The sequence below is a fragment of the Vicia villosa genome, linkage group LG7 (assembly GCF_029867415.1).
Source record: "Vicia villosa cultivar HV-30 ecotype Madison, WI linkage group LG7, Vvil1.0, whole genome shotgun sequence".
Lineage (NCBI taxonomy): Eukaryota > Viridiplantae > Streptophyta > Magnoliopsida > Fabales > Fabaceae > Vicia > Vicia villosa.
The window spans coordinates 86,120,171-86,264,349 of record NC_081186.1 but is presented as its reverse complement, the minus strand read 5'-3'; the positions used below and the strand labels follow the sequence as shown (position 1 = coordinate 86,264,349).

Sequence of the window (144,179 nt, the reverse complement as noted above, 5' to 3'; positions counted from 1 at the left end):
TCCCTCTTCTCTTCTATGTTTCTATCTTTTCCAAATAACACAATGAGACCACCACCACTTAGTCTCTATTTCAATAATGGGCCTAATAAAATACACCCCTTAATACTTAATGATACTATAATATAAGCCCAATATAATTCCTACACATAATGTAAAAATAATTCTTCCACTTAAACTCCATTAAAAATAAATTCCGATTTATTTTAATATACCGACTTATTACTCAATGCCTCATATTTACGGTCTAATCTTAATTACTCGGAAAATTCCCAAAACGCTAAACATTAACTCATTAATATTTTTAATACTAAAAATATTAAAATCTCCGATTAAATTTCGATCCGTTATCCCGAACTAATACCGACTAAATCGCCCCAAAACGCGAAAATTTCAATAAACATCTCAATAAATAAATAATATTATTCTTAATATTATTCATCCGACTATCCGACTAAAAATCCGACTTTAACTTAATAAATTCAAATACGCCTCTTGAAATAATACCGACCATCCAAATTCGACTAAATCCAATATTTAAATCCTTTAATAATTTAATTAACCAATTAATTAAATTCGGGGCGTTACATTACACACCCAAAAGACCACTAGTAAGAGATCCGTGATGTCGCACGTGTACATATTTATTTGATGTAGTATATTTTTAATGATATGAAAGTCAATGTTAAATGCCACTATGAGCAATTTTATTAATTATTATGTAAATTAAGTAGATAAGAAAAGAATATAAATTTTGATGGAATATTTACTTCATAATATTATAAAAATTGTAAATTCAAAATTTAAAATTTAAATGAAAAATGTAAAATTATTTACTTAATTGTAAGTTGAACAATAATCATATAGATTTAAGTGTATTTGAAAATAGTAATTTTGTTTAAATAAAGGTAATAATTTGATAGTGACCTGTAAGATAAAAAGTTAGTTGTGTGAAGGACTATATACTAATATTCAATGAGATAAAATACAATTCAAAAAACACTTCTATCATTAGAGACATTTGAATTTTATTATAACCACTTCTATGGACATACACATAATTGATAGTGATATACTAACACAGTAAAGTTTTGATTTGTAATTTCCATTTTGGGTCAGCTTTAGACCGTCTTAGGGTATCAAGTTTGGAGAATCTTTAGTTCTCTCTATATATAAATTCTTGCTTACATAAAAAAAAACATAGTAAAACTTTATACACTTGTAGTGCTTGAAGATTAAACTCTAATAGTGCTTGAAAATGATACTGTTCTTATTTTAAAGTAATATATATGTATGCTTTTTTATTTGAATTCAACTGGTAGTGTTCCGTGTGATTTCACGAAGTATTTCAATTACATTTATAAATTAAAGGAAAATTATTTAGATATTATATATAAATAATTGAAAATAAATTTAAATATGCTTAATAAATTTAATAACATTTTAGATCTCACATATAAAAAAATTATGAAATACAGGTGTTCTTTATAAAAATGAGAAGAAATATGAAGAGATTTAAAAGTTAAGAAAAGTGAAAATGGAGAAACAAATAGTTAAATAATGTATTATTTAAATAGATTATCAAAACTTTATTATTTTAAAAATAAGAGCTAAAAATATAGATCAACGTAATTAATATAAATGTATATAATCACAACTCTTTTTAATTGATTTAAAAATAAAAAGAGAGGGAAGATTGACATAAGGGAGAGAAAGAAAGCTGAAAATTAAAATGATTTTAAATAAATCAGCCAATAAAATGATAACACATGGTAGTAGAAAGGTGAGAAAAGTGAAATATTGTAGTTGATCAAAAGACTTTATGGGTAGTTTGTAATGAAAAAGTGATTTAATTAATAGGTTACAAAATTGTTCCTTTTGTAATGTAAATATTTTTAGATGATAGAGTAAATTAAGGGCCAGTTTGTTTGAGCTTTAAAAAAATGGATTTTTTCTTTGTATTTTTGAAAATAAATTTTTTAAAACCGTTTTTCAAAATATTACAAGTTTTTTTATATTCGGTTTTTCTAAAATGAAACACTTAATTTGACATCCTATAACATAAACATACATAATTGAAGACCAAAATTTAGTCAAAATCATAATTTTTTCAAAAAGTTGTATTTCAAAAATGATTTTTATGAAAATCTATTTGAAATAGCTTCAAAATTAAGTGATTTTTTGAAATTTTGATATCCAAATTTTTTTCTCATAAATAGATGAAATACCTAAAATCACATTTTAAGAATAACTATTCAAACAAAATTTTCATTTGAAGTTTTTATAAAAAGTTTCTTTGTAAAAATTTTTTTCACAAAATTTAGTAACACTATAAAAATCACTTTTAAAAAAAGCCAAAACAAACGGGCCTAAGTAGATCGGTCAATTGAATAATAATGGGTAGATAGTAGAAATCTAAAGACTTATGAAACACACACATCCTGAATAGGACTCCAACACTGACACGGCAACACTATTAATAATTTTAAGAAATAATTAAAAATACAATTAAAAATATTTTACACCAACACGAACACGTACATATTTGATTTAAAGGTGTCCGTGCTACATAGTTAAAAAGACGTCTTCTTTTTCTAACCTAAACCTTGAAACATCAAAAATCACATAAGATTGGTTTCGGTAAAGGCCTAGCCACCCCACCCACTTGAAAACTCTATACCTTACAACTTCACTCAACACAAAGAGGTGATCAACAGACTCTACCTACCCTGCACATATCGCTTCATCAAACAAAACTAGAGAAGCACAAGGGGCCGGACAGCTGTCCCCATGATGCAGGACGATGCACACGCGTCAAAAACTAGCTGATAGACTAAAAACTATTTACTCTACTTATGTAACTATATAAAAACAATATAAATTTATGTGTAGATTATATTTGAAACGTAGCTCCACGTGATTGCTAGTGTTGACTAGAAGTACTATGATTTCAAGGCTATCACTTTCAGCTAACACAAGTAGACATAGCAAATGACCTACACAATAACTGCACTGCTTCAATTCATAGCCTCCAATCTTTACTATTCAAAATCAATGAAGATCAACAAACAAACACTCCACATTTTCAAGATAAGAATGAATTAATACAGACTAACTCCATCCCAACTACCAATAATGGTTCCGTATTGAATATTCCTCCTTCTTTCCACTATATATAGACCACACTTTCTTACTATTTTTCTCATCCTTCTCAACCAAAAAACACATTTGAGTACAATGGATTCCAAAAAATCAATCCTCATCCTTGGCCTATTGGCCATGGTTCTTCTTATTTCATCAGAAGTATCAGCTAGGGACTTAGCAGAGACTTCAGCTAATGCCAAAGAGGGTTAGCTAGTTATACATTATTTTTCTTAATTTAGTCTCCAAAATATGAGTACATTATGTTAAACAAGTAGATATCTATACGCATAATGTAAAATTAATTTAAGATTTAAATTCATATAATGTTGTATTTGCAGAGGTTGTTGATAAGTCTAACGAAGTAAATGATGCCAAATATGGACACTATGGTGGTGGTAGTCACTACTATGGTGGTGGACACGGTCATGGTCATGGACACGGTGGTCACTATGGTGGTGGTGGTGGACACGGTGGACATGGTGTATCCGACAATGGTAACTGAGTATATCACATTCTTAATAAGTAACAAATTTTATAGAAAAAAAACATCATTCTTTTCTGTCTTGCCAATATATGTATATAAACAGTATACGGTTGTATTTGCAGAGGTTGTTGAAAAGTCAAATGAAGTAAATGATGCCAAGTATGGTTATGGTGGCTATAATCATGGTCATGGTGGAAGCTATGGTCATGGAAGCTACGGTCATGGAGGCTACGGTCATGGAGGCTATGGTCATGGTGGAGGCTATGGTCATGGAGGAGGTTACGGTCACGGCGGTGGAGGTTACGGTCACGGCGGTGGAGGTTATGGTCATGGTGGTGGTGGTGGTTACAACGGTGGTGGTGCTTCCAACAATGGTAACTGATTATATCATCATGTATGGACATTCTAAGTGTAATAAGTTTCACGAATAAAGAATGTTAGGGTTAAACAAAAGTGGTATAGATAGACAGACATGAATCTATTGTGGTTATCTATCTTGCGCTTTGATGTTTTACAACTTTGTTAATCGTGTCTAAATTACATTATCACTATGTATATGTGAAGCTGTGTTTGATTTCGAACCAAAATGGTGAATGTGTAATCATGTGTAATAAATCAAATATCATCGTTGTTGCTTGTTAGTACTTTATCTCCTTTTCAATTTATAAATCCATACTTTTCTAAGAAAATTCGTCGATTAATTAACATAACAAGAAAATGTTAACATAAAGTGAAAGACTCTTGAAGCATGTATCTGGATGCATTTACAATCTTTTAGTAATGAAAAATCATGTATAAAAATCATAAATATAATCAAGAAAGTGAACTTCACCCTTTAGAGTGCATCTTATCTAACATGGGCATAGCCCCAAAAAATATGAGAATCAAATTTTACTAAAACAGGCCATCTAACCGATTAGATTTCTGCCCTAATTAATCAATTAGATCATGATCGATTTTGAAGATATCACACACATTTTCCATTAACGCAGTGATTTGATTTACTTAGAGGTGAAGATTAAAATTTCATTTGAAATTTAAAAAACGTAGGCTATCTAATCGATTAGCTAATTGATTATTTTCTTGTTGTTCAGCCTCCTTGGTACTTTTGGGCCTTAGGTTGATTTTTAACTTTGGCACACTGCTTTTTGCATCCTTAATCATTTTATTAGTACACTTTTAAAAAAAAACGCTAAAAGCTCATACATTTTATTAGCAATAAATTTTAAATTGATGAGAAAATAATAAAACACTTATTTAGAAAGTTAATATGAGTTTTTTCAATTATCCAACCTCTAAAAAAGCTGTACTATCTTAAATATCAATTAATATTGATAACCCCCCTCCCACCCCCGACGCTTTTGAGAGGCTTAAACATACGAGACCGATAGATCTCCTATAAACTTATCTTCTCAACCTAGTAAGAGGTCAACTGACCATCATAGATCATAAATGTTAAGACCATCCTCAACCAATATATTTGCTTTGTTCATAATCGTTGATATACAACATTAGCGAGCTTTCTAGATAACAAGAATTAATACAATTAAACATTACCAATAACGTTAACGTACTTTATACTCAAGGGTATACTTTTTGCATTACACTGCTTCATCTAGTAAGCGTTACAACTTCATTAGAATTGTAATCCTTGCGAAACACACTAGGTTTTTACCTTTGATACCCACATTAGTATTTCTAATAGGTATAGGGATCCTCTGTTTAGACCTTCGTAATTTATCAAAACAAAATGAATCTAGGTGGTCAAATTTATTACAATAAAAGTATTTGTTATAAACACGATGATTGACTTTGTTTCTATTAAGCTTTTTACTATGCGATTTACTGGAATTAAGCCTTAATCCACTTTTAATAAAGAAAAGGCCTTTGATTTGATATAATCAAATCAATATTTTCTTTCCCCTTAGTAAATTCACGTAGGATTTCATGCAAATCATTCACTTTCTTTTTCATCGAGGTATAAGTCTCACAATTATTAATTTGATTTTTAAGGTTATCTATTTCATATTTACTGCTTCATTATTTCTTTTTAAAGATTCAATATAGCCTTTAAGATATAGATTGTGCTCCTTAGTTTTATCATTTTCTTAGATTACCTTAGTGCTTAATTTTAATTACAAGATTTGGATTTGCAAGATTTTAAGTGTGGTACAGTTTTTGGAAGAGATTTATTCTGAATCCTTTATTTGAGAAGTTGGAATTGTGATTTATATCAAGTAAAAATTTTATTTAATTTGTTTAAGATTCAGAATTCTATTATGTGGATAGATGTCAAGCCAAATGTTCCACAATCTGTGAGACAATTGTCTCGGGCTGTTACTTGGTGAGCAAGATAAATTAAAGTATATATTATATATTTTTTTGAGTTTTTTCTTATTCGGTTATATCAGAGATTTAAGTGTGCTAGCATAAGTATGGATTTGGATAAGATCTTATGTTACTAAGATTGTATGTGTATTGCTTAATTGTTTAAGATTTGTATTAATTAAGGGTCCGTTTGTTTGGATTTTTTTAATAAAGTTTTTTATAGTGTTACATAATTTTGTGTAAAAAAAATTTACAACGAAATTTTTCTTAAAAGCTTTAAATAAAAATTTCATTTGAATAATTATTCTTAAAATGTTATTTAATGCATTTCATCTTTTTATAGAAACTTTTTTTGGATATCAAAATTTTAAAAAATCACTTAATTTTGAAGCTATTTCAAATAGATTTTCATAAAAATCATTTTTAAATACCACTTTTTAAAAAATTGTGATTTTGACTAATTTTGGTCTTCAATAATATTTGTTTATGTTTTAGGATGTCAAAAGTAATGTTTCAATTTAGAAAAAACAAATATAAAAAAACTTGTAATATTTTGAAAAACGGTTTTGTAAAATCTATTTTAAAAATTATAAAGAAAAAAATCCATTTTTTTAAAGTTGAAACAAACTGACCCTAATTGTCTCAATCTTCGTAACAATGATTTGATTGATTATGTGAATTTTTGGAGGGTGTGATCTAAATCAAATATAGCAAGAATTATCAAGAGATTTTGATTTATTTAAGGAGATCAATCAAGATTGGAAATCATCATTATAGAAGAAAGACATTGAACAAAAATTGTTCATCTAAGACTATTTGTACTTTTACTATTGAGAGTGGATTTTCTTTCTTGGTTTGAATGCCCCCCAAACGTAGGTAACGTTACACCGAACTGGAAAACCAATTCTTGTGCTATTTGTTTAAATTATGTCTGCTATTGTCATACACATTGTGCCAAACATTGTGTTTCACATCTGTCCATCTAAAGAACATAATTTCAATTTTTACAAAACCTCTTTCTAAAAAAAACTTTTTTTTCATAAGAACTGAACTAAAAATTCTAAATAAATCATGCCTGAATTAAATTGCTTATGCGTCTCTTCTCTTTCTTCTTATCCCCTTTCTTTACTTGATAGTTTGTTAATGGATTAGATTGCTTATGTCTCTATTGGATTAGATTGCTTATGTCTCTATTGGATTAGATTGTTCATGTGTTTTGATTCTTTTCTTTTTTTATATTAAAAAAACAGGACAAGTATACTCTCAAGGGGAGTAGAGTATACTCTCTACTTATGTAAGGGGGGGGGGTTTAACCACTCCAATTATATATCTATATATTTTCTTTTACAACATCTATAAGAGATGCATTGTCATCATAAAAAACGGGGAGAATATGGACCTATGTGTTTGCAGGTATAAAGTTGATGATTCTACTGAAAATATTCCTAAAGTTTTGATGACGACAACTACAATGATTGTTGAAGTCGCACTACAAAAAATAAGCTCATCAGTGACGTGATTTTCATGTCACAACGTGGAAAATCACGTCACAACTTATTTTTGCGACGTGACTGTTTACGCCGCAGGGGAGCGTGTGGCAACTCATTAGTGACATGATTTTCACGTCACTAATTTGTGACATGAAAATCACGTCGCAACATTCTGCACATATATCAACTACTTTACAGTTGTAGCAGGCATGTCAGAGTGGAATCAGAAAACGCAGAAAATTAGTGACGTGATTTTCATGTCACAAATTTGTTACGTGAAAATCATGTCACTAAACAACTGTTTTTTCTCTAAATTTTATATTTGAAATCAGCATGTTGCGACGTGATATTCATGTCACAAACTTGTAACATGAAAATCACGTCACTAAAAAATATGTTTAAAAAAAAATTAATTTTTTATTTAATGAATACTAATAAAAAGGTTTATTATTAATTATGATTCAATAACATTAATTTTGATTCAAAATTAATAAATATTAATAAAAAATATTTATTTATATTAAAATAAAATATTATAATAATTTGAAAAAAAATTATGAGTCATGCAATAAAAAAAGGTTTATATACATGAAAAAATATGAAGAAAAAAAAAACAAACAACACACTCTTTAACTCATATTTTCTAAATTTTTTTTATTGGTTAAAATTTATGAATAATGTAAGACTTAAATGAAACATATATGATTTGGTAGAGTTTTGCAAAATCAAAGAGATCATATTAAAAGATGAACGTTAAAAAACATGTTCTAATTTTGTTTTTTTAACTAAATATTTAATGAACATATATAATAATTAATGTTTTTTTCTAAATAACTATTGTATTATAATTTTTGTCAAATAAAATATAATAAACATATTCATAACATATAATAACCATATATTTTAATTTTATTTTAAAATGTTATATATATATATATATATATATATATATATATATATATATATATATATATATATATATATATATATATATATATATATATATATATATATATATATATATATATATATATATATATATATATATATATATATATATATATATATATATATATATATATATATATATAGGGGACGACTCAAGTGAGAACACTTGGTTATTATGAGAAATGAGAACAATGAATCACGACCATTAAATTTTAATTTCGTTGATTTTAATGGATTGGATTGGTTTCTCTTTCTATGTTAATTTAAAATAAATATTAAGGATCATAGAAAGAGAAACCAATCCAGGCCATTAAAATCAACAAAATCAAAATTTAATGGTCGTGATTCATTGTTCTCATTTCTCATAATAACCAAATGTTCTCACTTGAGTTGTCCCCTATATATATATATATATATATATATATATATATATATATATATATATATTATTCTATTTAAAAAATAAAAAAAGAAAAGTTTATAACATTTTATACATATAATATTCTGTTTAGTCTATATCTAGAAAACAATTAACAACCCAAATATTAGAATAAAATACATAATACAATATAAAAAAAATAAACAACTAAAATGCCTCTTTCTTCACTATCTTTTCAATCTTCTTGCAATATCTCTTCAATATCTTGAAAAAAAAATAAAAAAGGTAATGAAATTAGAAATTATAATAAAACTTAAACAAAATATTTGGAAGAAATTGAATATAATTTTTACGATAAAAAGTTACCTGATAAATTATAATGAAGATTGATTTTGAAATGGAAAGGAGGAATCTCTTCGATATCTTGAAAATAATTAAAAAGGTAATGAAATCAGAAATTATATTAAAAACTAAACAAAATATTTTAAAGAAATTGAACATCACGTTGCAACCTTGCCACATAATATTCACGTCGCAACCCCCAACGTAATAAATTGCAGATATTATTTATTGATAATAAATTGGAGATATTATTTATACACAGATATTATTTATTGATAATAAATTGCAGACCAATCAGCGACATGAATATCAGTAGCAACCCCAAATGCTAAAAAAGGTCTGTCAATCAACCCGTACCCATCAGTTCAAAGTCAGAGCATTTTTCCTCTAAAACCGTTGCGACGTGATTTACACGTCACAATATAACTTTTGAAAATTTCAAATTTCCCCCTCAGAAAAGCCTGACAATTTTATTTTTTTATTTTAATTTAAATGTTGCGACGTGATAAACATGTCATCACAACTTTTTTTTAGATGTGATAACGTTACGTTTATTATTTTAATATTTAAAAAAATTAGTGACATGATAAACACGCCGCAACATGCTTTTTTTGCCACATGTTTATCCCGTCACTAAAACACGTCGCTAGGAACCATTTTTCTTGTAGTGCCGGTGGTAATAACTTTCCAAGTCTCTGATGATGGTTACCAAACTTGAAGACATATAAACTCTCATCAAATAGGTGAGTACTCAATATTCCATTCAATTGCTTATAAAATCGATGTATCTCCCAAAGAATCATGAAAGCCTTAGAATTTTGAAAGAGAGAAAGTGTGAAAGTTCGCTTGATCGTTTCTATTTTAGTGACTAAAATCTTGTGAGTGATTTGGTGCCCTCACTTATTTTCGCACATGTGATTAACGCTTTCATCCCCCAACTTACTCTCTTTTGAGGTATATCTTGTTAGAAGTTGTTCTTTTTGCGTGTCTTTGTTTTGTTTTGTTGTTGTTCTTTTTTGTGCGTTTATTTGTTTTTCTCTATTTGTGGTTTTTTCTTTAGCTTTTCTATTTGTTGCTAGCTTAGCAAGTTGTCAGGGTTATTGTCCTTGCACACTTCTGATACTCTTAGTCTTAGCTACTTTCATACTCTTAGTTTTTTTTTTCTTCTGAATTTATGCTTTGCAATTAAAAAGTCAAGATAAAAATTCGTTATTATTTTATATTTTATTATAGTACTTATAAAAAACATCATATAATTTAAGATACAAATAGTAGATTCTAATGTTCCTCTGAAAATTATGAATTTTAAGCATAGTTTTACTTGAATGTATATGAATGTTTTAATTTTAAAATACAAATTTTAATTCCTATTCAAAATATATATAAGAATGTTATCCAAAGTGGAAGAAGTCGTTTGTTGGGGAGGTTCTTTTCCCTGGAGAGACATATAACATTCAGACTCATTTAGAGATTGAGGGTTTTTTCTTGGTGAAAGTCCATCCGATGGGGGCTAAGCTTTGTGTATTGGAGGAGATGGAGGAAGGTGTGATTCAGGAATTGTTAAATGATGCATCTTCGTGGTGGAAGCAGTGGTTCCGTTCAATCAGACCCTGGGAGGAGACAGACTTAGATGCTGAAAGGATTTTGTGGATTAGAGTTCATGGAACCCCTTGTCACGCTTGGTGCACAGACTTTTTCCAGAACCTTGCTAACGTTTTGGGTGAGTTTGTCTGTGTCGACGAAAACACTTCCTCGGGTGATAACTTGGACATAGCTAGGATACTGGTTAGAACCCCCTTTAACTACAATTTACCAGAGACGATGAAGGTATCCATTGATGGAGTGGATTATCTTTTGGTTCTTAGAGAGGACACGTACGGACCGATCCGAAAGGTGAGAGATCGTGTTCCTTCAAAGAGTTCGGTTGTTTCATAATCTGATAGTGCTAATGGGTACTCCTCTCTAGCGATTGAGGAGGACTCTATTGGAACCTTTGGTTCTTCTCAACATCTTTCGGTTCTTCCAGATGATGAAGAAGTCGTAGCGGTTCTGGGCAACAAAGAAGTGGTTGGGCTCGAGGCGCACATCGCGGTTATCGAGGAGATCTCAACACCTTTTGCAGATCGAACAGAGAAGGACAGAGGTGGTTCAGTAAAAGAGGGAAGATTAAATCAGGGAAAAGGACAAGTCTGCTTTGATGAAGCTCTGAAGGCAGCGTGGGAGGAGAAAAGACTTAATGGAAAGATTAACAGTTGTTTTGATCCTATTTCGGTTGAATCTTTGTTTGCTCCCAGGGTTCCGGAAATTGGGGAAGAAGAGCAGGAGATTGCAGTTGTTTCTTCTCAAGTGCCTGGCACTATTTTTGGTGACGTGGATAAGGGGAGTAGTGGACCGGTGGGTTATGAGAATAAGATTAAAAGGCTGGCTTATTTCTGTGGCCCAAAAAGAAAGTTGGTAACTGGGCCCAACATTAACAGAAAAACGAAAAAGAAAAATAATTTGGTTTTTAAAAAGAAAGGTATTATGTCAAGTGGGCCATCGGTGGGGCCCAGTCTTAAATGTGGTAATGAGGGCGTGGATAGAGTTGTGGAAGGCACGAGATTCCGTCATGTTTCATCTCAAAGCCTGGAAATACCTGCTGAGTCCGATATTTGCAGATGCAACCATAGGATATTAATGAATTTTGATGGTTTGGCGGAGAGCAAATTGCAAAATTTTATAGCTAAGCTGGGTGTGGTGGGAGGTGATCAAAGAAGGGAAGAAAAGGGAAAATTAGAAGGTTTAAAAATTCTGGCTGAAGAGTCTAAGGAGGGAGGGTCGGCGTTTAAAAATCGGTGATAATGATTATCGAAACGTATAACATTAGGGGGGGAGGCAGTCTGCTCAAGAGGAGGAGGATTTGCAAATTAATTAGAAAGGAGAAGGCTGATATTATGCTTCTTCAAGAAACAAAGTTAAAGGAGATTTCGTCCAGCACGGTTAAAAGTTTTTGGGGTCATGAGGAATTTGATTTTTCTTATGTGGGAGCTGAAGGATTATCAGGAGGGATCTTATCGGTTTGGAACAGCAAGTCGGTTACGGCTCTGTTCTCTTTTCGCGGCAAAGGATTTCTTGGCAACAAAGTTTCTTGGAAAGGAGGTAATTATTACATTGTTAATGTTTATTCGCCTTGTTCGTTAAATGATAAGAGAGATGTGTGGAATCAACTATTGCTCTTGAAACAAAAGTACATAGATGGAGAGTGGATTATCGACGGAGATTTTAATGCCGTTAAAAGGAGGGATGAGAAAGTGGGAAGAAGTATTGATAGGAGTAATATGGAGTGGAGGGAATTCTCTAAGTTCATTGAGGAGAGTCGTTTGGTGGATGTCCCTTGTAAAGGGAAGAAGTATAGTTGGTTTTATGGGGATGGCAAATCAAAGAGTAGACTTGATAGATTTCTTGTGGATGAGTCTTTGGTGTCGTCTTTGGGGATTGTGGGGCAATTGATCGGCCTTAGGGATATCTCGGACCATTGCCCGGTTTGGTTGATCATGGATAAGGAAGATTGGGGTCCAAAACCATTCAAATTCAATAATGAATGGTTTTCGGATAAGAATTTTAATTCTTTTGTGGAAAGAGAGTGGAGGGATATTGAAGTATTTGGAAGAGGGGACTTTGTTCTTAAAGAAAAGCTTAGAATTATCAAAGAGAAGTTACGGTGGTGGAACTTGAACGTTTTCGGAAAATTCGATTTGGAGGTGGAGGAAGGGGTGAAAATTTTGAACATGGCAGATGATAGCGAGAGTTGGGATGAGGAGAATATTGAGTTAAAAAAGAAGGCGTCTAAGAAAGTGTGGTTGAGTTTAAAAATAAAGGAGAACATGTTAATACAAAAGGCTAGAATGAGGTGGGTTAATGATGGAGATAATAATAGCAAATTTTTTCATCGCACCATGAAGGAAAGGAGGAATTGGAATCATATTGGAGCCATTAATTCCAACGGTGGGTTATTAACGTCGGTGAGGGAGGTAAAAGAGGCGGTCAAAGTGCACTTTGAGAACAAGTTTAAGGAAGATTCTGTGAATAAACCTTTTCTTGATGGAGTTCATATAAAATCGTTGAGTATGTTGGATAGTCTTGGTCTTGAAGTTCCTTTCTTGGAATCGGAAGTTAAGGAAGCGGTGTGGAGTTGTGATGGGGCGAAGAGTCCGGGCCCGGATGGATTCACTTTTCTTTTCTTTAGGCGATGTTGGTCCTTTGTGAAAAGTGATGTTTTGTTGTGTTTGAATGATTTCTTTAATGGTGCTTACTTATCAAAATCTATTACTTCATCTTTTCTTTCGCTTATCCCGAAATCCTCCAACCCGTTGTGTCTTGAGGATTATCGGCCTATTTGTTTGATCGGTTGTATTCATAAAATTATTTCTAAGGTTTTGGCCGGTAGAATTAAAAAGGTTCTTTCTTCGATCATATCCGATAGTCAAAGTGCTTTTATCCCGGGTAGACATATGATTGATGGGGTTCTTGTGGCAAATGAATTAGTGGATTATTCTTTGAAGGAAAAAAAGGATTGTCTTCTTTTTAAGGTGGATTTCGAAAAAGCATACGATAAGGTAAATTGGGACTTTTTGAGATTTATGATGAGAAGGATGGGGTTTGGGGATAGGTGGATGAAGTGGATGGAGGCTTTGGTCTTTACTAGTAAGATGTCGGTTCTTGTCAATGGGAGTCCTACTAGGGAGTTCGGTGTTGAAAGGGGTTTACGTCAAGGAGACCCTATTTCTCCTTTCCTTTTTGTTATTGTGACGGAGGGCTTGAAATGTCTTATTAATAAGGCGGTGGAAAATGGTGATTACGTAGGATGCAACTTGAACGGTAGATGTTTTGTCGATGTCCTTCAATTTGCGGATGATACCTTATTGATAGGAGATGGGAGTTGGAAACATCTTTGGGCCATAAAAGCGGTTTTAAAAGGTTTTGAATTGGTATCGGGTCTCGGTATTAATTTTCATAAAAGCAAGATTATTGGTATTAACACTAATGCACACTTTTTGGAGGTGGCAATTTCTTTTCTTGCTTGTAGGTCGGAGGCAAAAGAATTTATATTCCTGGGAATTATGATTGGATCTAATCCTAGAAGGATTTCTTCTTGGAAACCGCTTGTGGATAATTTTAGGAGAAAGTTGAATTCTTGGAAAGGAAGGTTTCTTAGCTTTGGAGGGAGAATCACGCTTTTAAATTCGGTTTTTGTAGCTTGGCTATCTTCACTTTGTCTTTTTATAAAGCCCCTAAGAAGATAATTGGTGAGATTAATAAATTGCAAAGTAATTTCTTGTGGGGGGGAGCGGAGGAGAAGAGGAAAATTCATTGGATAAGTTGGAAAGAGGTTTGTTCTCCCCTAGAGAAAGGGGGTCTTGGTTTGAGAAGTCTTGAGGAATTTAATATTGCGCTTCTTTTGAAATGGAATTGGAGGATATTGAAAGAAGCTAATTCTTTGTGGTATCGGGTCTTAAAGGCTAGATATGAGGATATTAATTTGAAAGCTTTTGTTGGAGAGTCGAATCATAGTCCTCGAGCTAATAGATCGGTGTGGTGGTCGGATATCTTGTCCTTGAGGAAGCATTTACCGGAAGGTTTTTTTGCTAATAAAATTAAGTGTGTAGTGGGGCGTGGGCATACGATTCCTTTTTGGCATGCCGCTTGGTTGGATGGGGGGATTCTTAAACATGTCTTCCCGGCTTTGTTTTCCTCTTCTCTTTTGCAGGATGTTGCTATTTCCGGTATGGGTGGTTGGGTGCGAGGCGATTGGAGGTGGGGTGATCTTGGAGTTCTCACCGGGGCTGAACCGGAAGTGTCCGTGCTGCTGCCTCATCTTTTCCAGCTGCTGCCAGCGGCTATTCCGAGCGATACGGGGCTGGATTCGGTCTCGTGGGTTCCGGAGAAGGATGGCTTTTTTTCCGTCGCTTCTTGCTTTTAGGAGATATCTAAATTGGCTCAACCGTTTGGTCCGGTAAACCGCTATGATTTTATTTTTTCAAAAGTTTGGAAAGTGGAGGTGCCCCTAAAAGTTAAAGCTTTTGGATGGAGATGTTTCAAGAATAAGATCCCGACAAAAATTTCGATCTTGAATCGAGGAATTTCTTTATCTTCTTCAAACATTGATTGCGTTTTTTGCGAAGAGAATATCGAAAGTTCTTTCCATTTGTTGTTGGATTGTCGGAAGTCCGAAGCGGTGTGGAATAATATGGCTTGTTGGATAGGTATGATTTATGAAAAACCTCACGATATGATGGAGAGTTTTTGGAAGTGGAGTAGCTTTTGCCACAAAAAGAAAGTTAGGAAAGGCAAAGAGGGAAGCATTTGGTTGGCCATAGTGTGGAGTTTATGGATTAGTAGGAATGATATTATTTTCAAAAATTCCTCTTATGATGTGAATGATTTAGTTTGGTCTTGTAAGATGCTTGTTTGGAGATGGTCCTTTGTAGGGAAAATGAAACATCCCAATTGCAACTTCTATGAGTTTTGCAAATTCCCTTTGCATTACTTAAGCTAAGTTCCATTTGGTGTTTAATTTTCTTTGGCGTCCTCCGCCTTTTGTAACCGAGTTTGTAGAACTTTTGTTCTCTTTTGAATATAACTTGCTTAAAAAAAAAAATCCAAAGATAGATAATATAATGAAATAATATGAAATGACTATTTTGCAATTTTTTTTAATAGGTGGATTTATTTAGACGATAATGAAGTTTGAAATTATTTTAAATCACAAATATATTAATATAAAAGTGAAACAAAGGAAGAAACACAAACAAAAATCCATCATTATACATAATTGACAAAGTTACTTAGACAGAAAATATTCCAACAACGAATCCCAGAAAAGGATATTATTTGATATATTACACATGATAGACATAGCGATTTATAGAGTGGAACAATATCGATACTATAAAGTGGCAAGATAGATAATACATAACCACAAAGGATGTCTATCTATGCTGTGCCTCTTTTGTTCAAACACTCGACATTATTTATTTCATGAAATTTATTACACTTAACACATGCATGCATGATGATATTATCAGTTACGATCGTCAAAACCACCACCATTGTAACCACCACCATGACCATAACCTCCTCCACCACCATTGTAACCACCATCATGACCATAATCTCCTCCACCACCATTGTAACCACCACCATGACCATAGCCTCCTCCATAACCACCTCCACCACCATGACCATAATCTCCTCCACCACCATTGTAACCACCACCATGACCAAAGCCTCCTCCATAACCACCTCCACCACCATGACCATAATCTCCTCCACCACCATTGTAACCACCACCATGACCAAAGCCTCCTCCAAAACCAACTCCACCACCATGACCATAATCTCCTCCACCACCATTGTAACCACCACCATGACCAAAGCCTCCTCCAAAACCACCTCCACCACCATGGTAACCGCCATAGCCATTGTGGTAACCACCGTAGCCTCCACCATACTGTTTGGCATCATTTATTTCATTTGACTTTTCAACAGCCACTGCAAATACAACAATATGTGAATTTAATTCTTAAACTAATTCATTTTGAGTATAGATATCTATATATTTCTATAAGTAAGAAAAAAAAAACTCCAACATTATAAAATATCCTTAAACTGCTCATGAAACAATATATACTCTAAGAAATGTCTAATAAATTTTAATAAAATGAATGTGTAATCATATTTTGGAGACTAAATATAAAATATGTATATAGCCAACTTACCCTCTTTTGCATTAGTGGAAGTCTCTGCTAAGTCCCTAGCTGACACTTCTGATGAAATAAGAAGAACCATGGCCAATAGGCCAAGAATGAGGATTGCTCTTTTGGAATCCATTGTACTCAAATGTGTTATTTAGAAGAGAAGGATGAGAAAAGTAGTATGAAAGTATGCTCTCTATATAATGGAAGGAAGTAGGAATCAATACGGAATCTTTACTTGGTAGTTGGGAAGGAGCTAATCTGTATTAATGCTATCTTATCTTTAAACTAGGGAGTGATTGTTTGTTGATCTTGATTTATTTTGAGTAGTAAAGACTGGAGCCTATGATATGAAGCAGTTCAGTTATTATGTATATGTCTACTTGCTATAAGTGGAAAGTGATAGTTTAAAAATCAGAGTACTTAGCTATTTGGTGGAGCTGCATTCTCAAATGGTTTAGTTGTATCCTCAAAATTCTATATCGAAAGGAAATTCAAATATATAGATTATCATTACCTTCACCAAATCAGGTAACAAACACTAGAGCAAACTTGCAGAAATTCAATGTTGATAAAGCGTTAGATTTTGAGAGGATATCTAAAGTTCTCGAATTACGTTAGCCTAACGCGTTAGGTGCTAACAATTCTTATAGTGGATTAATATTTATACTGAATTTTACTATAATTTTACATGAGGCTCTCGCAAATGGAAAGTGAGATTGGTTTTATTGGATTAATCGGTCTCAAATTTGGATACCAAACTTTTTAAAAAATGGGACAACTTCTCTATCCATCACAAAAAGTTGGGTAGTGTTCCTCCAACCAATCACATGATTCCATCTCATTAAACATATTTAATTATTTATTAAAATGCTACAAATGTTTGTTGTTTTCAAAGCATTTTACAAAGGAAGGTAACCTTACCCAACTTTTTGAGTTGGGTAGATAAGAATTCACCTTTAAAAAAAGTAACCAGTATCAAGCTTTTCTAATTAAGTACATAAACTAAACACTAAAAATCACCAAATTAAAACAACGACAAACATTATTAAAAAAAGTATTTATCACCGCGGCTGGAATAAAGATTTCACCACGGTTAATGGTATGGGGTAAGAAAGAGTGTGATAGAAAGTATGTTACTTTCCACCACGTACTAGTGGTTGAGGTAAAAAACTGGATAATGCACCACTTTTCACCAAGATTAATAGAATATCCAACCACAATGAAATGTGGAAAAATCATGAGTTTGATACCTGTTGGTGCACAATGAATAAAGATGGTGACAAAGAGAATAATAGAATAACGGCGCAAAAGAGATGAGAGAATAAATGTTGTATTCTACTTTAATGATAGCTATTACAAGGCTATTTATAAGAAAAGAAAAATCTTGCCACATAAGCCCTAAAACAGTAAACTTAGTGAACAAGTCTAAGGTACAAACAGTACTACAAAATACTAAAGTACCCTTACTACTAAACAGCTAAGCTAATGGGACCCAGACAACATCTTCTGGTCAATACTATCTTCTGAGTAACCATCAGAAGATCAGTCCATCTTCTGAATATTGAATTACTCTTCAATACCATCCCTTAATTCATATTCTTCAATCAAAACTGACAACGCCAATTCCATCCCTCAAGAGCAGAAATTGATCCGTCTTGATCGCCTTTGTCAGAACATCTGCCACTTGCTTCTGAGTGCTACAGTGCACAACTTCTAATGTTCCATTCTGGACTTGGCTTCTCAAGAAATGATACTTAGTCTCAATATGCTTGCTTCTTCCGTGTAACACCGGATTCTTGGCAAGATTGATTGCAGACTTGTTATCAATCATCAGCTTCAAAGGCTTCTTCACTCTAATCTTCAGATCTTTTAATAGATTCATAAGCCACACAGCTTGACATGCAGCTACAGCGCCTGCGATGTACTCAGCTTCACAGGTTGATAGAGCAACAACAGGTTGCTTCTTGGAACTCCAAGAGATAGGGCCTCCCAGAAACATGAACAAATATCCAGAAGTACTCCTTCTATCAACTCTGTCTCCACACCAATCAGAATCAGAATAACTCAATAACTCTGATTCTTCCTTTCTCCCAGAAGGAAACAATATGCCAAACTTCAGAGTTCCCTTGACATATCTCAAGACTCTGACAGCAGCTTGGTAATGGGACCACTTAGGTTTACTCATGAACCTACTAACCAATCCAACTGCATAGCATATATCAGGCCTGGTATTACACAAATACCTTAGAGAACCAACCAGCTGTTTGAATACCGTAGCATCAACATCTTCACCTTCAGAATCAGAGTCCAACTTCTGATTAACTTCTGACGGTGTAACAGCAGCTTTGCAATTCTCCAACTTGAATTTCTTCAGAAGTTCTAACTCATACTTCAACTGATGCAGAATGATACCATCTTCTGAGTACAGAATCTCCATCCCTAGAAAATATGACATTTTCCCAAGGTCTGTAATCTCAAACTCATTCATAAGCACCTTCTTGAACTTCATCAGATCTTCTGGACAACTCCCTGTAAGCAATATGTCATCAACATACAGACACAGCAGAATCATATTGCTTCCAGAATGTTGCACATAAACTCCATATTCCATCTCACACTTCTGAAACCCTTGCTTCTTGAAAAATGAATCAATCTTCAAATTCCAAGCTCTGGGTGCTTGCTTCAATCCATACAGAGCTTTGTGTAATTTGTACACCATCCCTTCCTTATTCTTTTTCACAAAGCCAGGGGGTTGTGACACGTATACCTCCTCTTGTAATGGACCGTTCAGAAATGCAGACTTTACATCCAGATGCATCAAGGACCAACCTCTGTTCGCAGCTAACGCAATCACCAGTCTGATTGTTTCATGTCTAGCTACAGGAGCAAACACCTCAAAGTAATCTAGTCCAGGTTTCTGAAGAAAACCTCTAGCCACTAGCCTTGCTTTGTGTTTACCAACTGATCCATCTGGCTTCAGCTTTACTTTGAAAACCCATCTGACGCTGATGGCTTTCTTATTCTTTGGAAGTTCTGTCAGCTTCCAAGTCTTGTTTCTTTCTATAGCCTCAAGTTCTTCTTTCATGGCATTCAGCCAGACCTTCTTCTTGAGCGCTTCTTCTATACTCACTGGTTCAGAATCTACTAACATAGCACACTGAATGACCTCTCCTTCTGAGTCAACTTCTGTGTCTTGCAACATGTCAAAATCTGCAAACCTTCTTGGTATAGTTCTGACTCTTTGTGGTCGCTGAGCTACTTCAGAGTCAGCTACTCCTGAGTCACCACCTCCATGATCATCTCCAGAAGCTTGTCCTCCAGACCCTATGTCTTCAGAGTTTTCCCTTCCAGAATCATGACTACCACCAGAATCTGGATCATCATCAGAATCTGGATCAGAATCAGATTCTCCATCTGACTCATCTTCAGAAGATGCTTCATCTTCTGACTCGTCTTCAGAAGATTCTTCATCTTCTGACTCCAACTTTTCTTCAAAAGTTATCTCTACATCAGAAGTTGGTTGAGACTCTCTCCAATCCCAAACTTCTGATTCCTTTACAATGACATCTCTGCTGACTTCAACTTTGTTAGTTTCTGGACAATAGAGCTTGTATGCACCTGTACTGTGGTACCCCACCAATAACATCACTTTGCTTCTATCATCCAGCTTCTTCCTTCTTGCTTCTGGAACGTGTTTGTAACACACAGAACCAAAAACCTTCAGATGACTAACACTCTGTTTCTCTTTAGTCCACTTCTCTAAAGGAACAATTTCCTTCAGCCTCTTCGTTGGACACCTGTTGAGCACATATGCTGCAGTAGCAACAGCTTCTCCCCATAGATTATGAGGAAGCTTCTTCTCTTTAAGCATACTTCTCGTCATATCAAGCAAAGTACGGTTTCTACGTTCAGCAAGACCATTGTGTTGAGGAGTATAAGGAGCAGTAACTTCATGCTCAATTCCATTATCATCACAGAACTTCTGGAATTCTGTAGAGTTATACTCGCCTCCACCATCCGTTCTGAGAATCTTTATCTTCTGACCACTCTGCTTCTCAGCCTTCACCTTGAACTTCTGGAATTCTGTAAACACCTCATTCTTAAACTTAATGAGAGTTACCCACGTCATTCTTGTGAACTCATCCACAAAAGACACAAAATACCTATTTCCTCCAAGTGAAGGTTCTGGAAATGGTCCACACACATCAGAGTGCACTACTCCCAGAGCATGCTTTGCTCTTGGAGCAACTTCTGATACAAATGGCAATCTGGGTTGTTTGCCTTTCATGCATACCTCACATGACTTCTCAGGCTTCACAATCTTTGGAATGCCATGTACAAGCTTCTTAGAACTTAGATGCCCCAGGCTTCTATAGTTCAAGTGCCCCAACCTCTTGTGCCACAGCTTACTATCACCTTCTGGGCCTTCAGCACTCAGACACTCTATTTCAGCTGTTTCTACATTCACCTTGAATGTTCTGTTGCTTCCCTGTTCAGATTGCATAATCAACTTCTGATTGGAATCATACAACTTCAAGAGATTATTCTTCATAACAACTGAGAAACCTTTCTCAATGAGCTGACCCACACTCATCAGATTGCTTCTGATTCCAGGAACATACCAAACATCCTTGATCAGAACAGTCTTTCCATTCTTCACTTTGACTTTGACATTTCCCATACCTTCTGCATATAGGTACTTATCATCAGCACATCTGATCTTTGTCCTCCTTTCAGAGTCAAAGTCTATCAGCCATTGTTTGTTTCCAGTCAAGTGATTTGAACACCCAGTGTCCATATACCACCATTCTGAAGAACATCTTTTGTCCGACTCTGAAGCCATCAATAGCACAGGTTCATCATCTGATCCTCCTCTGGCTATATTTGCTTCTTCTGATCTCCTTCCTTTGTTTGCCAAACAGTCTCTAGCAAAATGGCCAAACTGTTTGCAACAGTAACATTGAACTTTCTTCTTATCCTTTCCCTTCTGATATCTCTTATCATCAGAAGTTGAGGCTTCCTTCTGGAATCTATCACCACGTCTATGCTTCTGGTCCTTCTTGACAAAAGAAGCCTTCAGAGCTTGCTCAACTTCTCTCTCAGAAGTTCTCTCAGTCAGACGCAACTCTTGTGCTTCTAAACTGCTTTGCAACTCTTCTATTCTCATGGTTTCCAGATCTTTAGAATGTTCAATGGATACAACAATATAATCAAATTGAGGAGTAAGTGACCTCAATATCTTCTCTATGATTACTTGTTCAGAAAGAGTTTCTCCACAAGCCTTCATCTCATTAGTGATCACAATCACTCTAAAGATATACTCAGAGACTTTCTCATTGTTCTTCATGTTGAGATTTTCATATTGCTTTCTCAGGGATTGAAGCTTCACCTTCTTTACTGATACGTCACCACCGTAACACCTGACCAGTATATCCCACGCCTCCTTTGACGTCATAGAATCAGCAATCTTCTCAAACACATTCACATCCACACACCGATGGATGAAGAACAACGCCTTTTGGTCTCTCTTCTTCGTCTCTCTCTGCGCTTCTCTTTGTTCTTCCGTTGCATCCGCTGCAACCGGAATATACCCTCCAGTGACAAGATCTAGAATATCTTGAGCACCAAATAATACGCGCATTTGAATCATCCATCTATTCCAGTTTTTACCATCAAGAACTGGAAGTTTGGTATTCAAGTTGCTTCCACTCATCTTTAAACTTGTGCAGATAAAAAAAAAAAACTGATTTCACTCACACTCACACAGTGTTTCCCAACCCACAAACAATCAAGAAAAAATGTGATTCAACACAACTTTGTTTCCCAGAAACAAAATCAATCACACAGTCACACAAACTCACGTTCACTCGTGTTTCCCTGTGTTTGGAACCGGAGCTCTAGATACCAATTGTTGGTGCACAATGAATAAAGATGGTGACAAAGAGAATAATAGAATAACGGCGCAAAAGAGATGAGAGAATAAATGTTGTATTCTACTTTAATGATAGCTATTACAAGGCTATTTATAAGAAAAGAAAAATCTTGCCACATAAGCCCTAAAACAGTAAACTTAGTGAACAAGTCTAAGGTACAAACAGTACTACAAAATACTAAAGTACCCTTACTACTAAACAGCTAAGCTAATGGGACCCAGACAACATCTTCTGGTCAATACTATCTTCTGAGTAACCATCAGAAGATCAGTCCATCTTCTGAATATTGAATTACTCTTCAATAATACCTAACATTACAATTTTGACATTTTTAAAATAGCGTGTATCACTATCTTTCCTCCACGGTTGTTGGGTTTAACAGAGGTAACAAATATATATATTTTCCATGATTTGAAGAACCAACCTTGGTGAAATATTATTTTATTTTTTTGAAATATAAATTTTTTTATTTTACTTATTATAAACTAGATTAGATACATAGAAACACAACAACAAAGCATCCGTGAACCAAAACTAAAATGACAAATATAATGAAACAAAATAATATATGTTATTTTATCAAAACCAGAATGGCATCCAAATGACATATTTTATACATAGTTATAACAAAAAAAAAACAACAAATATATAAAATTAATGTGAATTTATTTCGAAGAAAGCAAGATGCACAATATGACCCGACGACTTTTGGTGTCTTGTTTATAAACACCTATAATTTGAAATAATAAATACTTATTAGTATAACAATTATTGGCACATATGTAAAAAAGTCTCTTAGAAATTATAACAAATAAAAAATTGTGAATAAACATTAAAAGATATTTACTTGTTAGATTTTCCACACGCCTTCGCCATCATCATAACGAATAACATGTACATCACCGGTATCAATTTCTTCATATAAAGTAGACACACGTGTTGCAAAAGAAATGGTCTCTGGAATATCAAGAGTTAAATATTGATTTTCATCACTATGAGGAGGGTATTTTTCATAGAGAATATCATAAATTGTAAGAGTTAGTGACATCAAACACTTGTTTTGCTTGGAATGCATGATGAATGATTCGTTCATATAAGCTGCCCCGCTAAGGCCAACTCATGTGAATCCTAACTCATCAATTTGTACACTAGTGTTACTGTCAATTCACTTGCATTTTGGTTTTTTTTCCATTTCACCTTGCCACGTCCATATTAGATAATGTTGACTAATTCCATCCCAACATAAATGATTGAACATTTACTTTCTTTTCAAAAAAATTTATATCCCCGCATATAACACAAGAACAATAAAAGATTTCATTGTCGTCAAGTAGTTTTCTTTTCGAAATTCAAGAGATCCAACAAACTCATTTCTCACACACCTGGCTTAATCTATTAACTTTCATACAATAATGATTCATAAGAATTTATGAGAACAAAAACAACAAAAATATTGTAAAATGAGAAGTGATATTTGACGTACCAGATATGTGAAGAAGATGTGAAAATAATAATTTGGATATTCCATTTTGGCAATTATAGAAAAGATCACTAAAAAACATATCATTTTCGTATTAAGGATGATATATGTTTAGAGCTCTCGTTACTTAGGAGTCAAATTATCAAACGAGAGCTCTAACACATGCAATGAAATTAATACTAGGAGGAAGACGATAAAGTGAGACTAGTGCAAGGATGACGAAGCTTGTGTTAATGAGGAGTTATCAGCCTCGCTTCAGCATCATCATCTTTGTATTTTTCTATGAAAATACAATGAGGATATTAGAGTTTTGTTTGAGAGATAGATGTTAGGGTTGTTATGTAATGGGGCAAGATAATTTTGTTTTTATAGCAGTAAATTTTTCATGTCAGTTTTCTTTAAAATTGAGTAAAAAGATGAATTATAAAATAAGGGCGTCTTTTTGGTTCTAAATAAAACATAAAATTGTATGAGCTGGGAATCGAAGCTAAGATCCTAAGTTACATTCGATGTCGACCTTTTTAAAAAACTGAGTGATGAGTAATAATCTAAAAAAAATAAAAAATAAATGGCGCGTTCCAAGTCATTTGACCTTGGTTTTCCATTAGCCGAGGTGAAAGTGTTGACATAAAATATAATATTTATAGTAGTGTTGATGTTGATGATGCGTATTCAGGTGAAAATTTTAAGACGCGTGCCATGTTTTCTTGCAGAATTAACAATTTTTCGAGATATAATAATTTTTTTAGGTATAACGTTAAGGAACAAAAAGTGTGTACCACCAACTAAAAAATGGAATAAATACTTTTTATCGTTGGAATAGAACATTTCTTACACCCAACCATCCATAACGTAGATTGTGAAAGGCTTTTAATGGACAACACGAGTTTGATATAGCTCCAAAGTCCTTAACCGTAGAGAAAAAGTATCAAACACATTAATGTAGTCTTTGGAAAGATCCAAAAAATGGCCGTAGAGAAAAATAATTGGAAAAAAATATTAGTGTTCTTTGATAGACTCGAATGAAGACATTGTCTTTATTTGATGCAGTTGCAGAAAAATTTATGCGATAGTGTAATTGGAACTCTTCTTAACATTAAAGGAAATACAAAAGATGGTAAGAATGTATGTCTAGATATGTTAAGGATGGATATACGATAAGAGGCAAACCTAGAAGAAATAAGTGAAATAACATATTTACACCAAACATTTCACACTTGTTCTTGAAAAGAAAAAAATTATGAGTGCTTATAGAGTATCAAAGTTTCAAAGGGCACTAAATTTTTTTCAAGAAACTTGGATCGAAAAAATATCTAAAAAATTAATTGGTTTAAAATATCGTGATTGTCATGTCTTGATAAATTAACTTTTATTAGTGGCTATTTGCCAAAAAATGGAAGGGGAAATATAACTAGATTGTGCTTATTCTTAATTTTATATGTAATAAAGTCATTAAGATGTTTTTTCCTAGGGTTCCACAATTTTTGATATTATGGTTCACTTACTTGTTCATCTAGTCATGAAGATTAGATTTTATGACCTAGTTTATTTAAGGTCGATGTATCTAGTAGAGTGATACAAGAAAATCTTTAAAGGGTATATGAAGAATGATCACTATTTGGAAGCTTCAATTGTTGAAACGTACATAAAAATAGAAGCTATTGAGTTTTATTCAAACTGTTTGTCAAAAATAAATTGTATAGGAATTTTCAGTTCTCGTCATCACCGAAGTTATGAAGGTAGAGGTACTCAAGGTTTAAATGTTCAGTCGATGGCCCGTGATGTAGTTCTTTATGAAATTTTGTATATATGTTGAATAACTTGGATGAATTTCAACGTTATTTATTTGAAAGACTTATCAAGAAAAAATTCACCCGGATGAATGAAAATTGGTTACTGAATAAGAATAACGCGTGTTTCATAGATTGGTTTAATAAAATGATTTCTAATGATGAGAGTGCATTTGAGACAATTAAATGGATGCCAAATATTCTTAAATTAAATTTAATAACTTAGAGTGCATACAACATTAGGAAAACAGAGCTATAAATAGCTATCTACATAGATTATCTCGTGGAGGATATGAAAAACTATAGGAGATAATGATTGAAGAAAAAAGAAAACTGTGAGAACAATAGCTAGGAGATGTTTTACTAAGCCTTGATTACAACTCATCACACCATTAGAAATGAAAGAGAGCATGAAAAAGACCAAGAGGCGAGTCCACCTCACAGGCTACACGCGTAGTTGTTGAGATGATTGTAATTAGGTTATTTTTAAGAATATTAATTATAGGTACTTCACTTTTGTAATGAACTTTTATTTGTGTTGTAGGATTCCCGGTTGAAAAATTCAATATTGGTGGGTGTGTTAGTGGTATTGGACGATGCGTCTGTATGAGACATTATTTCGGATCATCTTCAAAGAGTGAAGAAATGCGCCAGCAAATGATTGAAAAGTTGGTTGATCTAAAGATGAATGAAATATTCACTAGTACAAAAACAACAATATAATTTAAAAATTTACACCCGATATTCTAAAAACGGGTGTAAATTAGAAACGTGATGGCAATTTTGTAAATAAAATTTTATTTTAAGGATTACCATGTGACAAATTACACTCTATTTATTAAAAATCGGGTGTAAATTAAAAATATTATTATAATCATATCTCAATTACTCCCATTAAATTTAAAACGGGTGTAAATTTAAATTGCTTAAAAAAATTATGTAATTTTATAACCGAACTTGACACCACAAATGTACATATCCTCAATCTTCAAACATTCTCATTGACGCATCTAAACCTGCAACACACAAAACCCATCATCCTTCTGCAACACATCGACAAAACCTTATCCTTCAAGCAGATTCAACAGCGGCGCAATTCCCCCAATTCATCTCAAATCCTTCGTCGGTTTTGATTTCGATTCCTCTCAGACCCATCATCAACTTTGATACTTCTTAAACCCTAATTTCGTATTCCCCCCAATTTCATCTTCCCCCAATTTCTTCTTCCCCCAATTTCTTGATGAAACCATTTAGCTAGCAATTCAACTCAACATTTTGGTGCTACAATCACAATTCAACTCAACATTTTGGTGCTACAATCGCAATTCAACTCAACGTTTCGATGCTACAATCTCAATTCATCTCAGCATCGCAACTCAACGTTTCGTATTCTCATAATTGTCGTGTCTTCTGTTGGATATTCTCTCTTTAGCTTTTCAAGATTTTCTCTTCGGCGACTGTCGATCTATTTTTTGCGTTTTCTACTTCAAAGGTAAACATATAGTATTTTCTGGAAAAACCCATGAATGAGTAGGTACGCAATCAACTATAAAATATCTTATAGTTACTTGTGTTTCAATGTTGTTCTTGTGGCTGATTTGCTCAGGTGGAATCAAGGTTTTCGGTTGTGGCTTCAGGTGTAAATCATCAAGTTTCATCAAGAGAGCTTCAACATACATCATTGGTAGGCTTCTTACTCGAGATCATTGGTATTTCCGGCGTTATATGTTGTGTTCACAACTAAATTGTTTTAGATTATATCACTTTATTTGCCTTGTATTGTGTTAGATAATTGTTAATTAGGTTGGGTTTAAGAGTTGTTGATATGGTGAGCTTATAGTCAAACTTTATTCAGATAAGTTTCTGCTCTCATTGTTTTGCATTCGGAAATAGATTCAATGAAATTAATTTAGTCATACACATATTCTTGACTATTTGTTATTGTCCTTGAATCTGAAATGATTGGGCCGAAAAACAAATTCAAACTATGTTAAACTTGAGATAGGTGTCTTTTGTCTTCTCAAACAATTCTGTCTTTAATGGTAGTTCAACATTGTACAAAATAAACAGTTGCCATATCTTACTGTTATTGTTGCTTTTCACTTAATGCTGACTTGCATGAATAAAATTTATAGAAGTTATTTAGCATTTAACCAATTAGTCATACCTTGTTAGTTGAGACGCAGACCTTGTGAGCTGTTAGAATAGTTAATTGGTTAGGCTACATGGTTTCTATTACCTGTGATGAAATAATTTTGTACTTTGCAATAAGTTCCCAACTAAAGCATATTGTAAACAAAACAAACACCTATCATAAACATGTTGAACTTGAAAACAGTCTATCTGGGAAGATCCCTAGTTTTTAGGAATTTGCAAGGCACGTCTATGGAAGGTCCAATTCCTCCTGCCATATCTGTCTTGAAAAATTTGACGGAATTGTGAGTACTTTTGTTGCCAAGCTTATCAGTATCTTACTACTATATTTGAGGCTAGTTGATAAATTTCATATTTTTATGGAATGCAATGTTACAAAGTTGAACATTTTCTTTTCATTGATGAAACACTATATCAGGAGAATATCTGATTTGAAGGGGAACGAAACCATGTCATTTCCTGATTTGAAAGGTTTGAAAGGCATGACAAGACTGTGAGTTGAAACTATTCCTTTCATGCTACTGCTACCTATGAAAAACTTCATAACTCATTTAGTATTTTATTAACTGATTTTTTTTGTTTCTGTAATTCAGGGAATTGCAAAGTTGTTTAATTGCAGGTCCTATTCCAGATTACATTAGTGAAATGCGGAATTTAAGAGAACTGTAAGTTGGATCAATAGTACATGCTGGCTATAAATTCTTCAAATTTCTTTATATTTACATGCAAACCAATAAATACAATGTCATCTCGTGTTATCTTCATAAAGTTACAATGACATAAGCTATTGAAGCTTTCAGTGACATAAATGAGTTATACATATTAACGATGGATGCAGGTTTCTGACAAACAACTTTCTGAGCGGAACAACTCCAGCATGGATGCTGAGCAGCAATCAGCATATGTCAGCACATTTTCTTGGTTTTTTACCTCTAATTGCATACGGTTTACTCACATGTTGGAATTTTGGTGTTACACAAGCACACCTTTTATTTCTGCTCTTCAACATAGGTCCAGACAATGCCTCGATGCAATTGATCAAATGGGTGCAGCAGTCCAGGTTTAAATTGATCAAATGGGTGCAGCAGTCCAACCTTACGGTGCTTATGGTAAGGCTGAACTAACTTCATACTAATAGAGCAATTAGAGCAGCTCACTGTCCGACTTCAATTCAGGTCAGATTAGTACTTCATCATATGTTTTCTGATAATCATAATTCTATCCCTCCCCCTGCTCTGCATGTTGTCTGTACCTTTTATAATGATATTCATATTTCATGAATGATTTCTTCTCTCTCTCTCAGCCCTAGATACAGATATGTATTCTTTTATTTGTTATATGCTTTGGACTCCAAGTCAAAATGATGAATAAAAACACATATTATATTGGCTTCTGTAATGATCACAGAGTTCTCGTCATGTTAATTAGGCTGAATGACAAACTGAACTTGTCAAAGCCATATGTAATGTATGGTGTTGTGATACCCTCAACCATAATTTGCAGGTAATTGCATAGATTTTAAATAATAATTTCATTGGCATGTAGTGATCACTTGGTAGAACTTGGATATATATAGTGATCCACTATGCCTATATATATAGGCTGCAAACTTATAGATTTTATATAATATAAAACACAACCATGTCTATCATATTGATGTTTATTGGAGTATTATTATCTTCCACTGCAGTAGAGTTTATTTTCTATCTAATATAGTGTCTCTTCTTGTGTAATCATTTCTCTCTTGATTAGTATATTTATGTTATACACATATTTACGCAACAATTATTTAATGCTGCTAAATTTGTTGCATTTTTGTGTGTTTATGCAGAAAATTCAACATCAGGAATGAGGCCACCAACTCTTAACATTTTTCCTTCTGAGCCTATGCATGTAGAGCCATCATCTTCCAACTCAAATGTGTAAATAATTACATCACGATCAATTGTGTTACAATTGTGTTACATAAGTACTTCTCTTTAATTTTTTGCTACACTTAATTAAAAAGTTTTTTGTTATTTTTTTATAGGCTAACATGGAGTTACTTTCTCCGGAAACAAGTGGATCAAGGAAAACCAATCTACCAAAACAAGTCTTCTCTGGCTCTGAACCATCCAAAACTGTCAAGGTATGTACTCAAAATCAATATATTAAACAAATATGTCTATAGACTATATGTTAGATTATATTTTTAATAAAAATGGAGAAGACCAAGAATAAAAATTTGGTAGCATAGCATCTTTGAGCTAAATTATTAAGCTAGTGATCAATTATTGCTAGATGTTTATTATTATAATTATTTTGTTTATCTAAATTAATCACCTAACTTATAGCAGCCAGAGAGAAATCATGGTAAGGGTCCAACTTCAAGTTCTGAACATGAAGGACCTAAAACACCAGATCCCAAGGTTACTACAACTACTCTCTCTCATGATTTTTTCAATCTTGTTACTATTTTTTTTTCTTTCTGGTTTATATGTTTATCTAAATTAATCACCTAACTTATAGCAGCCAGAGAGAAATCATGGTAAGGGTCCAACTTCAAGTTCTGAACATGAAGGACCTAAAACACCAGATCCCAAGGTTACTACAACTACTCTCTCATGATTTTTTCAATCTTGTTACTATTTTTTTTTCTTTCTGGTTTATATGTTTATAAAATGTTATGCATTGCATTGAACAGGCACTGAGAAGACTTACTCAGAATAGAGAAGCAGCTAGAAAAAGCAGGTTGAGAAAAAAGGTAAATAAATCCACAAATTCCATATTTATGTACAGTTTTTCACACTCTTTATGAATAGCATATTTCTTTATTTCTCTTTCACAGGCATATATTCAGCAGCTTGAGTCAAGCAGAATCAGGCTTAGTCAGATGGAACAAGAGTTACAACGTGCTAGAAATCAAGTAAGAAACAAAAAGAAATTAAAAAAAAATCATTTTTTGGAACCCAAATTTAAATTGCATGATTCTATTTTTAGGGCATGTTCTTTGGTGGAGGTGCAGTCATGGGAGGAGAGCAAAACATTCCTATCTCAATGAACATCATTACCTCAGGTCTATATATTTTTGAATTTTTGAATGATTCTCTATAGTTAAAATTTTGTTTTGAATGTAACTCCCATGTTTTTGCAATGATGCTTGCCTTCAGCAATGACAAGAATACACATAATCCTATTTTGGTGGAATAAGATAGAATTTGCCTTGTTATACCTAGGGAACCTCTGTTCAAGATCATCATCCTATTCATATTGTCTTTCTCAATAGTGTCTTTTCTATCTAATTCCTCACATTCTTATATAGTGTTTTTTCTAATCTAATATTTATTTTCAGACATCTGGAGAATTATCTGCAGCCTCACCAGAGAGGTTGTCAATGGCATCTCATGGAAATGTTCGTGGTAATTGAGTTCATAATCATCTATTATATTCGTGCTTAAGCAGCTATTTCGAAGATTGGCTTTTCAAACACGAGGAACACGGGAGGACTAGTGTTGTAGCATGCCTGGTATGTCTTCATTACTAGTTTATGGATCATATAAATTCCATTTGTGATACTTATATTATCCATGTGATATATCAGGGTATGATTTCACTCTGGGATGTTGACTCTGGTCTGGCACAACTTCGCAAGTGCTTTCCCATGAAAGATGTGTATGGCATGAAATAAATAAATGATTTTTTTGGTGGATATGCAGTATAAAAGTCTCTTAGAACCTGAATGTTTATCATCATTGACACTTTCGACGCTTTCCGAACTGCCCAACAAGTGGTATCAGAGTCATGGTTAGACTCGTCAAAACCGCGGTATGGTTACCATCGATACACGTGGCTCTTTCTTGTAATAACACTTTCTTGTAACAATTTCTTGTGTCTTGTTTTTTTGCATACAGAAAACAATTGCTTCTCCAGGGCGTGGTATTTTGGCCATGGATGAATTCAATGCTACATGTGGAAAGCGGTTGGATTCAATTGGACTAGAGAACACCGAAGCTAACCGTCAAGCATGGCGTAAAATTATATATGGAGAAAGTGTTATGACTTAGTTAAAATATAATTTTTATGTGTATGATTTTATAATACTTGAAATATTATGACTGTACATGATTTTGTATACTTTTTGGTTAATATTAAAAATATTTTGACTTAGTTAAAATATGATTTTTATAAGTATGATTTTATAGTATTTGCAATATTATGACTGAAAATAAAATATAACTAAATGGTGTTTATGAAATAGGGTGTAAATAGATATAATTGCTCATTCATAAATGGCGTATTTACACCCGATTTTTACTAAAATAGGGGGTAATTAAGAACATATTTACACCCAATTTTTTTTAAAATAGGGTGTAATTAAAACATAATTAAGCCCAATTACACCCGATTTTTATTAAAATAGGGTGTAATTAAAACGTAATTAAGCCCAATTACACCCGATTTTTATTAAAACAGGGTGTAATTAAAACGTAATTAAGCCCATTTACACCCGATTTTTATTAAAATAGGGTGTAATTAAAACGTAATTACGCCCAATTACACCCGATTTTTATTAAAACAGGGTGTAATTAAAAACATAATTACGCCCAATTACACCCGATTTTTGTTAAAAATAACGGGTGTAAATTCGTTAGACATTTCTCACCCTGTGGATATACACCCGATTTTTATTAAAAATAATGGGTGTAAATTTAATAAAAAACGGGTGTAAATTAACATTTTTGTACTAGTGATTAGAAAATGAGCGGGTGATTCTCTGGGATACTATGTCTTGAGATGTGGTTAAGGTAAGTATAAGTTTAGTTTTTGAACTTTCCTTTTTTGTTTGTCTGATTAAAAATGTGTTGTGTGTCGTTTTTGTTTGTGTTCTTAAAATTAGGTGTTGTGTTGCTACGATTTTTATGATTCAGAGATTGATATTGACGAGTTTACTCGTCCTCCAAAATACAAATCTATTATACCTTTAAAATTTAATTTTTTTTTAAAGGTGCAAATACGAAAGGTAGTTATTTATCCCCCCAACACAAGATTGAGACCCTTATTCCTCAAGCAGATCTAATACAAAGATTGAGTGATTGTCAAAGATATGTCAGAGTCCATTGATATGAAATTACAACATTGATCTAGAGCATTATGAAATCATTTTTCTTTAAAATAGGTGTATTATGGATCTTTTCTATGGTATTGATTGACTTGACATATCCATAATACTATTACGGTGCACACAAATTTATCTTTAGGGTGGTGTTAATTTATAGTCATTGCTCTCAAATATTTCCTTCATCTCACAATAGTGGTCCTCTTTAAGATTTTCACACTTTTTAATATAATGATTAATTTTGTTGATTTAACTGATAAAATGAATGCATTTACTCAAATACCCTTATTAATAATAGATAGTGAAGTGATTACATGATTAAAATACAATAAATAAGGGTAAGTTAGTGGAAAAAATAATAAATATCACATTGGTATTCTAAAATGACAAATATTTTCAGACAGATAAAAATAAGAAAGAGGACACATATGGTGAGACGGAGGGAGTAATTTTAATGTTAGTACTCATATTAAAATTTGACTTTTACTTTGACATTTAGGTACATGCATAAGCTTTGATAGAAAGAAATAAATATGTGGAAGGATTTTTTGACCCATATAATATTCAATATACAAGACGTAAATCAATTGAGTTTAAAACTTACATACAAAATAAGTTAATACATAAAAAAAAGACCGTTACCTAGTACCGTTTATCAATTCATAAATGTATATAAATTTGTGTTTCTTATTTAATATACGGTTTATCCATTATTTATTATTTTGGATGTTCATGAAGTGGTCATTGAGAATTAATAATTATTCGTCATAAGTAAAATAGTGTAATTATGTTATGCTCGTTTAGAAAAACTATTTGATTCAAAGATAAAAGTTATAACGAGACCATAAGTATAGTGTAATTATAGTCAAATGTTCACATTACCTTTGAAATTTTTTTATTTATGTTTAATTTATTTTAGGATTAAATAAGTTTTTGGTCCCTATAAATATCTCAATTTTGATTTTTAGTCCCTATAAAAAAAGTTAACTTTTAGTCCATATAAAATTACTTTTGCACTCACTTTTAGTCCCTCTACTAAAAGTGAGTGCAAAAGTAATTTTATAGGGAATAAATGTCGATTTTTTTATAGGGACTAAAAGTAATTTTGGTAATTTTATAGGAACTAAAAACATATTTAACCCTTTATTTTAATATGTTGACTCGTAAAAAGATAGAATATGTGTTTGTTTTTAGATATAGAAAGACCAAATTATTTTTTTTAAAATGTGTGGTATTATTTGTCACATGAGTTTAATGAATATGTACTGACAATTGTAAAATAGTTTTACACTGTTATCCAATGAGAACATATCATTCTACAATATATAAATTGTTTAAAATTTTTAATATAATTTGACAAAATACATAATCGTCATTGGTTGACAGTGTAATTCTGCAATATATAAATTATTTTATATATTGACACATATACCTTTTTTTCCTTGTCACATTTTCTAAATCTTAAGCGCAGTTTTGCTTTTGTGAGTGTTTTACTATTGAGAATACAAATTACATTTCTTACTCAAGTATATAAAAGATAATTTCATGAAAAATACTTTTTTAAAAAAATCTTTTTCAAATAACTTTTTAATTGATAAATTTCTTTAGACAAGACGACGATGATATTTGATAATTGATATATTAAACAGTGACTCATTCGTAACTTTATTTCGAAATCAAAGTCATTACCACATATATACACAGTGATAATGATTTTACAAACGATTAATAGAGATGTGAAATATCTAGTGGGAAGATAAATAAATCAGAAATGCTAGTTTGACACCCAATCTTACACTTACACCATGAATTATACCATAAATCAATACTTTTCAGTTTTTTAATAATTTTTTCTCCAATATTCAAATCTGTGCAAAGCTGAATTCTTTGTATTTCTACGGTGTAAATTAGTTAGGCGTAGAAATCTGATGTAAGTATAGCATAGCTCTAAATAAATACATAACCTCAAACTACCGCTTTTGTTCATCCCCAAAATTATTTAGTCTTAGAAATTTATTACACTTAAAATATGCATGCACGGTGATATAATCAGTTACCATTGTTTGAAACCTCTCCACCAAGGTAACCAACACCATTACCGTAGCCTCCGCCATTACGGTAACCACCGCCATGGTAACCACCATTGTTTCGACCAGTACCGCCACCATGGTATCCACCGTAGCCACCATTGTTACCCTCGCCTCCGCCTTGGTATCCACCATTGTAACCCTCACCTCCGCCATGGTATCCATCGTATCCTCCATGGTAACCACCGTAGCCTCTATGGTGGCCATCATAGCCTCGGCCATAGTATCCAAAACCACTATTGATTCCGTCATAGCCTCCGTTACCACCATAGCCTCCGCCATAGCCTCCGTAACCACCATAGCCGTCGTAACCAAATTGTTTGGCATCATTTACTTTATTTGACTTTTCAACAACCTCTGCAATTACAACAATATGTTAAATTTATTTCTTAAACTATTTGATTCTATATGTAAGTAAAAAATCTCCAACATCAATAAAGGCTCGCAAGAAAAAAAAGACTACAACGAATTTATATAAATTTTAATAAAATAAATATGTACTCATATTTTGGAGACTAAATAAAATAAATAAATGTATAGCTATCTCACCCTTTTTGTTGGCATTAGTGGAAGTGTCAGTTAAGTCCCTAGCTGACACCTGTGAGGAAATAAGAAGAACCATGGCCAATAGGCCAATAATTAGGAACGATTTTTGAGAATCCATTGTACTGAAATGTATAATTTAATAGTGAAGGATGAGAAAAATAGTAAGGAAGTGTGGTCTTTATATAATGGAAGGAAGTGGGAGTTAATACGGAACAAATACTTAGTAGTTGGGATGGAGCTAATATGTGTTGATTAAATCATATCTTTAAATGGGAAGTGATTGTTTGTTGATCTTGATTGATTTTAAATAGTAACGTTTGGAGGATATGAAATGAAGCACTGCAGTTGTTATGTATAATGTGTGTTATGTCTACATGCAATTTGAGGAAATTTATTGTTTAGATATCAGAATGCTTCTAGCCAACCTAGCTATTTAGACATTTATATTCCTAAATGTGTATGTTATTTAGTCATTCTCGAATAAATTTTTATTAATTGTTTTACTCATAAATTAAAATTAAAAAGAAAACAACCATTTATATAGGAGAATATTTAGATACAATTTTAAAGTATTGTTCATACTTTTCTCCAATAAAAATATGTCAAATGTATTTAAATATTCTTTCAAGAGTAAAAATAGGAGGAAGTTGCATATTTGTTTTCATTGGAAAAAAGTATTTAAAAAGTATTTATACACTAGTTATATTTATTTTCATTGCAAAAAAGCATGGAATTATATTTAAATTTTTTCCATAAAAATATTAGCAATTTTAACACTTTGAAAAACTATTTAGATTTCGATTTGCTAACGTATGAAAAAAAACCCACAATAGAGTAATTTTTTAACTAAAATCTATCTAAGTAAAAAAAGCAAAAATTTATCTTGGGCAACTAACCAACAAAGATAAAAGCTCTGTTTGGTAAGACATGTTTTCGAGCTTATAACTTATATCTTATGTCTTATAAGCTCATATGATAATGTAGACCCGTTTGGTAATGATCTTTTCATCACGAGCTTATTGCTTATTTTACTAGCTTATAGCTTATTTTCCAGACGTTATTTCAAATAGCATTTTAGCTTATGTCTTATAACTTATTATTTTTTCTTCCTTTTTATCCTAATTATTTTAATTAAAATCCATTTTTAACCCTTATAATTTATTTTAATTTAAAATAAATAATTATATATTAAATATCTTTTATGTCATTTTACATTTATAAGTTAAGTAAACCGCTAATTTTACCAAACACTTCAATTAACTTATAAGCTATCACTCTCAAGCATCTGTTATAAGTTATAAGCCATCAGTCACAAGCAATAAACTATCAGCTAACTTATCAGTCAACCGCTATTTTTACTAAACAGACCCAAAATCTACTATATATTCAAGAAAAACAATATTTCAAGAATAACAACATTTTAGTGGTTAGTGGCACATTCTCAAACTAACACTATTCATGAAGAAAAAAAATATCAGAATAAGTCATTTTTATTAACATATTCAGAATAACCTCTCTTCACAAATATATAAGAAATAAGCAAAGCACAACAACAAAGCTAACATTTCTAAGAGGATAGAGTGAGTTACATTCGAAAATGTGATGACGAAGCTTCGCTCGAGTTTGGTTGAAAAAGTTGATGTTGGAAGAGATGATGGAATTTAAATTTAGGGTGTTTTGATGAAGAGGAAAACCACCTAGGTTTATTTAAGAAAATGGAGATGAAACGAGGAGTGTATTCATACAAAAGAACTTTCACATTGCTTATAAGGTACAATCGAGGGAGTAGATTAATTTGAAAAGCGTCATATTCTAGAAAATTTAAGCAAATGATATTTCCCATTAGTTGGGTAAAATAACCAATGAAAAAGACAATTTAAAACAAATATAGAAGAATAAGGTCCATTTAAAACAGGGTAATTTAAGTAAATAATTTAAAGAAATTTTGATTCTAAACCATTAATTTAATTTTCTTGTATCATGAATATTTATTTTCTATCAAAAAATATTAAATATTCGTGATTCAAAATAATTTTAAAAAGAGAAAAGGGTATCGCGTTAACTGAAAAATGTAACCTTTAGTCCCTAAGCACATAAAAAAATAAACAAAAATAAAATTAAATACAATTACAAGATTAAAAACGAGGTACTTAATAGATCTTGTCCATCGAAGGTTAGAAAAACTGAGGGAATAGATTTATTTTTTAAAAAAGCAATTAAACATGCCGCACCTCAAAAATATACCTTGGTTAGTTGTTAGACAAGGTGAAAAATTTATCATAAAATATATTATTTTTAGTAGTGTATTGACTTACATGTGCTATCTCTGAACAACGATCAACCCACTCCAGAGTCTTCCTTTTATGGGTGGCCATGAAGAGCTCGTCATGATCGACAGATCACTTGAGCTTATTTTCTTATAAGGACAATATATATGGTTGCAATGTATATCAAATATAATACATGTTATCACATTGCAAGTACAAATATAATACATACTAATTCAATAGCAATATGATGATGAGCTCTATGACATGTTGTATAAACTTCCCCACCTTTACTTTTTTTTAAAATTACTAATATATTAAAGAAAAATAAAGATACAACAAAATACTGAGGGGGCAAAACCTAACTCAGTCAAAACATAACAAAAGTAGTTAGTATTCCAAACAATATACAACTATTACAATTGCAAAGAAGTAAAAACAAACACAAACACTACCTAGTGAACCTGCGTACAAGAACGAAACTAGATAGCAAAAGAAAGATGTTGTGTAAGTCTTCACAAACTTTAATTTATGTATGGTGTATGAGTTGACCGCCAACACGAACCAATTCACGTCCCAATAACTCTCTGCAAAAATCACAAAAGTCACATCAAGCATAATAGCTATTTCAAGCTAAACAAACCAAAATCACAACGATCGAACCATAACAAGAAACGGCAGCGACAAGGTTTAGAAAGAGAACAAAATTGTCGTTGTGGTAGCATTAACCCAAACACATTGATAACTGTAGATCTCAACAAATCTGAACAAATCTGAAATCAAAAGCAAGGCTCACCACCACCAACCACGAAAACTGAAGGAATCCAATAACTGCACGACAGCAACAACTCTTCGCTCGAGAAAGCATTTACAGCCTCCAGAAATCTAATACTCATACTCCGACACCAGAATCTGATGATGTGAGCAAGCTAGCTGAGTGAGAGAGTGAGAGAAGAGCAAAACTACCACTTACCGGCAGTGCTGAACAGAGAGAACCCAATATGTGACACCACACGACTGCGGCCGCATGAAGACCAACAACGGACAACTCCCAGGAGACAAGGTGGCACGGAGGAAGGTCCTCATCATACCACCAAAAATATAGTTACATACTGGAGCTGAATATTTGGATTTTGGGGAAGAGAAAATGAAAGTGCTGGCGGCGAGAAAGTTTTGCTCGAAGAGAGAGAGAGAGGAGAGCGTTTAGGGTTTCCCTAGGAACCACTGCCCCACCTTTACTTGATGCTCCACTAAATTAATTTTGTGTTGAGAGATTTTTCAATTCATCTATTTCTTGTTGGTTAGGAAGAAACACCCATGCATTGCCCTAAAAATTATATCAATTGATTAGTCAAATTAATTAACTTAATTAGAAACATTATCAAATTAAATGAATTCTATAATCAATTAATTTACTAACTAAAATAAAAAAGAACTAATTTGAAATAGAACTAGAAAGGGGTGTGGAATTAAAAATGGGATTGCAATTAAAAATTTGGACCCATAGAAAGCCCAAGTTCTTCTTCTTTTTTTTTTTAATTAAAAAAACTTAGTTTAATTAATAAAGAAAAAACTATTTAAAAAAAAGTAATGCCAAAAAATTGTGTTACAGCTCGGTGTTGTCGTTGTTTGTCTGCAGGTGGAGTAAGAATCTACTCCATTTCTTAAACTTCATTTTTTTTCATTACTATAGTTTTGTGTGTATATTACACGTATTTCTAAGACATATGACACATATTTATTATTTATTTAACTTTATGTACATAAACATAGTAATGGACCCTCCATTTCTTTTTAGGAAATGAAGTGGGAAGATGAAGCAAGGTTTTGTGAAGGAAGTGTACAAGATTTTGGCATAATTTCTTTGTTGCTTTTCCCCTTTCTAACAGTGCAGTTTAGAGAGTTTAAATAGGTGGATGAATGTGAAAATTGAGAGAAAGAGGATGAAGTTAGTGAAAATCTGTTAGAAATTTTTGTTGAGGTTGGAAGGAATTTGAAACGTGCAATCCGTGTGAATGTAAAAATGAATTTGTGAACCATTGATTAAGTGGAAGGAAAGGTGTAGATTTGATGTAATTTGTAATGTAAATGTTTGTTTTGAAATATGAATTTGTGATGCTCCCGTAGGAAAAACATGTTTAGAGAGAGAAGCTCTCTCTTCTCTCTAAAAGCAGGGTTTTCCTCTCTTGGTGAGAGCCGCCGCCTCCTCTCTTGTAGAGGCTTCTCCTCCGTCATCGAAGCTTTTCCCCGCCGGTATGGTGGCACTTTCCTCCTCAATTGTGGTTCTCCCCTCTATACGGTAAGTTTTCGTCCCTTTTTTCTCATTCCTTTGAAACACTTATCCATTTTAGATCCACACTGTTTTCTTCCTCCATCCCCCATCAAGTTTTCCCTCCTCTCTGCCATTAACCATCAATTGTCTGAAACCCCAAAATCATTTCCACCAATTGAGGGGTCAAGCTGGTTCGGTCATGAATACCGGCCTCCACCAGAGCCTCGACCACTAAAAGATATAGATCTCTTGAGTTTATGTGCGTGTGTTTCTGCATTAGATTGTATTATTATGTTTGTGTTGTTCTGGTCTCTGGTGTTTCTTGTTTAATTGCTTTGCTATATTGTGTGTTTTGTTCTTAAGATTAGTTTGTTGTAAGCTTGTGTAACGCCCCGAATTTAATTAATTATTTAATTAAATTAAATCAAGGATTTATTCGTTGGAATTAGTTGAAGTCGAGGTTTATCGGTATTATTCTACAAACGTAATGGATTAATATGTTGATTTGAGAAGTTAAGTTATGGTCAGATTAATAAGTCGGATTAGTCAGAGATGTACAATTGCGAGTTAGTATTGTTAAAGTTATGGATCGATGATAAGTGTGGAATATTATTGGAAATAATATTCGGTTATGTTGTGTGGTTAATTATTTATGTGTGTTATTCGGATTAATTGAGTAATTAAAGAGATATTATGAATTGGGCCTATGTGGAAAGAATATAACACAATGGATGGGGTATGGGTTAAGCCCATTAGTGATAATGATAGTAAGAGTTAGGGTTTTAGAGGTTTGGTCTCATAACTTATTTTGTGGAGAAAGAAGAGAAAGCTATGGCATGAAGAGGAAGAGCTCCATTGAAGGAAGTGAAGCTTTTGCTAAGGTAAGGGTGGGGTTCTTACTCTCTAAGGGTTGGCATGATTATGTTTATGGTGGATTAGATTGTATGTTATTCTCCATGGAAGTTGTGTGTAGAGATGTTAGGGTTTATGAACAAATGCATGAATTTATGATTTGAAATGTGTTTTAATTGATGTTTGATGATGTTATGATGTTAGAAGACCCATAATAGGTGTTATAATTGTGTTTATAACATGTATTCTATTGTTATTCGTGATACTTGGTGTTTTCCAACTTGATTGGGTTGAGTTTAGGGGTTTTGGGATGGGTTTCGTATGCTGTTTTCTGTGTTTGGGGTTTTCTGAAAATCGCCAGTTGGCGCCGCGAACTTTGTTGGCGCCGCGAACTTCCTGCCAGAAACTTGGGAAGATTTGGTTCACTCAGTTTGCGCCGCGAACCCTTGTTAGCGCCGCGAACTACTTGGCAGAAAGTTAGGAATATTTGATTCGTTCAGTTCGCGCCGCGAACCTTGTTGGCGCCGCGAACCCTGTTTTACAGAACTTTTTCTAAACTTTGAAATGATGTAACTTTTGATCCGTAACTCTGTTTTAGGCGCCGTTCGAAGCGTTGGAAAGCTAACGCAATGAACTCTACCATGATGCAATAAAATGATCCATATGATATCGTTTCCTATTAAGTTTATTAGGATTAAGTGATGAACTATGTTTTGTTAACAAATGAAGTATGCTCTTTGCGATGAATTGACATAATTGTGTTGTAGTATAACTTGATGTATGTTTTCTTATGATGATACAATGTTATTGAGATGATGATAAGTACCTTCCTTATGATGAATGAGATAGTGATGTATGTGATGATATGCATGATTAATAAAGATGTTGTATGCTATATGCGATTAATTGTGCGTATTTGATATGTATGAGTCGACGATGATGCCATGCGATGACTTAACAATATATATATACATATATATACATATATATATATATATATATATATATATATATATATATATGAAATTGAATATAACGTATTATGATGATTACTTGAATTAAGGAATATGATGAATGTGTTGATGTTGTTGGCAATATGATGAATCGTTGATGTTTGTTATAATATGATGAATTTGTGGTTGTTGTTAACATGATGAATTTGTTGTCGTTGTCGCTAGTATGTGGAAATTGTTGTCGTTGTCGTAGACCCTATGGTCAATGTTGATAATTTGTATTGTGATGTATTTTGAGGTGAATTATTGTTGTATGATGATGCAACATAGTGACGTGATTGAGAAGTGATGCATTCTTATGAATGATGATGATTTTGTTGTTGTGGAAGTTCGACATTATATTGATAATGTTCGATGGTGATTTAGACGATGTTGTGACGCATTAATTATGTGTGTTGTGTTTGTGTGGATGTTACATTTATTGAGTCACATCCATTGCATAAAGAGACGATGGCCTTAATGGCAAAAGCGACTGTGGCCTTGATGGCAAATAGCGACGGTGTGCCCAATGGCAAATTTTGAGACGGTGGGAGTTTTACTCCAAATGGTACCACATGCATTTGCATAAGTCGAGTCACATGTGAATTGCATTTGAGTCTTATTTGATTATGTTCGCGGTGATGTGTTGACTTGATGATGAAATGTTTGTCATGATGTGTTGGAATCTTACTTGTGAATTGCATAAATTATCATGGTTGATTGTTGAGATTGATGCCATATCATGAGTTGATTAGGTGATTTGCATTGTTGAGATGATGATTTGTTTGTTGTGACATGACGATATTATAATTGTGAATTTGAATATGTTGTCTCAATTGATTAATGACATTATTGCTGTTTTTTGAAAGTTGTATTATATTGATAAGTTATTTTGCGATGAAAACATGTTGTGAGATGTTATGTGATGTGAAGTGGTGAAATTATGTATGGTCTATATCTCCTATATTAATTATCATGCATTACTTTATATTGTAAGATATCTCACCCCTTTGCTGATATTTCCCCTACCATGGGAAATGGACATGTACTCAAGATTAGTCGTGGAGGTCCGAGGTTATTTATGTGAAGTCTTGATGTTTCTTTATGGCAAGTCGAGTCAGTGTCCTTTGCTCTGATACGTAGCACTCGGGGGGATTAGTCGATTATTACTTGATTGTTGTATTCTATGATGACATTTGTGTTAAATTGAATTGAAAGGTGTTTATAAGTTTAAGTTGTAAGTGGTGAAAGAAGTGTTGTTCCGAAATGCTATGTATCTTTATTAAATGAAATATAAGTATGTTTGTTTGGTTAAGTCGAATTGTGACATCCCATCTTTGATGAATATTTTTTAAATGCACTCTGATTTTCGCTTATAATTACGGGGTAGATTTGGGGTGTTACAGCTTGCCCTTAAGGTGTTTGTAGAAATGTCTCAAAGAAGCTTGGATGAAGGAGATGTGTTAAGGAATGAGACTCTCTCCAGGGTTGTTGCAAATCAAACTCTTCCTTCCGATCAACAATGGATTCCTCTACAAAGTGTGAGTTTATTCAATCATATGAACCCGTATAATCGAATTGCGCGTGATAAAGCTAAAGAAATGATCCGTAATTGGATAGACTTAAAGATTGTGGTTCTAAAACTCACACGGCTCGTGTGGAAGAATGTTGTTTGGTTGCTTGGATTAAGGATTTGGAGTGGTACCTCCCTATTGGTTTTGAATTTCTCAAAGGTTTTTTATTTCCATAGCTTATTTGGCTTAATTATTAATGTTGATGTTAAATTGTGGTTGGGGAATGTCCTAACACAATATCTATGTCTATGTTTGTACTCTCTTTTCTTCATCTAGTAAAAGAGATTTTTAACTATAAAAAAAAGAAATATGAATTTGTGATTCAAAATGAAGTTGTAATTCGGATGAAATTTTCAACGTGGCTTTCTTACTAATACAGCAAGAAACGTGACTGTTATGTGATTCCAAAAATGCATACATGACTTGCTTGGCTCTAGAAAATGGCTTCAAATGTGGCTCAAAGTTTGGTCAAGTTGGCTTGCAAGATAATACTTGGAATTGGCTTGATATTGTTATGAAAATGGCTTAAGATCTTTAACTTTGGCCTGAAACAAAACATGAACAAATGGTTTATGAATTGGAATAAAATGCTTGAAAATAAATTATCAAATGAATTTGAATATCATCATTGAAATAAAATTTAAATCAAACTTGATCTTCAAATAAATTGAAATGAACCAAAAATTTAAAAGTATAAATTGCACTTTAAGTATTTTGATTTGGACCTTAGAAATTTTGACTTTAAAACTGACCTTTGACTTTTTGAATGATGCATATAAGAATACATGATGAAGTTTAAACTGTAAAAAGTATATCAGAAGAAACTATTGAGTTTTGTTCAAACTATTTTTTAAAAACAGATTGTATAGGAATTCTCAAGTGTCGTCATGAGTGAAGTTATGAAAGTAGAGATACTAAAAGTTTAAATGTTAAGAAATTGCATGTGATGTAGTTATTTAAGCACATTTGTATATATCGAATAACATTGACGAATTTTAACCTTATTTATTTTCTCACAAAAGACTTATAAAGAAAAAGTTTCCCAAGATGAATGAAAAATGATTGTTGAATGAGTATAACAAGAGTTTCATATATTAGTCTAATAAAATGATTTATAATGATTAAAGGGCCTAAATTAAATGTAACAACTTGTAATAAATATAAAATTTGGAAAATAGGGCTAAAAACATCTATCCATATAGATTTTATTATCTTATAGAGGATATGAAAAACTAGAGGAGACAATGATAAAAAGAAAAAAAAATAGTTAGAACAATAGTTGGGAGATGCTTTACTAAAGAATTAATTTCAACCCATATCTACCTTCACGCCATGGAAAATGGAAAAGAGCGCGAGAAAGATAAGATGGCAAGTTCACATCAGAGACTACATGTGTAGTTGATGAGAGGATTGTAAGTCGACTATTTTTCAAGAATATTAATCGTAGGTATTTCACTTAGGTAACAAAATTTTATTTGTGTTGTAGGATTCACCGGTTTAAAAAGTCAATGTCGAAGCCTTTGTTCTATAACAACACCATGGTATATATTGGTATTAGTTATTAGAACAAAGGAGCTTGGTGGGTAAATTCGGGGTATTGAAAAATATATTATTTTGAATTATTATTTTGGATCATTTTCAAAGAGAGAATAAATGCGCCAGAAAATAATTGTAAAACTGGTTGGTCCGAAGAAGTAGGAAATATTAGAAAAGGAATGGGTGAGTGTAATTTTGGATGTGATTGAGGTAACTATAAGTTTAGATTGGGAACTTCCTATTTCATTTGTCTCGTTAAAATTATTTGTTATATATTGTCGTTGTCGTTGTTGTTGTTGTTGTTGTTGTCTGTGTTCTTAAAATTATGTGTTGTGTTTCTATTGCTTTTATGATGTAGAGATTGACATCGATGAGTATACTCATTTACCCAAATACAAATCTATCAAACCTTTCTAAGAATATTGTTTTGGATGGTGCAAACACGAAACATAGTTGTTAAGCCCCCCAAAACAAGATTGAGACCCAATCTTCCTTAACCATATCCAATGAAAAGATTGACAAGGGCGCTCAAAGATATGGTAGAGTCCATCAATATACAATTACAACATGATCCATAGTATTGTGAAGTTATTTTTCTTCAAAAGAGGTGTATTATTGATCTTGTGCGGTGTATCAATTGGCTACCATATCCACAATACAATTATGGTGCACATTAGTTTATCTTTTAGGCTGATGTTAATTTATAATAATTATTCTCAAATACTTTTAATATCAAGAATCACATCAAATTTTGACTTTTATTTTAACACTTAGGTACATGTATAAGCTTTGTATAGAAATAAATAAATCATATATGGAAGAATTCTTGAACCCCTGTAGTATTCAATATTTAAGGTGTAAAATGGAGATTCAAATTTACATACGAAATAACTTAATTCAAGAAAAACAAGTAATTGTTACTTAGCATTGTTTATCAATTCATAAGTATACATGAATTTGTGTTTTCACTTACACTACTCTACAAAAAAAGTAAGTATTACAATGTCAATTTTACAAAACAGTTTTTTTAAGGACCGCGGTGTCATCTATAAAATCAGTAGCCATGATTTTTATTTATTTATTTAATTAAAAATAATTTACATGTTACCACAGTTGGATAAAGCAACCATGGTGAAAGTTCCTAAAGTTCACGAGTTCGGATCTTAGCGCCAACAATTTTGTGATTTCTTTAATAATATATTGATGACTTTCTTTTTTATTTATTTTCAAGTAAAAGTAAATGTAATATCACCATAGGGATCGCCCCAACTGTGGTGATATCAGTTACCTATTTTTATTTTTATTTTCACAGTAGCGCTATTCTTTTTTATTTATTTTTAATATGGAAATATTCCACATTTCACTATGGTTGTTTGAACCAATCATTGTGATATATTTCGCCCTTTAATGTTAAAATTTTTAATATTTAAAAATTGACAATTTTTATAAAATTTAATTAAATAAATCATTTATCACTAAGGTTGATTCAAACAAGCGGGGTGAAAATTGTTATTATGAAACATGAAACATAACATACCTTGTTTATTCATTTAAAAAAAGTTCATTTCATCACAGAGAAACCATTCAACTCTATTACATTCAAAGCAAGTTGAACCCATATTTTCATCTTCATTAACTAAACAAAATAGGTTATCACTATCATTCATTCTTTGATTAACGTACAAAGCCATCACTATTGTTCGTTCTTGGGGTTCCCTTTTAGAAATCAACAAAAAATGTTATCACTATCGTTCGTTCTTGGGGCTTCCTTTTACAAAGAAACAAAAAACAAAGTTAGAGTAGGAATACAAACAAAGAAGACAAAACTCGTAATAAGAAGCTCTTTTACTTATTCATCACGTTTCTGGAACGTAAACTACTCACCATGCATACGGTAAATTTATGTTCTTTTTGTTGATGTTTTTTTTTAGTTGTTGATGTTGAATGTTTATGGTTGTTGTTGTTCATGTTTATGTTATTGTTTCTATTTATTTTCTTTGTTATTTATATTATTGTTGAATGTGTATGAGAAACACTACTTGCATTGTCAATAGAAGGTGGGTGCACCATGGGAGGTGGGTGCACCATGGGAGAAGTGGTCAGTGAGGGAAATGAGAGTGACTCAGAGGGTCTGAATTGAGCTTTTAGTGCATCATGAATAGTTTGATATATTGCTGAAGAGGGACACTTATGTTGTTGTTGAATAATGTTTATGTTGAATGTTGTTGTTGAATTTTGTTATTGTTGTTATTGTTGAATATGTATTAAATACATTATTGTTGTTGTTTGTATATATTTTTTTTTTAATATTGGTTTAATGTTTTGTTGTTGTTTTTGAACATAGATGGACTCTTGATCTAGCAACAAAACACATACAAATGATACTCATATAAATGATTCTCGTACAAATGAATCTCCAACTACAGAGGGAACAAAAAGAAAAAAAACAAAGAGGTGCTACAATGATGGTTCAACTCTATAACAGATATCCGATCGAGTTTAATCCCGTAACTTGGACATGATATGGTAAAAGTTCTTCGCTTCTTAGGAGTTATTTTGTGTTTTTTGGACGTAGAAAAATGATTATTTTGATTGATGATTGGACCCAAGTATCAAAAAAATGTGAAAGAAAGAATATGGACAAACGTTAAGGTATTAAGTTGAATTTACATGATTCGATAGTATTTTTATAATTACTAATATATACTTATTGATGTAATTGTAGTCGACTTTTGAGTTTATTGATGATGGTATGTTGAAGAAAAAGGGGATCACTTATGCTGGTGAGCGTTGGAGGGGATTTAAGTCACATCTCACGGGTAACTATATTACGAATCTAAGGGTTGATCTTAAGGATCCAACTGTGAAATATAATTTTAATGTAAAAAAGGATTGGAAAAAGTTTGTAAAGTCTTGTAGTTCTGCTAATTTATTGATTAGTATAGTAATCTTATTTTATGATAATTGTATGCTTATTCATTATAGATAAAACCATGCAAATTACTATTTTCACTATGCTTATAATAAGTTAATGTGAATCAGAAAAGCTAAACAAAGCAAAAAAAATACGTCCATAGATTGTCTCGTGGGGGTTACAGGAAACTCGAGGAAAAATTGATTAATGAATAAAGACAACAAATGAGATCTGATGACTCCATGAGTTGTGATAGTTGCCCATCTTCATCATCAAAACATGAGACGTGGAAGAGGGCTCGACAAAGACCAGCTGGAGGGTTCACTTGGGATGTCTCACAAGTAGTCGTTGATAAAATTATAAGTATGATTTGTTGTGTGTTGTGGTCGTATACATGGTGTTGAGAAGGCATCAGCCTATTATTTTGGTTTGGTACATCGAGAAAAAATTTACACCTGCAAAAGAAAGAGATGGACGAGATTGTTGAGAAGAAGATAGCAAGTGAATGTGAATCACAAAAGAAAGAGTTAGAAGATTTAGAGGTGGTGTACAATAAGAAGTTGGAAGATACGTTAGCACAAGAGCGGGAAATTTGCAAGAAATAGATGGTTAAGTAAGTTGAGTTATGTGAAATTAATTGTGTTAGCTGGATAAATAGGATTTTAGTGTTTGGACAGAAATGTAAGATATATTATGTTGAATCTGTTTTGTGTTGCTGTTATTTTTTACGACAGACAGATTGGATGGTAGCCGCCAACGGTGTACAAATGAAGATGATGAGAAACTGTCTGTAAGAGTTGTTGTATGTGGTGCAAGCATAATAGGAATTTGCTCAGCCGCCCATACAGATATCTATAGTAAAATATTGGTTCCTTTTGAACATTCAATTAATCAATTGGTATGTCATGCTATAGATAAGAAAGATATAATTCGTCTTTAATTAGATCATGATCGAGAGTTAGAGGCTTTCTATGTCGATCCTAAAGATTTAATGAATTTTATGTTTGGAAGTGAGTGGTTGGACATAGGGATACTACAATTGTGGTGCACGTAAGTATAAAATTAAATATCTCATTATTGAACAATCATCGTGTTTTTATAGAACTAATTCCTCACTTATTTTTTGCATTTTATTTAACCATTTAGGTATCTTTATGGTGTTTGTATAAAATTAAATAAATCAAATATTTATGGATTCTTGAATCCATTTAATATTTGATTTACAAATATTTCTTCAAAAGTGATAGAAACATTTATATAATCATGATTAAGTGGAGGAAATAGAGATTGTTAGTTAGCACCATTTATCGATGAATGAGTAATTTTAAAATTTTGGTTTCTATATTATAGTTATTATATGCATGTGTAGTTATATATCCATGAATTGTTTAAATTTATAGACGAGAAAACAAAAAGGAGGATACGAGTGTGGTTTTTTTGTCAAGAAACACATGTTAAACATGGTTTTTGCTGACATTGTTGATTTTTGGGATTAGATATATATTTACAATAACACTTTAATGTTTAAGTTTTATATTATTTCAAATCATGTGATCTTCAATTTCCTTCACTTTTTTATATAAATAGCTAACGAAACTACACTATTTTCACAAGAAGACTTTAAAGACGTTCGTACAAGTTTGACATTTTGCTTCAATGCGAATTATATGCAAGGATTATCACACGTGAGTTTGTAATATAATTTATAATATTTTTGTGTTTGATGTAAATAATATTTAGGTTGGTTATATTTTGGTATAGCCATATTTTGTAATTATACATGTTGGCTATTTTTTTAAGTTTGATGTAAATTTATTATAGCCATATTATGGTTACAAACATCATATGTTTATTTGATGGTTATGTTGTGGTAAAATATGGTAGATACTAAAAAAAGGGTGGTATATGGAATAATTTAAAAATAAATAAAGTATTTCATCATGGTTGATTAAGATGACTGTGGTGATAGGTAAAGCGTCAATTATTATATATCATGCTATGATTGGAAATCGAACCCATGAATTTTATATATTTCACCACGGTTGTTTGAGATTTGTTATAACTAGTGCACAACCTATTTTATGATTACGGTCACACGCCTGTGGTGGAAAGCAGCTTACTTACTACCACCACTACCTAACCACGATTGGTCAACCGTGATGGTATCTCTTTTTCAACCATGGTGAAAGGGCTTTTACGTGGTAGTGTTAATTAATATTCAACTTTCTACCCATTACTAATTATTCTAAATGTTCATGAAGTGGTTTAGCAATTAATAATTATTTGTCATAAGCAAAATAGCCTAATTCTATTATGCTCGTTAGGAAAACAATTTGATTCAAAAATAAAAGATATAATGTTACTATTTGTAATACTATTTGATCACATTACTATTGAATATTTTTATTTATGTTTAATTTTTTTCAACATGTAGAGTTGTGGAGTGATACAATGTATGGTGTAGTTTTAAAATAGAAAGCTTGGATTTATTATCTTAAAAGTACGTGGTATTCTTTGTGATATTATTTTATTTTTCGCTAATATATTAATTATACTTTTTATGTGTATTAATCACTATATAAAAATTGTTTGTAGACGAGGCATTGTTGATTCATGGAAGGAAGTAATCACTTTCCATATGCAAGCAACTTATTTATGATAGTTGTTAAGTAAAACGATTAAGTTTGTTTTTTTTTTATTGTAAGCAAAGTTAATGTTATTGTTGCGGTTAGCTAGTAAAAATTTTAAAGTTGTTATTGTTGTGAAGATTGAAGGTTTAATATTGTTATTGTGTTATTTTAATTTATGTCTTGTTCAAATTATATGTGTTTAACTACTATATGAAGATTTAAATGATGTTCATTCACGTTAAATAGCTTGCTTCCTAGAGTTTTTGATTTACAAGCATATTAATTTTTTTTGGTTGTTGTCTTGTTGATTAACCATTTGTATAATTTAGTTTTGTTGTAAAAAAATTTGTGTGTCATTTTAGTTTTAGTGTAAACAATGTCTTTCGGATGAACATGTATAATGTATACATAATTTTGTTTCATAAATGAGTCATTTGATACTATATTGCAAAATGTAAAATGTGTATTATAGGTTCTGTTTAAAAATAAAATATTGTATTAAAAAGAAAATTATGTCAAATTTAAAAGATTTATATTATAAAAAACAAAAAAATTCCGTCGATTAGAACTCTTAACCAAGGTAAAAAAACCATTTCTTGAATAACATTATTTATTTATTCACCTCGATTATTAAAACTAACTGAGATTAAAAAAGGAATTCTTTCCCCTGAGGTAACATATCCAACTGAATGAAACTGTAGTATGTTGTCAATTTTCACCCAACCTAAAATGAATGGCAAAAAGTAGTGTATTTTCTATTAAACCTTATGTTATCTCGCCCACCTAATCAAGATAACATTCAAATTCAACCTAAGTAGTAATGTTTTAATATAATTAAATAAAAGTAATTGCTTTTATACAAATATTAGAATATAATAATTAAGTAAAATATTTCATAAGATATTCTAACAAACAACATTGATTCAAAATCATATTCTTTTTAAGTTATTTCATGATTTCAATTAAAATATAATGTCTATTATTCCACCATTGACTTTATTATTTATTGGTATATATTCTTTAAAGAAAAACATTTTCTATTTCATTAATAAAATATTTATAAATTCTATTGTAATATTTTTTCTCCATGTAGTCTTAACTAACATGTTTCTTCATCCCCCAACATTATTTATTCTTAGAAATTTATTGCACTTAAAATATGCATGCTGCATGGTGATTGTGTGATTGTGTGTAATATAGTATCAAATATCATCGTCCAACTTTGATTAATGAATAAAGACATGTCCAACTTTGATACTATATTCTTTTTAAGTTAAAACTAACATGTCCAACTTTGTCCTAGCTGACACTTCTGAGGAAATAAGAAGAACCATGGCCAATAGGCCAAGGATGAGGAATGATTTTTTAGAACCCATTGTACTCAAATGCATTATTTAATAGTGAAGGATGAAAAAAATAGTAAGAAAGTGTTGTCTATTTATAATGGGAAGAAAACATGAATCAATATGGAGCCTTTAATTAGTAGTTGGGAAGGAGCTAATCTGTATTAATTAAATCTTATCGTTAAATTGGGGAGTGATTTATTTGTTGATCTTGATTGATTTTGATTAATAAAGGTTGGAGGATATGAAAAGAATCACCGCAGTTATTATGTATGCCATTGCTATAATGCTATGTCTACTTGCCATTGGAGGAAATTGATATTCTTAGAAGTTTAGATATCAGAATGCTCCTAGTCAAACCCTAGCAATTTATTCATTTATATTCTTAAATGTTTATGTTATTAGTCGTTCTCAAATATATTTTTATTAGTTATTTTATTGTCTATAGCTTAGATCGAAATTTTAAATTAATTTTATACAGACACAGCTTATCAATTAAAACTGCATACATATATTACAATGTTTTATTAAATTATTTTCACATATTATATAAATTATTATTAATTTATTATAGTTTATATAAAACAATTTAATTTAATTCATTATTTTTACTATTTTATATCTTTTAATTATTGATCTAAATTTAAACTAAATTTTAACATGAGATCGGATGATATTTTTGTTGAGAAATTAAAAGAACGAACCAAAACTATTTCTAAATTCTCCCTAACAGAACTCGATGTAACTGTTAGTTTTGCTCCGTACAATAAAATATTAATTTTTAATGACTTTTTTTTATTTCGGATGAATATTGAGGTGATGTATAATCTATTCAATAGGTACAGTACAATAAAAACTATATTCTTTTGGTTGGGCAAGCCAATCGATAGGAAAACTCTGTTATATTTGTTTTTTCAAAACATAACGTTTTACCTACATTCACTTTTGCATCTTCAAAATATTTTTTTCAACCATGAAATACATCTTCAACTTACAAATTTCATCTTTCATAATAAAGAAATTATTATTCCACAAAGTTAAAATCGAAAAAAAAATATTATTTTTTCCATAAACAAAACTCAAAATTATTTTTCTCCATTAACGAGTTTTAAAATATCAACATCTCTTCTCTAACTCAAACAAAGCAAGGAAAGTAATAAAGCAAACTTGCGAACCTTGAATAAAACTTGAAAGAAGGAAATTCAAGCGAAACATATTTCTTTATCTTCTTCATCATGTTTCAAGTATGTAAATGCCTTCCTCATATATATATATAACTTAGCAATGTTAGTTTTTATTGTATTAAATAAAAGATTTAATAAAAATAAGTATGCAACTTAGACACTAAAAAGGCTTTTTTTTTTCCCAAAAAAAATGAACTCGGGTAACAAAAATATTGTGACAGATCTTCTTCTCAGCACTTTGATTTTGCTGAGGGAGTCCATGCTCACTAACAATCTTTTTGTGCTCAGAATCCTCTATTCAATAATAATTTTGGTAATTTGGGAATTTTAAACATGTATCTATGAAGGGAATAAGTCATAGTGATTATAAATCACTAGTGCAAAAAAGACTTTTTACATTAGGCGAAAAGCACATTTTACATCGGGTATGCGTCCGATGTAAAGTCAAGTGATGTAATAAATCAAAGATATTTTACATCGGTCAGTTGTCCGATGTGAAAAATACACCTACCACATCGGTTGACTATTATATCTGATGTGAAATAGGGGTTTAATTCTATTTTGTTTAAAATAACTAAACTTTTTAACATGGGTTAACTTAATGGCCCGATGTAAAATATAGGTTTTAACATCGGTTGCCTTAATGACCAGCTGTAAATTATAGGTTTTTACATCAGTTGCAAGGCACATCCGATGTAATATGTTTGTTATCTTAAAAATTTTGGCTAATTATTTTTTTTGGTACCTATTTTTTATATTTTTTCTACATATCACACGATCACATTTAAGTCGCTATTTTCATATTTTTCCAACTATTGAAGAGTGATTTCATTACACCACATAGCTAGGCTGCACATATATATTCTTCAAAATGAACAATTGATTTACAAAAGTATTAATCTAGGATACACACAAGTGTACAAAATTATAAGGAAGTTTACACACGATGGACTACTACAACAATAACACCTTTGACAAGCCTTTCCTGACTCATTTCTTTGAATAATCAATGCACCTTTGAAGCACACAGCACCCATGTTGATGTGTAGCAACATCAAGACATAATTTTGTTACAGTATCAAACATAACTGTGCCATATATCATATAGAAAAACGAAAATCAACACACGTTTAAATTAATTTCAATCAAATACACAAGAATATAAGTCAAACAGAGTGAAAAAATGAGAATAGCTTCACAAATATATGTTCTTCAAACTATCAAATGAATGCTACAAGACATGTGCTTTAAAATATATAATTGCAAATCCCAGTAGTATGGATCATATTGAGAGAATAAAGAGTGAAATCTGAGCATAGTAGGTACTGAAAAAGTAGTAATAAAAATCAAATGAGTGAAAAATCAAACCGAGTGTAAAATGAAAACAGTTGAAATATGAGCCTATTAGGTACCAAAGACAATAATGAATTTCCATATAGGTAGATGATGTAAAAGAATCACCAATTATGGTCCACATTAAATTAAAAGTAACACATGTTTTAAAAAATAAACAAAAAGAGAAAAAAGTGGTATACCTCATTATCTTGAACACTAAAGCATGTCAAACAACATTGTATGACATGGTTTCCATTCAGATCCTTGACAAGCTCAAGAAAAGCAGGTTGAATTGCAGTCCTCACTAATGCAATTTGCCTCCTTGATTTGATAGTAGAAATCAGCACCCGGACCACTCTTGTGCTGAAAATTTATAACATCATTAGTTCAATGTTTAAAAATCTGGATAAGAGTTGAAGTGCCCTGAGTAAAACATATACACCACATACCATGTGACACATAACAAGAACATTTTCAGAAAGTACTACAAATATGTGAGTATGCTCGTGAGACAAAAGTTACCGTATTTAAATTTTTATTGTGATAAATCACATAAATGTTAAATACACTCTAGTGATTTTGTTATTAGTAGGTGTTTAGGAAATCATACAAAACTTACCCTTCTGCATCTTTATGGAGTACATTTGTTCATTAGAATTTATTTCTTCACCGAACAGTTGGCTTCTCATAATTGGCTTCTGTAGTTCAATGTTTACAAAGCAGTCATGAGAAGTTAAAAACTTTGTTTCATAGTTAGAAACAGAAGAGCACTCCTGCTTATCATCCATAGGCACGTATTCAAAACCCACATCCTACATGCTTGTAACATCAGCACTCATTGCTTCTAGTGGCTTGGTGACAGAACTAGTCTCAGAACAGCATCCCTAACGAGTTTGACCTATAACCAATCATCAATATAAGTTGAAAAGAAACATGGAAACTGAAAAACATATTAGTGCGAAAATTGAGAGTCAGAAATCACCTTGTCAAACCTAGAGGAGTCAAGAGAATGAATACAAGAATACCTTAAAGACGACAAGAAAGAAACACGGCTCAAAGCAATTTATCACAATGCTGCAGAAGCCGCTTTACATGTTTTCCATTCAGTATCTTTGAAGGCGTCCCTAATACCGGCAACAGCAGTCGTCAAAACAGTTTGTGTGGAAGCTCCCTCGGCCTGAATGATACTCCTATTCAACTCAATGAGTGCAGGTTTAGCCATAAAATGTTTATTCTTAAGCAACTTAAGAATCCTAATCAACATGTTATGCAATATCGAAATAGTAGGACTATGTGTCTTGTGAATAACAGTAGCAAGAAAAAAAACAGAAGTAGACTGAACATGCTTATTCTGTTCACCAACCAGAGCTTCAAAAGCTGGACTAGCCAACAACACAAACACCTTATCTTCATTCTTTTGATTACCCAATTTAGACGCAATTACCGCAACTATTTCAACACATGCTTCTCTAACCGAAGAATCTGAATCTCTAACCGAAGAATCTAAATCCGAATAAAAGGTTAACAAATGATTGCTTCTATTACGGTAAAAAGGAAAGTTCAAGCAAAATACTAAAGTAACTTAGGTTTCAGATATTAAAATCGCTAACCACAAGCTTCTCAGCAGCTTCAAAGATTTTATCGACCTTAGCCTCAGATAAACCTTTGATCCCCATCAAGTTCTGCAGAAAATAATAATCACAACATTATATGATAGTGATTGAAGTTCAGACTAATTTAACATCCTTAGATCTTCGAATCAGAAATGTATTTAACGTTAAACCTTCTTTGTGTGCATCATTAAACCATTGCATGTAAAGATCCTCGCGCCTTGAAGCTTCTTCACATCTCCAGCATTCATGCCTTGGGAAATCACTGCGAAGATGTGTGAATCAGAGACAAAACATTTATGCAATAATCAAACTAGTACAGAGTTGAGCGTTTCAAACTTATATAATCATATAACAAAATAGTATTGGTTAATTAACTAGCAAAAAATTTTAAAAAAAAAAACAGAGAAGGAAAGCAAATATCACCGAAGATCATGATTATATAATTTTAATGGATTTGTTTTGCAGAAAAGTGCATTGAAAAGTAGATCTAACAAAAAAATCACAGTGAATAGCAGCAAATATGGAAAGAAAAAACAGAATGAAGATATTATGATCTAGCAAAATCAAATACAGAGATCGGTTTATAGTAAGGTGATCTGGTGAAAACGAGAATCAAAAATAGAAAAATGGAGTAGAGGGAAAATACGCTTGTTGATTGCTTCGAATTGATCTTCTTCATCTGGTTGTTGGATTCTTCAGATCTGGAAAAAAATGGAACAAACAAATATTAACCGATCAAACTGTGAATAGATTTGAAATTTTGATGGAGAAGAAATGGATCTGGTTTCTCCGTAGTAACAAAATGAAAAGAAATTCTTAATGAATCCACGCATCTCCTGAAACTAAATCCAATGCTCCACCTTCGTCACCGAACAAATATTCTAGCACCTTCGTCACCTACCTCTGGTTTATCGTTGCAACTTCGAGAAAAAATGGGTTAAGGACGCAGAGAAAAAAGGAAATGGAAATGGGTTTAGGGGCGGAGAAAAACGAAATAATTTTTGGTTTGGAAAGGAGGCTGGGGTTTTAGTGAAAAATGATGGGAGACATTTCCTATCGGTTTCTAAATGGGTCGATGTAAAGTACCATGCTGCAAGATATTTTCCATTGGTTTTTAAATGGACCGATGTAAAGGCCTATGATGCAAAACATTTCCCGTCAGTTGTTTAATAGACCGATGTAAAATCCCCTATAACACAATTTCATTTTATTTACGAAACTGCCACCGCGTTATTTTTTTCATCAGTGGAACTAAATGTCTGATAAATATCACTAAATGAATTTTTTTTCACATCAAATTGTTATAAAATTTTATGTAAAATCCTTTGGCAAATACTTTTCACATCAGTTATCTTGATACCTGATGTAAAATCTTGTAACCAAATATCTTATTTTTAGTAGTAAAGGTACTAACATTTAAGTTATCCACTACTTATAATGAATTGGGGAATTTTTCATAAGATTACTGGTAAAATAAGTTATGAATTATAATTGGATGGAATTTAATAATTTAAGTGCAGGGTATAATAATGGGGTGATTGAATTTCTCAATATGTTGAAAGAAACGTTCTTGAAAATAATGACATTATTTATTATCGTTGTAGTTTTTTGTGGGAATAGTAAAATAGATAGGAAAAAAAAACATTAAATCATCTATGTTGTACTGAAATTGTCCATATTATACAATATGGATATAGTATGATAAAGTGACAAAAACCTAACTACATCAAGTATATATAAATTTGGAATGGATATGGATGATCAGCTAGAAGATATGATTTTTTACATTTAAAGAGATTATTTTAAGAGAATTCATGTGTGTGATACTTTTATATAGTGACAATGAAGAGTTTATTCATGGTGCACAAATTTCACATGTTTCTCACCTGTGTTGAAACAATTTAATTTAAAGACAAAATGTGGGAGGATGGTTAAAGGTTAAACTAAATTGTTTGAATTTTTGAAATACAAGCTTCCAGTTAACTAATTGTTAAACCATAATTTTGAGGCCAAAATATATTGTGTCCAATGAATTTGGACCGTATCAAAATAAGTGCTTTCGTAAGGATGTAATATTATACAAGAATGAATATGAAAAATTGAATCATTTTCCAAAGTATGAGGGGAGTCACAATACAAGTTGAAGGACAATGATGTTGATGATGGTGGTGTAAGAAATAAGGCTCCTTCTACCGAAATTTTGTGGTAACTACCAATAATTTAAAGGTTCAATAGACTATTTTCTAATGTATTGACACAAAATATTATATGACATGCTTAAGAAAGAAAATATGATGGAAAAATTTTAGATGTATAGCTAATTCTTTATAATGGAAGAAAATTGATATGTTGTTTTTGGAATTTTTTTCACAAGTCAAGAAACCTTAGGTTTGGACTTGCCAATTATAGAATGAACCCATTTGACAGTATGAGTAATAACCATACTTAATGAGATGTTATTCTCATGATTAAAACCTATCTTTGTGGTTGTGCATGAAGTGAAAATATATGATGTTATCTATGATGATTTCGGGCTATTGACAATCACCATACGACATGGATGTTTATCTATGTATATTAATCAAAGATTTAAAAGTTTTATAGGAGAAAGGCATTGGATTCTACGATGTGTCTTCGGGTAAAAAGTTTAAGATGCGTTACATGATGTTTTTCACAAGCCACAACTTTTCTGCACACGATAATTTTTCAAGGTACATTGTTAAAGTACATAAAATGCATCTTTTATGTTAAGCTGATGCATGCCACCATCAATTAAAAAATGGAAAAAAGGTTGTTTACATTGCGTATAAAAAATTTCTAAAACTCAATCATCCATATCATACATTGTGGATGGCTATTAATGGAGAGCAAGAGATTGATATCGCTCCAAGGCTCTTAACCATGGAGGAAATTTATCAAAGAGGTCAGTGTTCTTTGATATTATATATTGGTCTAGTCCATAAAGAAAAATATATGGAAAAATAGGGTGGTGTTCTTTGATCTTCTACATTGATCTAGCCTCGATGTAAGATATTGTCCTTATGTGATGCATGTGGAAAAATATATGTGTGGTAGTGTAATTGGAACACTTTTCAACATTCAAGGAAATACAAAAGATGGTAAGAATGTCCGTCTAGATATGGTGGAGATAGGTATACAACAAAATTTAGACCTTAGACGAAATAGGTAAAAGAACATATTTCCCCTAACATGTCAAATTATGTCTAGAAAAGAAAAATAGTTTTTGCAAGTGTATACACAATATCAAAGTTCCCTAAGAGTAATCATCAAATGTCAAGAAACTTGTATTAACGAAAGTTCTCAAATTAATTGATCAAAAATCTCATGAATGTCATGTCTTGATGCAATAACTTCTACCAGTGGCTATTTATGACATATTGCAAAAAACAAATGTTAGAGAAATCATAACTAGATTGTGCTTATTTTTCAATGCTATATGGAATTAAGTCATTGATCTTGAAAATTTAGATGATTTAGAACATGTGGCTGCAATTATCTTATTTCAATTGAAGATGTATTTCCCTCCGTCATTTTTTGACATTATGGTTCACTTAATTGATCATTTAGTCAATGAGATTAGGTTAAGTAACCTAATTTATTTAAGGTGGATGTATCAAATAGAGTGATACTCTTCAAATGGGCATATAAAGAATCATCATCAATTGGAATCTCCGATAGTTGAAAGGTACATAAAAAAAGAAGCTATTGAGTTTAGTTCAAACTATTTGTCATAAGATAATTATATAGGAATTCCCAAGTTGCATCATGATGAAATACATGAAGGTAGAGGTACTCGATATTTAAATTTTAAGCCAATGATCGAGGGATGTTGTTCTTCAGATACATTTGTATATTATGAATAAATTTGATGAACCTTACTTATCCATTTACGAAAGATGTATGAAGGAAAAATTATTCCAGATGAATGAAAGTTGATTGTTGATAAATCATACCAAATCAGATTACATTAAAAAGCCCAAGCCTAATCTTGTCCATATAGTTATCGAGTTTGATAATTATTCTAAATTCATTGTTAATTAGTAAGAATTTTAAGATGTAAAGTATAATCTTGTGTTATGCTGATGCTTTTTAGATACAGACATTCAAATTTCAATTTCAATTATGTTTATAATAGGCTGAAAGTCAAAAGGAAAAGAAAAATACGTAAGGATATGAAAAACTTGAGGAGATAATGAAGATAAAAAAAGTAAACAAAGATAAGAAGAGTTTGAAGATGCGTCCTTAAGCATTGATCACAATCCATCTCCACCATCAGTCCATGGAAAATGGAAGGGAGTCTATCAAAGGTTAGGAGAAGAATACACTTCAAAGGCTAGACACTTAGTTGATGAGAAACATGTAAGTAGATTTGTTTGTCAAGATTATCAATTATAGTTTACTTCATTTTTGTAATGAATTTTTATTTGTGTTGTAGGACTCGTTACATGAAAAGACCAATTAAGGTGTCTTTGTTCAAAAAGCATGTCATGATATTTTAGTAGAAGCCATTGGAAAAAATGGGCATGGTGAGTGTGTCTATGTATTGAATGAGGCATTAGACATAGATAATTCTTAAAATCATCTTCAAGTAATGAATAGTTGCACTAAAAAGATATGGATTAGTAACTTGATCAATGGGTGCAACAAACAATTAGATATGGAACATGAGAATATATAATAGTATGTAATTCAGGCATCAACTATCTACCCAATACTATTATGTTGCCCAATCTTACTAATATACCCTTCCTTCAAATATTTTTTACACTAACAAAAGGCTATCTAAGTAATTAACAAAATAAATATTGCTCTATGCCATTTGTGTGCTTCTCATTGGTCACTTCTAAAAAGTTTTGTACTTCCATTTCACTTTTGAGCAAATTTCTTTTCCCTCCAATTGATATATACCCACTGCTCTTGCAAAACAAAGCTTCACCATTCAAAATTCAAAATTCAAATAGTTTCCCTCCTCTCTCACTCTTCAATCATTTTCTCTCTCCATCTTCCATAAGCTATTCCTTTTCATTCCCATCTTCCGTAAGCTACTCCTCTCTCTTATCCTTCACCCAAATCACCATTTAAAGAATTAAAACCATTGGAACCTTCACTCTCTCTCTTTGTTTCTCTGCTACTTCACTCTAGAAAACTTCAAATCTTATCTCATCAAACCTTATTTGCTGCCAAGGCTCTTTCTTTTCTCCATTCACTTCCTCTGCAACTCAAGAACACCTATATGTGTATTTGCCTATTCATTGTTCTTTCATTCTTCTCTTCTTCTAACATTCTTTCTTCTTATCACCATTCTTACTTCTGCATTCATTTTCATTATCTAGATTTATCTTTATTTATTGTGTTTTATTGGTTATCTAATCATCCATATGTGTTAGTTTAGGATAAACAAAGAGTATAAAAAATAGGTTTTTGTTTTCATAGGAGCAATATTTTTTATGACACTTCGTTGCTCCTTTATGTCTATGTTGATTTGATATTTTCAGTGACCTCCATTTTATGTTCATTGTTTCATATTTTCCAGACCGGGTATTTGAAAGAAAACTGAAAAAGCATGGGGGAGAACTCATAATCCATGTTTAAATAGCAGGTACTAATTTGTTTCTATTAAACCAAAAGAGCAAGGATGAACTAAAGAGCATATCATATCCGTGTTTCTAAAGAATGGGTACTAATTTTTTTTAGAGTGAAGTATTTTTTAAATACTACTTAGTATTGGTTTCTATGTTCTGCTCTTTGCATTTGTTTTTAAGTTACATGCATAAATTGAAAACCTTGTCTTACAAAACTCCATAACATGGAAAATATTTGGCAAAGGAGTTTTAGTCCTAAGTAGTTTTTATAACACCATGATAAAGACATGATAGAAAATATGCATATATAAAAGTAGCATGGAAGATATATGGCAAGGAGTTATAGTCCTAGGAGGCACACTTGTTCTAAGGTTGCTAGCTGTTTTTTGTGTGTGTATATATTCTTTTTATCTTCTTCACGTCTACTATAAAGCTGATATTGTTTGGCTTAAATGCATCATATTGTAACAATTTGCTGCCAACAGTGTTTGTAGCTAACACTCTAACTCTAACTAGAATAGTTTAACTCTGTTATATGTTTGTCAAGCAAAAGCATAGCTTAATTCTACTATATGTTTGACTGCACTGTACAATATATATATATATATATATATATATATATATATATATATATATATATATATGAATATTAATATTTTGTGAACTGTGTAATATTGAACATAAAGCCTAATTGTCTCAATTACTAGCTGGTACAGTGTAGCCTAACTTTTGTTGTGGTTCACTCTAGCTGTTGTTGTACAAGAAAACCAAACTTTTGTTGTAATTGTTTAATATTATAATGCCTAGCTGGTGTAGTTGTTTCTTGCTAAGAAAAAAATTCATCATGCTTTTGTTCCCTGGTGTGAAAAATAATTCTTATCCCTGATGTTGACATTCATTCATACCCATGCTGCTTATATTATTTCTTATTAAAAGAACAAATTCTTTGGATATTAACTTAATTTCTTTATTTGTCAACAACAAAAACTACAAATAAGATGTGTGAATCACTCAATCATTCGCAGAGAATCGGGTCAGGAAGATCTCTGACATTTCCTTGCTACAAGTCTTTTAGGCCCTCATCTTGTGTTGCAACGCATGATGGATAAGATATTTAGCATTAAAGAAACTGGTTTTAGTTAGATGGCAATTAATCCATGAACAATCACTATGAAAACAACATTAGATGGAAACGCTTTTGTTGAAATGAGGAAATTTGTTTGAATTTTAATTTAAGAAATTCAAGAAAACAACCTTAAAAGATTTAATGGTTGTAGTTACTAGATCGGCTATCAATTTTCTTAAATCCAAAATACACTATTAAAAACTATAATATGTCTTTCATCTTCAATTTTTTTCAATATTAAATTAATACAAATAACCTATTAAATTTTATTATACAGAAATAAATGTCATCTTTAATTAGGCAAAAATAATGGTGCATGAAAAAAATTCAAATTTGAAATTATAGTGTCTAACACAAAATAATATAAAATTTATTTTAGTTTGTCAAATATATTAAAAATATAATAATTGACAAGTAGTTTAATATTAAAAGTTATCACTAACACAACTAACTTTTTATCTTACGGGTCACTATCAAATTATTACCTTTTATTTAAAGACAAAATTCTTATTTTCAAAAATCAATTTTTTTATTCTTTTCCAAGTCCCAAAATTTTTTAATTATCTAATACAATTGAGTTTATATATTAATTTTTTATTTTACATTTATATAATTTAATTTAAATTCACATATGTATTTAAATACATCATTTGTCAAGCTTATCATTATATTTTGTATAATTATATAAAATTATTTCGTCAACATTTAAATAAATTCACCCGTGCGGGAGCACGGGTATCTTACTAGTGTATTAGTATGATTTTAGAACTTTATTTTTTTGTTTGTTTAAAATTATGTGTTTTTTTTATCGCACAAGTGCCTCCAAACACAAGAGGGAGTTTAAATTGTGTTGTGTTGAAAAATAATGTCCAAATAAAAAATGTTTGATGAAAGTATTTGCTTAAGACAATTTAGAAAAGTGTAAGTAGAAGAATAAACAAAAAGAATAAAATTAGAGTTAAAAACATATTTGAATATATCGAAAATAAATAAGCAATGGAAATAGAGAGAGATAACATATAGGAATATTTCATTAGAGATTTAGAGAGATTTAGCCTAACTATTTGGCATACGTCCGCTCCCAAAGAAAATTTTCTTGAGATTTCCATTACATGTGCGGGCTTTTAATAGGTTATTCCCATAATTTCTTTTACTAATCAATTAAGAACATTTATACCAATGTCAACTTAAAGCTTTTATAACAGGCGAAGCTCGCGAGCCAAATTCAAAATTTGGATGGACAACCTCATATTCTAAACAATGTTTTAACTTCATTTAACCCAGAACCGAACAATTTTTTTACAAGAGATAATATTACAAAAAAATCCCCATCACCATAACAAAAAACACGAAACATAATTTTCACGATCAATGCACTAAGGCAAAAGTGAAGAAGAAATAAAGAGAAAAAAGAGAGTGGAAAGTGAGAAAGAGTATTCAAAATATATTTTTTGATGTGTATAAAATAAAAATAAGTTCTCTATTTATAGGACAAAGTGTGACTTGAAAATGGAAACAAACCATGGAATTTTTAATTTTGCTTTAATTGATTATACCAAGTCCTTAATCCATTAATTAAGTGTAAAAAGGTTTTTTTTTTTTTTAGTTTAACAATGTCAAATAGGCTTTCATATTATTCGAAAAGTATGTGTGATTTGTCTTAGTGATTCAAAGGATAATTTTATACTTTTAGAGACACTGACCACTCAGTACAAACACAACAAGCTTCACACTTCCCTTCTTTCACAATTATAAAAATTCAAGATCCATTGCTTGATACATATATGATTCAATACTTCATATGGGTCTAGATTTTACTTCCATCTGATGAGGCTTGATAAAGCTTCATGAATAATTTTTTCATGATAGAGATTGCTTGATAAGATCATAAGGGATTCCACCGAGAGTCGCTTGGAATTAGGTGTTTTCCTTAAGAGAATTTCTTAGAAGTCTTTGATTTCCTGAGCACAGCAACTTGAAAATTACATAAGATGAATACTTTGTCTCAGTGTTATCATTATCAAAACCACAAAGGTATATGGTATAAACTCGAATTTTGGCTGAGCTTTGGATGGTCTTAGTATTGCGACTCCAAATTTTGACATTAGTAATTTTACTAGCAAGGACACCGCCGCTTCTAAAGTATAACATGTTTCGGCAAGTGCCCTTTTAGTAAGACTGTTAAAGATATGGATGTAAAATTTGACATGACCACAAGGCATAAGGCAATTTTTGGTTGTTTGCAAGCGCACATGCTCAAGAATTTCTCATTGCTATTCCTATTTATGGGCTAGACCAACATATGTCACCGGTGAAGTACCGTACTATATATCTTAAGATACCACCTTATGATTCCTTTATTTCCTATTGTTGAGCTTTTCCTTATTTGTCGTAAGACGTGTTTTTATACATTTGGAGAGCGCATGATTCATTGTAGAGGGCTTCTTGGCTTCAAATACCGACATGAGCTTGTTTGTGATGTCTTGTTTGATATATTTCGACAAGTTTTTTATGAAAGAAGAAGTGCTTTCGTATACAAGTGGGTAGGAGGGAAACAATCTTGTGTGAATTTGACTAGAGTTTCGCCATCGAGGGCTGATGGTTTTACTGTAGGACAAACATCTCTCAAAGCCCCTTCAAGTAAAGTGGTCAAACATGAGAAAACGTGTTCAGCAATCAATATGGTTTTATACCATTTGTCTTTGACACTTTCGATTTCCTAGCATCAGAAACGGTTGATCTTTACAGAAAATTCAAAGACTTATGAACAAAGATGTATCTTTTATTTATATATATATATATATATATATATATATATATATATATATATATATATATATATATATATATATATATATATATAGTTTTTTGGGATTGATTTTATCATTCAAAAGGGAGTAGCGTTACATCTTATTATTGCCAGTTTGCCTTCTATTTTTTATATCATTATTAATTTCATTTGAAATTTTCAAGCTTAAAAAATATATATATGTTAATGTATAGATAAGAAAATAGGTATTAGTTTAACGTTAATTATAATAAGTTATATAAAAAAATACTGTGTGTCATGCTAATTAATTTCATAATATGTGCTGAAATATGTCAATGTACTGATATGAAAGGGTGTAATATAGTTAATATGAGTATCTCTTTATTTTTATTATTGAAAGTTTCTCTAGCCTTCTCTTTTTTCACATAACCTCCGTAATATGTCAATGTTATAATTATAAAAAAATATAAAACTAAGTTTTCTTTTTTTAATCATGCCCTTAATCATGTCTATATACATTACTTCCATAAGTGCTAATCGTGTTGAAATTGCAAGCGACGATTATGATAGTTATCCACTTATTTGAAATTTTCTTCTTTTTTGAATTTTACAATATGTATGAATTTAATGTATTTTTGTTTCTTTCTATGGATGCCGATTTGGGGTGTTGAGCAATTAATGTTAGCAAAGATTTAGTCATTTAAAACATGATTGACAAATAACATTGCAATTTGTAAAAAAATTATGATGATTTATCCATTAGTATTAACATTATTGCCGACAAGATTATTAGTTCTAGTTATTTAACATTTGGAGTTTGAGCAATATCAATCATTAATTTATTCACATAATTTGCAGCATTGTATGATAAATTTAGGCTATGTTTGGGAGTTTGGAGGGGAAGGGAGGGGAGGGCTTTGAAAATAGGAAGAATTTGATGAAAAGGTTAAAAGGATTTTGGGTTGGAGGGTTTTGGAGGGTTTGAGTTTATTAATAACACCAAAAACCCTATAAAATGGGTGAACTCAAAAATTGTATTGAAGGAGGGTTTTGGAGGGTTTTGAAGGGTTTAAATAAATTTTCCAAATATCCTTTAGGTTGTTATAGTATTGTGAAAATTAAAAATTTAGTAATGATAATGACTCTTTTATCATTCTAAACAAAATCATTTTTTCAAAAAATGTCAAATATTTTCTTATATTTTTTTAAAATTTCATTTTTGGAAGCCTTCCCCTCCCCTCCCCTCCAAACTCCCAAACATATCCTTAGAGTTGCTTGATACTAATTGTTTCAAGATCTTATGGTGTTGTTTAAAGAAACGGAACTTGATAAATTTTATTTGCAATTTTTTTAATAATTCTTTATTTAAAAAATATTTTCTGTATTTATAACACAGATTTATGAAATTTTTGATTTCTATAAACTAATGATAGTATTTTAAATCAAGAACCATATAAAATACACACAACATTTTTTAACATTTGTAAGAGTTTTTGGAAATTTAAAAATGAAATCATAACATACAGTCCATCAATATTTTCTTTGTAGATTTATTTTAGAGATTTTCTTTGTAGATCCCTGTAGGGAGAACCTCCAGCGAAAAACCAAATATACCCCTATTTCGAAAATGCATTTTCGAAGTAATTTTTTTTTTTTTTCAAATTTCAGAAATGCACCTCCGAAAATATATTTTTTGTGGTGATTTCGGAGATGCATCTCCGGAATCACTGAAAATTCAAAAAACAAACGTTTCAAGTATTATTTCTGAAGTGTATTTCCGAAATATGCTGTCCATATATCCAGTTTTCCCTCCTTCACTATTTCATCATTTTCATCCCAAACCCTCTTCAAAACTCAATCAATCTCAATCAATTTTTCGTCTAAAAATCAAGTTTAAAACGGTTGATCATACTAAAGGGAGCATAGAAAGCTACAATTTGAGGTAAACATCATTCAAATCATCTCCTATTACACTACACTGTTGATGAATTGGTGGACTGAAATCTGCGTTGGTTCGGAAGTACATTTCTGAAATAAGTCACCTAACAAATTTCGGAAATGTACTTCCGAAATAAGCCCTGGCAGAACTTAAAAAAACAGTTTTAACAATTTTAGTATATTTTTGCATATGTTAGGTATGGTGCATTCGGACAACATTGTCGCCGATGACATAGAAGTTTCGGAACAGGTTAACGTTGATAAAGAGATGGTTAACGATGTTAAAACCATGACCGTTGCGGTGGATGTTTGACAATAATTAACAAATGATATGAGCTTCGCTAATCGTGAACATTTGCTTGATTGGGTTCGAAGTGAAGCTACTAAACTTGGACTTGGCATTGTCATATTAAGGTCCGACAATGGAAGTAGTAAACCGAAAGCTTTTGTCGTGTTGAATTGCGAGAGGGGTAGGAAGTATGTACCAACAAACCGGGTGTTAAAACACGAAGACACGAGATCGAGAAAGTGTGGGTGTCCGTTTAGGTTGCGCGTGACTTGTAGGATTGATGATTTGTGGCGTTTTAGTGTCATTTGTGGGCTTCATAATCATGCCTTGGAAACCAAACTACACGGGCATTCAACTGCGTGTCGGTTGTCTCGCAAAGAGAAGAATGTTATTTCGGACTTATCGATAATCAAAGTGGCGCCGAGAAACATACTTACCGATTTGAAGCGAAAAAACCCGGATAGTGTTTCAAATATAAAGCAAGTATACAATGAACAGCACAATCTTAAAGTCTTGAAAACGGGCACGAGGTCGGAAATGCAATAAATTTTGAAACTTTTGGGCGATAACCAGTACGTTTCAAGCTTCCGAACGTGTGAGGACAAAGTTACGGTGCGTGACATATTTTAGACTCATCCCGAAAGTATCAAGTTGTTCAACTCATTTCCAACCGTTCTTGTAATGGATTCGACGTACAAGACCAACAAGTAGAGGCTTTCGCTTCTAGAAATTGTCGGTGTGACCTCGACGGAAAAGACATTTTCGGTTGGATTTTCTTTTTTGGAATGTGAGAAAGAAGATAACTTTACATGGGCTTTAGAAATATGTAAGTCTTTGTTGGTCGATCAAAAGACTATGCTAAGTGTCATTGTTACTCCAATAAGTCTATAAATACAACTCCAATCCTTTTCATCAACATCAAGCCACAAAACAACAATGACACAAACCTACCCCCATTTTGCGTTTGTCTACTTCAGCACTAGCTACCTGACGTCGTTCCAATTTTGCTTCTCGCACAACACGCCGTTCGCAGAATTGATAACGTCGCTCAACACTCTATTGCAATACCCGGAAAATCGGAAGGTTGTCAAACTTGAGTACCGCTCGCCTTCGCTTAACGACGAGGGAGACGTTGAGTTCACCCCATTTGAAGTCAAGAACGACGAGGATTTAGCAGTTTTGTGGTCAACTTTCGACCGATTTTCTTCGAAGGGTCCGATCGAGTTGGATGCGAAACTTCAAGATCGGGAGCCGACGTTATCAAAATGTTGACTCATCCTCACCTACCCATGTTTAACAATATGTAACTTTAATTTTATTTCATGTGATGTTTGTAATTTCCACGTTTTGTAATAAAATTGAAGCATTGTTGTTTGTTTGATGGATTATGTATCAGGGAAGATTTCGGAAGTACATAACCGAAATCTTCCAAGGGGGTGAATTCGGAGATGCAATTCTAAAAACACCTTTGTTTTACAAAAAAAAAGGTGTTTTCAGAAGTGCATCTCCGAAACCACCTTTTTCTTTCATAAAAAGTAGACTTCAGAAATGCATTTCTGAAATAAAGGGGCATTTTGGGGATTTCAGCGCGGGTGTCCAAGAGGACTAGGAGGTCTAATAATAAATTCTCTTTATTTTATTCTCCTGCACCAGTTGAGAGTTTGGTGTCACACCTGGAAAGTTGGACTGATTCGGATAAGCTGATGCCTTAGTCACAAGTACTACTCCTCCTCCTGCACCCAATATTTGTAATCCATGTTTTTTTATTAGTTTTTGTTAGCGGGACGATCATTATTACGAAAATGGAGTTTTTTCTCAATTAAAATAGAAATATTATCTCGGTCAAACAGATCAGGTAATACAGGGTGTAATGGAAAAATGCAATATTCTTTTTTTAGGTTATTGGCCAAGATGAAAAATCTAAAAATGCAATACTTTCCTCATCAATTGTATATGTTAATCGAGGAGAACAACTTCACTTTTACTCTCAATTGTTTTTCATAATCAAGTTGATAGTTGAATATTCTGTTTAGGAGAATGTTTTTATTTCGATTGGAGGTTCCAACCGAGGGGAAATGCTTTTCTTTTTATCGAATATATATATATATATATATATATATATATATATATATATATATATATATAACGTTGTATGAAAGCTCATTCTGACGTTAATCTTTGGATATTATATTCTGTGGTGGAAGAAATATGAAAGAAAATCGTATATTAACATATTTTATTTATTCATTTGTTTTGGAGTTGTTAGTAAATTTATTTTGGTTGTGAAATGATGGATGTTAATACCATGCTCTTAGGATAGGAAGCTATTTTGTTAAAACATGGTTCAGAACAGGATGTTGTGGAAGATGTCCTAACACGTTGGTCAGATTCATTAAAGACATATATTCTGACAGATGTTGTGACATGTTGTATCACAACATCAATACACGTTGTTTTATTCTTGACATATTCCATTTGATTCTGTGAGATTCCTTTGGATATATCTCACTTATTTTCGCAGGTCAAGAAGATTTAATCTGGTACAGGTGATTTGATCTCAAACTGCACACAAGTTTCTAAAATTGGATGTTCAGACAATTATGAAGCTTGATATTTTGTTCCAAGATTTAAGAAGATTTTTCTGCATAATTGGTGTAACACTCAACTTATGGATCAAGTAAAATTTGAGTGAAGATTTCGAAACCCATAGACTATTGAGGATCATTTAAAGAGAAACTTAAACCTAATGTAATTAAGCTTTTACAATTTTGTAAAATAAAGAAAAGTTTAAAATCTTAGGAAATTTTGAGAGTCTTTGTGTTTTTGTAAGTCACTCTTGTATCTTTTTCTATGTTTAAGTAGATTGATTGTTACTTGTTAATCACTCAGAAGCTTTGAAGAAAAAAGTAGATTGCGTGTCAAGTCATTGTTCTCAATAAAAAGTTTTTAAGCAAATCTGAGTTATTTTTGTATTTGAAGTGTAGTCTTCTATTTGGTTGTTTTGATATTGTCACTGGTTTCTGATTGGTTTTATCACTGAGGTGATTGTGGGAAGTGAGAGGAGCATCTCATATCTAGAAGGTTTCTAGGTTGAAGTTTCACAAGGTAGTGATTAGACGATAAAATTGTAAACTGGGATTATTTAGACTTTGAACTAATGTTGTCATAGTGAATGTCCTTCCTAACTTGTTAGCTCCCATAGTAGGTGACATTGCACCGAATTGGTTTAACAATTGATTGTGTTCTTTTACTTTCTGCAATTCAATTATCCATAATTTCTATTTTGGTTAAAGTGTTTTCTTTCAGCAGATGATGTTATAATATCTGTCCTGACATTGTATTTTGTGTTGAGACGTCAGTCTTGATATTTGTGTTGCAAGTGGCAGAATTTCAAAGGACATTAAGTGTTATTCTTTTATTTGGTATGTTTGTCTAAGTGGTGTAATTGTACATTGTAAATGTATGTATATGTTTGTCTGTTGCATGAGTGGTGTCTGCTTAAGCGGGAATATTTATTAAAAAGTTACGATTTTAGTCATATGCCTGATGAATGTTGTAATTTAGATTGTATGATTGTCTAAGTGATGAGATATGTCTAAGTAGCGTGCTTGTATTGGTATCATTATGAGATCACATATATATTTTTGTGTGGTGCCTTAGTGGAATGTTATTTTTCCCATTGATACGAGAAGAATTTTGTGTTGTGCCTAAGTGGCGGGCTGATTATATCCGAATTATATAATGTTAAGAGCGTGTGTATTTACCTTTTGTGTTTTGTTTTTTGACGATTTGATATAAAAAAAATTTATACATATGAGATACGATTTCTGTAATAGTTAAAAAATTTAAATATTTTGAGTTGAGTGTGTTTATTTATATATATATATATATATATATATATATATATATATATATATATATATATATATATTATTACTTGATTTTATTGTTTTAGTATGTAATTTTGAAAAATTTTGTAATGGTTACTTTGTACATGTTTGGCAAAAAACAATAGTATACTTGATTTTTCAGATTTTAAACTCCTTGCTTAGTTTTGTTTTGTATGATTTTGGATTATGGAAACTGACACCTTAAAACTACTCCCTCTCACTTTTTAAGTGTCACATTTCAAAGTTCAAGAAAGTATTTTTGTTATTTTGTCAAAGTTACCCCTAATCATTATGATAGAGAGAGAAAAAGTTAAATAAAATGTTAAAAAGTTTAGGGTATTATTAGAAAAAGAATAATCATTACTTAAAAAGTAACAATAATTATTGGTTGTTTTGGTATGTGGAAAAACTTAAAAAGTGACAATTATAAAGGAGGAGAGAGGAAGTAACATTTTACTTATCAATAAATTTGAAGATGTGAAGTAAGAATGATATGATGTTTCAAATGATTGGAGGGAGAAAATTAGTTTTATCAAACTCATTTATTTTACTGTAAATTAGGTATTCTTCCAAACTCGTAATAAGAATTTTAAATTAAAAATAAAATTTATATTTTTTTTAAATAATTATAATTTTTTAAATAATGTCCTTGATCTAAATCTGAGGCGTTACACCATCTCCATTAGATGAAAATCTACTAGAGCACTAGTCAATAATTTGGGAAGTTCAAGTATCCTATAACAAGAAAATTGCCAATGCATTTGGTAACGCATTCGGATTAGTTGGCGATGATCCGGATGCTTTTGCTCCATAACTAACTATTCACGCGAGACTGATATTTTGACAAAATTGTGAAGGATGTTTGCAAACAAGGAAAAACATATAAAACAAGCTTCAACAAAAAACTTGTGCAGTTTTTGTGTCAAGGACAATGTAAAATTTTCAGCATACTGTCCAAGAGATAGATATTGGAATCGGGAACATGGACATGGATATTCTTGATCGTTTTGCAAGTTTTCTGGAGGTGTGTGTACGTGCACCATTCGTCCCTTTCTTTTGGCTTTTGATTTCATGGAATATTTGGCGTGCCCGGAATGAGTTGCTCTTTTCAAATAAGAGGTGGGATGTGTCGGGGGTTGTGAATTGTATTAAATCCATGGGGTGGGATTGGTTTTCGTTTTTAGCTAACAAAGGAATCGAGTGTGATCGGGAAATATGGCTAGTTAATCCGTCCTTGTTGGTGGGTTTCTAGTGGTTTTTTCGTCGCTGTTTGGTGTTTTTATGTATTTGGGTTGGCACCCCTTGTGCTATTTAAATACATAGTTGCTTATAAAAAAAAAAAAGCATACTGTCCAAGTAAAATTTTCAGAATAGAAGAAGAAAAAGAGAGGAAGCATAAGAAGAGATAGGAGATGAAGGTGCTCAGTATTTGAGATGAAGGAGCTAATGATTGAAATTGTTCCAAATCAAGCTATATTTTATTCTTTAAGTTATTTAATTAATGTTTTGTGTATTTTAAATTTTGTTTGGATATATACTTGTTTTACTTTGTATTTAGATGTTGCATTTTAGATTTGATTTATGCTTTTCTTTAAAGTTATTTTCATGCTTAAGGCTGAAATAAGTTATTGATGCTTTTGAAACATAGTTATTTTCATTCTTAAGGCTGAAATAAGTTATTGATGCTTTTGAAACATAGTCTGGATTGTTATGTCTGGTGCATATATTTTGAAATTGTCTAGGCTATGAAAACAAACAAACTAGCATGATAGAAATCAATTTTGTCAAATACTTTGCTCTAAGGATAATCAATTTATGTTTTGTTAAAGCATAAATTCACCAAATTCATAAAAATATCTTGTTGTCAAAAGAATCATTGAGGACCATATAATAAAATTCGTGAGCTTCTATTGTTTACTATACTACAACTTCAATATTTGTGAACTGTATTATTTTGACTGAATCTCTATTAAATTGAGAAATTTTATGTTTGATTTATTACATTAACACAGAAATTATGATTTTGGTCGAAGAAATTTTTTTAGTCAAATAAATAGTACGGATATAGAAATGTAAAATGTAGGAAAGTACTAACAAAGATGATATTTGATATATTAGACATGATAATACATTCACCACTTTAGTTCAATATCAAACTCATTTTCACATATAGATAGTGATTAATAGAGTTGTGAAATAACTATACTTTAGAGTTTCAAGATAGATAATACATATATAACCATGAAAGATTCAGGTCTTTCTATCTATACCTCTTGTGTTTAATTAACTCACAACACTATTTATTCATGAAATTTATTATACTTAATACGTGCGTGCATGACGATATAATCAGTTACGATTATCAGAATCTCCACCATTGTATCCACCTCCTCCATTGTAACCACCTCCACCGTTACGGTAACCACCACCGCCATTGTAACCACCACCATTACGGTAACCGCCACCACCATTGTAACCACCACCGTTACGGTAACCACCTCCACCATTGTATCCTCCTCCACCATTGCGGTAGCCACCTCCACCATTGTATCCTCCTCCACCATTACGGTAACCACCTCCGTTATTGTAACCACCGCCATTGTAACCTCCTCCACCATTGTAACCACCACGACCGTAGCCTCCATAACCATATTTGGCATCATTTAGTTCATTTGAGTTTTCAACAACCTCTGCAAATACAACATCACTTTGTGAATTTAAATATTAAGTAAATTTTAAATGAGAATAGGGTATTTCCTCATATTTTGGAGACAAAATATTAAAAAAATAAAATAAAGTATTGCAAGCTCACCTTCTTTGGTATTAGCAGAGACCTGTGAGGAAATAAGAACCATGGCCAAAAGGCCAAAGATGAGGAATGCTATTTTGGAATCCATTGTACTCAACTCAAGATTAATTGAAATGTGATATATTGTAGTGAAGGATGAGAAAAATAGTATGAAAGTGTGGTCTATTTATAATAGAAGGAAGGATAACTCAATACGGAACTTTTACTTGTTGGTATTAGCTGAAAGTGACAACATTAAAAGCACGGTATTTCTAGTTCACAATAGCTATCTCGTGGAGCTGCGTTCTAAATAACTACATATTTATATTGGGGATACCTTCTCTACCCATCACAAAAAGATGAGTAGTGTACATTCTACCAATCAGATAATCCCATTTAATTTTTATGTATTTAATTATTTATCATATAGAACAATTGTTTAATGTTTTGAATGCATTTTACACTAAAGATAACCTTACCCACCTTTTTTAGAGGGGTAAATAAAAATTCACCATTTATAATATATTTTATATACGTTAAAGAAAAAATAAGTGTCCTTTTTAGTCCCCCAATATTTGAAATATTGTTATATAATTTTTTAACATGTCGAAATTTCAAACACATAAAATTTTGCTTTATTTAGTCATTTATATCCGTGAGGGAAATGTTATTTTGAGACTTATGAACACTATATTTAAATACGGTATGCATACAATTGTTATAAAAAGTTCATTTTATACAGTCAAAATATGTTGTCAATTTTCTCGTCTTAAAATAATACCACTCTATCCATAAATGTCTATGTTACTATATCTCAAATATATTTTTACTTCATAGGTAAAATTATTATAAAAAAATAGATATTTGAAGAAATTTTTTCAATTTTGATACATCATAAAATCATACTATATATTTGCGCAAATTTGAGCTAAAATATAATAAAAGTTCAAAAGAACAATCCGAAAATTTTAACTTCTCATTCACTTATTTGAACCAATGTATTGGTTTAGTCCATTGATTCTAAATTTCAAACCGAGCAGAATTGTTTAAAAAAAATTGAACTGATGTTTCAACTGTTGAAAGAAATATACTTTTAAAGACCGTTGGAAAGTTTCTATATGCCTTTAGGAATGGTTTATGATATATTTGATTGTTTATGAGTACAAAAAGTAAAATAATAAACAGTATAATGATGTTAATATATATAGTTGAGAAAATTTATTGCAGCTAGATTTCACTGATTTATTCTCAAGTATTATTATTGATCAGTAATGCAATTCTAATCAACTATTAATAATATCGTCCACCGTTCTCATTTCAGCTCATGTAGGAGTCAACAACGTGATATTTTTTTTTTTTAATAAGCAATTGATTATAAGATATCGCACTAGGGGTGCAACCCTTACAACAAGGAAACACTAGAAAGTGTTGGTATAAGAAAGTGGTACTTTATACCAATCATAAAAATTAATCCTACTTGGGGTTTCCCTATTGCTAACCCATCTCCACGAAAAATACATTATATTAGTTATCACCTCATCAAAGCTAAAAAGGGCGTTGTCAAAAATTATGGTATTTCTCATATACCACAAGCACCATATTAAAGTCATCCAAATTGAATTTAGATTAACTTTAATTTTGGTGTTTTTCACCTTTTCTTGAATGGACTCAAAACTCTTGAACTCTTCTATAGAAAGGTTAACGTCATCGCCCAACCAAATAAAGATTCTATTCCATACCGCGTTTGAGACATGGCATTGATAGAAAAGATGATCCAAAGATTCCGGATGGTTAGAGCAAAAAGGGCAATCAATGGAAGTGAAACTAGCCACACCTCTATTGGCTAGTTGAACTTTTAGCGGTAACCTATTGGTGAGAAATCTCCAAGAAAAAATCTTGATCTTTGCCGGGATGGTTGTCTTCCAAATAACTTCCAACAACTTGATGGTGTGAATAGGCCAAGCTAGATCCTTTGCATTAGCCACCAAATGCGAAATGCTAGACACCGTGAAAGCTCCGGTAGCGGTTAGGTTCCAATTGAATTCATCCGTTGCGGAAAAGTCCGGCTCCACTCCTTCTAGAAGCATCTTTAAGTCCCTTAGTTCTTCATCAAGAACCGAGCCCATACCAAGAAAAGTGAAGGTGGAGGTGTTCGGATCCGGGGGAATCAAAATATCACTTCCAAATATGGCTTCCAAGTTCCAAGAGAAGACACCGTTGTTCCAAATAATGAGATCTCCCACCGCGCATAAATTATTGGTTGTGTGGTCAAAGAAATGCGGAAAAGAAACGCGGAGAGTTTGATCACCCAACCAACGACTATGCCAAAAAAGAATGTTGTTACCTTTCTTGAGATCACATTTTACCCAATCAATAAAACCGTCAACCAAATCCTCCTCTTTGAAATCATTAAGAATAATGTCTCTCCACCATCTAGAATCATCCCGGTTTAAAACATCCTTGCAAGCGGCTAACACTTTAAGTTTTGGGTTATGATATCTAAAAAGTAAAAATCTACTCCATATTGTCTTGTCTTCCTTTAAGATTCTCCATTTCCATTTTAGAAGAAGAGATTTGTTCATCTCACCCACATCTCTTATGCCTAGTCCTCCTTTCCCTTTGGGCTTGCAAACATTTTCCCACTTTACCCAATGGATGCATTTTGTCTTCACATTCCCACACCACAAGAAATTGCTAAGAAGGCTTCTTATCTCTTGAATAGTTTTACTCGGAGCTTTATAGAAAGATAGAGTAAAGATCAGAATAGCATTAAGAACGGATCCTATAAGGGTCACCCTCCCACCAATTGATATGTTTCTTCCCTTCCACTTTGACAATCTTGATTTAATGTTGTCAACCACCTCTTTCCACACCCTTTCCTTATAAGCGCCTTCACCCACCCAAACACCAAGGAATTTAAATGGAAAGGATCCTTTTTTGCAAGCTAGAAACGTTGTGGCCGACTTGAAAAACCACTCTCCTATGTGAGTTCCAAATAAGTTGCTTTTGTAGAAGTTAATTTTCAATCCGGAAACAAACTCAAAACCTCTCAACAACACTTTCAAGCTCCATAGATTATCATAAGTGGGTTCTCCTAGAATGATGGTATCATCCGCAAATTGAAGGATGTCCACAAAACCGTTTTCTCCATACTTGAACGGTTTGAAATCTCCCACCTCCACCGAATTCTTAGTTAAGGCGGTTAATCCTTCCATGGCTAGAACGAATAAGAAAGGTGACATGGGGTCACCTTGTCGTAATCCTCTTTGAACCTTGAAGTCTCTTGTTGCACTTTCGTTAACCAACACAGACATATAGCTAGAAAAAACACAAGACTCCATCCATTTCATCCATCTTTTGCCAAATCCCATTTTCGCCAAAATCCACCTAAGGTAATTCCAAGAAATCGAGTCATACGCTTTTTCAAAATCCATTTTGATTAATAAGCACCCCTTCTTCTTCCTTTTAGCCCAATCTAGAATTTCATTAACCATTAAAACCCCATCCATCATACTTCTACCCGGAACAAAAACGGTTTGATTAGATGAGACCAACTTGTCCACGACACCGCTCATTCTAGCCGCTAACATCTTTGCAATAATCTTATAAATACTCCCCACTAGACAAATGGGACGGTATTCAAACAAGTCTTGTGGGTTCTTCTTTTTAGGGATGAGAGCGAGAAAAGAGGAGGTTATGGATTTAACAAGAGTACCTTTGTGATAGAAGTCATTGCAACACTTCATCACATCTTCTTTTAGGAGGTACCAATACCTCTTGTAAAACTCCAAAGAGAATCCGTTCGGGCCCGGGCTTTTGTTACCATCACACTACCAAATGGCTTCCTTCACTTCTTCTTCCGCAAAAGGTTTCTCTAGATCCATAGATTCATCCATTGATAAAGATTTCACATTGATCCTAATAGGCTCCGGCCTAAAGGGAACGTCTTCTTTAAAGAAGTTTTCGAAATGCTTGAAAGTGAATTCTTTGATTTCTTCAACCCCTTCTATTCTTCCCGCCGTTGTATCGATGGAGCAAATAGAATTTCTCCTTCTTCTATCTTTTAGGTAGTTGTGAAAGAAGCGAGTGTTGTCATCACCTTCGGAAAGCCAAAGTTGTCTCGACTTTAATCTAAGGAGGCCTTCTCTCTTGTTTATGTTATCCCAAAAATCCTCCGCCACTTTTGATCTTTTCAAGACCACTTCATCCGAAACGTTACCTGCAAAATGAACAAACATGTTATCTAAAGAGTGCAACTCTTTCCCATCATTGTTGATTTTGAGATCTATCCACCCATAAACATTTTTGTTCCACCAAGATATCCGGTTTTTGAGAGTTTTCAACTTTTCGTTCAAGCAAAAGTCACCTCTTCCTTTGAAATCAATCCTTTTCCACTCCTCCTCCACAAATAAATCAAAATCCTCATGTTTGAACCACATATTATTGGACTTGAAAGGTTTTGGGCCCCAATCCTTTCTATTGTCTTTTAACCAAATTGGAGCATGATCAGACACATCCCTCTCTCCAATATGTTGACCATCCACCTTCCACTCTTCAATAAAACTATCCGATAGGAGAAATCTATCTAACCTACTCATAGTCTTGCCATTACTTTTTATCCAAGTAAACTTGCCTCCTATGGTAGGTAGATCCACCAACTCCATTTCTTCAATGAACTCTTTGAATATAGTTATCTCCCTCCTATAGCTACGATTTGACATCCCAATTCTTTCTTCCAAAGAAAAGATAGAATTGAAGTCTCCTCCAATGCACCAAGAGCCTTTAAAGTTGTTGTTTTTGAATTCATATAATCTATCCCAAGTTATTTTTCTAGAATTTAAGTCACATGAAGCATAGACATTCACGAAATAAATGTGTTTGCCATCCTTCTCCATGCATAGACCCAAAAAACCTTCACCACGGAAACTAAAGATTAGATTAAAGAAATCCTTTTTCCACGTCGTAAGAATGTCTCCCGACGCCCCATTGGCATCCAAATGCGACCACTCAACTTGATTATGACCCCACAATTCCTTGACTATATTAACATCTATGCCACTTAACTTTGTTTCTTGGAAAAAACAAATATCAACCTCTCCTTTTTGAATGTGGTAACCGACTCTCTTCCTCTTGGCCCGGCTACCTCCTCCTCTGATGTTTAAGGAAAAAATAATCATGTGGGTGCATGTTTATTGATCCCCGTCGTCGCCGACTCCCCTTTGTTTTCCCTAGAATCCATTTCCTTCAGTTTTGCTATTGGATCAAATTTGTCAGAATTGTTCTTGATACCCAATTTAACCATAGAATTCCACAGCCCCTCAGCCGCCTTATTCAGCACTCCTTCGGTTAGCCTCTTGTTACAATTTGTGATATCGGCACTAGAGATTGATTCACAAGATAGTGGTATTCCTCCTGATAAATAATTCGACTTTACGTAAAGCTTGTTCAGGTTGGACTGAGACGATGTTCCCTTCAAGGATGACTCCTTCCCTTCTTGGATTCTAGTCTCTACCGGGTAGATGAAATTTAAAGCTTGGTCTCCTAAATCCAACACCTCTCTAATTTTCTTCCTTGCTTTTTTTGAGTTTTTCACCCGTTGACAATGGTCATCAAAGCATAAAATTAGTTTACCTTTGGTGTTCGCTTCCTTCCTCTTAAATTTTTTTACTACTTTCTTGACCGGCACAACAAATTTTTGCATGGCTTTTACGTTGCTTTTTGATGTTTGGTGCGTCCCTGGATAGCATGTATCTCCATTTTCCGTAACATTCTTTATGTTACTCACTTCTTGGCCCACTTGGTTGGAAATGTGGCCCACCTCCTCTAATAAAGAATAAGCATTTGAAACTTCAACTAAAATATCATTATTTGTCGTTTTAATAGCTACAAAGGGGTCCACCTGATTGTCCTTTTCCAAAGAAATGCCATACACTCTCTCCTCGTCCTCTTTTGGATGTTTTTCCACCGCTACCTCATCACTATTTGAAGGAGAATTAAAATGAGAATTATTTAGAATTAATAGTCCTGCAGGCCCCGCCATCCCAACATTCTTATTTAGAAGACACTTCACGCTACCCCCCTGGTATTCTTCCTCTTCTCTGCTAATTGAATTCATGGATATAGGGTCTGAAGAACTGTGTGAATCTGAAAAGCTCTTTTTTTATCCCCTATTTGTTCTTTGCATTTAATGAAGGATTCAAAACCATTCTCCTTTATTGTTCCGTCGGCATCAGGTTCCAGATTAGCCACTCCGCAGTCAACATCACAATTAAGGCTTTGGTACAGATTCCTAGGCGATTTTGAAATTCGGTTCAACCGGCTCCTTGACGGAGCATCGTCGCCGCCGTGCGAACCTTGAGAAGAGAAGTCGCTTTCCCCGTCCGACGACATGCTAGTGATGGATCGTTCTTCATCCGTTTCTCCATAGTCCAAAAGCTGTTCTTCGATGATGAGGATGTTGTACCAAACTCCCTCAATAGAAACCCTAACTCTGTTTCTGATGGATTCCAGGTGATTAGTGAATATGATTAATTTTGTTACATCCAATCTGTTAGATTTTAGCTTCAGAATGTGTGGAATCATGATTTTCCCGATGTCCGCTAACAATAGATCCATGAACCTTTCGTTTTTGGTGAAGCAGGGAGCGCCGTAAATGGAGATTGAAGCCACTCTTGCGCATTCGACGTCCGTAGTCCTCCAAACCCTGACTTCTTTGAACCAAAGATTAAGCCACTCCCCCCTTCCTTTAGCAGATTCACAAGATCTCCTTCAGAGCTCTCCTCAAGAAGGCACAAACTAGGGCCTAAAGCTGTAGCTGAAATAGAGAAGATGCCTTCTTCCAAAAGGCTGTTAGCCACTGCATATGCATCTCCCATCCTTCTAGTTACTCCTACCTTAGCCTTGGTAAATCTCTGCTTCTCTGATTCATACGCTGAAAAGAACATCGATTTACAAGCTTGTGTACCTCCTCAGTAATCTTCACTTTGTCCCCTTTGATGATTTCCGCATAGGTTTTCGAAGAACCCGCTCCTCCCCCAATCTCTGCTGCCACAACCTTGTGTCTAAGGTTGAACTCAGGATAAAACCCCCGATCAGTGGTCTGTGGTTTCACGTAAGTTGTTGTCTTGACTAGATTGTTGTTATTCTTAAGCTCTTTCCTTTTTATTTTAGAGATATTGGCACTCAGCTTAACACCTTCAAGCCAAATGTTGTTCATTTTTATCTCCAGGTTCTTCTCATCTGTCACATTGAGAAATCTAACAAACCCGAATCTTTGTCCTCTCCAATCTCTTTTCGGGGGTATCACGATTTCTCCGATCGTTCCCAGCGCCTTGAATTCTATGAACAGGTCCCTAGCACTCCATCCAACCCCGAAATCAGTGATGAAAATGGTTACAACTTCCCTCATTGACACATCTACCTCCTTCCTCGAGATGTCCCATTTAACCCCTACTGTTTTTCTGTTGTTCTTCCCGTTGACAACCCTCCACTCACCTTCCATGACTATGCTAAATGAAAGTTGAAAACTCAGATGAAACCAGGAACTGGTGGAACTCTCTCTCTCTCTCTCTCTCTCTCTCTCTCTCTCTCTCTCTCTCTCTCTCTCTCTTTTCTCTCTCTCTCTTGTTTCTCTCTCATTACTCACAACAATTTCATAACAACGTGATATATATCGTATGATCTAATACACATAATCTACGAATACTGAACCTAAATTTATTTTTAGACTATAGCATACCTATACATCACTATGCCATAAAAGACCTAAGAAAGCGTTTTCTTCACCTTTAAAAGCACTTAAAAGCGTTGTCGTAGGTGACGCTGCTATAGGTTTTAGCAGCGCTTTTTGTTTAGGCAAAAGCGCTGCCTTAGGTATACCTTAACCAACACTTTTTCCTAAAAAGCGCTTTCTAAAGTAGGCCTTTAGCAGTGCTTTTTTCAGGAAAAGAGCTTTCTAAACTAGGTTTTTAGTAGTGCTTTTTTTCTGGAAATGACGAGTACTTTTCAAATACCAAGTCATACCATGAAAACATATTTTAGGTAGTTCTAAAACAAGCATTCTGAACAAAAAATTCATTAATATTAAAGTTTAAGAGGAATTACATAGAACACCATGATCGTTATTAATACATGAGCATTGAACGACTACATTTAACCCCAACAAAAGACAATTTAGTTACGCTTACTCATCGTAACTTTACAATTAAGCCCTAAAAAATGTTGAAAAACATCTATTGTCGATTCCTCGGACCACACTTCCGCCCTCAATCTTTCTCTCTTTTTCCTCCCCCTGTGCGTTTCTTGTATACAATAGACTTCTCTCCCTCACTATCAAGAAAACTACTAAATTACACCAAGTCTCAGACTGATATTCTTGCTAATCGAGGGTCATTGCTTGCTTAGGGAGCCTACTTTCTTCACCCTTAAAACATGAAAGCTCACCCTACAAGTGGTCTTTATTGTCTATCCTTTCTTAGCGCCCCCCTAAACTCACTTAGTGAGCAAACCCTTTCTTGCTTGTGAAGTAACTTAGTCTCTTAAGTCTTGAACCATCATACTTTGGTTAGTGTGTCTTATACTGTGCTAAGTGAGATTTGTTGCTTAGCCTTGAGTTGTATGTTTTTTGTCGCCTTTACTCGCTTTGCAAGGACCTTCCTTCACTTGGCTAAGTGAGCCTTAATGTCAGGAAGATGCCTTTTGTCTAATTTTGGTGCTTTCTTGTACTTTTTATTTGTATTTAACGAATACATTGTTAAAAAGTTCATATTGATAAATTATAATTTTTTATTGATTTTTTGCAAAATAAATTAACAAATTTTTTGCACTTATCAACAAGACTATTTGTTGTGGTGCTAAGTTTTTACTTTTTTTTAATTTTATTTAATAATAAATTATTTTTGGCTATTTTCTTTATCATATTTTCTAAATACATTTTTAGTCTAATTTATAATAAAAGAATTTCAATATATAATATACTATAATATTATAGAAATATGTGTGAAATTAAACGGACTGAAATGAAAATCAAAAAACATACAAAATTTAATATTATTGGACGTCTTATTGTTCATATTTGAATTTAGGGGTAAATTTTCTAAAACAAATATAACCAAATTAAACAACATACTTCTATTTTAATAATTTTTCATATTAATACAATATATTGAAATTGTATATTATTCTTATTTGCTAATACATAAGTAAATAAAAATTTTTACTATGCCCTCAACTATAATTATATATATTATTCATTTTAAATTTTTTATTCTTTTTCTTCGTATTTATTATGCTGTAAAAGAACCAATAGTTAATATGTTCAATTTAATAAAATTGTTGTATAGTTTTACAATTTTATTACATATTTCGTCTATGAATCAACGTCAGTTTAGCTTTAATAGTTTTGACTTTTGATATTTCAACTCATAACTACTTATTTTGAAATTTGCAAGGACGATAATGATATTTATCCACTTATCGAAGTTTTTTTTTCAAGTTTAACAATGTGTAATCATTTAAAGTTTCTGTTTTTTTCGGTGAAATACAAATTTGAGGCAGTGAGCATTTAAGATTAACAAAGATTAATATCACTTCAAATTTGTCAAAAATATTTAATAAATCAAGTCATACGTGTCATCCATGGTAGTATTAACAAAGGTAACAACATTGTTGCCGACAGGATTATGAAAATATAGTATTCCCTCTTGCTCATATTATAAACAAATTATATCTTTTTTAAATCATTTAATAATTAATAATTAATTTATCTAGTCTATATACAGACTAGATACATAATTATTGAATGAATATAAAAATGTGAAATTTACTTATAATATGGAACGGAGGGAGTATAAGATAAGGGTCTGTTTGTTTTGATTTTTTAAAAAAATAACTTTTATAGTATTATAAAATTTTGTGTAAAAATATTTTACAAAGAAATCTTTTATAAAAATTTCAAATAAAAATTTAGTTTAAATAGTTATTCTTAAAATATAATCTTAGATATTTCATCTATTTATGAAAAAAATTGAATATTAATATTTCAAAAAATCACTTAACTTTAAAGCTATTTTAAATAGATTTTTATAAAAATCATTTCTAAAATACAACTTTTTGAAAAAAATTACGATTTTGACTAGGTTTTGGTTTTCAATGATATATGTTTATGTTGAGAGGTTTGGGAGTAGGGAGATTTCGGAATTTTATCTCCGAACAGCCCCGGTATAACCGTAGATTTTATTTTTTACATGATAATTTAAATCTTTTTTCACCGAGGTGTGGAACGAAAAGATAAGCTTGTTTGGAAGGACGATGTGGATCTTTCCTTTACGGTAAAGGGTTGCTATAAGTTTCTTTCTTCTTCTTTTGTTCCTTTTAGTATGGCTAATATTTATGATAAGGAGTATGGTCATATTTTGAAGATGCATGTTCCTCTCAAAATAAAATCTTTTGGGTGACAGTGCTTTATTGAGAAGCTTCCTACTAGAGATTCGCTTGTTTGTCGAGGTATTCTTTCAAATTCTAGTGATATTTCTTGTGTCTTTTGTGGAGTTGCTCCCAAATCTTCGTACCATTCGTTGTTTGTTTGTCATGTTGTCGTTATAGTTTGGAAGGAAATGGCCGATTGGATTGATTTTGTTGACTATGAAACAGTTAATCTTTTGGATAATTTTTTTTAGATGGAGACGCTTTCGTAAATCCAAGAGGGTTAAAAAAAGGAAAAGAAGGTTGTGCTCGGTTAGTAACAATTTGGATTTTATGGATTCTTAGGAATGTGATTAATTTTAGAGAGGAGGATTGTAGTGTTTTGGATGTTGTTTGGAACATCAAAGTTTTGTTATGGAGGTGGTTCTTTATCGGAAATATTACATAAACCAATTGTAACTTTTATGAATTTTATAAAAACTCTTTATTTTATTTATCTTAAGTTTCATTTGGTGTATAATCTTTCCTTCTCCGAGTAGTATCTCGGCGTTTGTATAATCGGATTTGAGAACCTTTGTTCTCGATTAATGAAACATGCTTACAATATATATATATATATATATATATATATATATATATATATATATATATATATATATATATATATATATATATTTATGTTATATCATGTCAAAATGAGTGTTAATTTTAAAAATCAATTTTTAAAAATAAAAAAAAAATCTATTTTTCTAAAACTGAAACAAACGGTCCCTTAGAAAATTACATTGAGATTTTGTTGTGAAAAACGATACCAATAACAAAGTATAATAGGGAATTAGGGAAGAGAATAAGAACACACGAATTGGTTATAACTGCTATTCTTTCACTTTCTCTTAAAACAAGATTACAAGTTTACAAGAATAACAAATATCCTCTCTCACCCTAAATTAGGATTTGCAGCTTAGCAATGATGAGAGACTAGTATGCTATTTATAATAAAACCTAACATACTAACTAATGGGCTTTTTCAGCAAGGCCCATTACACAAGTCAACTTAATAAACAAGCTAACTTAACAAATTAGGGTTTAAACACTAAAACCTAATTTAACATGCTAACAACCCTAGCATCTTCGACATCTGCATGCTAGACCCATCTTCGACTACAGCATGCACACTTCGACACCAGCATGTGAACAATCCTTCGACTTTATGCTTAACTCTGTCGAACTGTCGAACCAAGAAGCTACCCTTCGACAATACTAGAGTTCGATCCAATATCTCACAAATCTCCACCTTGGACCTAACTCTACAACGTCAAGGAACAAACTAGCTTTCTTCATGCAGCTTTATCAACTGCATACAGTGGAAAAACTTGCAACTCGGCAATGTCTTGGTAATCATATCAGCAGCATTGTCTTCAGTCGAAACCTTCAGCACTTGGACTTCTCCACGCTCGATTACTCCTCTGACGAAATGCAGCCTCACATCAATGTGCTTAGTTCGCTCATGATAGGCTGAATTCTTCGACAGGTGTATTGCACTTTGACTATCACATTTAACAGTGATACCTCGACCTTGAAGTTTTAGCTCCTTCGCAAAACCTTCAAGCCACAATGCTTCTTTCACAGCTTCAGTTAGGGCAATATACTCCGCTTCAGTGGTTGATAGAGCAACAACCTTCTGAAGTGTTGCTTTCCAACTAATTGCAGTGCCAAACATAGTGAAAACATATCCAGAAATAGATTTTCTGGAATCCATACAACCTGCATAATCAGAGTCGACATATCCTTCTATTACTGCTTTACTATCTTCACCCAAGGCTCCACCATAAATTAGGACTCTATTCAGAGACCCATTTATGTACCTTAAAATCCACTTCAATGCTTGCCAGTGAGCCTTTCCAGGATTCGCCATGTACCTGCTTACAAGACTTACTGCGTAAGCTATGTCGGGTCTAGTACAGACCATAGCATACATCAAAGAACCGACTATATTAGCATATGGGATGCTATTCATATAGGTGTTAGGAGTAAATTAATGGTAAATTCATGTGTTAATATAAGTGATTTCTTCTCTAAACCTATGCAAAAATGTGATGAATCCATAGGTTTTTATTAAGAATTGAACTGAATAAGTTTAGTTCGTGCGTAAAGCAAATCGAATCACTTGTGGGTGTTATTGTTGCAGGTTTTGAGCTGAATAAGAACTTAAGGAGAACATGAGGAGGAAAGAAAGCTGGAAGTCTCAAAGGCTGAAGAAAAAGATGGAAAGTACAAAGGGCGCGCCGCGAGAGTTCCTAGGCGCGCCGCGAAAATACTTCTGTTTGAGGGGCGCGCCGCGCCAGCCCGTTGCCGCGCCGCGGCCTCGGCGTTAAAAGCCCAAAAGTTCTGTTTTAAAGCCCTAGTTTCCAAGTGGATATATATACTTTGTGGGAGCGAAATTAGGAGATCTATCTGATTCTGAAGCTGAGAATAACAATAGAAGGTGGATTCTTTACCAATTGAAGGCATTCTATTAATGAAGATGAATTCCTCCATTGATTCTTGTATGTTCTTCATGTCTATGGAGAGCTAAATCCCTCTTGTTGAGTCTAAGGTAGTAGTTAACCTATGAATATACATTACCATTGATTAATCCCTGTGAACAATTGTTTCACTACGCCAAATTTGGCTTTTAGCAGCACCCCTACGAAAGCGCTTTTAGAAAAAGCGCTGGCATAGGCTTCGCTAAAGACAAAATTAAAAAACACGCTAAAAAAGCGCTCTAATAGTGGGGGGGTATGAAAGCGCTTTTAAGAAGCGCTCTGGTAGGGGGGGGTTATGAGAGCGCTTTTCAAAAGCGCTCTGGTAGGGGGGGGTACGAAAGCGCTTTACAAAAGCGCTCTGGTAGGTGGGGGGAACGTGGGGGGAACGAAAGCGCTTTTCAAAAGCGCTCTGGTAGGGGTGTTTAATGAGAGCGCTTTTTGTCAAAAGCGCTGGTATAGCCCAGGCTATGAGAGCGCTTTCCAGAAGCGCTTTAGTAGCCTTATTACTAAAATTAAAACCAAAAACACGCTTCTACTGTTTCTCACTTTCTCTCTTTCTTTTTCTCTCTGCACGCGAACCAGAACCCACCCCTCACCGTCGTCGGTCCTCCGTCCACCACCATCGCGAGAACTTCTTCTCCTCCGTCCACCACCATCGTTTCGTCTCCGTCTCTTCTCCAGAAACGTGTGATTTCGGGCTTAGGGTTTGTTCCAGAAACTTCTAAGTGATAGGGTTTTGTGTTCTAATCCACAACCCTAGATTCTCATTTCGTGAAAAAGAAGGTAAATTCTCTTTGAAATCTTCTTGTATCTCAATTGTTATTAGTTATATTCTTCTGTGGTTTTCTGTTTTGGACTGTGTTTGTGCGTTGTCTCAGTAGTTGTCAAACTCCCTTGAGTATGAAAATCCTGTTTGTGCTACATCTCTTTCACGTTTTTCTTTTTCTGAAACTGTTCTCTCTTTTCATCTGTGACTGTGGAACCTTTTCAAGATGGTGACATGAAGTTTTGGATAGATTTTAGCCACTGTCAGTATTTTTGAACAATTTTAGTCACTGAATTTTATTAGATAATTTTAACAAAGTTATAAAATAGAAAATAAAAACTGCTTAATCCTTTATTATAGTGTTTAGAGAGACCAAAATATTGTGATATGGCTTGTAGCATGAGTTGAATGCCTATCTTCCATGTAGGATTCTCTCACCCTCACAATCATCAGAGGAAAGAAACCCACATTAATTATTATTATTGGCGTGTTAGAAGTGTGTATTGAAATGTTTGACCCTAGCTGTTAAAACTGTTAGAATGCTTCTTTACTCTATATGCAAGAGTACATTGTTACTCCTTAATTTAGTTGAATTAAAGTGATTGAGGTAGGTATGAAATGTAATGAATGAATTTAATTCAATGGGCACACAGTAGTACCGAAGGACAGTTTGCTATTTCACTTTTGTTTTTTGGAAACAGACTATAGTTTTAAGATCATGTCCGTCCACTTATAAGATGCAGCTCAAGCTCGTGCGCTTGTCCCACCCTTGTTTTCCTGGTACAGACCACAATTTTAGGCTGACATCCTTAATAGTATTCATCTGTTTATTAGGTGCAGCTCAAAGTCGTGTGTCTATCCCACCCTTGTTTTTCTAAAAAGACTATAGTTTTAGGCTCACATCCTTAATAATGTCCATCTACTCCATTATTTTTTTGAGACTTTAACCAGTCAGTTTGCTAATTCTAAATAAAATCATAACATGTATGCTTTTTAAATTGATTTCAATTATTATTAAAATTGTCATAATTTGTGTTTATTCTATATAAAGAAATTACATAAAAATTCTCCAAAGGTCTGTTTGGGAGGACAATTTTGAAAATAAGGAATGACTTATTTTTTAAATAAAACATTAAAATATTTCTAAGTATATATATTATGGTTTTCTTTAAAAAAATAGTAATTAAAATCTTAAGTATATTATAAGATATAGACATAACCCTCCAAAATATTTCTCAACCATTTCTGCCCTTTTCTTTTCTCCTTTATGTGAGCAAGAACTAACTAAATAATAAAACTTTATGGAGTACAATAATTCTAGTTTTAAAGAATTCTAGTTTTTTGTTTTGTCAAGTATTCTAGTGGTTAGAATTTCATATTTTAAAGATGAATATGTAGAATGTATCATGAGTAATTAACTGCATCATGAGCTATTCACCCATTCTTATTATAATCATACATTGAATTGAATTTCTTGTATAGGTCTGACTGGATTGATAACTTTGGATCTCTTTGAACCATGTATCCGCTTGTTGACTTCTTTACATGTAACTATACTATTTTGACGATTCCGGAGCTGCTCATGCACTTATCTTTACATTTCGGGACTATTTTTTTATCGGTTTTGCTTCTGCCCGTAATCAAAAGTCGGGCTTAGGGTCTGAATTTCGGAAAACCGACTTTGTTTTTGAGTCCGTGGCGACGTTTTACCATAGCCATGTAAATTTCGTTCAATTCCGATAACTTTCTTTTTTACGCTTATTTTGATTTGTACCGATTTCGTTTCCGATTTACTTGTACATGCATGGTTTGACTTCCATTTGACTTGTATAGATTGTTAGCTTATTAATAGTGTATTAATGTGCTTTAGTTTGTTTGATACAGGTTCAATGGCTTCAGATAGAGATGCTCCACCTGAAAACCCACCTGAAAACTTACAAGAAAACTCACAAGAAAGAGTTGCTTCGGATACAAATGCTCCACCTGATACTGAAGCAAAAGAGGTTGCACGAGGCATCACTATTATGAGGAGTATCATACGACATAGAGACCAAGGATTAGTATACCGATTGGAATGGAATTCTGATAAACAACCAATTGGTCCTAATTCTGCAAAGTTGACAAGTTATATTGGTACACTTGTCCGTATGCATATTCCGGTCTCCATAGCTACCTGGAAATCGAAAACGAAAAATTTAGAATTGGAGGAGAAAAAACAAGCGATTTGGGAAGAGCTTCAGGTATATATCATATATGGTTAATTGTTGTTATTATCTTGACGATAAATTGTTTAAATTATTTATACTAACACACTATGCGTACGTTTTTTTGCAGAGGACTTTTGAGATACCAGATGAACGTAAAAGCTACATACTTAGTTTGGCCGGCAAGAGATATAGAGGGTGGAAAAGTTTTTTGACAAACACCTATCTTAAGGATAAAGATGGAAAATTTCTTGAAGATGCACCGGGACGGCCAACAAAGTATGCGACCTTCATTGATGAAGCAGATTGGGCTGAGTTTGTAAAGCAAAGAGATGAAGCTTTTCAGAAAAAGAGTGCCACGAATAGGGAGAGAGCATCCAAACCCGCGTATCCATACAAAAAAGGGCGTTTGGGATATGCACGCTTAGAGGATAAAATTGTAAGTAAATAGAAATTCGATTTAATTAATTGTCTACATGTGCATGTTTTAATTGACGATTTTATCGTTTGTGTCAATGCATAGTTGGAGGAGACTAAAAGTGAGGAAGCTTCACTTCCTGTACATGTGTTGTGGAAGGAAGCTCGTGTGGGCAAGAATCACGCTGTCGATCCCGATGTTCAGAGAGTTTATACTGAATGTGTAAGTATAATACGGTGTCTTTAATTAAATCAAATGTTTTTTAATATATAAATGACTTTTTATCTCCACTAATAATTATTTAAATGTAAATGAATTACAGGAGACCTTGTCGCAATCGGCATCCACCGGTGAGGAGAGCGTACTTAGTAGAGTACTAGATGCTCCCGAGTATCCCGGTCGGGTGAGGGGTAAGGGTCATGGTGTGACTCCAACCTCTTTTTACAAGAGTTCTAGGAGAAGAAATCCTTCAAATGAAGAAGTGTTGCAAAAGTTGGCGGAATTGCAAGCACAGGTCTCTGAATTGCAAAGAGATAAAGATATGTATATGAGAGAAAAGTGCAACACTTCATCGGTGAGAGAAACTAGTGATAAGGCTAGTATCAACTATCAAAAGAAATTTCCCGAGGTAATTATAAGTTTTTTTCCTTACAAACTGTTCTATTTTATTAATGATAATGACTTTATATTTACTTTTGGTTTAGGGCATTTCATCTTGCCAACTATACTTATCGGAACCGAATTATCGACTAGTTGGCAAGGGAAAAGTGCACAACACTTCGGGAGATTTACTTCACCACAGACCGCTCCCGGATGGACACCTGAAAGTATCGGTGGATGTTGTATTAGATCGTGATGCGATTCTACCGGTACCTGACATGGTCTCAGAGACGACATTGCTGCGAGATGCAATAGGATCGTTTGTTGCATGGCCCTCGGAGCTCATTACCATTAGTGATGAGGTAAATTGAAAACGATTATGAATCATTTAGTTTTCGAATGTCAATTCTAAACCGTTTATTAATTATGTTTTACATTTTATTTTTAGACTGCTCCTATAAAACCCGCAATTAAGGGTAAAGGGATTTTACAGGAGGAGGAGTCTGTTGCATCGCTAAAAGAGGTACATTTAAAGTGTTAATATATAATCTGAATCAAAATATGCATGATTTTATATTTTACCTAACTTATATGATTTTTAGGCATCCGCTCGGGAGTCACAACAAGTGACGCAGCAGGTTCGTAGCGTACCACCCAGTGGTCCTCCGAAGCAAGCGGCAAGAAAAGGCGGTGCTTTTGTGCCTCGATACCGGGCGACACTCGCAACAATGGTTGATATGTCCGATATGAAGGATGGTGCTTTACGGGAAATCAATATGGATGAAAGTGTCTTCGGTATTGAGTTCAAGTCACATATGACAATTGATGACTTGCAAGAGATTTTTAACCAGGATCAACTAGGCGTCATTAATATGCAATCATACATCCGGTAATATTCACTCATCCGATATATTATTTAATTAGTCCCACAATATAATTTATTTACACTTTTCAATGAAAAGAATCTAATGTTTATTATGTTTTTATTTAAGGTTGTTGTATGACAGAGTGTTGCGCGGGACTGCATTGTCTAACAGATTCCGGTTCGTGTCTTCCGCCCATTGCAGCGGAATGGAAATTGTTTCGGATCCGGAATCTGTTAGACAGCGCTTAGTCGATAGATTCATGTCCACCGGCAATACAGAATGTCTGCATCTTTGGGCGTATAATACCCGACCAGTAGGGTTAGTTTCTCATTCTTTATTCATCTAATCTCTGTTTCTTTAGTGTATAGCAATATTTTAATATAACCTATTGTTTTAATTTATAGAGCACACTGGTTGCTGCTTGCTATCAACCCGATAAGGGAAGTCGTGTATTATCTGAATTCGGTAAAGGGTGAATGGACCAATTATCCGGCCATGAAGGAAATCGTTGATTTGTAAGTGGGATCGTTCTAAATATATATTCGTGTATATTTATATATTTACTTATTTGTGGGATTGATCTAAACATATGCTTTTATATATTTGTTAATTAGATCAATACAAGTATTCCGTAGTCAACGGGACGCACAGGTATCCCGGACTAAATCAAACAACATCACCTGGATCGAAGTGCAGGTACATTACTTTTCACAAATTTGCTTATAATATTTATGCTACTTGGTAAAACAAGACAACTTATATAGAATCTTATTTGTTTTTATATGTAGTGTCCGCTACAGCGTAACAGTTCAGACTGCGGATACTTTGTATTGAGGTTTATGAAAGAAATCATTCAGGCGAATCAATTAGAGATTCCTCCCACGGTATAAAGTTATAACTTAAGATAATTTCATATAATTTATTACATTTACCTAAATATATTATTCATATTATGTTTTTGTTTTATAGTACCTTGACGAATTCCGTGCTGCTGGGTACTCGAAGCTAAAGTTAGAAGAAATCAAAGAGGAATTGTGTCAATTTTATATTAAGCAATTTTTCATGCAGAATTGAACTATAATATTGTTGATTTTGTAATGATGTATATATATAATTTTGTAATGATGTATATATATAATTTTGGATATTATAATGGTATATATTAGTATATATATTGTCTTACTGATGGCTGAAATAATATAGTCGAAAATATATTACAGGTCGAAATTATATTACAGGTCGAAAATATTACAGGTCGAAAACATTACAGGTCGACTGGGAGGATTAAATTATAGGCTGCACATAAAAATACCTCATTTAGCAACTACAGCGCTTCTAAAAAGCGCTCTTAAAGGTCCACATACTAGAGCGCTTTTTAGTAAAAGCGCTGGCAAAGACCAGTAAAAAAGCAAAAAAAATTAAAAAATTACGCAGCATACAAAAGCGCTTTTGGAAAAGCGCTCTGGTAGACCCCCCTATGAGAGCGCTTTTTCCATAAAAAGCGCTCTCATAGGGGGGCCTACCAGAGCGCTTTTCCAAAAGCGCTTTTGTATGCTGCGTAATTTTTAAATTTTTTTTTGCTTTTTTACTGGTCTTTGCCAGCGCTTTTACTAAAAAGCGCTCTTAAAGGGGGGGTCCTACCAGAGCGCTTTTTTTCCAGGAAAGCGCTCTTAAAGGGGGGGTCTACCAGAGCGCTTTTAAAAGCGCTTTCGTAGCCTACGCCAGCGCTGGCTATGGCAGCGCTTTTAAGCGCTGTTAAAGGCCAAAATAAGCGCTTTAAAAGGGCTTGTACGGCGTAGTGTTTGAATTTATTATCAATAAGAAACCTTGCTTTTAATTTACATCATTGTTGAATCTTTGATCGAAAGAAAGGATTTAACTTTTGCCCTAGGTTACTATATTGATTCAATTGCAATTTGCAGAGATGGAATTGTAATTGGGTTTTCATAATTATCGTTCTTAATTACTATTATCGTTATTGTGATTTGGAGAGATCGAATCTCATACCGGTAAAAGTTATCTAATTTGATTTGCAGACATGGAATTTTATTTGAGGATAAGTGAAGATAATGATTCAAAGGATTGTTCTATTGTGAATTAATTGATAATTGTATAGGATTAGGTTGATGAACCCTAAAGACTCAACATCTTTCTTTATTTGTTAACACAAAGTCCTTTACTTGCTTTTATTTTATTATTTGCTTTTGATATTATTACTAGTATAAAACAAACCAAACCAAATTTCTTAACTCAAAATAAACAACTATAGAACGGCAGTGATATTAACCAATCCCTGTGGATACGATATATTACAGAAAATATTTACCCACAAATACTTTCAACAAATTGGCGCCGTTGCCGGGGATTGGTGTCAATATTGCATGCATTGCAATAGTTCTTATTTTGAGTTTTAATTTTTATTTTCTCTATTTGGTTGTTTCACGTGTTTGCTAGTTTTGCAGAAGATTGTGTATGCGCAGCAAAGTTTCTAGCGATCAACTTCTTTTTGATCCCGAGATCAAAAGGACCGCTAGGAGGTTAAATAGCAAAGCACGAAAAAGAGCGAACATAGCAAAAGCAAGAGACAACGCAACCGCGACATCGTCACAACAACTTGAAACCATTGACGAGTCGCAAGAAGGATTCTTCTTTCACGAACTATTCACGGAGGAAGAACCGGAAGTTTTTATACAACCTACTGTTGGCAACATGGCTGCGAATGGTCCATGTGCTAATAGTCCAAGACTCAATCCTCAGTTCGCGAGAACTGCCTGAAGGATAGAAAAACACTTAGAAAGGGGGGGGATTGAATAAGTGTGACTTTAAATCTTGGACGATAAAAATAAATGCACAAATATTTTTATCCTGGTTCGCTGTTAACGAAGCTACTCCAGTCCACCCCCGCAGAGATGATTTACCTCAACTGAGGATTTAATCCACTAATCGCACGGATTACAATGGTTTTCCACTTAGCCGCAACTAAGTCTTCCAGAGTCTTCTGATCACAACCTGATCACTCCAGGAACAACTGCTTAGTTCACTCCTAAGACTTTTTCTAGAGTCTACTGATCAACACGATCACTCTAGGCTTAGTTCACTCCTAAGACTTTCTGCTCAGCCAACTGCTAAGACTTCCTCTAGAGTATTCTGATCAACCTGATCACTCTAGTTACAAACTGCTCAGCCAACTGCCAAGACTTCCTAGAGTATACTGATCAACCGATCACTCTAGTTCCTTACAACTTAATGTAATCAATTCAAGAGTTTACAAATGCTTCTTAAAAGCGATAATCACAACTGTGATATTTCTCTTACAGTTTAAGCTTAATCTCACTAAGATATTACAACAGCAATGTAGTGAGCTTTGATGAAGATGAAGATTCTGAGTTTTTGATTTGAACAGCGTTTCAGCAAGTTTGATATAAGTTGATTTTGTGCAGAATCGTTAACCTTGCTTCTCATCAGAACTTCATATATATAGGCGTTGAGAAGATGACCGTTGAATGCATTTAATGCTTTGCGTGTTCCGTACAGCTTTGCATTTAATGTTATACGCTTTTGTCAACTACCTCGAGCCTTGTTCACGCTGTGTCTACTGACGTAGCCTTTAGTAGCTTTAACGTTCCTTTTGTCAGTCAGCGTAGTCTGCCACGTGTACTTCCTTCTGATCTGATGTTTGTGAATATGACGTTTGAATATCATCAGAGTCAAACAGCTTGGTGCACAGCATCTTCAGATCTTCTGACCTTGAAGTGCTTCTGAGCGTGATACCATCTTCTGATTTTCAGTGCTTCTGATCTCATGTTCTTCTGATGCTTCCATAGACCCATGTTCTGATTCTGCTTCGACCATCTTCTGATGTCTTGCCAGACCATGTTCTGATGTTGCATGCTGAACCATTTGAGACACATCTTCTGAGCGCTGAATTATGCGTACTCTTTATATATTTCCTGAAAGGGAAATTGCATTGGATTAGAGTACCATATTATCTTAAGCAAAATTCATATTATTGTTATCATCAAAACTAAGATAATTGATAAGAACAAATCTTGTTCTAACAATCTCCCCCTTTTTGATGATGACAAAAACATATATAAATGATATGAATTTGCGATCAGAAAGAGTAGACGGCAAAAGACAAATTACACAGCTATAGCATAAGCATATGAATATGTCTCCCCCTGAGATTAACAATCTCCCCCTGAGATAAATAATCTCCCCCTGAAATAAATACTCGAAGAACTTTGATAAAAGACTTCCCTGATTATTTCGGTAGAGACGATCATATAAGCTTCTGCCTTCGGAGAATTCATAGCTTCTGACTTCTGCTTCCATTGGACAGCTTCAGAACTTGAATTTCTTTGATCTTCAGAACATTCACAGCTTCTGACTTCTGCTTCCATTCAGGACAGCTTCAGAACTTGAATTACTACCAACATCACTTCATGCTAGATTTGTATCAGAACATTGTTGAATGTACCAGAGCATCATCTGAGCATCTCTACATCCTGTAATGTTACAGAACAAAAACTAAACGACAAAAGTCAGCATGAACGAGTTAGAACATAAAATGTATATTCAAATACATGATATGTATCAGAGCCAAATGTATCAGAGCATTTAGGCTAAAAACATGTATCAGAGCAAATAATGTATCAGAGCCATAACATTATATGTATCAGGGCAAATAGAATTTTGTCATAACAGGATAGACAATGATATTCAAATTCTATTATCAGTGCTTCTGATTCATTCTTCTTTCTTGCTTCTGATCTCTGAAGCTTGACAGCACTCAGCTTGCTTCAGTTTCCATGGTTTTGCTTCTAGTGTTTGCTTTGAAGATTCACTTCACTTCTCTGTACCTGCAAAACACTTAAACCATATAGAACTTGCAGTTCTTGTTAGTGAATGTGTGGGAGCCTTTACCCAGCAACTGATAGATTTAATCAAATCATTTATCATTTATCTTTCTCCCCCTTTTTGTCATAACATCAAAAAGAATAAATAAAAAAAATTCAGATGACAAAAGAAAACATTTACTGGAATGTAAAACACAAAGAAACTTTTTCATTGATCAGCAAAAGATATTACAAAAGGTTCCTATGTTTAACAAGCAGAAAAACATTCCTAGCAAATACAAAAAAGGATTTCCAACAAGGAAATCACTACAATAATTAAAAACAGAACCCTAGCTAGACACGCTCTGTGTCAACCCATCAAGAATCCCGGAGGACTTCTTGTCTTCCAGACTGAAACCTCCACTGTAGGAGAGATCCCAGAACCAAGGAGGAAGTGAGGGACAGTTCACAGACAGAGAGCTAATGTTGCAAACGGGGCTTTCCCTTAACATAGAAGTTAAGAATATCATTCTTAACCTCCTCCCATAACTCAAGAAAGTCTTCTGTCTTTGGATGAAAGTTGATAACAACATCAAAGAAGAGTCTGACTTGAGCGGTATTAGAAGAGCCATCCCGAGATGCACAGAGATCTGTCGCCTTTGAGTCATGGAGCTTCAACAAGCTTAGGGTGAACGCTAGGTTTTGAGAGAAGAAATGAAAACCGAGAGAGAGAGAGAGAGAGAAAACTTTTAAGAGGAAAACAAAAAGATAGGAAACCAAAAAAAACCATTTTGAAGAGTATTTAAAAGAAAATAAAGTGAAACGAATGATGACTAGCATTTAATGTTACGTGACGTGAGGAGAGATAATAAAGACAAATGAAGTGACTGGCACAGTTACCTATGGTCGGCGTCCCTTCAACTGCACGCGCGCTTATCCATGAATAGTAACGACAGGTTTACCATCCCGAGATAAAACGTAACAGTTGTTTTGCTTTAAAAGAGGTTCTGAATCAACTTAGACAATGAAACGTTAGTAATAACCGAATCATAATTTCTAAAAGATTTCAATCAGAACTTCTAAAAAATTGTTCCACATTCATTTCAGAAGATACTCATACATGAGAACTTCTCATCTTCTCATTCTGGGCATAAATCCATACTGATGTTCTTCAGAATGAACTTAAACCTATCTTCAGCCAGGGGTTTTGTAAAGATATCAGCCCATTGATGGTCTGTATCAACAAAGTTTAAAGAAATAACACCCTTCTGAACATAGTCCCTTATGAAATGATGTTTTATCTCAATATGTTTAGCTTTTGAATGAAGAATAGGATTCTTAGATAAACATATAGCAGAAGTATTATCACAGAATATAGGAATGTTACTCTCAAATATCTGATAATCTTCTAACTGACTCTTCATCCAGAGCATCTGTGTGCTACAACCAGCAGCAGCGACATATTCTGCTTCTGTTGTTGATAGAGCAATAGTTGCTTGCTTCTTGCTGTACCAGGAGATCAAATGACTTCCAAGAAATTGGCAACTTCCTGAAGTACTTTTTCTTTCAATTCTGTCTCCAGCATAGTCAGCATCGCAGAATCCTACTAAGTTGTATTCTTTAGATTTTCTGTAAACTAAACCAACATTAGTAGTACCTTTCAGATACCTTAGAATCCTCTTAACAGCAGTTAAATGAGATTCTCTAGGATCTGATTGGAATCTAGCACACAAACAAACACTGAACAGAATGTCAGGTCTAGAAGCAGTCAGATATAGAAGAGATCCAATCATACCTCTGTATAGCTTCTGATCTACCTTCTTGCTTACCTCATCCTTACCTAGGATGCATGTTGGATGCATAGGAGTTTTGGCTTCTTTGTAGTCTAGAAGATTAAACTTCTTCAGAAGTTCCTTCACATACTTGGTTTGGTGAACATACGTTCCTTCTGAAGTTTGATTTATTTGTATTCCAAGGAAATACTTGAGTTCTCCCATCATGCTCATTTCAAACTCAGCCTGCATAGACTTAGCAAACTCCTTTCCAAGTGTAGCATTAGATGTTCCAAAAATAATATCATCTACATATATTTGACAAATTAAAATATCCTTTTCAAAGGTTTTACAAAAGAGAGTAGTGTCCACTTTTCCTCTAGTGAAACCATTATCCAGAAGGAAAGAACTTAAGCGTTCGTACCAAGCTCTGGGAGCCTGTTTCAATCCATACAATGATTTCTTAAGTTTAAAAACATGATTAGGAGACATAGAGTCTTCAAAACCAGGAGGTTGATGGACATAAACTTCTTCATCTATATAACCATTTAAGAAGGCACTCTTAACATCCATCTGATAGAGAGTGATGTTATGTTGAGTGGCAAAAGAAATTAATAGACGAATAGATTCTAACCTGGCCACTGGTGCAAAGGTTTCTGTGTAGTCAATCCCTTCTTGCTGACTATAACCCTGAGCCACCAGTCTGGCTTTGTTCCTTACCACTTCGCCTTTCTCACTGAGCTTGTTTCTGAAGACCCATTTTGTACCGATTATATTGAATCCATCTGGTCTAGGAACAAGATCCCAAACATCATTCCTTGTAAACTGATTTAGTTCTTCTTGCATAGCAATTATCCAGTCTGGATCTTCTAGAGCATGATCAACAGAAGTTGGCTCGATCAAAGATACAAGACCTAATTGACAGTCTGCATTGTTTCTAAGGAATGCTCTTGTTCTGATTGGATCATCCTTCTTTCCAAGAATGACATCTTCTGAATGACCAGAGATGAGTCTGGATGATCTTTTGACAGATGGTTCTTCAGAAATACTTAGATCCTCCAGAGAAGCTGATACATGATCTTCAGATTCTTTGCTTCTGAGAAGCTCTGCTTCTGATGCGTTGCTTCTTGGCTCAACAACTTCTGATATGTCAATATCACAACCTGCAAAATTATCAACTTGCTTTGGTTTTTCAGAACCAAGCTTATCATCAAACCTGATATTGATTGATTCTTCTACAACCAATGTTTCAGTATTGTATACTCTGTAGCCTTTTGAGCGTTCAGAATATCCAAGAAGGAAACACTTTTGAGCTTTGGAATCAAACTTACCAAGATGATCTTTAGTGTTCAGAATAAAGCACACACATCCAAAAGGATGGAAATATGAAATGTTGGGCTTTTTATTCTTCCACAATTCATAGGGAGTCTTATTAAGAATAGGTCTGATAGAGATTCTATTCTGAATATAACATGCAGTGTTTATTGCTTCTGCCCAGAAATGCTTAGCCATATTGGTTTCATTGATCATGGTTCTGGCCATTTCTTGAAGAGTCCTATTCTTTCGTTCTACAACCCCATTTTGCTGTGGAGTTCTAGGACAAGAGAAATCGTGGGCAATACCATTTTCTTTGAAGAATTCTTCAAAGAGTCTGTTCTCAAATTCACCACCATGATCACTTCTGACCTTTATGATTTTACACTCTTTTTCAGATTGAATCTGAATGCAGAAATCAAAGAACACTGAATGAGTCTCATCCTTGTGTTTCAAGAATTTTACCCATGTCCAGCGGCTATAATCATCTACGATGACTAATCCATATTTCTTTCCTCTGACAGATGCTGTTTTGACTGGGCCAAACAGATCAATGTGCAAGAGTTCTAATGACCTTGAGGTAGAAACAACATTCTTAGACTTGAATGCAGGTTTGGAGAACTTGCCCTTCTGACATGCTTCACAAAGAGCATCTGATTGGAATTTCAAATTAGGGAGTCCTCTGACAAGATTCAGTTTGTTAATCTGAGAGATCTTTCTCAAACTAGCATGACCTAATCTTCTGTGCCAGACCCACTGCTCTTCAGAAACAGACATAAGACAAGTCACCTTCTGACTCATAAGATCTTGCAGATCTGTCTTATAAATGTTGTTCTTCCTCTTGCCTGTAAATAGGATTGAGCCATCCTTCTGATTTACAGCCTTGCAAGACTTTTGATTGAAGATTATATCATAACCATTGTCACTTAATTGACTGATAGATAAGAGGTTATGAGTTAATCCTTCTACAAGAAGTACATTAGAAATGGAAGGAGAGTTACCAGACTTTATAGTTCCAGAGCCAATTATCTTGCCCTTCTGATCTCCTCCGAACTTGACTTCTCCTCCAGACTTAAGCACCAGGTCTTGGAACATAGACCTTCTTCCTGTCATGTGTCGCGAGCATCCAGAGTCCAGGTACCATGACATGTTGTGCTTTGTCCTTCTTGCAGCCAAGGATATCTGCAATAGGAATAATCTTATCCTTAGGTACCCACATCTTTTTGGGTCCTTTCTTGTTAGATTTTCTCAAGTTCTGATTGAACTTGGGTTTAACATTGTAAGCAATAGGAGGAACAGCATGATAATTCTTAATGTGAGTTTCATGATATTTCCTAGGTTGTGTCACATGCTTCTTAGTGTGTGTTATGTGAAAACTTTGTGCATGTGAGGTGTGCCTAATATCATGAGAGTGGCCATACTTGAACTGATCATACAATGGCTTGTATGTAATTTTCATTTCATCAACAGGTTCAAGTTTGTATGGGGTTTCACCCTCATAACCAATGCCAACTCTTTTGTTTCCAGACACAGCATATATCATAGAAGCTAGCTGACTTCTGCCAATACTTCTAGATAAGAACTTTCTGAAACTTAAATCATATTCTTTCAGAATATGGTTCAGACTAGGAGTGGATTTTTCTGAATCAGAAGGAGATCCAACATTATTGGATAATTTTAAAAGTTTTTCTTTTAATTCAGAATTCTCCAACTCAAGCTTCTTTGTTTCAAATTCAAATTGCTTTTTCAGCTTTTTGTATTTGAGACTAATCTGAGACTTGAGTTCCAGAAGTTCAGTTAGACCGGAAACTAACTCATCTCTAGTAAGTTCAGAAAATACCTCTTCAGAATCTGATTCTGATGTAGATTCTGATCCGTCATCTTCTGTCGCCATCAGCGCACAGTTGGCCTGCTCATCTTCTGAATCATCTTCTGACTCATCCCAGGTTGCCATAAGACCTTTCTTCTTATGAAACTTTTTCTTGGGACTTTCCTTTTGAAGATTTGGACATTCATTCTTGTAGTGTCCAGGCTCATTGCATTCATAGCACATGACCTTCTTCTTGTCAAATCTTCTTTCATCAGAAGATTCTCCACGTTCAAATTTCCTTGAACTTCTGAAGCCTCTGAACTTCCTTTGCTTGGTCTTCCAGAGTTGATTTAGCCTTCTGGAAATCATGGACAGTTCATCTTCTTCTTCAGATTCTGATTCTTCAGGATCTTCTTCTCTTGCCTGAAAAGCGTTAGTGCATTTCTTGATATTTGATTTTAATGCAATAGACTTACCTTTCTTTTGAGGCTCATTTGCGTCCAGCTCTATTTCATGACTTCTCAAGGCGCTGATAAGCTCTTCCAGAGAAACTTCATTCAGATTCTTTGCAATCTTGAATGCAGTCACCATAGGACCCCATCTTCTGGGTAAGCTTCTGATGATCTTCTTCACATGATCAGCCTTGGTGTATCCTTTGTCAAGAACTCTCAATCCAGCAGTAAGAGTTTGAAATCTCGAAAACATCTTTTCAATGTCTTCATCATCCTCCATCTTGAAGGCTTCATACTTCTGGATTAAGGCAAGAGCTTTTGTCTCCTTGACTTGAGCATTTCCTTCATGAGTCATTTTCAAGGACTCATATATGTCATAGGCCGTTTCCCTGTTAGATATCTTCTCATACTCAGCATGAGAGATAGCATTCAGCAAAACAGTTCTACATTTATGATGATTCCTGAAAAGCTTCTTTTGATCATCATTCATTTCTTGCCTTGACAGCTTTACGCCTCTGGCATTTACAGGATGTTTGTAACCATCCATCAGAAGATCCCATAGATCACCATCTAGACCCAGAAAGTAACTTTCCAGTTTATCTTTCCAGTATTCAAAGTTTTCACCATCAAATACCGGCGGTCTAGTATAACCATTGTTACCGTTGTATTGCTCAGCAGAGCCAGATGTAGATGCAGGTGTAGGTATAGTCCTTTCACTTTCATCAACCATCTTTTAAATGAAGCGTTTTTCTCTTCCTGAATCTTTTCTAAACACGGTTAAGTGCTTGCACCTTAGAACCGGCGCTCTGATGCCAATTGAAGGATAGAAAAACACTTAGAAAGGGGGGGGGATTGAATAAGTGTGACTTTAAATCTTGGACGATAAAAATAAATGCACAAATATTTTTATCCTGGTTCGCTGTTAACGAAGCTACTCCAGTCCACCCCCGCAGAGATGATTTACCTCAACTGAGGATTTAATCCACTAATCGCACGGATTACAATGGTTTTCCACTTAGCCGCAACTAAGTCTTCCAGAGTCTTCTGATCACAACCTGATCACTCCAGGAACAACTGCTTAGTTCACTCCTAAGACTTTTTCTAGAGTCTACTGATCAACACGATCACTCTAGGCTTAGTTCACTCCTAAGACTTTCTGCTCAGCCAACTGCTAAGACTTCCTCTAGAGTATTCTGATCAACCTGATCACTCTAGTTACAAACTGCTCAGCCAACTGCCAAGACTTCCTAGAGTATACTGATCAACCGATCACTCTAGTTCCTTACAACTTAATGTAATCAATTCAAGAGTTTACAAATGCTTCTTAAAAGCGATAATCACAACTGTGATATTTCTCTTACAGTTTAAGCTTAATCTCACTAAGATATTACAACAGCAATGTAGTGAGCTTTGATGAAGATGAAGATTCTGAGTTTTTGATTTGAACAGCGTTTCAGCAAGTTTGATATAAGTTGATTTTGTGCAGAATCGTTAACCTTGCTTCTCATCAGAACTTCATATATATAGGCGTTGAGAAGATGACCGTTGAATGCATTTAATGCTTTGCGTGTTCCGTACAGCTTTGCATTTAATGTTATACGCTTTTGTCAACTACCTCGAGCCTTGTTCACGCTGTGTCTACTGACGTAGCCTTTAGTAGCTTTAACGTTCCTTTTGTCAGTCAGCGTAGTCTGCCACGTGTACTTCCTTCTGATCTGATGTTTGTGAATATGACGTTTGAATATCATCAGAGTCAAACAGCTTGGTGCACAGCATCTTCTGATCTTCTGACCTTGAAGTGCTTCTGAGCGTGATACCATCTTCTGATTTTCAGTGCTTCTGATCTCATGTTCTTCTGATGCTTCCATAGACCCATGTTCTGATTCTGCTTCGACCATCTTCTGATGTCTTGCCAGACCATGTTCTGATGTTGCATGCTGAACCATTTGAGACACATCTTCTGAGCGCTGAATTATGCGTACTCTTTATATATTTCCTGAAAGGGAAATTGCATTGGATTAGAGTACCATATTATCTTAAGCAAAATTCATATTATTGTTATCATCAAAACTAAGATAATTGATAAGAACAAATCTTGTTCTAACACTGCCGCCAACGGGCGACCGACAGAACTGAAGACCGGTATCATACAATTGATTTGTGCAAGTCCTTTCGCCGGATTGGACCATGAAGACCCGTACACGCATCTTACTCGATTCTATGAGTTAGCGGGTACTACGGGTGTCGCTCAAGCTGATGAGGAAGCATTATTTAAGAGGTTGTTCCCACACTCTTTGCTATCTAAGGCAAAGGATTGGTATCTGGATCAACCCGAGGTAGTGATGACAAATTGGAACACATTGGAAGAAAAATTTCTGGAAAGGTTTTACTCTCAAAACCGATTCTGCGAAGCAAAAACAGCAATAGCAGTATTTTCTCAAGGTAGTAATGAATCTTTGAATGAAGCATGGGAAAGGTATAAAGCTATGTTGAGAAAGTGCAAAGGACACGGTTTTTCAGACGTTGACCAATTCCATATGTTCCGTAACGGTCTCACAGCTACAAACAAGACACTTTTGGACGCCACAGCTGGTGGTTCTCTCATGTCCAAAACACCTGAAGAAGCTACTCAGATAATAGAGCGAATGGCTCTAAATGATCGTCAAGGCAATCATGATCGAACGGTAAGAGATAAGAAACCCGGAATGTTAGAGTTGAACAACAGTGATGCTCTACTTGCTCAGAACAAATTGCTAACTTCACAAGTGGAACTTTTGACACAACAAATGTCTAAACTACCACAACAAATCAAGGAGCTGAACGGGGTATCTAATTCATATCAAGTTGCTAGGTGCGAATTGTGCAAGGGAGATCATCAAACAGGATTCTGTCCACCAGTGCAAGAAGAAGAAGTGAATTACATGAATAATAACCAAGGACAAAGGCAGAATCAATATCAGAATCAGCCATACCAACAAGGTTATCCACCAAGATACAACAACCAAGGGTACCAACAAAGGTCACCGAATCAAGGGTATCAACAACAAGCATTCCAACCATACACCCAACTACCACCACAACAAGGAGGACAATCAAAGCTAGAAGAAACTATGACACAATTTATGCAAATGTCCACGACAAATCAAAAGAATCAAGAAGCGGCTATAAAGAGTTTAGAAACTCAAGTGGGCCAACTTGCTAAGCAGATTGCAACTAATCAATCAAATGCAACTTTCTCGGCCAACACTCAAGAGAACCCAAGAGAACATTGCAAAGCAGTGGTAACAAGGTCTGGACAAAAAGGTGGCAAGGATGAAACGAAAACTAATGAGGTTGAAGACGATAAAGAAAAAGAAGATGAAAAACATGATGGAGAAGATGAAGAATATGAAATTATTAGAAAGGGGGATGAAGAGGAAGATTTGAGTAGAGAAGTCAAGAAGGAGAAATTAAAAAGAAGGAGTGCTAAAGATAAGATGGCGAACAACACGATTCCAAGTCAACATTTGCCATATCCTCATGCTCCTTCAAAGAAAGACAACGCTAGACAATATGCCAAGTTTATGGAAATTTTTAAGCAACTACAAATTAATATTCCATTCCTTGAAGCTATTGCCCAAATGCCAAAATATGCGAAATTCATGAAAGATATCTTGACAAAGAAGAAAAGACCGGAAGAAGAAGAGGTTGTTATACTTGATGCACAATGTAGTGCTATCATATCGCGTCTTCCTCAAAAGGCGAGAGATCCTGGAAGAGTCACTTTACCGGTTACAATAGGGAATCAAAATATTGGGAATGGATTGATTGATCTCGGATCCAGCATAAATTTAATTCCTTTATCAATAGTAAAGCGGCTGGGAAATATTGAGATGAAAGCAACAAGAATGACTTTGCAACTAGCTGACAAGTCTACCACTCTCCCATATGGAATTGCACAAGACATGTTAGTGAAAGTTGACAAATTTTTGTTTCCGGTAGATTTTGTGGTAATCGATATGGAAGAAGATAAAGACTCACCTATCATTCTTGGAAGACCATTCATGAAAACAGCCCGGATGATGATTGACATCGATGACGGTATAATGAAGCTAAGAGTCCAAGATGAAGAGGTATGTTTTAACCTCTTTGATGCCATGAAACAACCCAAAGACAAGAATGATTGTTTTCGCATGGATGTAACTGAAACAAGTGTCGAAGAAGTAGCAAGCCAAATTCATCTTTCTAACCCTTTAGAGAGGTCTCTTGTTGATTCATTTAATGTACTCACTCAAGAAGAAGAAAAAGAAATTGAGTTGTTTCTAAAAGAATTAGAGAAAGGTGGCAACACATCCAACAAAGAAGACAAAGTGGAGGATTTGGAGCTGAAAAAAAAGTGAAAGAGTCGAAGCTAGAATTAAAAGTGCTTCCAACTCATTTGAAATATGTATTTTTAGATGAAGAAGGAAGAAAGCCGGTCGTTATTAGCTCAAAGTTAAATGCGACCGAAGAGGCAAGACTCATACAAATCCTTCAAAAGAATAAAGCAGCAATCGGATGGGTATTGGCAGATTTGAAAGGTATCAGCCCCGCATATTGCATGCACAAGATTATGTTAGAAGAAGACTTCAAACCAGTGGCCCAACCACAACGAAGACTGAACCCAACAATGAAAGAGGTAGTAAGGAAAGAGGTAATCAAGCTCCTTGAAGCAGGAATGATTTACCCAATTTCTGATAGTGCATGGGTAAGTCCGGTACAAGTTGTTCCAAAGAAGGGAGGCATGTCGGTAATCCGGAATGACAAGAATGAACTCATACCAACTAGAACTGTGACCGGGTGGCGCATGTGCATAGATTACCGGAGACTCAATAAAGCAACGAGAAAAGACCACTTTCCATTACCATTCATGGATCAAATGCTTGAGAGATTATCGGGGCAGAATTATTATTGCTTTCTGGATGGATATTCCGGATACAATCAAATCGTAGTCAACCCAGAAGATCATGAGAAGACAGCATTTACATGTCCATTTGGAATCTTCGCATATAGGAGGATGCCATTTGGACTATGCAATGCCCCAGCAACCTTTCAACGATGCATGCAAGCCATATTCTCTGACCTTATTGAAAAGAGTATTGAGGTATTCATGGATGACTTTTCAGTGTTCGGAAAGACATTTGATACATGCTTGAATAATCTGGACGTGGCACTTGAAAGGTGTATTGAGACCAACTTGATTCTTAATTGGGAGAAGTGCCATTTTATGGTAACAGAAGGAATTGTACTCGGACACAAAGTATCTTCAAGGGGACTTGAAGTAGACCAAGCCAAGGTGGAGGTAATTTCAAAACTCCCACCTCCAATCAATATCAAAGGAGTACGAAGCTTTTTAGGTCATGCAGGATTCTACAGAAGGTTTGTTAAAGATTTTTCCAAGATTGCCAAGCCCTTGAGTAATCTACTCAACCAAGGTACGTGTTTTAATTTTGATGAATCTTGTGTTAAAGCCTTCAATGACCTGAAAGAAAGGCTAGCTACCGCACCTGTGATAGTAGCACCAGATTGGAAAAACCATTTTGAACTGATGTGTGATGCTAGCGACTATGCCATAGGTGCGGTGTTAGGCCAACGGAAAGGAAAAGTTTTTCATGTCATACACTATGCCAGCAAGGTGCTAAATGACGCTCAAGTCAACTATGCTACCACAGAAAAAGAATTTTTAGCTATAGTGTATGCTCTTGAAAAATTCAGATCCTATCTCATTGGGTCAAAAGTGGTGATTTATACTGACCATGCAGCAATAAAATATTTGCTCACCAAACCGGATTCGAAGCAAAGACTCATTCGTTGGGTCCTTCTCTTACAAGAATTTGACATAGAAATCCGGGATAAAAAAGGGTCAGAGAATGTGGTAGCAGACCATTTATCGCGGTTGGTCAATGTAAATGTCACCAACCAAGAAGCTGAAATAAATGAGACATTCCCGGATGAACAACTTTTTGAAATACAAACAAGACCATGGTTCGCCGATTTGGCTAATCATAAAGCAACCGGTATGATACCGGAGGACTTTGACTGGAACAAAAAGAAAAAGTTGTTAGCCGATGCAAAGTACTATGTGTGGGACGACCCATACTTGTTCAAGATAGGTAAGGATGGAATTCTAAGAAGATGTGTGACTGAAGAAGAAGCCCAACAAATCTTGTGGCATTGTCATAATTCACCAAGTGGTGGTCATTTTAATGGATGGAGGACAGCAACAAAGGTCCTCCAATCCGGATTTTTCTGGCCAACAATTTTTAAAGACGCCCATCACCATGCAAAGAGTTGTGACAAATGCCAAAGAGTTGGAGGGATAAGCAAACGGGATGAGATGCCACTTCAAACCATCATCGAAATAGAAGTTTTTGATTGTTGGGGCATTGATTTTATGGGGCCATTTCTTCCCTCTTTTGCTAACGAATATATTTTAGTTGCAGTAGATTATGTTTCCAAGTGGGTTGAAGCCATCGCTACACCAAAGGCGGATGCCAAAACAGTGCTAAAATTTTTAAATCGTAACATATTCACACGTTTTGGCATGCCTAGAGTGATCATAAGCGATGGTGGATCTCATTTTGTTAATGAACAGGTGGCAAAAGTGCTGGACAAATATCATATCAACCACAAGATAGCTTCGCCTTATCATCCCCAAACCAACGGGCAAGCAGAGATTTCCAATCGAGCAATCAAGAACATTCTCGAGAAGACAGTGTCAGAATCCCGTAAAGACTGGTCGGTAAGGATAGACGATGCCTTGTGGGCATATAGGACAGCATACAAAGCACCAACGGGTGCATCGCCTTTTCAAATGGTTTATGGTAAGGCATGTCATCTACCGGTGGAGGTAGAGCACAAAGCACTATGGGCCCTTCGTTTCTTCAATAGAGATGATAGTTTGGCGTATAAGAAGAGGAAGAATCAACTCCATGAACTTGAGGAATTCAGGTACCTAGCATATGAGTCTAATAAAATGTATAAGGAAAACATGAAAAGGTACCATGATAAGAGAATCAAGAAGAAAGAGTTCAAGGTAGGCGACCTTGTATTACTATTCAACTCCAGACTCAAGCTCTTCCCAGGAAAATTGAAGTCTAAGTGGTCAGGACCGTTTATAATCAAGGAAATTAAACCCTACGGGGCCATTACTATTGAAGATGGTAAGACCAAAGACAGTTGGACCGTTAATGGAGAACGGTTAAAAAGCTACCTTGGGGGAGAGTTTGATAGAGAAGTATGCACAATCTCCCTGTTGAACTCCTAGTCAAAGGGGTTTAACCGTCGAGCCATGCGACGTTAAACGAAGCGCTTGTTGGGAGGCAACCCAACAGAGTAAGCATCTTTCAATTTAAGTAATTTTCTTTTATCTTTTTAGTTTATTCAGTTATCATCAATCAGTGCCATCAGCACAAGGGAAGTTGCAAAAGAGCGAAGTGGGGGAACAAGGAACAAAAGAAATTTTTTAAAAAAGGATCGCGCCGCGGGCATTAAGCGCGCGCCACGACGCAAAACAGAAATATTTGCGCGCCGCGGAGGTACGCTTGCGCGCCGCGGTATAAGGCTAAAAATAGGTTTTAATTTGAAAACCCTCACTTCCCCCTCATTCTATCTTTTACAACTTCCAAGTCCAAAAGCGCAACCTCCGGTTCAGAGCTCCAATCAATCACCCAGTTCGCTATTTTTGCCCATCATTACTCAATCTACAGCAAGGTATGTTCCTCACTCTCCACTCTTGTGTTCTAGCCGCTGTGTTTCACTTGAAGGTAACCCTAAATCATGAGGTATTAAGAATTAAATGATATTTGTGTGAACCCTAGGGTAGAAGACATTGTTTTATTGTCCAATTGCTCTGCTATGGTCTGACTAAGGGCGTTAGGACCTTCAAAGAAGGTTCAGTGCAGGGAAGGAACCCTTAGATGCGCCGCAGCCGCGCCGCGGGAAACCGCAGTCGCGCCGCGGCTGGAGATTGTTGACAAATTTTGTTTTGTTTATCTAACCCTCTATGCTGCTCTGTCATTGTTTGTGATAATTGCAGATGAATCCAGCCAAGAGAGTGCGCACCAAGTCCACAAGCTCTGGCCCTAGAGGATCCCGTGCTACTGCAAATCAAGCTGATAAGTTTTTAGGTCGCGCTCAAGCAGACAGGTTCAAGGCTCTGGGCTCTCGAACCATCCTGGCTGAGAAAGTCGTGGTACCTCGGGGAGATGAAGATGCTCCTTATGCTAACATGTGGGGTTTTCTGGAAAACAGGAATTGGGAAAAAGTTTTCGAGCCACACACTGTGATTGACTATGACATAGTCAAGGAATTTTACGCCAATGCAATCAAGACTACTGATGAATCTGTCGCTTACTCGTATCAGTCCTATGTAAGAGGCAAAACTGTGGCGTTTGACAGAGAGTCAATCAGTGAATTTTTAGGGGAACCACTCCAACTGGGTGAAAATGAAAAATGCTTCTACCGGCAGAATGTCAACAACTGTGTCGACTTTGTGGAACTGATGACTGAGAAAATCTGTACTAGGGGGCGAGGACCAGAGCTTAGTCGGCAAGGGAACCCGACTCACTACAACAGGAAAGATCTAAAGGTTTCAGCAAGGGGAATTCTATCGGTGATCCTCTACAACATCCGGCCTAGGACTCATGTCACCACCATTCCTCTTGATGTGGCTTTCTTAATAACCACAATCATGACGGAAAATTCTGTTGATGTCGCCTTCATCCTCTCGCAGGAATTGCGACGAGCTGCTTTGAGTGACACACAACATGGCATTAATGCCAAATGTGTGTTGCCATTACCTGGATTGATTATGGGTCTTTGTAAAGACGCCGGAGTAGAGATTCCTGCACAGGGACATCACGTTATTAACACTTTTATTGATGATATTTTTATTGACAGGTTTTGTGCAAAGCCATATTACCGAGATCAGGCAGCCGATTCTCCTCCAGCTGGACCTTCTGTTCCTGCAGCACCTCCTCAGGGTAATGCAGCTCCGTTTGACCCTCTGGTGGCCCATCATTACTACTCCGCTATGTTCGAAGCTAATCGGAAATCCCAGATTTTTCTGCATGATGCGATGCAGCAACAATTCAGGAACCTGTCTGTAGCTCCTGAAGAGAGAACTTTTCCAGCCAGGGAAAGCTATTTCACTTACTGTGGTTGGCCGGAGACCAACCCTTTTCCTGTTGGGGGGGATGCAGGCACGGGTACAGGTGCAGATGCAGGTGGTACTGCTGGGGCTGATAACCAAGGCCAGGATAATGAGGCGGATATTGATGATGATATTGATGCCATGTTTGTTTGAGATTTGAGAGGAGATGTGCGAGTGAGTGAAAAATTGTTTTGTGTTGGTAATTGAGTTGATGATAAGACTGCTGTTTTGTTTTCTGTTTATCTGATCTAGACTCTAGTGAACCGTAGTGGTAACTATGACTTGTTTTGTTTGAATTAAGTTATGGTAAGTTTTGCAATTCGTTGTTTCTTTCAGTTTTAGTTTTTTTTCCCAGTTAGAGTAAGTAGTCCCATAACAACGCGAGAACCTCAAGCGAAGTATCAACAATGAAGCAACATGTATGAAAGTGGTAGGAAGTGAATGTTCAAAAATTTTCAGTTTCACTCTCTTTTTCAATAAGTAACAAAGCAGGTATGAATTTTCAAACTCAAACTCTTAATGTGTGCAATGAAACTTAAGGTGTTAGTAAATACTGTCAGAAGTTCTTTATGGTACATTGTTTATTGGATCAGCTTAGCCTTAACCATTGTGAGGAAAGCTTTCCATTGTTTACTATATGCAGGAGACCATCAATTATTTTGACGTGTTTGTATCATGCTAAACCGGTTGTTGCATCGTCTGTGGAAATCTGTGGAAGTGATTTAGGCAATTGTTTGAATTTGAGAGTTCTTTGAGCCGACTCCACCGTAAAAATTATCTTCTTCTGTGAGAGTGTGATCCTTTGCTAACCATTCTTTAAGCCTGAGGTCAAGGTAAGTATCATAATAGGCACCAAGGAAATACCTGGTGAGTTTGATCTCAATAAAAAGTTTTGTTTTGGACCATCAACCATAAAATTTGGTGATGTGTTTTCTCTTTGACCTTTTTTAGAAAGTAGGGGAGCATTCATATAATCTAAATACAGGTTGATCTCCAAGTTGGGGAGAGTCACTCTCAAAAGAAGAGTAAGTATATGTGGTAATTGGTGAAAGGCTAAAGAATTCGTAGCTTGAAAAAAAAAAAAAAAGAGAAAATTGATGGAAAAAGAACAACGTTTGAATATAATAGTTGTTGAAAAAAAAAAGTGAGAGAGAAAAACCAAGCTACGAATGGAAAAGGATGAACGGGTGAGAGAATTAAAGTTATAGAAAAAAAGGAATGAGTTATGATTTGGATGCTTCCCTAGATTAGGAACAACCCTTGATTATCTTCTTTTCTTTGAATCTAAACCGCATTACAACCCGAGAAAGACCTTCTGATTCTCAGATTTCACAGGACTTGATGCTAGCAATTCGGTGAACGTATGATATGGATTTTTGTTGATTTAATTGTGTGGATGAGTGTTTAACCCCTCGTTTATTCATCATGCTTTTTGATGAGAGTGATTAGTGCTGATTCAATTACAATTGTGTAGTGTTTTGAACTTCTGGAGGTGATTTGCTTTCAAAGTTTGTTTCATGTGTATGTTCTGAGTTTGCAGGTAGAAGAGGAGTATTTGACTTAGTTACTGGATTGAACCACTTGAAAAAAAAAACTTTTTGAAAAACTTGTTGCTTGATTGTCGGTAAACTTTGCTGGAGGTAAGTAATTTTGTTTAGGGACAAACAAAACTCTAAGTTGGGGAGAGTTTGTTAGGAGTAAATTAATGGTAAATTCATGTGTTAATATAAGTGATTTCTTCTCTAAACCTATGCAAAAATGTGATGAATCCATAGGTTTTTATTAAGAATTGAACTGAATAAGTTTAGTTCGTGCGTAAAGCAAATCGAATCACTTGTGGGTGTTATTGTTGCAGGTTTTGAGCTGAATAAGAACTTAAGAAGAACATGAGGAGGAAAGAAAGCTGGAAGTCTCAAAGGCTGAAGAAAAAGATGGAAAGTACAAAGGGCGCGCCGCGAGAGTTCCTAGGCGCGCCGCGAAAATACTTCTGTTCGAGGGGCGCGCCGCGCCAGCCCGTTGCCGCGCCGCGGCCTCGGCGTTAAAAGCCCAAAAGTTCTGTTTTAAAGCCCTAGTTTCCAAGTGGATATATATACTTTGTGGGAGCGAAATTAGGAGATCTATCTGATTTTGAAGCTGAGAATAACAATAGAAGGTGGATTCTTTACCAATTGAAGGCAATCTATTAATGAAGATGAATTCCTCCATTGATTCTTGTATGTTCTTCATGTCTATGGAGAGCTAAATCCCTCTTGTTGAGTCTAAGGTAGTAGTTAACCTATGAATATACATTACCATTGATTAATCCCTGTGAACAATTGTTTGAATTTATTATCAATAAGAAACCTTGCTTTTAATTTACATCATTGTTGAATCTTTGATCGAAAGAAAGGATTTAACTTTTGCCCTAGGTTACTATATTGATTCAATTGCAATTTGCAGAGATGGAATTGTAATTGGGTTTTCATAATTATCGTTCTTAATTACTATTATCGTTATTGTGATTTGGAGAGATCGAATCTCATACCGGTAAAAGTTATCTAATTTGATTTGCAGACATGGAATTTTATTTGAGGATAAGTGAAGATAATGATTCAAAGGATTGTTCTATTGTGAATTAATTGATAATTGTATAGGATTAGGTTGATGAACCCTAAAGACTCAACATCTTTCTTTATTTGTTAACACAAAGTCCTTTACTTGCTTTTATTTTATTATTTGCTTTTGATATTATTACTAGTATAAAACAAACCAAACCAAATTTCTTAACTCAAAATAAACAACTATAGAACGGCAGTGATATTAACCAATCCCTGTGGATACGATATATTACAGAAAATATTTACCCACAAATACTTTCAACAATAGGCTCTTTCGACATCAGTACTGGGACACTGATCAATACTCAGCTTGAATTGAGGGTTTGTTGGAGTCACAACTGGCTTCGAATTCGACATACCATACTTTTCAAGAATCTTCCGTAGATATGCCTCTTGAGATAAGCATATCTTCGACTTCTTTCTATCTCTCCGAATGTCAATTCCAAGAATCCTGGAAGCAGCTCCCAGATCCTTCATATCGAACTCCTTATTGAGTTCAGCCTTCACCCTCATAACATCTTCAACTCTGTTGCTTGCTATGAGAATATCATCCACATAAAGCAACAAAATAACAAATGAATTACCAGGTCGAAATCTGAAGTAAACGCAGTGGTCGAACTGACTTCTAATGAAACTTATGCGTGCCATGAACTTGTCGAATCTCCTATTCCACTGTCGAGGAGATTGTTTCAGCCCATACAAAGATCTCTTTAACTTGCACACATAATCTTCCTTCCCCTTTTCGACATACCCTTCAGGTTGCCTCATCAGGATCGTTTCATCTAGATCACCATACAAGAACGCAGTCTTCACATCCATCTGTTCCAGTTCAAGATCGAACTGTGCCACCATGGCAAGCAACATTCGAATGGACCTATGCTTCACAACAGGAGAAAACACATCATTGAAGTCGACACCTTCTTTCTGAGTGAAACCCCTTGCAACTAACCTTGCCTTGCATCTTTTCGACGTCACTCCTTCAATTCCTTCCTTAACTTTGAAAATCCATTTACAGCTGACTAACCTTGCCCCATCAGGTTTCTTGATCAGTTCCCAAGTATGATTATCATGAAGAGATTTCATCTCATCATCCATGGCCTTCAGCCATTCAGTCTTATTTCGACTCCTCATAACTTCCTTATAGTCTCTAGGTTCTTCGTCTAGAACCTCACTTGCAGAGATTAAGGCATAAGCTATAAGATCTGCATATCCAAGTCTTTGAGGTGGCTTGATGACTCTTCTCGACCTATCTCTCGACAATAGGTAGTCATCGTCAGTTTCCTCAACTTCAGCATCTTCTGCTTCTTCTTCGACTTCATCTGGGATATGCAATTCAGCATCAACATGCTCCACCTCAACAGGAATCTCTACCTGTTCCAGCTCTTCGTCAGATGTTTCTGTACTTCGACCAACATCATCAGTTTTCTTAAAAGCCATTTCAGCTTCATTGAAAACTACATCTCGACTGGTGATACACCTCCTGTGACCTGGCTCTAGGCACCATAGCCTATAAGCTTTGACTCCTTCAGGGTATCCCATGAACATGCATTTCAGAGCTCTAGGTTCGACCTTGTCTTGCCTAATGTGAGCATAGGCTACGCAGCCAAATACTCTCAGTTTGTCGAGATCTGGTGGATGTCCCGACCAAACTTCTTCAGGTGTCTTCATATCTAACGCTGTCGAAGGACATCTGTTTATCAGATATGTTGCTGTCGAAACAGCCTCAGTCCAGAACACCTTTGTTAACCCCGCACTAGTCAACATGCATCTGACTCTCTCCAAAATAGTTCGATTAAACCTTTCAGCCAAACCATTTTGCTGTGGAGTACCTGCAGTAGTTCTATGCCTTGAAATACCAGAGGCAGCACAAAAACTGTCGAATGCCTCATTGCAAAATTCAAGGCCATTGTCGGTTCTTAACCTCTTGACCTTTCTGCCAGTCTGATTTTCAACCAGAGTCTTCCAACTTTTGAAATTCTCAAAAGTTTCATCCTTAGTCTTCTGGATGAATACCCATAATTTTCTGGATTAATCATCTACTATGGATAGAAAATACCTTGCTCCTGAATGTGATGGACACCTTGCAGGCCCCCAAAGATCAGCATGGATGTAATCAAGGGATCCATGTGTTCTTTGTTTGCCTTTGTTGAACTTCACTCTGCAAGATTTTCCAAGTACACAGGGTTCACAAAACTTCAGCTTTTCGATTTTGTCTCCACCAAGCAGATTTTGTTTCCCTAATTCGACCAGACCCCTTTCACTGACATGGCCCAATCTCATGTGCCAGATTTCTGTTTTCGACAAAGGTTTCGTGGATGCAACATTTGTCGAACCACTTACAACTTCAGCCTCAAGGGTATACAAGCCTTGTTTCTTCACGCCTCTCAAGACTTCCTTCGAACCCTTCATGACTCTTAGGATACTTTTCTCTCCTTGGAAAACATATCCTTTCTTGTCGAATTCACCAAGAGAAAGCAGATTTCTCTTCAAATCAGGAACATACCTGACTTCAGTCAACAACCTTATTGACTCATCATGGAGCTTGAATCTCACAGATCCAACACCTGCAATCTTGCAAGCCTTGTTGTTTCCCAGCAATACTGATCCACCATCTTGATCACATAATTCCTCGAACAAGTCTTTGTTTGGAGTCATGTGCCAAGTGCAACCTGAATCCATAATCCACTCCTTCTTAGAGTCACTGCTTGAAACCACAAGAACATCAGATGATTCGAAATCATCTTGAACAATGGCAGCGTTGCCATTATCCTTACCTCCATGATATTTCAAGCGTTCAGGGCACACCTTTCTTGTGTGACCCTCCTTCTTACAATGGTAGCATCGAATGCCAGATGCTTCGCCACTGTAAGTCTTCGACTGGCTTTTGCCTTTCTTCTTGTCGAACTTACCATCCTTTCGTAAGAGTTTTCCTTTAACGGCCAAACCTTCGCCAACAGTCGAAGGTTTATGCTCCTTTCGTTCATTCAAGTCCTTAGAGTACAAGGCTGATTGAACTTCTTCAAACGTCAGGGACTCCCTTCCATACAAGAGAGTTTCTTTGAAGTGAGCATGTGATCGAGGCAAAGAACACAATAGTAACAGCGCTTGATCTTCATCATCGATCTTCACATCAATATTTTCAAGATCAAGAATCAGCTTGTTGAACATATCCAATTGCTCAGCCAATATTTTGTCTTCAATCATCTTGAATGAATACAAAGCTTGCTTCAGGTAGAGTCGATTTACCAGCGATTTGGTCATATACAAACTTTCAAGTTTCACCCATAACCCTGATGCCGTCGTCTCCTTTGATACCTGCCGGAGAACCTTATCACCAAGGCTCAACAAAATTGCGCTGTGTGCTTTCTCGATCATATTTGTCTTCTCCGCTGCCGTCAATTCTGCATTCATGGCTGCCTCTCCCTTCAACGCTTCCAAACAACCCTGCTGAACCAGTAGGGCTTTCATCTTCAAGCGCCACAGACCGAAATCATTCACTCCGGTGAACTTTTCAATCTCATACTTTGTAGAAGGCATCTTCTCCACGCTCACCGCACCAATTTGTTGTGAAAAACGATACCAATAACAAAGTATAATAGGGAATTAGGGAAGAGAATAAGAACACACGAATTGGTTATAACTGCTATTCTTTCACTTTCTCTTAAAACAAGATTACAAGTTTACAAGAATAACAAATAACCTCTCTCACCCTAAATTAGGATTTGCAGCTTAGCAATGATGAGAGACTAGTATGGTATTTATAATAAAACCTAACATACTAACTAATGGGCTTTTTCAGCAAGGCCCATTACACAAGTCAACTTAATAAACAAGCTAACTTAACAAATTAGGGTTTAAACACTAAAACCTAATTTAACATGCTAACAACCCTAGCATCTTCGACATCTGCATGCTAGACCCATCTTCGACTACAGCATGCACACTTCGACACCAGCATGTGAACAATCCTTCGACTTTATGCTTAACTCTGTCGAACTGTCGAACCAAGAAGCTACCCTTCGACAATACTAGAGTTCGATCCAATATCTCACAGATTTAGAAGGAAAAAACAAACTACAAACAATATTGTTGTGGTCGGAATCATCCGAAAGTTTTGGAATAATATAGTTGTTTTCATGCAAAAGTTGTGTTAACGTGGAGAATTTGGAAGTTATGACTACTGAGAGAAAATAAGAGAATGACAAGTTCATCATTTTCAAATTTATAGAACTAAAATGGTGAACCGAGCTTTTATACAAGCTTCAGTCGAGTACATGATAAAGTGATAAGCCTAGTTACATTGGATTATCACTAACTATCCTAATTGAATTTAAAAAGTTTTTTATGACAGTTTGGAAATCTTTAAGGCCTCAAGTACCAATTGCTTGTGTTAGTAAGTTCGAAAGGCCCCGTTAAAGAGTTAAAGACTTGTTATTTAAATTAGGGAGTATAATTAGTATTATGCTCCACTATTATTGGCTTGTCTTTAAATTAAGTGCTTATGACCCATTTAGCTATATAATTAGTACATACTCAAATACTCGTGTGAAGAATTGACGTATGTTCAGCTCGCTCGTTTACTATTTACTATTTGATGAGTTGAACTAACTCTCTTAATTACCATTAGTATTCGAATAATTTGATTAAAAGTAAGTCATACATCCAACTCGTTCATTCAATCCAATTATTTAGGAAAAGAATTTTCGCGTACAAAATAGTTTGTCGTTGAATCAAGCGTTTGATATTAATTTATGAAAGCATTTAAATTAATCGGAAAAAAATGGCACTTCATGTTGGATCAAATATTTTGGCATTTAATTAAATTTATTTGAAAAAAAATGATTGACGTTAGATCAAGCTTTTTTCTTTCTTTTTGAAAAATGGTTGATTTTAATCTTAAGTTAAACATTAACCAAGATAAGAAAACAACTATAAAAAAGAAAATAACCAAACAATAAAAAAATTGGGTGGGGAATACAATTTGTCAACTGAGGAATAACATGAATAAAAAAATGCAAAAGCAATAGAAAAAATCCTAATAAAAAATGTTGATCGTTCTCAATTAACTAACTAATTAAAAGTAATTAAATTAATTAGATTAATAAATATTAATTAATAAAAAAATTAATTAGCCAAATTAATTAATATTATTTAATAAAATCAATTTACTAACTTTATTTAATTAATTAATTAAACCTAATACAAAATAAAACAAAGAGGTGTGGAAAATAAATTGTGGGATGGCAAATATAAGAGAATGAGAATGAGGCCCTAAATGCAAGTAAAGCCCAATAACCTTCTAAAACCCTAATTAAATATTAATTAAGGAATTTATATTTTTTTAAAAAGAAAATAATTTTAAAAAATAAAATTGGGAACCACATGCTATAGTCGGCCGCCTCCCCCTTTATAGTCGGTCGCCTCCTCCTTTTTATTAATTAATTAAGAATAATGTGTTCATACACCTAATTTTTACACCAATATTTATATCTAATACTATTCACCACCCAATATTATTCACTGTATGTATTTATATAGTAAACAATATTTTTTATAAGAAATATATTTTATAAGAGATACCGATATAAAATTATGTAATTAACCAAATTCAAAATTTCATAAACTAATATTTTACATTTTATTAATCAAAATTTTTTCTTGTTAAAGGTAATTTTTAATATCTGAGCGTTTGTAAACCAATTTCATAGTTTCACTAGCCAAAACCTAAAACTTCATTAAACAACTTCATTTTACCACTTAAAATTACTTTTAATAATTTAGCGTTAATTAACCAACTTTATTACCTTAATAACGAACTGTTTACTTCTCATTAACCAACTTTATTTTATAACAAAATTAATTTTAATATTTTAGCGTTTATTAACCAATTTAATCACTTTATTAACTAATTTTTTATATTTTATTAACCAACTTTATCAGTGTTTATTGTTCACGTGCATGTCTTCATAACAATTTTTTTATTTAAAATACATTATTCACAGTATAAATATGGTGAATAGTATTTGATGTAAATATTGGTACGAGAATTGAGTGTATGAATATCATTACTCTTTTTTATTGAATGAATAACTTCATATTTGTTTCAGTAGCTTTGAAAAAAAAAGTTATGGGAAGATTAATTAATTTTTCACAAAAATGAATAATAATTAAATTTGTCTATAACTAATTTTGTATAAAAAAGATAAATATTAGACACCTAGAGCATGAGTTAAAAATAAATAAAAATTTTAATTTTAATTTCAATAAATTGTATAAAATTTGTATGAAATGTACTTCCTCCGTTCCTTTTTAAATGTCATTTTAGAAGAATTTTTTTGTTCCTATTTAAGTGTCATTTTATAATTTAATACTATAATTTGTCATTTATATCCTTATTTTCTCAATAACTTCACCTCAAATTTTTCAATTCGTTATTGAAAAAAAGAGTGTATGATTGAATTTATTTGAAAAGAGAAAAATAAATAAAGGTATAATAGAAAAAGTAACTCTAATAATCCGTTATTTTAGTTGAAGAATTTTTTGCTAAAACGGCACTTAAAAAAAAATGGAATGTAATATTTAAGCATCCATAATTTGGTTGAACAAGTTTAAGATACAAATTTTATGTGATAGATGATAAGGTTTTGTCATGTGATAAAAGATAAATAAAATATAAACAAATTATTGAATAAGGTTTATAAATATTATTGTTGGAATGAATATGTAGATAAATCATAGTAAGAGAACTGAAGTGATGAGTCCAGCGCTGTTCTGGTTCCCGGGTAGCAGCTCGTGGTCTTTTTGCGGCGTTTGTTGGAAGTCCTTAATTGTGTTCTGGTTAAGGAGTATTATGAAGATAGCTTCTCGTGGGCCTTGAATTCTAATGGAAGCTTTTCGGTTAAGTCATGCTATGATCTTTTTATGGCTTCTCTTTCAGGTTCTCCCTTGGATAGCAACAAGGTTTCGGCATTGAACTATTTTTGGAAGAGCAAAGTTCCCTCGAAAATTCTAGTTTTTGGTTGGAGATTTATTCACAATCGTTTAGCCACAAGGGATCTTTTGGTGAGAAGGGGCATTTTGGCGGAAGGTACGGATTCTATATGCCCTTTTTGCTGCGTAAAGGAGGAAACTCTTCCTCATCTTTTCTTCTCGTGTGGAATCACTTCTCGTATTTGGAGGAGGGTGTATATGTGGTTTGAATTATCCGAATATTTGACCCTTGAGGAGTTTGAAGACTATTATTACAATTGTGGGAAGGTCACATGTTTAAATTAGAGAATGTTGGTGGGGGGTGCAATTACCGTGCATATATAAAAATCTATGCACCATGCATAGATCATTATGGACCCTTGGATCAAATTCTAGACATCAATTGTTATTACTCAATACTCAATACTCACCACTCAATACCCAATACTCAATACTCAATATTGTATTTCCAATGACTTATGTAGGCTTATGCACGGTGCATAAGGAAATCCTTATGCATATTAGCCAAAGCCGTTGGTGGGTAATATTTGGCTTGCTACGGTTTGGTCTATTTGGTCTATGAGAAATGCGGTCATATTCAAGGAGGAGTCGTTTAGCTTTACCGACTGTATGTCTGAGATTATCTTTTTTTTTTTTTGATAAACAATGATCTTTTATATAAACAGAGACAAACAGTGGAGAGAATTAAAAGTTCTCAACCAGTTACAGACATATACAAGCCTTTCCAACTAGAAGTCACCTAAGCACCTTAATACTACAAATAATCTAGAGGAGAATGACTCCATTCATAAAAATTACAGTAGATTTTCTGTTTGTTACCAATTGCTAACCACCACCATGTAAACATTTTCACATTGTGAACAATTTCATCTAAGTCAACAACACCATTGTTGAAAATCAAACAGTTTCGTTGTTTCCATATACACCAACAAACTGTCACCCAAATCACTCCCGCCCTCCTCTTCGCGCAGCTCCTTTTCAACTGTCTGAGATTATCTATAATTCTTGGAGGTGGACTTCTTATTATTATAAGAAGGTGAATCTTTGTAACTTTTATTTATGGAATATTCGACCTCTTGACTGTTTTGAGAGGTAGGAGTTTTCCTCTTTGTATTAGGGTGGAGCATCCCTTTTGCTCCCATTAATGCCATTTGCTTATTTAAAAAAAATAAAAAATAAAAGTTTGTGTGTGTGGATGGTGGAATGCTAGTGGTAAATGATGGCAAACTTTACACCTTTTTCTATTAAGGCTATGTCCATTTAGAGAAGTTCAATTTCTTGTATATTGCACGAAGCAACAGGTTTTTAGAGTCTCACCTTATGTCAACATTTGCTTGTTCTGTTAATTATTGGACGAATTTTCTTAGAGAAATCAGCAGAATGGATATATATATATATATATATATATATATATATATATATATATATATATATATATATATTTCAAAGGGGGCAAAGTACTAACAAGGATGAAATTTGATATATTACACATGATAAGTACAGATTCACCACTTTGGTCCGAAATAAAACTCATCATAACTTATACATAGTGATTTATAGAGTTGTGAAATAACTATACTATAGAGTCGCAAGATAGATAATACATAACCATAAAAGATTCATGTCTATCTATCTATACCTCTCTCTTTTTTTTTTTCACACTCAACATTATTTGTTCATGATATTTATTACTGAGGACGTTGATATTATCAGTTACCATTGTTGGAAGCACCTCCATGTCCACCATGTCCACCTCCACCACGGTAACCGCCACCACCACCACCGTTATGGTAACCACCACCACCATTGTAACCACCTCCACCATTATGGTAACCGCCGCCATTGTTGTAACCACCTCCACCATTGTGGTAACTGCCACCCTTGTTGTAACCACCTCCTCCATTGTGGTAACCGCCACCATTGTTGTAACCACTTCCACCGTTGTGGTAACCGCCACCACGGCCGTAACCTCCATATTTGGCATCATTTACTTCATTTGATTGTTCAACAACCTCTGCAATATTTTAATTATAGATCATATTAATTATAACCTAGTCATAGATGATCATATATAATGTGCTTTCAAAAAATATATACTTTAAGCTCAAATTATGAAAAATAATGTATAACTAACTCACCCTCTTTGGCATTAGTGGAAGTCTCAGTTAAGTCCCTAGCTGACACCTCTGAGGAAATAAGAAGAACCATGGCCAATAGGCCAAGGATGAGGATTGCATTTTTGGATTCCATTGTACTGAAATGTGATATTTGGTAGTGAAGGATGAGAAAAATAGTAAGAAAGTGTGGTCTATTTATAATGGAAGGAAGTAGGAATCAATACGGAATCTTTAAATGGTAGTTGTGATGGTAGCTCGTATGTATTAAATCAATCTTATCTTTAAACTTATAAAGATCGGAAGCTGAGGCTGTGAAATGAAGCACTGCTGTTCTTGTCTACTAGCGGAAAGCGACAGTGTTGAAATCATAGTACATCTAGATCAGACTAGCTAACTCGTGGAGCTGCATTCCAAATAATCTAATCATTTTCATAATATTTTGTATATAAGGTTAAAAAATAGAATAAACAAATATTTTTAGTTTATTACAAAAGATCGGTTTCAAATGTACTTTTCTTAAAATCGGAGTTTTTTACAAAATGGAACAAGAGAAATCGAAGAAACATGCTTTAGATCGATATCACGAATTACATAATGTTCAGACGATACATTAAAATATGAAACAATGAGAATTCTAGTTAATCAATGAACCGACCAATAAAAATTTAGTTTATATGAGATGTCTAAATTGAATATTGTTAATCAGTAAATCAATCTAATATTACAAGTTGCAAATAGGTATAATCACCAAAAAGATGATTGAAATGACTTAATCTCTTCGAGACCTACGCTCACACAAAAATCGCATTAAGTAGATAAAACCTAACAATATGCAATTCTACAAAAACAATATAAAAATTTAACATGCAAATTATACATAAAATTAAAGAGAAGTACAGAAAAGAGTGCAACAGTGTTAATACTTGCTTTTATCCTAATTTAGTCTCCAATAGAAAACTATTGGAAAATCGTTGTCTTACTCTATTTTTACAATTTGTGTTTAATTCAATCAAGGAACTAGATAATGTCAAAATTAAAATATAATTAAACAATGATAATCTGAATTTGTCCTTATTCTGTTGTATTTAGCCCACAAAGTCGAATTCCATAAGACTTTCACTCAGTCTTAAATGTCCACATACTTAGATTTAAAATCTGCTCCAAGATTCATTTTTCCGCATCGATCTTCTCTCGACCCTACTGGTACCTTATATGAGGTCTTGGTTTATCAGAAGAAACAAAAATTCCCAACTTTGTCCATAGAAACCTTCACTTAGTTCTACCGAAGACTTCAATGGAGAAAACCCTTTTATTTTTTTCATTCTTGTTGAATGTTAATTCCAACTAACCCACACAATTCGAATCTCGATCTCAAACTTGAAAACTTCACAAACATTAACAATGCATGGACCCAACGTATGATAGATCTCACACTCCCTTACAGTTGAGAAGCAGCCCAAACATGGTAGTATTGCTATAGGTTGAAGATGAATTCATATGCAATCAAAAGTTGTGACAATTGTTCTTTGAAAGTTGGTTTCATGGTTTTTGAAAATCTTTCAAAGTTTGATTCAATATTGTTAAAGAAAAATAATTTAATTTACATATGTTCTTGAGATTGAGCATTAAAAATGAGTAAAAACACCCTTTTGATTAGAGTCAATAGTAAGGTGAATGATTTGAGTGGAATAAGGAAATGATATGAATAAAGAACTTAAAACTCAAATTCTGGACATTTTATTCAAGTCATTGATTGAGTCAAAGAATTCTACATTTCAAATCACCCTGACAGAACCAAAAACCAGAATTTAAATTGAACGAATGAGTCAAATCATCCTTTAGGGTGATTCTAATCAAGCTTATTCATGATTTAAATTAGGGAAGTCTGTGATTCGAATCCGTGGGTAAAACCAAAATCTAATTTGTATATTCATTTATTAATTTGAATCATGCAGAACTCTATTTGAATCACACTTTAAAAAATTGATATTATAAGAAAAGTGAAGTGTTCAAGGTTGAATTGAAAGTTAGCATGATAGGAACCATGCATTGATGTGTTTCTTGAACCAAATATCTGACTAATTGACTTAAACAATTTGCATTGACTTTTCCTAAGGGTTTGATTTATGCATGAAAAATATGATTTAATGAATTGCACTCATTTATAAGATAAGCGCAAAGATCTAACTTATAGATTCAATTACTCAATTACTAAATATGATTTCCCCTAGTGGTTTAGTATTTTCATTACACACATTCGGGGTTCTTGAACGTGTTGTTTGCAGGTTGAGAAAGAGGGGGCGTATATTGTTTGTGTTAAACTTTATCATATGTTATTCTCCACCATTCATTGAGAGATATAATGTTTTTTTGTATTCTTGAATTTTTTCACGTTCTTATTGTTCTAACTTGCAAACACTTGAGAGGGTGTTTGAATGAATGTGAGGGGATCTCAAATTCAAGGGGAGCTCGAGTTGAAATTCCTGTGTTGTAATTGGAAAAGGGATCTAAACTAGAGATCATTTAGATAAGACCATCATGTGTGGAACTATAAGCTTGCAAGTATAATCACCTTAATACGTAACAACTCTTGGAGTGGTTTTGATGACAACAACGCATGAACACAAGCAAGTACTAAATCTAATTCAATTGGTCAAAGATGCACAAAGTAGTTGATTGAGCTATTCCTCTGAATCAAACTTAAGAATTAGGGCTTATGGTCACCATTGATATCTTCACAACTCTGTCATGATGGTAACTGACTTGAAGTATATCAATCCTCGTGTATAAGAATATTCAAGTGATGTTCTTACATGATTGACATATTCGGAAAAAGGACTTGAAACTTCGGAGTATGAAAGAGAGGAAGTGTGAAAGCTCGCATGATCGTGTCTGCCTAAGTGATCAGTGTATTGTAAAAACACAACAATATTTTCATAAATAGTATGGATAACACACACACAAACTCACTAAACAAATATTTTTGAAGCCTATATTTTTCAAATGAAACCACCAAAAATGTTTTTGGAGCCTAACCGGTTGTTTTGAAAATTGTCAAATTGATTAAGAAATTTTTTTTGAGTTGTCTTATCAATTAGAAAAAATAACTAATCAATTATATGAGGGTGAATGAAATCCATAATCAATTATGATAGTTTCTTAATGAGTGGTAATATACAGCAATAATCAATTATACCAAGCACCTAATCGATTAGCTAATCAATTAAGACATTTATTTTTCCTGGGTATTATTTCCTAAAATGAATCATCTATTGGGCATATATATATATATATATATATATATATATATATATATATATATATATATATATATATATATATATATATATATATATATAGGGATTCCCTTTCTTTCCCAACAATCCATTATCTCATTTTCCTCTTTGTCTCTCAATCTCTCTAAATCGTTTTCTTTTCTCTCACAATTTTAGTAATGGTTCTTTGATAGTGTTTTTAAGTTTAGCAAGGAATTGTTCTGGGTGAGGAATTTATTGAAAATAAACCAAGAGTTATTTTTCCTTTTGAGTAACTTATTCTTACTTAGGAAGTGATTGTTTTGGTTTGGAGCTAAACCTGTTAAAAATCACTTTGGGGTATCAGTATAAGATTGTGTTTGGTTCGTAAGTTGTGCCGTTAAAAAAAGCTCTCCTTTTGGTTTCGTGAAGAATAATCAAAGAAAAATATTCACAAGGGTTCTTGATCTCAACCCGCTTAAAAGCTCTACTAGTTCGAGATTACCCTGATATAAAATCCCACCCGATTTTTGAGTTTAGCCAATATAAATCTAAGTAGGTTCGAGATCAACAAGTTAAAACCTCCATCTTGGTTCGAAATCACCATGTGCAAAATCTCAATTTTGCTTAGAGACTAACTGCTTAAAGATCTGTTCGTTGTTTTGGCATGACAATAACCGCTTCATACCTCAGTTTGTCGTTTGGTTGGAAGTTAACCTAAAACTTTATTTTCCTTGTATAAAGGTATTCATGAACCTAACCTTATAAAAGCTCTTAATAATTTTTAGATACTCTCAAGATAAGTTCTTGGGGAGAGGAGTAGGTCACTTCCTTAAGACCGAACCTCTAGAAATCTCCCGCGTTATATATCTTCCCTTAACTCCTTTATTTTTCCACTTTTATTCCACTGCATATTGAAACATTTTTAATAAAATATTTTCAAACTCTATTTTAGAAAATAATTTTGTTTCAAATTATCATTTTTCAAACCTCCATAATTCACCCCACTCTCTTATGTATGGATTCAAATGTTCAACAATATGTCCTATTGACTACTTTTATTAATGAACTTTCTTTCCATTGGGTTAATGTCGCCCAGGTGTAGGTTACAATTGCATTGAATGACGGAAGTCATTTCTTTTGTATTTTATTTATTACTCTATTTAATTGTTCACATGCTAATTCAAATCATCTTGTCTTACACTTTGTATTAACATTGTGTGTGACATCCTGCCTCAGATTGTAACACCTCATTTCTTAATTAGATGTTTTACTATAATTTAATTATTGAATTACGTATGTTGTGTGATTTATTTAATTATTAGAATTGTTGTGGGGGGTGTGAGTCCTTGATTTATGGACATAGTAAGGTAATTATAGGTGGATTAGAATAAATTATAATTATTGTCGAGTAAAATAATATATTGGTTATATCATTAATTAGTTATTAAAAATAATAATAGTAAGATAGTGGGTAGAGAATTTAAGGGCAAAATGGTATTAGCAAGGTTGAGTTGATGGCATTAGAAAAAGCTTAATTAGGAGAATATTTCTAATAAAAAAGGGAAAATGTGAGAATAGGGAACCAGATACATCGTACGTGAAATTGAGAAGAGGATAAGAGTGCTTAGGCAAGAGGAGGCTTATGGAGAACAATTCATCCATAGAACTTGGGAAGCAAAATTGCTAGGAATAACAAGGTATGAGTGGGTAATGGTTTTCAATTATGATTGGCAGGAGGGAAGGGTATAGTAGGGTTTTATTTTCTCTTGATTGATGATAAAACTTATAAAATATTTCATGATGAATGTTGATAAATAATGTGATGATTATGTTTTTACATGCCATGATGTGAATTGTAATTGTGTGTGTTGATATGTTGATGCTTTCTTGAATCCATTGAATCCCTAGAAAATTGATGTGAATTGGTGTTTTAGGGTATGAATTTAAGTGAATGATTCATGAAAGTTTTGATGGATTTATGTTCAATTGATGTCTTTAATTTTTTAGTGTTATTGCGGGTTGGATTGGTGTGAAATTGATTGTTGAATTTGGCACGGGTTTAGGATGAATAGGGTTAGAGAACACATACTTTGTATCATGAAAACTGGGATTTTTAGAAAAAATAGCAGGATCAGTCTTGTTAAACAAACCAATCAATTGCCTTTCCTTCCAAATGTATATGTTGTTGTTACATAATCGAGAGTCCATGCATCAATGTTGTCAGAACTTCGGTTCTAATTATATTGTGGCCTCGATCCCATGGTGCCGGAGCAAGTGCGAGTAGCTAATTCATATGTTGGAGAGTTATTAAAGCGTTACTTATGATGATGATAACGATTTTTGTTGTTGATTCGATCCCATGGTGATGGATCGGGTGGGAGTAGCTAATTCCCATGGTGAGGAATTAGTGAAGTGTTACCTATGATGATGGTGGCGATTTTGTTGTGCTTTAGTTCAAGAGTGAACCAAATCCTATGGTGGTGGATCCTGTATCCTCTGGTGATGGAAAAAGGAGCGAAATGAACTTGTTTGTTCATTACATGGTACCACATGCATTGAGTACGTTGTTGAGTATGTTGCATGAGCATTGCATCCTGTATGCTTGTTGTTGTTGGAGATGTTGAATGACGACTTGTGGTATTTTAAATGTTGTTGTGCCTGATGATGGTGTTTAGGGGTATGAGAATTGTGATATATTGATGTTGTGATTGATTGTATATAATTGTTATAAACTATATTTTTCTTATGTCTTTTATAATTGATTATGATTACTCACCCCTTTGGTTTGAATGTTGTCTTCATATGGGTATTGTGCAGATGCTCAGGAGTAGATCTCGTGGAAGTAAGTGGAAGCTAGTCTTGGAGTACTTCCACAGTTTTATCGCTTTATGTAGTAGCGTCTTGCTTTGATTATGTAACATCGGGTCGGAAACGATTGTTCTATTTCTTATGTTTGTTATGTTGAAGTCGTAAGACTATTTTCTTTTGTTGAGTATTTGGTTGTTGAGTTTACCATTTACAACTCTCTTATCTTGATTATTAAAGTTGAAAGTTGGGACTATATCTAATTTTTGTTGATGATTTCGCTGCGGTGATACTTTAAATTAGAAGTGAATATGCAATGATATGTTATAAATTATTATTTTGAAACACGTGTTACGGAGCAAGATGTGTTATTATGACGTATGTGATACCCTTTGTGTTTGTAATTATGATTAAATTATGCGAAAATTCATGTGCGGGGTTTAGGGTGTTACATTAAAGATAAAACTGAAATTCAATTGGAATTAGAGCCGAAACCCTACTCCTTTTGGGTGTAAACAAAATGACAAAAAAGATGTTTCAGACAATGTAGAGAACATCTTGCAGTTTGCCAAGGAAGATGGAGATTCACAAAATGATGAGAATATTGTTTTGAAGGAAAAAAAATCATCATAAAGTATCAACAAGAATTATCCTATTGACAATATCATAGAAAACTTAGATGGTGTCACCATACAAAACAAATAGTTTGTTAACTACAGAAAGAAATGATAAACAATATGTCTTTCATCTCTAAAATTGTATTTTCATTTAATGATTTAGCTCTTTAAGTAGGCATGACAATAGGGTGGGGAGGAGACGATTTTTACCTTCCCAAACCCAAACCTGAATTTCCAAACAGTATTTGTTCTCTGCTCCAATCACCAACAGAGATGGAGAATTAAAATAGTTTCGGGTTGGGTTTAAGTTTTCTCGACCGACCACATCCATTTAGTGAAATAACTTTTATTAATAAAAATATTTATTTTTTTCAAAATCAAAATTACATTACAAATAATAAAATAAAACAATCTCAAAAAATTCCTTACACAGATTTCAATGTTTTAAATGACAAACACAAATCAAAATATAAAAACATTCACAATATATTTGTTTTTCTAAATTATTAAAACTAAATAATAAAACATAATAAAATAGACGGTGCAGGTTCAGGATAGATACTAGAGTTCTCATTACTATACCCATCTTAATATTTTAAAGTGTGTGAGAATTGGCCACCCCATAATGTTCTTTGATTCAAGTTACCTAATATTGGTCTTAATATAAGCTCCTTGAAACATGTTAGAATTGGGTACTAAAATAAGATATTTTCATTCTTTTATTTTGAAATTAAAACAAGTTAAGGCTTATGTTGGAAGTAGGAATAATTTTGGGACTTTTAAAAATAAGTTAGAAATGGTTTCTATGACATAATAAAACAAGTTAAGGCTTATGTTAGAATTGGTTTTAACTTTTAAAAATTGATCTTTTTATATTTTCAAAAATAATTTTGTTAAAATCTTTTTAAATATTAAAAAAAAAATTTCATAAAATAAATGTCTAATTTTAACTTCCTGTAATATATATTAAAGGTTTGTTCATTATTTTTTTTAATTCTCGTAAAAAAAACTTATATCAAAATTAATATTTGTTATATATAAAATATAAATATTTGTTTCTCAAAATAAATATTTAGTTAAAGATTATATATATTAATAATATCATGAATAATTATATATTAATTTTTTTTATAAATTTAAAGATTAAATTGGTAACATGCTAATTTCAAAGTATGTTGGTGTATCTTTTGACAATTCAATTCAAAAGTACTACGGATGTTGAAATTGTCGGAGACAATAATGAAAGTCATCTATTTATTTGAATTTTTTTTCTTTTCAAATTTAACAAGTTGTAGGCATTTAATGTTTCTCTGTTTTTTCTGTGAGTACAAATTTGGGGCCATGCCCATGAGTCATTAATGTTAGAAATAATATAACCAAATAACATTGCAATTTGTGAAAAATCGTTGCCGACAGATTATTAGTTATAACAAATAATATATTGAGAAAATGTTTACTATGACAGTGTTAGAAGAAACACATGTAACGATGAAAGCCACTAAAATATTTAAACAAAACATTGCATATGAACTTTTTGGTTTGTTTTAAATTATGAAAATAACATTTTCGAAAGAGTTTAATAGATATATACTAACAATATAAAATAAATTTATATTATAATTCAATAAAAAATCATCAATTTACTATATTATAAAAAATTTAAATAAAAATGATTTAATTAAATACATGATTATAATTGCCATATTATAAAAAATTTAAATAAAAATGATTTAATTAAATATATAATTGTAATTGGTTGACATATGCCTGACACTTTTTCTCTTTTTGAAATCATATTTCTAAAATTATTAATTTTAAGAATCATCATGTAAAATTTATATTATTTACAAGAGTCTTAAATTTTTTTTCTATAGTTTATAATTTAAACTTTATTTTATGTATTTATGAAAAAACATAAAGAAAAATGTAAGTTTTTAAAAACCAAAATTAGTTCAGTTTATAACCAGACAAGTTAAAAGAGTAAGAATATGAAGAAGACAATCTAAAATGATGACCGAAGGAAGAAAGCATCGTCAAATATGCAATGAAAAATTAATTTTTTTATACCAAGTCAATAAAAGTATGACACATATTTTAAAAAGTAGTATACATCAGCGTTTTTTGGACGAAATATGGACATAGAGATCAAAACTATTTAAAAATAAATAGGAGGACTATTTTTGTGAGTTAAACAAAAATAGGGAGATCAAAAATATAATTTAACAAAAATTTTCTTATTTTAAATTTTATTAACATAAAAAAATAAAAAATTTATCCTTTAATTATAAAAATGAATATTTATTTACAATATATAATAATTTATAGTGATGTATTGTTTTTTTTTATAATAATACAAATTAAAAATATATAAATATATATGTTCAACGTCTATCTACTTTTAGGGATTAAAGTATTCATATTCGTATTCATGATTAATACTTTTAGAGGAGTTGTAAAAATGAGCTAGTGTATATGGGTCGATCCATCGGCCCGTAAAATTATAAGACTTTAGCTTGGCTGTAAAATGAGAGTTATATTTTTAGGGTTTTTTTAATTTTAACTCTAAAAAGTTCGCTATCTATTAGAGCTTGTTTATATAGACCGTGGATTGTCCATTAAGTCCGCATAATTATAAATTTTAAAAAATATATATTAATATTTATATTGTCAAATAATATGTTGATTTTTCTTATCTCACTAAATTTTATCTGTATTCTATTTAATCTGTTTCTTTTAAATATTATATATTAATATAATTAACATTTTTTCATCGTATTATATTAGTTTTTTTCTTATGTTAAATATTCAAGTATTATTTTATACAATTTAAACATATATTGTATTTAGAAACACATTGTTGTATTTATAAAAAATAATATAGTACTTAAAAATGTATTATGTTTAAAATAATATAATTTTTAATTTTATTTATAATAAATATTAATGTGTTTTTATTTTAATTTTTTAAAATAAAAAAGCTTATTTCGAGCCGAATAATCTGAAGCACATTTAGGGTCGGGCTCGGATAATAAAACTTAAGTCCATATCGTACAGAATTTTGTTGACCCATTCTTTAAAAACCCACAACCCACCCGAGGGGTAAAGTAGCTCATTTTGACAATTATACTTTTAGGCAGTGTTTTAAAAATTAGATCGGACCGGTCGGTCGGACTGGTCGAACCGGGAACCGGCCAGGTAACCGGTCTGGTTCAATAGCTGGATCGGGAATGTCATTGAACCGGTTTAAACCGCCAAAACCGGAAAAACCGGCGGTTTTTGTGAACCGGTGGTTTAAATGCATTTTTTTAATTATAAAAAATTAAAATATCGTCGTTTTGACTATTTTAATTAAAAATTAAAATAAAAAATAAAATAAAAAATTAAAATAATAAAAAAATTGTTGCTGATGCGGTTGATTTTGTTACCGATAATTTTGATATTGAAGAAGGAGATCTCAACATTGAAACAATTTTTTTTTTACTGAAATTAAATTTCGTAGACAATGGAATTATTTTGTTATAAATTATTCAATTAGATTATGTTGCGATTAAACTTTTGTTTGCAATTATATTTTATAGTTATGTACTATTGTGTGTGATACCTATTTGTAAAATTTGAATTTAAATTATGAACTTGTGATTTTTTTAAGTGCTAGTTATATTTTGTAGAGACTGAATCATCAGGTTCGACAGATTTTATATCTATATAATTTTGTTATAACGATCGGTCTATTCAATCGAGTTATCCGGTTTAACCCGATTTAGTCATGTGATTCGACCAGTGACCCAGTGGTTCGACCAATAAACCAGTAACTCAGTACCCTCACCGGTTTGATGTCCGGTCCGGTTTTTAAAACCGTGCTTTTAGGGACTAGTTGCTTGTGTTATGTGGATTTTTATCACACGAATATTTTACTGATTAGTTATTCATATGTTTTTGATTTTTTAAAAATGATTTTCATACTTACATATTTTTATTTAAAAGAAATTTTCAAGGAATATTTTTTAAAAGTTTTAAATGAAAAATTTATTTGAATATTTATTTTTAAAATGTTATTTTAATTATTTTTTATTTTATTATAACTTTTTAATATCAAATTTTTTAAAAATTATTAAAATTTGAAACTATTTTAAATAATTTTTATAAAATAATTTTTAAAATACATTTTTAATAAAATTATGTTTTCGATTATGTTTTAATCTTTAATGATATATATTTTTGTAGAAAGTTAAAAAAAAAAAAGTTTTAGTATTTTTATAAACATTTTAACAAAAATTCATTTTTTGAAAAAAGTTTAAACATGTTCTATAGATCCGTCTAACATGAAATTTACAAAACCGCCTCAAACGAGTTCTCCAATAATTGTATGAAATGCGTGGCAATAGAGTTCATTGACGTGGAAGCAGTAAGAGCCACCAATGTTTAGATGTTGATATTTTCATCACCAGTTGCTATTTTAGCAAAATGATGTATTCGTAATATTTTTCATACTATATCTGTTTTAAAATGACTTGGTTTAAAGTTTTATACACAAATTAAAAAATATAATAATAATAATAAGATATTATATTTTTATTAAATTAATAGTAATTACTTCAGAATAATAGTAATTAATATAAAATAGTATACAGAATAATAATTAAAAGATAAAGTTGAAAAAATAGTAATTATTTATACATTGAAAACTAAAAATGGTATTTAATTTTTTCAAAAAAATTATTTGTTAAAACGATAGTCATTTTCTAATAACGTGTACAACCAGTTTAGGATGGATGATAGATTTTGGAGACAAATGTCAGATACGATGTCTGAGACATTGTATACCAGAATAAAAATCAGTTTAAAAAAAAAAAAACAAAAATTGACTGGATTAGACTAGGTGATGAAAATAATGTTTTTTTCCATGCCTCTCTAAAGAGCAAGCATAATCAGAAAACCATAAGCAAGTTATGTAAGGAGGATTGTACTGAATTGAATGACCGGGAAGATATTGAGAAGGAAATTCTGGAGTTCTATGGTAAATTGATGGGAACTGCTGATAAATGCCTGGAAGGGATTGATATTAGAGCTATGAGGATAGGCAAACAACTGAATATTGAGCAAAGGAGTATGCTGAGCAGTCCTGTTACTGAGATGGAAGTGGAGTTAGCTCTTAAGAGCCTGGGTGACATGAAAGCACCAGAGGCTGATGGCTTTGGGACTAAATTCTTCAAAGCATCTTGGAAGGTAGTCAAAGAAGATACTATGAAGACTATAAAGGCTTTCTTTGAGGAAGGGCGGATTGACCAGAGATCGAATAAACAACACTATGGTAACCTTGATCCCTAAGCATGACCAAGCTTGTAAACTTAAGGATTTTAGACCAATTTCTTATTGCACCACAAAATACAAGATAATCTCTAAAGTAATGGCAGTTAGAATGAACAAAGTTCTAAACCAGATCATTAGCAGAAACCAGGCAGCTTTCATTCCATAGCAAAATATCCATGACCATATGCTAGTTGCTTATGAACTCATTAAAGGGTATAGTAGAAAAGGAGGGATGCTTAGATGTATGTTGCAGATGGATATAAAGAAAGCTTATGACTCTGTGGACTGGGTTTAATTTAGCAAGAATATATGTTTTTCTCTTGTGTATATAATTCTTCCTTATGAAGATGGTATTTTAGTTTGGAGCTAAACCATTGAAAACGATTTTGGTTGCATTTTGGGGATTTGTTTATGTCTACGTTTGGTTTGTGAGATCCACCATTGAAAAAGCTTTCTTTTGGTTCTTGAAGATCAACGAGTAAAAATATCTCTGATGGTTCTGAGCTTAGCCTAGTTAAAACCTCTATTGGTTCCAAATAAGCCTGATGGAAAAACTGAGTAGGTTCGAGATCATCCTGGTATAAATATTGATCCAGTTTGTTTTAATCCAGTATAAAACCAAGTGTAGTTTGGAGGATATGCATAGGCAAAATCTCCATTTGTTGTGAAGACTAACGTCTTTAAGTCGTGTTCGTTGTTTGGTTATAAGTTAACCCAAAACTTTATTTTCTTGTATAAGGAGGTTCGTGGGCAAAACCTTCTAAAAGCTCTCAAGCATAGTGCATTATTTCAAGATCAATTCTTAGGGACAAGATTAAGTCTTATTGGCCAAACCAATATATTTCTCTAGTGTTATTTCTCTTTAATCGTCTCTTTATTTTCGAATCATTTACTTTAAATTTCCATTGCATTTTCAACTGTTTTTATAAAAAAAATTTAAACTCTAATTTATCATAGGATTTATTTATAAATCAACATTTTTCAAACCTTCACAATTCACTATGCTCTTGTGTATGGAGTCACATGGGAAAATAAGCTTCCCCATGATTATAGGGGGAAATTTTCCATATAACTCACGTTTACGAGGGAAGAGGGGGAAATAACTATTCCTTGGATCTAAAGACCAAAGGCTCAGGGAATTCTATATACACTTATTTCTTTGGAGGGAGAGGCCAGTTGATATCCAATTTTATACCTAGAAAATGATACTCAGATATTCTCATATCTCTACGTGAGACAACCTAGGTTTCTTCTTCAATCAGGTAAATACAAATATTTCATATATAAGAAATACAATGATTATCTTTTCATATGCAGAAACTGCAACAATTAGAATTATCATTTCATAATTACAATCACCATAACAATTAATTTAGCATCAATACTCCATACAACCTAATATCTTCTCCTTGCAATGAAATCAAACGAAATCAAATTCAAGAGCAAACTCCGAAAACCCTAAGAAATCAAATCAAGAACAATATCGCAAATTGGGGTGTTAACGTTCCCGAGAAGGCTTTGGATTTTATACCTAAGTTGATAATTTGTGGTAGAAGGGCTTACCCTAGAGATTGGGATTATGTAATGTTTAGACAAGTTGCTGATAACTACTGTGGTTTAGACAAAGTTTATATATAAATAAGTAAATTAGACCAACAAACTATTTTGTTTCTAAGATCTCTTCTACTCAGTGTTGATGATAATGAATTTTTCTGGATTTGAAAAGTTTGGGATTTTCAAAGAAGATGATGACTAGGATGCTATGCAAACAGAAATTGACATCGTGAATAAAAAATAGACGGAAAGGACAAACATGATACGATTAGAAAATATAAAAGATTAAATTGATCGTTTAAAAAAAAAAAAGACTAAAATAGATTCAGAGTTATAGATAAAGGACTAAAAAAAGATATTAAACGTATATTATTCTAAAAAAACCAAAGAACCACCACATTTATCACATCACTAGAAGAATTCATAAACACCAACTAATTAACTCACGTACCTTAGACTCAATAATTTGTTCCCTATCACAATATATCATTAGTGAAGATGGGTTCCGAATCCCTATCACTATGTCACACAACCCCCGCCAACATGATAGGACCCCCCATTCCCATCACATTCTCTCTTCTCAAATATTTAATTAAAAATAAACAGATCTCGATTTGATGTTGTTCTTGATGTTATTGAAATATGAGTTTGTCTTTTCAGCATATTCTCCTTTTATAAAATAAGTCTGTTTATAAAATAAGTCTGATAGCTAGAGAGAGCCACAAATATTTCCTTCACCAATTGTGATTTTAGCATGAATGATATTATTTTTCATAGGACTTTTTTATGAACTCACAAATCTTCTTTTATATGAAGGATAGTATTGTTTAAAGAGTTGTCCAGCACCAACTATTTTTTTTAATAAAATTCAAAAATAGTACTCCCACCTTGTCTAATTAGGTGACCTTGGAGAAACTAATGGTATTAAATTGTACATTATTTCACTGTATCAATTAATGCTTAAAAAATCGAATCGAACCAATTAGTTCAACTAGTTGAATAGAGAATCAGAGCTGAATTCAGTTTGGTCAACCTTTTAAAATCATTAGTGGGTTAAAACCGGAGTAAAATTGAAAAAAAACAAATTAAACCGTCCAAAATCGTTCGAACAAAAGAATTAGAATTGATTTTGTAAAACCACCCGGTTCAAAAAAATCATCAGATTGATCATTTTTTCAAAATTTTGAAAAAGTTTAATATGTGAGTATCAAAATTTAAAACATTAACCATTCACAAAAAAGAATTCATTTTTTTTACAACCATACAAACTTCTAAGTTTTATCATTACGTTATAGTTTTTCTTTCTACCATCCTCCATCATCGTCACACCGCCTCTTTCAAACATAGTCACGCTGTTAAATTCAATATTGATTGTCGTTCAACTAAATATTGTTTGTCGTTGTTCAATTATGATGTGTTTATAATTACTAAACTTACAATTTTCTACTGTTACTCAATTAAATATATTGTATTATTTTTTTTAATTCTTTAATTATTTGAATTTTATTTTAGGTATTATATTCTATTATTTTAATTTTGACTTGAATTGGTTTAACATATTTTAATGTAATTCCTTAATTTGTTTTAAATTATTTTTGAATGAAGGTTGAAATTGAATGTACAATTGAGTGTACAATTTTATGGATACTATTGATGTTATTGTATTAATTTTGTAATAAATTTTTAAAATATTTATTTTATTAAATTGTGAATATATAATTTTATATGACATATTTATGAAATTTAGTTTCTTATTATTAATTTATTTAATAAACGATTTAATCGTAGGTTTATCGATTGAATCTTAAACTTAAAGTTTTACCGGTTCGATCTCCGATTTAACTTTTAAAATATTGGTATCAATAACTTATTAAATTTACTTTTCATATTATATTCATTTTTAAAAATCAAAAGAAATATTAATACTTTTAGAAATTGTCCCAAGTGGGCTCCGTAATATTTTCATCTATACCTTACTACCTTAGTAAAGAGGTTTCTTCATCAACCCTCTTAGTTATACATGAACCTCCATAATTTTTTATAAGAACAAATTTATCCTTCACATTATTTATCTTTTAAATTTTTATATTCGGTAAAAAAATTCCTCTCTGTAAAATCGGGAAGAAACAAAAAAATTAATAGTTATAAATTTTGCAAGAAAGGGTTTTATACTTTTTTATCTAATACTTAAAAACTTGATATAAGATTTTACAGAATTTTTGACAAAAATCCAAAAAAATCTTGAAGTTTTATTGAATTTTTTTGCAAAGATTCAAAAATATTATGCAGTTTTACCGGATATTTGGGAAATATTCAAAAATACTTTTGAAGTTTTATTGGGTTTTTAAGAAAAATCCGAAAACATTTTATAGTTTATCGGAATTTTAGGAAAAGTATGGAGATTTTTTGAAGTTTTATTAGGTTTTTAGGAAAAATCCGAAAATAGTTTGAAGTTTTTCCAAATTCTTAGGAAAAGTCCGAAAATATTTTGAAGTTTTATCAGATTTGTAGGAATAATTCGGATTTTGCAAGATTCTAATGTTGGTATTTCTAGAGATTGCAAAAAATCCGGGAAACGTTGTTGTATACTAATTTTTTTTGGAAAATCTGATATCCCGTGCTTTTTGCATAAACCTATAAATTCGATAGTTCAATATGCTTCAACCGTGTGGTCTCGATCCTGTTGGTTCCCCTCTGAATTTTACTTAGTTTTTCACCATTGACTTAATATGTTTTAGATAAATGTTTACTTTTTAAGTAGTTAAAATAGGTTTATGATATCTCAGACATGATAATTTGTTTTGGTGTATGTTGTAAATGTTAGATATTTTCCTACCGTGCTAACGTTTTGGCATAGACACAATCTGTTGGTAAATAATATGGTATTATTGTTGTTACGATATTGCATATGGGAAGAGAGAAACGAAAGATAAATTGATTATGGATTGTGAGAGGAAAGTAAAGTACAAGTAGAAGGATGTGATTGTAGGAAATTATACTATGAAAGTGAAATGTCCATTTATGCTGAGATCTGTACCAAACGAAAATGGTTGGACGGTTACGGTTAGGTGTGGGTTTCACAATGATGTCTTATTTAAGGACTTTTATAGGAATGACATATTAGGCCGTATAAAAGATCGTGAAATAAATTTTGTGAATGATGTGAAAAAATTCAACATGGCTCCCAAATACATAGCTGTTGCTTTGAAAGATAGAGATCCAGAAAACCTAATGAGCGTTACCAAAGCCTACAAGGCAAGGTATACATACAATACGAGCAAGAGAGACCCGTTGACTGAAATACAACATCTACCTAGTCTTATTCACAAAGATAAATACATGTAGTGGATAAGAAACAAAGATTCCTCCAATGTTATTGTTGATATCTTTTGGGCACACCTTGATTTAGTCAAGTTGTTGAACATATTTCATCTTATGTGGAATTTTGGTTGCTAATACAAAACAAACAGGTACTTCTTATACCAAATGCTTCTACTTTGACTTATTTAATTCGAAATTTGTTAATAGTAGATGTTGATTTAATGTACATACAAAACAAACATGTACTGTGAGAGCAATATCCTCTCTTCAATATTTTGAATGATGTCAAAACTAGGTAATATGTAGTACTTATACATTGGACCTTATCTCTCTATGTCTAAAACTTTATAGCATTCGTTCGTGTTAGGAGTAGACTCCCATTTATAGCATTTTGAAAGAAAACTTTATGTCAAAAAGAAGTCAATACATATGGGTCTTGGATTCGACACAACATTAAGTAGTCGAATCCTTCGAGCTGTGGGTCGACTCCCACTGAAATCTTTTTTGAAAATGAAATCTCAGTCCAAAATGAGTCGACTCCCAAGCATTTGGAGTCGATACATAACACGAAGGAGTTGACTCCCACGTGTTATGAGTTGACACCTACTTAAGCTTATTTCTATAAAAAAATTATGTCCACTTGGAGTCGACTTCCATGTAGTATGGGTCGACTCCCTTGCCTTGTGGTTAGACTCCCACTTTGAATGAGTCAACTCCCACTGTTCAAAATGTCCAATTTTATAATTTTGTAACACTAATTTTTCTAATACATTCTTTCTCACACTCACACATATATAGTCATCCATGCATTATTTCTCACTATTGAAACCAAAAATATACAAAGATTTTCATCTTCTTCATCCCTCTTACATTGAATACATACAATAACTACACATAATCATATTTGTTGTGTGATCAAGAGATAGTTTGATAAGGTCCAATTAGGATTTTGTGTAATCAATTGGGTTGAAAATTCTTTGGAGGTTTCAAGATAAATCCATTTGGGTTTTTTTTCCAAGATCAAGGATTGATTTGGGAGTTTTACACAAGATTACACAATTTGAATTCGGCTGAGTGAAAACTTTGAAGAATGGGGGTTCATTCAGAGGAGTAACGGTAACCTGAGGATCACTTTGGAAATCTTGGGTCACAGTACATTCGCAATTTGGATTCAGCCGAGTGAAGGCTTTGAAGAACGGGGGTTTGTAAAAGGAGTAGCGATAAACGAAGGATCAAATTGGAAGTATCAGGTTACTTGATTGAGCTCAAGATCAAATGGAGAGAAGAAGTTAGAATCTACATCAACCATAAGATTTAGAGAGTTCGATTGCTACTTTTTCTCTTGTAAACAACTTTTGCAAAGGTTAAGTTTTCATTATCTCAACTCCTTTGGAATTGGGGGCCGACATACCCATAGAGAGGCCCATTGGGGAATCGCCTAAACAAATCCTTGTGTGTCTCTCTTTCTCACCCTCTCTTTTATGTTTATAAGAAAATTGTTAAACCGTTGATTGTATGATTGATACATAGAGATTATTTCTTTGTATACTACTTCAAACAATTTTGTTGATTTGATTACATTCTATGTGATTGTAATTGGTTTCTCATATCAACAAAGCTAAAAAAATCTGATTAAAATCAATTGCACATAAAGTGTTCGACAAATTGCTTAAGTCAAATTTTGTGTATTATTTCATTGGAAATTGATTACTACTGTGTGATTTATATTTAAACGCAAAATGATGAAAATATATTAGTTATCTTTCTCTTCTTATGTATTTGTTCTATCGGTTAACATATATTCGATCTTTTCAATACAATTCAGGATAGACGTTTGCCAACTCGGGATTGTTTCTGCATGCCATAGTTAAACATTTTTCAAAACACAATTTTATAAGACAATTTTAATTGTGATATATTCATCCCCTCTAGATCGTAGCCTATCGTCTAACAACTGGTATCACGAGCACCAGTTTATTTTGTGTTTCGAAACCGCTTATTAGATAATGGATTCCGAATCTAAGGGGCGTATAATAGAGCAGTCGTTTTCAATGGTGAAAACTATGGTTATTGGAAAGACTGTATGTGTATCCATCTAAATTCCATTGATATGAAAGTATGGAGCTCCATCCAAAATGGTCCTTTTGAAATAACTATGACCAATGCAGCGGCATTGTCGTACCTTAACCGGAAGCACAATGGGATGCGAAAGATGTGAAAAAGTGGTCGTATTATTGGAAAGCAAGAAATGTTTTCATATCCTCCTTAGGAGTTGATGAATATTATGGGGTTTCTTATTGTACGACCGTTAAAGTTATGTGGGACTCATTACAAGTTACCCATGGGGGTACAGATGAAGTCAAACAAGGTAGAATCAATACTTTGAATCAAGAGTTTGAACTATTTATATGAAGCATGGTGAAACAATTTCCGATATGCAAAAGAGGTTCATCCATCTTGTAACAATTTGAGTGCACTAAGTAAGCTTGTTTGTAATGAATTTCTACTAACAAAGTGTTGAGATGTCTTAATAGGGAATGACAACCAAAAGTTACCGCAATCAAGGAAGCTAATGATCTATTGACATTGGATATCACTACTTTGTTTGGAAAGCTTGAAAAACAGGATCAACAGCTCATTTTCTTATAGAAGCATGAGAATAAGGTTAAGAAAGAATATAACAAAGAGAAGGAGATAGACAAGAAGTAAATTTCTCTTATTACTTCTAGCTCTAAGTCCTCAATTAAAGAGCAAGTTGATAGTGGATCTAGTGATGATGATTGCTCGGATGATGAAGAAATGGGGTTGTTTGTTAGAAGATACAATAGGTATCTCAAGAAGAATGGAGTGAAACATTTGGACAAAGGTCTCATAAACTATAGAAGACAATCAAATTCCTTAAAGCAAGATGAGAATAAGAAAGAAAAATTGAAGACTTCATGTTATACTCCATTCGGTCTCATATATAAGCAACTTTACTAAAAAACTCACCCTTTAAGAAATATGTATAAATGCATTTAAGTATTACACTTTTTCTAATGTTATCCCTACTTTTTGCTTTGGAAATTGTTAAAAACATGGAAATATGAAAAATAATAGAGGTATATTTAGAATAATGGAAAGTTAGGTCACTACAAACCGGATTGTCCATTGTTTAAGAAAGATAAAAGAAATGGCCAATACAAGAAGTCTAGCAAGCCTAGTAGAGCATACATTGTTTAGGAAAGTGATAGTGAATCTTCAAGTGAAGATAGCTCAAGTTATGATGATGAAATAGAAAACTTTTGCCTCACGGCCCATCATCATAAAAGTAAGAATAAAGATAAAAGAAAAGGTCAATACAAGAAGTCTAGGTAGCCTAGAAGAGCATATATTACTTGGGAGAGTGATAGTCAATCCTTAAGTGAAGATAGCTAAGGTGATGATAATGAAATTTCAAACTTTTCCCTCATGGCCCATCAAAAGAAAAAGAAAGTAAGTCACTCTAAACATGAACCTATTGAAAATATTTCTTATTCTGAATTGCAAAATGCATAGTACGTTTGCTTGATATTGTAGGTTGAATGTCTTGGCTCCATGGAAAGAATGTAGTTTCTTAATAGT

The 144,179-nt window shown here is 33.3% G+C and overlaps 5 protein-coding genes and 1 long non-coding RNA gene across 8 annotated transcripts; 3 read left to right on the top strand and 3 right to left on the bottom strand.

Annotated features, from left to right (window-relative positions):
* The first annotated feature begins 3,188 nt into the window (after nt 1–3,188).
* Nucleotides 3,189–4,266, top strand: LOC131621074 (cold and drought-regulated protein CORA-like). 2 transcript variants are annotated; one of them, XM_058892284.1, is made up of 4 exons: nt 3,189–3,346; nt 3,480–3,635; nt 3,748–3,885; nt 3,925–4,266. In XM_058892284.1, the coding sequence occupies exons 1-4, from the start codon at nt 3,235–3,237 to the stop codon at nt 4,005–4,007; spliced, it is 489 nt and encodes a 162-aa protein (XP_058748267.1). In that variant the 5' UTR covers nt 3,189–3,234; the 3' UTR covers nt 4,008–4,266. The 2 variants fall into 2 exon arrangements, with proteins under 2 accessions (XP_058748267.1, XP_058748266.1); XM_058892283.1 differs by having other exon boundaries at nt 3,748–4,266.
* An 11,625-nt stretch (nt 4,267–15,891) lies between these two features.
* Nucleotides 15,892–17,006, bottom strand: LOC131621072 (abscisic acid and environmental stress-inducible protein-like). The gene is made up of 2 exons (XM_058892282.1): nt 16,870–17,006; nt 15,892–16,642 (listed from the first exon to the last, which is right to left on the bottom strand). Exons 1-2 carry the CDS (start codon nt 16,979–16,981, stop codon nt 16,173–16,175), a joined length of 582 nt encoding a protein of 193 aa, XP_058748265.1. The 5' UTR covers nt 16,982–17,006; the 3' UTR covers nt 15,892–16,172.
* A 12,510-nt stretch (nt 17,007–29,516) lies between these two features.
* On the top strand, nt 29,517–30,812 carry LOC131619582 (bZIP transcription factor TGA10-like). Its single transcript, XM_058890667.1, has 4 exons — nt 29,517–30,098; nt 30,235–30,333; nt 30,539–30,613; nt 30,714–30,812. Exons 1-4 carry the CDS (start codon nt 30,054–30,056, stop codon nt 30,810–30,812), a joined length of 318 nt encoding a protein of 105 aa, XP_058746650.1. The 5' UTR covers nt 29,517–30,053.
* Nucleotides 30,813–30,904: 92 nt separating this feature from the next.
* On the top strand, nt 30,905–32,358 carry LOC131617696 (uncharacterized). Its single transcript, XR_009288659.1, has 6 exons — nt 30,905–30,948; nt 31,033–31,110; nt 31,185–31,260; nt 31,537–31,603; nt 31,786–32,009; nt 32,096–32,358. It is a non-coding gene; the product is annotated as an uncharacterized LOC131617696 (long non-coding RNA).
* A 2,703-nt stretch (nt 32,359–35,061) lies between these two features.
* LOC131621069 (dormancy-associated protein 2-like) lies at nt 35,062–123,977 on the bottom strand. 2 transcript variants are annotated; one of them, XM_058892278.1, is made up of 2 exons: nt 123,734–123,977; nt 35,062–35,744 (listed from the first exon to the last, which is right to left on the bottom strand). In XM_058892278.1, exons 1-2 carry the CDS (start codon nt 123,843–123,845, stop codon nt 35,350–35,352), a joined length of 507 nt encoding a protein of 168 aa, XP_058748261.1. In that variant the 5' UTR covers nt 123,846–123,977; the 3' UTR covers nt 35,062–35,349. The 2 variants fall into 2 exon arrangements, with proteins under 2 accessions (XP_058748261.1, XP_058748262.1); XM_058892279.1 differs by lacking the exon at nt 35,062–35,744 and adding an exon at nt 123,054–123,609 and having other exon boundaries at nt 123,734–123,891.
* On the bottom strand, nt 74,150–75,026 carry LOC131621070 (abscisic acid and environmental stress-inducible protein-like). Its single transcript, XM_058892280.1, has 2 exons — nt 74,874–75,026; nt 74,150–74,751 (listed from the first exon to the last, which is right to left on the bottom strand). Exons 1-2 carry the CDS (start codon nt 74,956–74,958, stop codon nt 74,411–74,413), a joined length of 426 nt encoding a protein of 141 aa, XP_058748263.1. The 5' UTR covers nt 74,959–75,026; the 3' UTR covers nt 74,150–74,410.
* Nucleotides 123,978–144,179: the final 20,202 nt, after the last annotated feature.

Excerpts from the sequence above, each read along its gene's own strand:
- LOC131621074 (XM_058892283.1), top strand. The coding sequence starts at position 3,235 with ATGGATTCCAAAAAATCAATCCTCATCCTTGGCCTATTGGCCATGGTT. Across the intron at positions 3,347-3,479 it reads TTCAGCTAATGCCAAAGAGG|AGGTTGTTGATAAGTCTAAC; the intron begins GTTAGCTAGTTA and ends TTGTATTTGCAG. Across the intron at positions 3,636-3,747 it reads ACATGGTGTATCCGACAATG|AGGTTGTTGAAAAGTCAAAT; the intron begins GTAACTGAGTAT and ends TTGTATTTGCAG.
- LOC131621072 (XM_058892282.1), bottom strand. The coding sequence starts at position 16,981 with ATGGATTCCAAAAGAGCAATCCTCATTCTTGGCCTATTGGCCATGGTT. Across the intron at positions 16,643-16,869 it reads TTCCACTAATGCAAAAGAGG|TGGCTGTTGAAAAGTCAAAT; the intron begins GTAAGTTGGCTA and ends TTGTATTTGCAG.
- LOC131619582 (XM_058890667.1), top strand. The coding sequence starts at position 30,054 with ATGAGGCCACCAACTCTTAACATTTTTCCTTCTGAGCCTATGCAT. Across the intron at positions 30,099-30,234 it reads TTCCTTCTGAGCCTATGCAT|GCTAACATGGAGTTACTTTC; the intron begins GTAGAGCCATCA and ends ATTTTTTTATAG. Across the intron at positions 30,334-30,538 it reads AACCATCCAAAACTGTCAAG|CAGCCAGAGAGAAATCATGG; the intron begins GTATGTACTCAA and ends CCTAACTTATAG.
- LOC131621070 (XM_058892280.1), bottom strand. The coding sequence starts at position 74,958 with ATGGATTCCAAAATAGCATTCCTCATCTTTGGCCTTTTGGCCATGGTT. Across the intron at positions 74,752-74,873 it reads CTCTGCTAATACCAAAGAAG|AGGTTGTTGAAAACTCAAAT; the intron begins GTGAGCTTGCAA and ends TTGTATTTGCAG.
- LOC131621069 (XM_058892278.1), bottom strand. The coding sequence starts at position 123,845 with ATGGAATCCAAAAATGCAATCCTCATCCTTGGCCTATTGGCCATGGTT. Across the intron at positions 35,745-123,733 it reads TTCCACTAATGCCAAAGAGG|AGGTTGTTGAAAAGTCAAAT; the intron begins GTGAGTTAGTTA and ends TTGTAATTGCAG.